At 40.0% G+C, this 123,573-nt stretch overlaps 10 protein-coding genes and 3 long non-coding RNA genes across 20 annotated transcripts; 7 read left to right on the plus strand and 6 right to left on the minus strand.

Annotated features, from left to right (window-relative positions):
- The first annotated feature begins 3,139 nt into the window (after positions 1-3,139).
- Positions 3,140-20,993, plus strand: slc39a6 (solute carrier family 39 member 6). Of its 3 annotated transcripts, none has more exons than XM_042498457.2 (12): positions 3,140-3,274; positions 6,603-6,792; positions 8,517-9,108; positions 10,002-10,158; positions 10,890-10,982; positions 11,062-11,231; positions 11,949-12,134; positions 12,260-12,344; positions 12,973-13,374; positions 14,169-14,249; positions 14,909-15,099; positions 16,034-20,993. In XM_042498457.2, the coding sequence occupies exons 2-12, from the start codon at positions 6,608-6,610 to the stop codon at positions 16,184-16,186; spliced, it is 2,295 nt and encodes a 764-aa protein (XP_042354391.2). In that variant the 5' UTR covers positions 3,140-3,274; positions 6,603-6,607; the 3' UTR covers positions 16,187-20,993. The 3 variants fall into 3 exon arrangements, with proteins under 3 accessions (XP_042354391.2, XP_087942083.1, XP_042354392.2); XM_088085957.1 differs by lacking the exon at positions 3,140-3,274 and adding an exon at positions 3,375-3,740; XM_042498458.2 differs by lacking the exon at positions 3,140-3,274 and adding an exon at positions 3,376-3,704.
- LOC148188145 (uncharacterized) lies at positions 14,987-31,747 on the minus strand. Its single transcript, XR_015778235.1, has 3 exons — positions 31,665-31,747; positions 28,638-28,760; positions 14,987-15,119 (listed from the first exon to the last, which is right to left on the minus strand). It is a non-coding gene; the product is annotated as an uncharacterized LOC148188145 (long non-coding RNA).
- LOC148188146 (uncharacterized) lies at positions 22,604-27,505 on the plus strand. The gene is made up of 3 exons (XM_088085958.1): positions 22,604-22,666; positions 23,717-23,792; positions 24,387-27,505. The coding sequence occupies exon 3, from the start codon at positions 24,541-24,543 to the stop codon at positions 26,335-26,337; it is 1,797 nt and encodes a 598-aa protein (XP_087942084.1). The 5' UTR covers positions 22,604-22,666; positions 23,717-23,792; positions 24,387-24,540; the 3' UTR covers positions 26,338-27,505.
- Positions 31,720-37,750, plus strand: LOC148188147 (uncharacterized). Its single transcript, XR_015778234.1, has 4 exons — positions 31,720-31,933; positions 36,473-36,647; positions 37,347-37,389; positions 37,620-37,750. It is a non-coding gene; the product is annotated as an uncharacterized LOC148188147 (long non-coding RNA).
- On the minus strand, positions 32,871-45,819 carry il20rb (interleukin 20 receptor subunit beta). Its single transcript, XM_042498200.2, has 7 exons — positions 44,897-45,819; positions 43,675-43,801; positions 40,384-40,574; positions 38,360-38,484; positions 37,638-37,785; positions 36,486-36,637; positions 32,871-34,908 (listed from the first exon to the last, which is right to left on the minus strand). The coding sequence occupies exons 1-7, from the start codon at positions 44,967-44,969 to the stop codon at positions 34,816-34,818; spliced, it is 909 nt and encodes a 302-aa protein (XP_042354134.2). The 5' UTR covers positions 44,970-45,819; the 3' UTR covers positions 32,871-34,815.
- A 4,359-nt stretch (positions 45,820-50,178) lies between these two features.
- cldn15la (claudin 15-like a) lies at positions 50,179-55,463 on the plus strand. The gene is made up of 5 exons (XM_042498476.2): positions 50,179-50,541; positions 53,305-53,469; positions 53,699-53,780; positions 54,209-54,322; positions 54,930-55,463. Exons 1-5 carry the CDS (start codon positions 50,325-50,327, stop codon positions 55,006-55,008), a joined length of 657 nt encoding a protein of 218 aa, XP_042354410.2. The 5' UTR covers positions 50,179-50,324; the 3' UTR covers positions 55,009-55,463.
- Positions 55,464-57,256: 1,793 nt separating this feature from the next.
- saga (S-antigen; retina and pineal gland (arrestin) a) lies at positions 57,257-82,150 on the plus strand. 5 transcript variants are annotated; one of them, XR_015778236.1, is made up of 17 exons: positions 57,258-57,331; positions 60,414-60,496; positions 62,223-62,283; positions 62,763-62,807; positions 63,479-63,678; positions 64,135-64,194; positions 64,886-64,953; positions 65,867-66,002; positions 66,676-66,760; positions 67,224-67,296; positions 70,457-70,594; positions 71,052-71,129; positions 72,981-72,995; positions 73,635-73,687; positions 74,288-74,371; positions 74,488-74,497; positions 75,719-75,882. XR_015778236.1 is itself a non-coding variant. In XM_088085960.1 (16 exons), the coding sequence occupies exons 2-16, from the start codon at positions 60,449-60,451 to the stop codon at positions 75,840-75,842; spliced, it is 1,194 nt and encodes a 397-aa protein (XP_087942086.1). In that variant the 5' UTR covers positions 57,258-57,331; positions 60,414-60,448; the 3' UTR covers positions 75,843-77,262. The 5 variants fall into 5 exon arrangements, 4 of the variants coding, with proteins under 4 accessions (XP_087942087.1, XP_087942086.1, XP_087942088.1 ...); XM_088085960.1 differs by lacking the exon at positions 74,288-74,371 and having other exon boundaries at positions 75,719-77,262; XM_088085961.1 differs by lacking the exons at positions 74,288-74,371; positions 74,488-74,497; positions 75,719-75,882 and adding an exon at positions 73,782-73,798 and having other exon boundaries at positions 57,257-57,331; positions 73,635-73,747.
- LOC121951126 (zinc-binding protein A33-like) lies at positions 67,949-70,449 on the plus strand. Its single transcript, XM_042497355.2, has one exon. The coding sequence runs from the start codon at positions 68,237-68,239 to the stop codon at positions 69,611-69,613; it is 1,377 nt and encodes a 458-aa protein (XP_042353289.1). The 5' UTR covers positions 67,949-68,236; the 3' UTR covers positions 69,614-70,449.
- Positions 77,784-84,184, minus strand: LOC121951161 (uncharacterized). Its single transcript, XM_042497404.2, has 5 exons — positions 83,951-84,184; positions 82,605-83,121; positions 82,149-82,229; positions 81,819-81,899; positions 77,784-80,711 (listed from the first exon to the last, which is right to left on the minus strand). The coding sequence occupies exons 1-5, from the start codon at positions 83,972-83,974 to the stop codon at positions 79,807-79,809; spliced, it is 1,608 nt and encodes a 535-aa protein (XP_042353338.2). The 5' UTR covers positions 83,975-84,184; the 3' UTR covers positions 77,784-79,806.
- Positions 84,185-90,191: 6,007 nt separating this feature from the next.
- On the plus strand, positions 90,192-96,244 carry LOC121950878 (vitamin K-dependent protein C). 2 transcript variants are annotated; one of them, XM_042496964.2, is made up of 9 exons: positions 90,192-90,306; positions 90,598-90,749; positions 91,838-91,995; positions 92,080-92,104; positions 92,785-92,895; positions 93,796-93,936; positions 94,302-94,420; positions 94,574-94,691; positions 95,559-96,244. In XM_042496964.2, the coding sequence occupies exons 2-9, from the start codon at positions 90,680-90,682 to the stop codon at positions 96,143-96,145; spliced, it is 1,329 nt and encodes a 442-aa protein (XP_042352898.2). In that variant the 5' UTR covers positions 90,192-90,306; positions 90,598-90,679; the 3' UTR covers positions 96,146-96,244. The 2 variants fall into 2 exon arrangements, with proteins under 2 accessions (XP_042352898.2, XP_087942085.1); XM_088085959.1 differs by lacking the exon at positions 90,192-90,306 and adding an exon at positions 90,327-90,408.
- On the minus strand, positions 91,168-92,690 carry LOC148188148 (uncharacterized). The gene is made up of 2 exons (XR_015778237.1): positions 92,553-92,690; positions 91,168-92,220 (listed from the first exon to the last, which is right to left on the minus strand). It is a non-coding gene; the product is annotated as an uncharacterized LOC148188148 (long non-coding RNA).
- Positions 96,245-96,930: 686 nt separating the features above from the next.
- Positions 96,931-103,209, minus strand: dusp28 (dual specificity phosphatase 28). The gene is made up of 3 exons (XM_042498429.2): positions 103,089-103,209; positions 101,279-101,689; positions 96,931-99,474 (listed from the first exon to the last, which is right to left on the minus strand). Exons 2-3 carry the CDS (start codon positions 101,624-101,626, stop codon positions 99,370-99,372), a joined length of 453 nt encoding a protein of 150 aa, XP_042354363.2. The 5' UTR covers positions 101,627-101,689; positions 103,089-103,209; the 3' UTR covers positions 96,931-99,369.
- A 4,697-nt stretch (positions 103,210-107,906) lies between these two features.
- Positions 107,907-118,004, minus strand: vcpip1 (valosin containing protein (p97)/p47 complex interacting protein 1). Its single transcript, XM_042498377.2, has 3 exons — positions 115,140-118,004; positions 112,321-112,407; positions 107,907-111,610 (listed from the first exon to the last, which is right to left on the minus strand). The coding sequence occupies exons 1-3, from the start codon at positions 117,781-117,783 to the stop codon at positions 110,841-110,843; spliced, it is 3,501 nt and encodes a 1,166-aa protein (XP_042354311.2). The 5' UTR covers positions 117,784-118,004; the 3' UTR covers positions 107,907-110,840.
- Positions 118,005-123,573: the final 5,569 nt, after the last annotated feature.

A 123,573-nucleotide genomic window follows, 5' to 3' on the forward strand; every position in this document is an offset into this window, starting at 1 on the left:
GCCGGGCGGGACATTAACACACACACCCTGGTAAATATTAGCTGAGTCCAGCGCTAAACTAAAGCACTGAGAAACACCCAAAACAACAAACTATTAATCACCAGAAAATATTCTGTCTGACGTCTTCTGTTCCTGTAAACCGTCTGTGACCTTAACCCTTTGAAACCTAAACAAAGGAGAGATTTCTTTTAAAAACATAGAAAGAAATTAAAAGTTACGAGAAAATTTCTTGAAATTTAGCAAAAAAAGACATTAAAAAAAAACAATATTAATTTTTAAAAATTAGTACATTTTTGAAAGAAATCAAAGCATTTTGCTCAGATTTCAGAGCTTTAAAAACGTGAACGGCGTGTGAACGTAGCACGAGATAAATGACTGCATTCCAGGTTTCAAAGGGTTAAACAGCCCCGTCAGTTGATCTTTTTAAGCTGAGCGGAGGCTCAACTTAAAGCTCGTTCCCACACACAAACCAAAGCAAACACCACATGTTGGCAGAAAAACTGAACCGCTGCTTGTTTTGGAGGTGGGACGACTGCAGATTTGGGTTTCAGGTGATTGTTGGGATCCACGTGGGTTCGGTTTTCAGAGAGTTTTTAGGTTTTTATCTAAACTGTGTGTGAGGCTTCGACCAGCTCAGCTCTGCGCACTTAATGCACTTCTCACAATCAAGCTGTAAAAAATATCACACATTAATATGATTTTTTACCTCCACTGAATTCATTTTTTAACCAACATCAGTCCTAATAATAAATATCAAATATTCAATAACTTTCTGAATTTTAAACCTTTAAATGTCAGCTTTTTCTCATTATGCCACAATATTTTTAGATGAAAAGCAATACATAAAATAAATTATTTGTAATATACTACATGCTTAACAGATTTTTATAATTTTTTTGATGATCACAGCCTGCGATACGTCAATGATTAGCAGCAAAAAAAATACTCACGCTCAAACTGCTCTGCACACTTAACGCACTTTTCAAAATCAAGCCTTAAAAAATATTATACATTAATATGATTATTAAATTTTAGTTTTTAAACCAACATCAGTCCTAATTATAAATGTCAAATATTTTAACCCTTTAAATGCCAGGCTTTTGTCATGATGTTACTATGTTTTTAGATGATTTTTTTATTATTATGTTGAGTCTCCTCCTCCTCATTTTACAAATTTTGACCCTTTAAATGCCAGGTTTTTGTCATGATGCCACTATGTTTTTAGATGAAAAAAAGAATGATGTTGAGTGTCCTCCTCAGTGTGTGAGTGTAGCTGCTGACAGTCTGGGATATGTCAGTGTGTGAGTGTAGCTGCTGACAGTCTGGGATATGTCAGTGTGTGAGTGTAGCTGCTGACAGTCTGGGATATGTCAGTGTGTGAGTGTAGCTGCTGACAGTCTGGGATATGTCAGTGTGTGAGTGTAGCTGCTGACAGTCTGGGATATGTCAGTGTGTGAGTGTAGCTGCTGACAGTCTGGGATATGTCAGTGTGTGAGTGTAGCTGCTGACAGTCTGGGATATGTCAGTGATCAGCAGCTACATTGACTGTGACAGGTCACCTAGTGGAAATAGCATGTATTTCCTCCATATGCCAAATATGGTCAAAATGACCTCATCAGGTGGAAAATAGTCAAAATGACAAATTCAGAGTCAAAAGCCCAGAATGACACCCAGAAATAATACAAGTCCTGTTTTTCTGCTCTGATGGCTGTGGGATCAAAAATGTCAGTTTGAATGGGTTTCAGTGGAGCATTTTTGGACCTGAACAGTCTGAATGTAACTATTTAGTTTCCACAGTGTATTTTAGACTTATTGTAGGAGCTGAGCTGCAAATTCACTGATTACACTCAAATACACAAAAATGTGCCAAACAGTGTCTATGGGTTAAAGGGGTAAAAAGTACAATATGTCCCTCTGAGAAGGTGCACAAAGTAAAATAAAAAGTACTTCTGTGCTCCAAAACTAAAGTTGAGAGTTTCCATATTTTCCCAAACTAATCCTCTTGTCCTCTGTCCCACAGGGACCTGGACGCAGGCGCCGCCGTCACATGCTGCCTAAGCCCAGTCACATGTCCTCACTACTGTCCTCCTTCACAGCATCAGCTCCGAGTCCTCCCGCGATGCCTTCAAGTCCTCCTCGGAAAAAGCGAACCCCTCTGCTCGGTCTGCGTGATGCAGCCGGAGCAGTTTGCAGCCCAGCGGGCAGAAACGTGATGCCGGAGCCAGGATTTTAGAAAATACCGAAGGCTCAAATGTCACCAGCAAAAGCCGACATGTTTGACAAGACTAAGACTTAATATTTAAATTTCTTTTCAACAACATGGGAAGAAGGCAACAAGCAATTTAGGAAGGAATAAGCCAGAAATTCAGAAGAAATTAGTGAAAAGAAAATCACATGAAAATCAGGGAACAAAATCAAAAATTAATGTATATATTTAAATTATATATAGAGAGTTATTGTAGGAGCTGAGCTGGAAATTCACTGATTACACTCAAATACACAATCTGGACTACATTTAGGACACATGCATCAACACACACACAATTATAAAAACATGAAAAAAATGAAAAAATAATGTGAAAGAGCGTAAAACAGGTTTCATCTTTTGGCAGTTGTTTTGGGTCTATTTGAGGCAATTTTATGTCTTTTCTGTGTCACTTTAAGCTAACTCAGTTGCTTTTTTTGGTCATTTTGTGCTTCCTTGAAGTTTTGTTTTCGTCTTTTTGCTGTTCTTTTTGGTCTCATTGAGATAATTTTATGTCTTTTTTTGGTCGTTTTGTGTTTCTTTGCAGTTCTTTCGTGTATCCTTGTAGTTGCTTTTTGTCCTTTAGCAGTTTTATTTTGGGCCTCATTGAGGTATATGCTAAGATTAAACAAAAATACATAATCTGGACAAAATGTATACCATGTGCATGAACACAGCCAAAATTACACAAAAAGATAAATAAATAAAAATAAAAATAAATTTAAAAAATGCGTAGAATGCGCCAAATTATGAACTTCATCAAAGCAGCGGTCTGTTTATTTATTTGTTTGTTTGTTTATTGTTTGTGTATGATACCTGCTGTGGCGGGCTGCCTCACCTCTGCAGACACCCCCTCCTCCTCTTCCTGGTCGTCTCTCAGATTTCCGGCGGCCCCTGAAGGAGGCACAGACATCCCTCATCCTTCATTAACGGGAGCACCGGAGAGCACCGGAGAGCAGCGAGCAGCACCGGGAGGCTCTCACACACCGACAGGGGAGGATAAAACTGCGCTGACGCTCACCGGGGACGGTAAGGTATTTTCTGCGGTTTTAGCGCGTGTTTTGGTCTCTGTGTGAGCCCGCGTGCAGCTGCAGCGTGTCCGCTCCGCACGGCGGCGGCAGCGGCTCCGTTTCCGGGTTTACCGTCTTTGTGCACACGGCACCGGGATGGTGCGGAGCGCAGAAACCCAACGTGTTTCTGTTTACCTCCAGTGTGTGTGAGTGTGTGTGTGAGAGTGTGTGTGTGTGTGTGATCAAACGGACACGCGTGGTCGGCTGTCGGGAGGATTTCATTTTTCACATGGACTGATTTTTGTTTTAAACTCCGGCGGAGCCCGCGAGGCCCGAGCCTGGGCCGCAGCCGCGCGGCAGATGCCGTCTGTCCTCCCGGAGAATTTAACCACATAACCGCCGCTAGCACGGAGGCTAACCAGGCTAACACACCGACACGAACACGGCAGGTGAGGAGGCGGCCGCCGCGTGAGCATCACCGTCAGGTATCACTTTAATTAAACACCAAACAGTCGCATCTCTGCCACAACGACGGCGAGCTGAGCGCGGATATATGACGTTTCCAGAACGCCACCCGGAAGCCTGAGCTCATCAGCGCCAGATCTCATGTAGAAAACTTAGAAATTAAAACAACTCGTCCTATTAGAGGATAGATACAACCTTAATGTGGCAGATTTTTTTGGAAACCTACAATTTAGAAGCTGCTCTGCAATTCGGCTTTACACCAAACACACCAGGCATAATCGATTTTTGATGTCATCCGTTAGCTTGATTTCAGCAATACCGCACCTCATTTAGAAAACCTATAGATTACATATCTTGTCCCATTATAGGGAATATACAACCTAAACACGACTGATTTCTTTGTAAACCAACTTTCTAGAAGCTGCGCTTCAATTCAGCTTCACATAAAACCAACCAGAAAATATATATATATATTTTTTATGCCACCCGGAAGCCAGATTTCTCCAACGCCAGACCTCATTCAGAAAACCCATTAATTTAAAAAATCTCGTCACATTATTTGATAAATACAACCTCAACATCAGTTTTTTTTGTAAACCAATTATTTAGAAGTTGCTCTTCAATTCGTCGTTACATAAAACACACCAGGATTTTTTTTCTTGCCATTAACATCAGACCTCATATAGAAAACGTATGAAACAATAATCTCGTCCCATTAGAGAACAAATAAAATCTTAACACGCCCGATTCTTTTATAAACCAACCATTTAGAAGCTGCTCTTCAATTCGGCTCTAAATAAAACACATCAGGAAATATAGGTTTTTCATATCATATCATATCATCTGGAAACGTCACACCTTATTTTAAAAAAGTTAATAAAGTAGTAAATTAGCAAAAAGAAAATCTGCTGAGAGAGAGGGATAGAAAGAAACTATGAAAACATAATGATAATTTTAAGAGGGAAAAATGTCCAGAAAACTATATATTTGTTTCTATTAAATATTTTGTCTATACTTATTATTATTATTATTAATAATAATAATAATATATTTATTTTTATTGTTTTGTTTTTACCTTATTTAAAAAAAAATATCATGTATGCTAAATTTCATGTAATTTTCTTTCCTGCATTCAAAAGTCGATTTAAGTAAATATATAAATTAACGTCAGATGTGTGTTTAATTTGAGTGTGTACTTTCACAGTTAATTCAACAACAGTGCTGCAAAGTAAATACTCTTATTATCAAAGGCCACATTTTAATGTGATGTAACTTTATACTCCTCCACTCAGTGATCATTAAAGATACTAATCGTTTAAAAAAAAGTGTGGGGGGGCTATCCTTAAAACTATATTAATAATTGTTATAGTAATAATAATTATTAACTATTTTACCAATATATGTATTTATTGATTTATTTTATTTTTACTTTGTGTGTTTTTCTTTTTAAACCCTTTTTCAATTTTAAAAATTAAAAGCTTTCAGGTAATTTTCTCGTAACTTTTTTCCGTGTTTTTGAGAGAAATGAAGCCAGTTTCCTCAGGTTTCAAAGGGTTAAATGCCTCTGTGGGTTATATCTAATCTTCGCCTGCAGACCCTGTGATCGCCGATGTGTGTGTGTGTGTGTGTGTGTGTGTGTGTGTGTGTGTGTGTGTGTGTGTGTGTGTGTGTGTGTGTGTGTGTGAGCTAATGGGATTTTTGTGAATAAGAGGTGTTTGATTGTAACGGATATCCGGACTTAACCATAATCGGGTTTAAAAAGAAAAGGGTCTTTTGTTATGCAGCGCGGCTGACACACACGCTGCCATTAACTTCCCTTTTGTATAAACACGTAAATTCATTTCAAATTAAGCAGCTGCAGAGTCAGTTATTGCTGAGCAGGTTTTACATTAAACATATAAAACAAATATTAAGAGGAATAAAAAAGTGGCAAAGTACTGCAACACTCAGGAACTTATATACAGAATAGATAAATGTACAATAAAACAATGGCGGGGATCCTTTAAAAAGTACATAACGTGTGTATTACAGCGGTTTCAGAATAAGAGCGCAGCAGCAAAAGTTCACGGTGCTGCAAATATGTAAACGTGTGCAGAGACAACAGTCTGAGAGAGTTAATGTAACAACGTCAGTATGATTTAGTGTCGTAAAGTACTTAAAACAGTATATAACATCTGCACAAGTGGCACAAATGCAGCCATTTTTAATTCATAATTACTGTAAGCAGCTTTATTATAATCATATAATTACATTTGAAGATTGTTGCTATTATTATTTCTGTTCTGTTTTTGTCTTTTTATTGGTTAAATTTTGTTTTCTGTTTATGTAAAGCAGCCTTGGGTACCTTGGAAGGTGATATATAAATCCACGTTATTATTATTATTATTATTATTATTATTATTGATTATCAATATACCGACAGACACCGCAGCGTTTGAGGACCCTTGTAAATACATTTTTTTAAAAAGCAGGGTAATATTCTGAGAAAAAACTCTAAATTTCCAAAATAATGTCACAAATTTGCGAGAAAAAAGTTGGATATTCTGAGTTATTTTTTAACCAATATCAGTCCTTATCATTAACATCAAATATTCATTAATTTTCTGAATTTTAACCCTTTAAATGCCAGGTTTTTGTCATGATGTCCTTATGTTTTTAGATTTAAAAAATACAAAAAAGAATTATTTTCAATTCTCGACAGCCAAAGTTTTTTTAAAAAACTTTTAAATATTCAATTAAATTAATTTTATTAAAATTTATTTATTTATTGCCAGAACGTATGCCGTATGCATGAACACAGCCAAGTGATAAAATGATGAAAAAATGAGGGTCGTTGGGTTTCAGACGCGGTTTAAAGTTGTTCTCACTTGTTTTCTCGGCAGAGACGATGTTGATGTTGATGCTGATGTTTCTCCTCGCGGAGAGTCTGTCCGGCGGCGACGGGTCAGCCGGTACGGACTGCAGCCTGTCCGGCACGGAGACGAACGGCGCGGCGCGTTTACTGTCCGCGGTGGTCGACGCACAGGCGGCGGAGCAGAGCCGGAGGCAGCACCTGGAGGCTCTGTTCAACAGGTGAGCTCTGACCACACACAGCTGCTGTCACGGTTTGAGCCGCCGCTCTCTGCTGACATTTTCACTGAGGGAGGAATAACGGCGTTTGCGTCCAGCACACCTTCAGATATTTTCTTCGGCTGGTGTTTCGTAAAGAGACGTTTCTCGGTCGCAGCTCAGCAAAGATTTGCCTCTGTGGTTTTACACAGTTAAAAACTGAAAAATCACATTTCAGAGTTTTTCAAACTTTTGGTAGATCTTTGTTTCTTCTGACAGTTGACCAGTAAACAGGAGATAAAGAGGATAATGAAAATAATTTTAAATTAGAAGATGTAATTAAAAAACTGTTAGAATCATAGTAACTTGCACCCTCATTTAGGATAAAAAAAAATGTAAAAATGTATTTAAAAAACAAGAGTTTTCTAAAAGTATCTGGTTTTCACAGCTTGTACAAAATGAATATTTTATGTATATTAAGTTTTTTCTTTTAATAAGTCTTATTATTTTTCACATAATAGAGATGGTTTTCTCAATTAGGAGTCTAATGGAAAAGGACTTGAACCATGATGCCTTAAATCAATATTTAAAAAGTCTAAAAAATATAAAGGCATGTGATGTGAGTTGTTTTGTTTGTTTGCTTTGTAAAATCTTTAAATAATTGGGAAATTTAAAAACTATACTAATTTACCAAATGCTTCTCGCAGTAACATCACCATAAAGTCACGTTTTATGTTGCAATAAATATTTGGGAAAAAATTTCCACAACCCTTAGTGACACATGTTGGTTCTTTTTTTTCCTGTAATACTATTTTTTTTGTAATATTTGTCTTAAATTTCATTCTGAGGGGCATTAAAATTTCCCCCTAAATCCGACACACTGGATCTCTTAAAGAAGGTATGGCTCACGTGCACTTCATGTCATGAATTAGTAAACACGTTTGTTGTTCAATAGTTAAAAATTAAACAACTGTGCGCTGAAATATTAATAATTTGTTCATAAATAGCAGTGAACTCCCCTCTGCACTGTTGAAGTTGGCTGGCAGGTCGTAAATATTGGACGAGAACTCGGTGTTGAAATTAAAATTGTTCTGGTTACGGCTGCAAAAAGAAAGCACTTTCCTTAACCCTTTAAAAGCCGCGCAGAACATGAACATGACCTGGCCCCCAAAAAGAGCAAGAAAATAGTTTTTTTTTAAAATAGAAAGAAAATAAAAGTTACAAGACAATTACCTGAAAATAAGCAACTAAAAGGTGAACACAAAAATAAACAAGTCAATGACCTAAAAGGTGCTGAAAAAATTATTTATAAATGTATATAATTTAGCTTTAGTTTAGTTTTCTTGTCACATTTGACTGATTTCTTGTATGTGCGCAGGGTTCAAAGGGTTAAACAGCTTGTAAAAGGCATCTGAATTCAGCTCTAGAAAACTGACGTCCATCCAGGTTTCAAAGGGTTAATTGATTTTTGGTAAAATTAACGATCTATTAATCGATTGTTTTAAAAAATACATAAAAACTTATTTCACAAAATGCAAAATGTGTTTTCTTCAAAGCTCTCAGCAGCGTACTGAATATAATTTGACAGCGTTGCAAAGCCGATTGATTACATTTCACGTTTGATTCAAGTCTTAGCGACAGATTAATTGATCACTGATTAATTGTTATCCTCAGCATTTCTGGAAGAAGTTATTTTGTACGAAAACTGAATTTTTGTCGTATTTTTCGATGTTTTCTAAACGTGACAGATACGGAGAAAACGGCACCATCTCTCTGGCCGGGTTGAAGCGTCTCCTGCAGAGCGTGGGCTTGGACCGCATCAGGACCGTTATGGTGCAACATCACGAGCAACCGGGCCACCACGATCACCTCCACCATCGCCACCACCATCACCATCACCACCACGAGGGTCGCCAGCACCATCACCCCCATCTCCACGACAACCCGCATCACCAGAAACGCACTGAGCCCTCACAGCTCGGAAAGTTTCCAAAGACGACCGAAGTGTCCAAAGATCAGCAAAACCACCACAACCTGCACGACAAGAAGGCCACGGCGGCGGCGGCTCAGGCGGCTCAGGCGGTCGGCAGCACGGCGGCGTACAGCGCCCAGCTGGTGGTGAAACCAGATGAAGCTCATAAGAGAGAAGACGGCAGCACGGAGCAACCCGGTCCTGCAGGGGAGGAAACCACCCGAGCGTCTGCCGCCAGACTGGTTCCTGAGAGCCAGACGCAGGCTGCCGCAGTCAGCCGCGGGGACCACGACCATGACCACCATGACCACGACCATGACCACATAAACCAGGATCTTCCCCACAACCACAGCGTGGACGGTGTCGAGGTACGACATTAGCTTCTCATTTTCAGCTGGGCTTTGTTTAACCCTTTAGAGTCCGCTTTAATATCACACACTCGTATCACTCTGCACACAAAATGCACTTGCACTTCAAAAATCAGGCAATAAAATTATTATACAGTAATGTGATTTTCTGCTTTCATTTGGTTCATTTTTTAAATTACCATCAGTCCTATTCATAAATATCAAATATTCATTAATTTTACAAATTTTGACCCTTTAAATGCCAGGTTTTTGTCATGATGCCACTATGTTTTTAGATGAAAAAAAGAATGATGTTGAGTGTCCTCCTCAGTGTGTGAGTGTAGCTGCTGACAGTCTGGGATATGTCAGTGTGTGAGTGTAGCTGCTGACAGTCTGGGATATGTCAGTGTGTGAGTGTAGCTGCTGACAGTCTGGGATATGTCAGTGATCAGCAGCTACATTGACTGTGACAGGTCACCTAGTGGAAATAGCATGTATTTCCTCCATATGCCAAATATGGTCAAAATGACCTCATCAGGTGGAAAATAGTCAAAATGACAAATTCAGAGTCAAAAGCCCAGAATGACACCCAGAAATAATACAAGTCCTGTTTTTCTGCTCTGATGGCTGTGGGATCAAAAATGTCAGTTTGAATGGGTTTCAATGGAGCATTTTTGGACCTGAACAGTCTGAATGTAACTATTTAGTTTCCACAGTGTATTTTAGTCTTATTGTAGGAGCTGAGCTGCAAATTCACTGATTACACTCAAATACACAATCTGGACTACATTTAGGACACATGCATCAACACACACACAGTTATCACAACAGGAAGAAGAAAAGAGACTCAAATGAGACAAACAGTCCCTAAGAAATGTGAGAGCACGTGTTGAGTTGTTGTGTTTTACCTGCAGTGTCTCAACGCGTCCAGCATCCTGTCCTCACACGGCATGTCTCAGGAGGTGGGTGTGACCCTCGCTGACTTCAGCCTCCTATGCCCCGCCCTCCTCAACCAGATTGATGGCGGCGCGTGCGTCCGGCACGGCGGCGCTGCAGAACACGGGGAGAGAGGTGGGAGCTCATAAACGAGACAAATCTTCATCCTTTAAAGAAAAAAAACAAAAAAATTATGTTAAGGTATCAGCGAGTTTAGAGACGGTCACACAAAGATTTTGTTACCTTTGACCTCTTGAGCTGTAACGTCCAAATCTCACTTTTACTGTGTTTTTGAGGATTAAGTTGATCGTGGCTCAATAATTGTCTGAGGACTTTTGAATTTTTGTCTCCTGCGTTTTAAATGCAGTGCAGCGATACTCGACCTGCTTTAAGGCCCTTTGACAGGATTTTAGGACTTTTCTAGGGCTTTCACATGATTCTCGGATTTTAGGATTTTAGGAGATTTTTAGGATTTTAGCACATTTATTAAATTTTAGGATGTTTCTAGGATCACTGGACGTCTAGGACTTTTATGTCATTCTCAGATTTTAAGATGTTTCTTGGATTTTAGGATATTCCTTTGATTGTAGGACATTTGTAGGATTTTAGCACGTTTCTCAGATTTTTTTTCTTGATTTTAGAACGTTTTTAGGATTTTAGGATGTTTATCCTAGAAAAATCCTAAAATCCTCAAACATCCTAAAATCCATGAAACATCTTTAAAACTTAGAGGTGTCCTAAAATCCCAGGGCCCGTGTGTGGGACTGCTGCTGCTGGTCTCTGCTGCAGTATTTAGACGGCTGTGACTGAAAAATGAAGTTTTCTGGCGGTTTTGTAGTTTGATAAAACTGTTTTTTAATCACCAGACCACAAACACGGTCACAGTCACCATGGTGACCACAACAGCTCAGCGCACGGCCACAGGGAGCCCTCGGCGGGGGACCGAAACATCACGATAGGTAAAATCATCTTCTGTTGTTTCATCTTTGGATGAGCGATGACTTTAACGAAGTAACCGTGTTCGTGTGCGTGCTGCAGCGTGGGTCGGAGGCTTCGTCTCCATCACCATCATCTCCCTGCTGTCCCTGCTCGGCGTCGTCCTCATCCCGCTCATGAACAGAGTTTTCTTCAAGTTCCTCCTCAGCTTCCTGGTGGCGCTGGCCGTCGGCACGCTGAGCGGCGACGCCTTCCTTCATCTCATCCCCCACGTGAGTCACATTTTACGCCGCAGCGATTTCACCTCCTTTAGGTTTCTTCTCGAGCCCGACCGATTTATCAGCCGACATGACGATATGAGCCTTTCACAGACGTATCGGAGCATATCGGCGTATATTTTAACCAATATGTGCTGATAAGAAAACTTTTTTTACAAACCATATAATACAGAAAACGATGCTCGGGTGGTTTAGAAATGATCATCAATGACTGATACTGAACAGCACTGATGTTTATCAAGCTATTTATTCTTTATTTAAACGGTCAGCAAAGACCAAACCGTACTGATGTTTATTTTATTCTTATTTACTGTTTTTTTTTACTATTTTTGTAAGTCCGTGATGTTCAGTAAGTCGTTAAATATGTTTTTTTGTTTTAGAAAGCAGCCCTCTAACTGCTTTGGCATCGTCATATCGGTGTAAAATCAGAGCATGATCCACATCGATATCATCTGTTTTCATTCCAAAATCAGCATCTGTCTCAAAAATCACATATTAATCAGGCTCTAGTTTCTTTGTCTGCAGCCAGATTCAGAAAAAGAGCCAGAAAGAGCTCAAATAAGCAGATTTTGAGGCGTTCGACTCACCTGAAGTCGCTCCCGCTCTGAGCAGCAGAGGAGGTGCTGCGGCTCATGTCGGGTTTAGACTCGGCTGGTTTTCAGCTCGCTCTCGTCTCTCTCTGTTCACGTGTTGTCGGCGTTGGCGCTCCAGTCTCAGGGGGGCCACCATCACCACCACGAGGTCTCTGGGACGGAGGGACATCACGTCCACGCCGAGCCGGAGGAGGACCTGGACGCCGTGTGGAAGGGTCTGACGGCTCTGAGCGGAGTCTACCTCATGTTTCTCATCGAACACTTCCTGACGCTGGGAAAAATGTACAAGGACAAGAAGCAAAAGGTTCGATCACGTTCTCTGTTATTACAAACATTTAGCGTATTGAATGTTTTCCTCTGCTCTGAAACGTGCGGTTTAATATTGTGTCTCTGCTGTGGATAAAAACGACGTTCGTGCCGTCCAAACAGATCCAGAAGAAGTGGGACCAGAACGACAAAGCGGATCCAGAGAAGCAGCCCGCTCTGGAGGAGAACGACCTGAAGCCGACTGAAGGTGAGACGCTCCGAACAAAGACGCCGCAACCGGAAATCTTCAGCTTTCCAAAACCACAAAATGTCTCTTAAGCCCCAAAAAAGCACAAACACGAACATCTGACTTTTGTATGTAGTGGGAAAGGTTAGATTTGGTATTCAAGCTGCAGTTTTCCCATCACCAAAATTCAGTCTAACTTTGGAGCGTTCACTGAGAAGACTTGAATTTTAGACATTTCTTGGCCTTAAGGACATGTCCAGGATTTTAAAGCATTTCTTGGATTTTGGGACGTTTCTTCGGTTTTAAGACACCTTTTTTTCAGATAAAAAAGCTCATTTTGATGGTGTTTTTTCCCTCTGGCTCCTTGTGTTTTTTAATTCAGAGTGAATCACTTTATTTTTATCGTGAATTGGAGGCGGTTGGGGGAGGGGCCCAGATTTGGTCTGTGGGTTGTAATTTAAGTGTCACCGGTCTGAATGAAAAGTGTCATTAGGTAACTTTTGTTGGGACTTGGTGCTAAATAAATAAATCGACCATTTCTGCGGACAAACTTTACCTTCTTACTCTGTCTCATCAAAAACATACAGATTTCATCATCTTCTGTATTTCAGCAGCGAGACGAAAGTGAGAATTATTCTCTTCCTTTCAGACGTGGAGACTAATGGCGCCGGGATGTTTGGCGACCACTCGAGCAGCCTGCACGGCGGCAGCGTGGCGGAGGAGGAGCAGGTGATGCTGGCGCCGCAGGTGTCCGTCGTCTCGCCGCAGGGTTACGGCGGAGCGTCGGGGGCCGCCGCCTACACCGCCGAGGACTGCGAGAACAAATGCCACTCCCACTTCCACGACACGGTGGGCCAGACCGACAGCATGCACCACCATCACCACGACTACCACCACATCCTGCACCACCACCACTCCCAGAACCACCACCCCCACAGCCACTCCCACTCCTACTCAGAGCAGCACTTCCAGCAGGCCGGCGTGGCCACGCTCGCCTGGATGGTCATCATGGGCGACGGACTGCACAACTTCAGCGACGGCCTGGCGATCGGTGAGTCAGCGTTACTGTAACTCGTGATCTGTGTCCGAGGCGAGCGTGGACACGCGATGACTCGGAATCAAATACCACAATATTTTTCACCAAATCCTTCGATATCGATATTGCAGTGATCTCTCCATCATAAAAAAAGTTTTTAAAATTTGATCTAACTCAAAGAAAGAAGACCCGGGTTCTCGCAGATCCTTAAAAAGCCTTAAAAGGCATTGAATTCATTGACCTTAAATGAGGGCCTAAATTGGTTTTTTCAAGGTTCATACACATGTGCATCGATGAATCTCCAGGACTTTTCCAGGACTCTGAGGCAAAATTTTAATAGAAAACATGACTTTGAAGACATGTTTTCTTTAAAAAATAAAATGGCGTTTATTCAATTTTCTTTGAAATTTCTTGGTGATTTTTTTTTAAGAGAAAACGTTCTTCTTTAAAGGCATGTTTTCTTTAAAAAATAACAAAAAAACACAGCCATTTAAAGTTGTTTGCCTCTTCCCTGAGCCAAACTAAAAAAAAACAGAGTCCCTTATATATAAAGATAATTGTGATATTTAGAGTTATATCTACCAAATATCTGTTCCTGCAGAGACAGGAAGTATCTCCCTCCAGTCAGGAAGAGCGAGCAGTCTCAAACGTCCGCACTAAGACTGCGACTCTACGTTATTAACAATAAGAAACTAATGAACAGAACAGAGCCGCCGGGCTGCTGACTTTCGTTAGGATGATAATCGTAACGTCAAAGATCGTATTTGAGCAGCGGCGATGACGGTCGGTTTGAATGTTTCGCTCTGCAGGAGCCGCCTTCACGGAGGGTCTGTCCAGCGGTCTGAGCACGTCTGTGGCTGTTTTCTGTCACGAGCTGCCTCACGAGTTAGGTAAGACCTTTTTTCCTCTTTTCTCTGTGACAAACTACAAGTTTTCTCACGATTATCTTGATTTTTGTCTGTGACATTGGATAAAAAATTCGGGGTCGACAGGTTATCGGCCTGGCCATTTATCGTGCCGATATTTGGCATTTTGTGGATTATCTACATCAGTTTTATTTTAACGATTGCTGATTAAATTAACAAAAAGTGCAAAGAAAGTGTCAGCACAGCAGGAACTTTTACTTTGTGAAACCTCAGGGAGATATTTTTATTTATTTAATTTGTTTTAATTTAAATTGTTACTTGACTTTATAAAGAAGTTGCTGTTTCTGATGTTGAAATTTTTGATGAAACATTTTGCTAAAATCATTTAATCACAGTTTTGTTTTGGTGCTTGTTAAATTCCAAATGCTACATTTTGACAAAAAGATTTTCATTTTGATTGTAAACACACATTCGTTCCAAATATCGGTCATCGGTCTCATTAAGCTTCGTATCGGCCCTGAAAACCAAAATGAGTCGACCTGTGAAAAATGTCTGCGTTGATGCGTCAGACAGCCAAACTCATGTTTATCTGGTGTTTGGATTTTAAGCATTTTGGATCTCGTGCAGTGACGGTTTTTTACCTGAGATGATGCTCGCAGCTGAGTGTCGACTCTGTTTCCCAGGTGACTTTGCGGTGCTCCTGAAGGCCGGGATGACGGTGCGTCAGGCCATCCTCTACAACGTGTTGTCGGCCATGACGGCGTATTTGGGCATGGTGACCGGTATCCTGATCGGACATTACGCCGAGAACATCTCCATGTGGATCTTCGCCCTCACAGCCGGCCTCTTCATGTATGTGGCGCTGGTGGACATGGTGAGTCGACCTCGCCGACGCTGCAACAAACGGCAAATTATCACAAGACGACCACGAACGGGTTTTTTTCTGCAAAAAATATCAATTTAGAGGTTGTTTTTTTTTTTATCCTAAAAATGTTGCGTAACACTTTAACTTTCACTCAACTCGTGATTCAATAAAATTCACGATCATCCTAAAATCTACGAAATGTAATAAACTCTACGAAATGTCCTAACATCCTCGAAACCTCCTAAAACCAGAATAACGTCCTAAAATCCACAAAATGTCACAAAATTCCAGAAACGTCCAAACATCCTAAAATCAGAGAAATGTCCTAAAATTCTGAAAAACGTGTATGTGAGCAAGCTGTTGGATTGTGTGTTTGGGCTGACAGATTAAAATCAATAATTAAACAGTAGGAAAGCGCAGAAATGATTCGTTATCGGCGTCACGCGGCGCCGAGAGAAACTCCTCAGCTGTTTACTGCTGACTCAGCAGAACTGAATCTCCTCCAGTCAGCTGCATCTGTTCTGTCGACTCGACACGTCTGACCGTCAGCCGCTCAGAGCGCCTTCAGGAGCAGATGGGCTCTTCACACACACACACACACACACACACACACACACACACACACACACACACACACACACACACACACACACACACACACACACACACACACACACACTAAAGATCAGACAGCTGAGAGGAGCGCCGTCACAAACTGCTGCCATCTGAAAACAGCAAAGCTTCTCTTTCTGTTCTTTAAATTTTTTGGTGATTTTAGGGGAAAAATGATCATTGTTAATTTATTTTGGTAATTGGTAAAAATCTGAATTTCCTGTCATTTGATGAATCATATAGTTTTGTATCGTTTCCCACACAGTAAATGTGCCGTGTCCGGGCGCCGCTCTGCAGACCGGCGTGACGTCAGTGTGGTTTCTCTCCGCAGGTGCCCGAGATGCTGCATAACGACGCCGGAGATCACGGCTTCAGCCACTGCGGCTTCTTCCTGCTGCAGAACGCCGGCATCCTGCTGGGCTTCTGCATCATGCTGCTCATCGCCATTTTCGAGCACAAAATCCAGCTGGACCTCGGCTACTGAAGAGGGCGGCGTCCTCCCGAGCTCCTCGTGCTTCTGTCACAAGTGTAGTGTTGTTTTTTTACTTTATTTGTCGCTTTAGACAGTCCGATCGCATCGATTTAGTTCGTGTTCGTGTCACATGATGCAGGAAGAAGCATCACTTCAATCGAATGTAATCCAGGAAGTCGCCATGTCCGACGGGAGCAGAAGCCACACGCCAACGAGCTGCGAGCGTCAAATATCTGCTGCTCTAAAGAAGCGTTTCTTCTTTTTGTACTTTTAGGGACTGCTGTTAAAAAACGCAGACCCCGAAGTGGGAGAAAACAAAAAATAACTAAAAATTCCAAACAGCTCTTATCTCTAAAAAATCCAAACAGACACTAAAGCAGCACGAGAAAACTGTGATTTCCTCCCGTCGACCTTTTTGCCAACATATTTGATTTAGTTCGTGTTTTTTTTCTGTTTTAAGTGTTTCTGCTGCTGAGTTTAACCAGATCAGTATTCCAGATGAAATCCGAAGTGCCGTAACAGCCCCAGTGTGAGCGCAACGCCACACTGACGGACCCCTCACGTCTGAGAGTCCCTGCTTTAACCCGTTAACCCTTTCAAACCTGAGACTTCATTTCTTTTTTTTTTAAAGGGAAAAAGGAAAATGAGCAACTTCATGAGAAATTTAAAAAAAATAATATTGCAACAAATTAGTAAAAAAGTAAAAGAAAAATATCTGGAAATTAATTTAAAAAAAGAAAAAAACAACTACAAAAAAAATCAAAACAAGTGAAAAGTTTCGATGGACCAGCAGGAAATCCGTCTGTTCAACGAGTTCAGCCAGATGAAGGAAAAGGTGCCGAAAATGAACAGCTGCTGCTGCTGTTACAGTGCGGGCGCTCTGATCAAAGAGATGAGACTCTGAAAATGACCAAAGTGTAAATACGTCGGTGAAAAACCAGACGCAGCTGTTTTCAGTTGAAACGAGGCTTCAGACTCAAAATCAAACCACAAAAGTGAAACTGTTTTCTCCTGTTACAACATTTCGTTTTCTGCTTTGAATGAGTTTTCGGCGGTCTGCTGCTTCTTTAGACAGTGCAGCTCGACCGAGATTTATTAACCCCTTGAAACCTGGATTTGACCAGATTTCTTTCAAAAACATGGAAAGCAGGCAATGAGCAATTTTCATTTCTTTTTTAAAAAGACCACAAAAATAGCAAGAAATGAGTGAATTTGTAAAAGAAAATGACCAGAAATAACCAGAAAAAATGCTCAAATAAAATAATGTATCTAAGTAAAGATAATTTCTGATTATAATAATTTCAATTCTAGTTTTTTTTGTATTTTCTCAGTTATTTAAAAAAATTCTGATGAATCTCTGGGTTTTTTGCAAATTTGTAAGATCATTTTCTCGTCACCTTTTATAATATTTTTGCAATTTGCGAGACATTTCACGTAAAGTTGCTTATCATCTTATTTTCCAGTTATTCTTGTAAGAAATCTAAAGTATTTGCTCAACATTCGAAAGGTTCAGATGCCTGAGAAAGACGATCCAGGTTTCAAAGGGTTAACAGTTCTGAAACATGATTAGTTGGAAGATGGAAGCACCCTCTGATTTTTAGGTAGAAAAATAAATGTAAATGGTAATAATTTCCTTTTTCGGGGGCGTTTGAACGGAGCTGATCCGGTGTGATTTGTGCATGTGGAGCTACATTCCTTAAGTTTTTCTCATCTAAAGAAAAAATGTTGCACTTATTTGAACATTTTGAAGGGCGACTATAGCGTACGAGTTTTTGTTTTAGTTCCTTTACTGTGGCAGCTTCTCTTTTTTTTGCGTGCTTTAGTTTAAGATTTAATCGTGTTTTTTAGTCTCAACAAACAGCGGATTAAACACCCGCAGACGTCTTGATTCTCTAAGTTAAAATGGTCGAGAGGATCAGTTTTCGTGTCTCTGTGTCCAACACTAAACGTGTCTTCCAGAGACTGTGTAACACTCACAGACGAAACACAAATCTGCAGCTTTTAATGTAATGATCCCACAAAAACATGAATACAGATGTAATAATTATTACATTACAGCCAATATTGTTTTAATGTAATAATTATTACATTTGTGGGGACTTTTTACGTTTGTGGGAAAGTGAAAATATTCAGCTTCCAACAAAAAACGTCCCACAAATGCAATATGAAAATGAGAAATGTTCTTTGTTGTTATTGACTGTTACACGGGTCAGCGGGTTCCCGTCAGCTCATGGGAAAATATCGCAGCTCTGGGTGGGAAATGGATTACGTTTGTGGGATTATTACATGAAAAGCTGCAGATCTGCTCTGTGTTTGTGGTTAATGACGTTTGTGGGTGTCAGAGTGTCTGCTGATGTGTGCTCGTATCGCCAAACTTCAGCGATAACGTGTTTTATTCTGTTGGAGCCACACTGACTGCGTTTACACCCACTATGTCGTTTTTTTCCTGACAATATTTCTACTAAGCTCATTTACACGACTAATAGAAATTAATATTTCACTAATAAATAATAAATAATAAACTTAATTTAACACTTATCTAAACAAAGTTCTAAAGTGCAAAAGACTACACAAAGAAATATACAAATATCATAAAACTAAATCAAGAGCTAAGATAAAAGTGTAAAGGACATAAAACACAAAATTTCCTCTTCTTATAAAATATGTTTTAAGCAATTTAAAACTGATTTAAAAGCATGCAGCGTGTGATTCCCGTTACGTGCAAACTCCAGCTAACGCGCCCTTACGGGACATTTAAACGACAAACTAATCGAGAAAATAACGAACAGATTAATCCGATCAGTCGTGTGCTGCAGCTCCATTTACATGAAGCGTAGCATATTTAGAGTATTGTTATATTTGCAGTTTTAGTGGAATATAGTTGAGCATGTAGACGTAGTCGGTGACTGATTGGTCCTGAATTTTGACGTCTGTGCGAGAGGAAAACCGAGTCCAGTGTTCGTCTGTCCAGTGAAAAGCTGAAAAGCAAATTCTGGCAGCAGAAAGTGAAACTCAGCAGGTGGTCTGCAGGCTGGAGTGTTTTTTTGTTTTTTGTTCACTATTTTTTACATATATTTTATATTTTATTGGTACAATAGAAGAGTTAACGTGGCAGCTCAACACTGATGGTGTTCACAGAAACAAACACGTCGGTCTTTGTTAAAATATTTCTCCTGTTCGGTTCGGATGTGGACTTTTCTAACATTTCATTATCGCAGCAGAAACACACATAAGTCAAACTTCAGATCTGCCATCACCTGTTTTTCTTTACTTTACTTTAGAAACATTTGTTGCTGTTTAGGTCAAATAACAGTGTTCCCTCACAGGTCGTGAAAAAGTTATTTTCCCGCCTAAAAAAAGTATCTGCTTAGAAAAAACAAACTACAAAAGCAAGTAGAGTCACTGTGTCCGTCACATGTACAGTATTATACTATATGTATATATTTGTGTACAATACTGTAAAAGTACGTGTGGGATTAGTTTGTACTTCACTCACTGTGCTGTTTTTTGTGAACAACGTGAGTCTCTGTTACGTCGCATTCAACACGAACTGAAAGAATCTCATTCAGAGAAAAAGGAGTCCAAAAATTAACGCCATCTTTTCACGTTTTGTCTGAATTAAAAAGTTGAAATGTTTGAAATGAATCTGTTCATGAAGAAACGGCAGCAGGTGGATTAAATCATCGTACAGCTCGAAACGTCTCATGATGAGAATTTATGATTTTTATTGAAAGTGTTTCTGAGTTTCTGATTGGACTCGGAGGTCGTTTTTGGGTTTGTGGTTGTGAGAAACTTAAATTCATTCAAAATGGATGTAATGACACAAAGAGGAAGTCGTCCCCCCAAATTCCAGGCCTGGGAAAGTCATGGAATTTTTTTTCACAAACCTGTATTGAAATACACGATGTGTTGTGAAATGTGAAAATCCAACGATTATTTCTGTTTTTACGGTTTCTGTCTGTGATAAATGGTGTCATTTTTGGTGAGTTTTTTTTAAGTAAACACGCCTTTTATTTAGAAGGCAGGTTTATTTAAAATATTAAATCACCAAAATTCTTTAAAGAAAAAAAAACTCTTTAAATTTCAAAAATCTTTTTTAAAAAAAAGAATAATAATAAAAAAAAATGTCTTAAGAAATCACCCAAAAAAAAATTTTTTTAAAATTATTTTACCGAAACATGCCCACTGGTTTGAAATGCATGTATATTTAAAAAAAATGGTGGTAAAATAAATACAACAAACATCCATCTAAAGTTGCATGTTCCTCCCCTAAAGCCCAAAATTTAAAACATAGGTGTCTCCCTAGTACTTAAAAATTAATGAATGAATAATTCTTTAAAAGAAAATCCCTGTTAAAAAAGTGATTAAAGTTACTTTTTTTAAAACTGTTTTCACGAGTTGAATCGCTTGAATGTCAAGAGCGTATTTTGTGCTTCTATTCTTTTGAAAAGCTTCCCCAGAATTTAATTTAAAAGAAGCTCCTGTTATTATTTTTTTTTGTTAATTTTGCACATTTCCTGCACGACTGTTACGATACATGAGTATTTGTGTCATTATTAAATATTTATTATTATAAATATTTTCCACTCAGTTTTAATCAAAAGTCCAGCTTCACCAACATTTAATGCTGCTGAAAATCATGACTCGACTTCCTGTGGCCCCAAAAACAACCGCCGAGTCCCGTCGTCGCCCGTTAGTCTCCAGCGAAAGAGTTTCATCGGTATGAAGTTCTGCTGAAACAGTGTTTCTGTTATTTTGTCCACCCCTGTACTGACTCACTGTGACCTTCCTCAACACAAATAAACTTCTGTCACCTTCACTCGCTCATTTTTCTGACATTTCTCGACAACTTTCCTCCCAGAATGTACTTCACTTCATCTCTGTCTTCTCTGATCTGAGTTTCCAGCTGCAGAAGTACTCTCAGCTCCAAGCAGTTACAGTATCAGCAGTAAAAGTACACAAGAACTGACTTCATGTAAAGAATAAGCAGTAGAAGGAAACAAGTAGTGACCTTGTGTAGTTAAAGTATCAGCAGTAAGAGTACACAATTATTGACCTAATGTAGCTTAAGTTGAAGTAATTAAAGTACCAGCAGTAAGAGTATACAAGTATCAAGATCATGTAGTCCAAGTATAAGCAGTAAAAGTACACAAGTATGTACTTTGTGTAGTTAAAGTATCAGCAGTAAGAGTACACGAGTGTCGAGTTTATGCAGTAAGAATATCTGCAGAAAAAATACACAAGTACTGACTTTGTGTAGTTGAAGTATTAAATTTCTGAAATATTTGAAATTGTGTGACAGAAAAGAAAAGAAAGGTATTTTTTTCTTCATTTTCTTGATTTATTTAGATTTTTTTTGCTTGTTCTTGAAACGTTTTTAAATTTTGGGGCCATTTCTTGTGAAGTTTCTCGTCGCCCTCGTGCCATGTTTTTTGTTTTTTTTTTTTTGCAGACATTTATCGTCACAGACGGATCGGCAAACCGAACCAAGTAAACGGCAGAAAGCAGCACGAAAGAGGTCTGAAAACCCAGCGGAGGTTACTTCTTTTTAATATTTCTTTCATTTATTCAGTCTCTTAATTAATCATTAGTTTGGATGGATGTTTCAGCTGTTCGGGAGACGGACGGTTGTGGTTTTTACGACCGTTCTTTGTAACAAAGATGAAGAAATTGAGATATAAAACCACAGTTTTGTTCAGCGGAGGGTTAACGGTTAAACGTTTGCTCTGATAGTCGGATGATTCGTTAAACGTTGTGTAAAATGAACGTTGAGCTCTCTGAGGGCTGTAAAGATTTTTCTTCCACTTTCAGTTTACAAACATGAGATTATGTCCCTGTTTACCTGCTCAGGTCAGAAGATTCGTTTATTAGATCATAACATCAAAGTTCAGGGAAGGAAATTAGTCAAGTTATTCAATTAACTCTCCGTGAACTAGAAACCAGGAAGGTTTTATTAGGGGCCACTACTGCAAAATGAGAGAAGGCCGGGGCCCGTCGCAGCGGCCCCAAACATGTTCCTAAGATTCTGTGACATTTCACAGATTTTAGGACATATTCAGGGCTTCAGGACGTGAGGGATTTTAGGACATCAGGGTCTTAGCTCGGAGCTCTGTTGGGTGTGTGGGGGATCCTCCGCTGGCACTTGTTAATTTTTTTTTGGAAATTTTTTGGAATTTTTCCAAAAAGTCGTCACACTCTTATCATGTAATGATCCATTAGCATCTCCTCAGATCACATTAAGTTTATGTTCTTCGTGTATCTCATCGCCTGCCTCGTTATCTTTCCACTTTATAACCTGACACGTTATTTATCACTCAGGCAAGACGCTGCACGCCACGCCAAAATATGTGTGTGTGTGTGTGTGTGTGTGTGTGTGTGTGTGTGTGAGAGAGAGAGAGAGAGAGAGAGAGAGAGACTATATATAAAAAAGCAGCTGCAGATTAACCTGCAGCAGAAGTCGTCCTCTCCTCCTGATCAGCGACAAACTCGACGGTAAGTTATCAAACGCACTGATCTGATTTCATTCCTGTTTTTACCATTATGTCGCTTTTTGAAGTCATTTCAGAATAGTTCAACAATCAATGTGAAATCATGTATTTATTGTGGCTTTGAAAAATGTCAGCTGTTCATACCTCAAAACTCGGCATCCGCGTTATATGTGTATTCATTTTTAATATGTTTGGGTTTTCTATAGACAGCTGGCGTCCCCCACGTCACCACACCTGTCACAGTTTTAGTTTGAGTATGGATTAGTTTAAAGTCTAAATTAGTCTAAATTCATAGCACAGTTTCAATACCATTTGTAAAAAAAAAAGGTCGTAGTTTTCAGACAGAAGCAGACAAAGGCAGTCGTGGCAAAACGGCAATGATTAACTTAATAAAATGACCTAAAAATAAACACAAAAAAGGAGAATTAAAACAACAACAAAAACCAAGAAAGTCTTAAAAAAAAGTTCTGAAAATAGAAAAATATGTAAAGTAATTTTACATATAAAATTACAGTAATAAAAATATATTTTTCTGGCCATTTTCCTCTATTTTTAAAAACCTTCCCTTTTTAAAAAACTATTTTTCAGGTTGTTTTTTTGTCACTTTTTACTAATTTCTTGCAATCCGTGGGAGATTTCTTGCCAAGCTGCTCATTGCATTTTCTCTTTGTTTTTCCCTGAAAAATTTAAGTCAATTTTCACAGGTTTCAGTTTTAAATACTTGCAAAAAGGCATCTGGACGCAGCACAAGAAAACTGATGCTGATCCAGGTTTCAAAGGGTTAACAACAGTTCTGATTTAACTCATTACTGTCTGTTAGTGAACAAATAAACTAACATAAACGAAAATTGAACTGAAATTTGATGTCCTGCCTTGTTTTCTAGCTGTAACTCCACACAGATTCTTCTTTATCAGCATCAAACTTTGGACATTTAAACCCCGCAGTGACGTCGTCTGCAGTATCACACGACACACGAGGCCAAACGATAAATGTCATTACTGAATCATAAACTGAGGTGTGATTTAAACGGACTTTGCTCTTTTTGTATTTCAGGAGCTGGAAATGATGATTTAAATGCTGAGCAGCAGAAATCGAAAGAAGACGACTAGACTGAGAACAGAAATCAGAGGTTTGTTGTATTTCATCTCCAGCTTTTCAGTGTTTTTTATTTATGGGAACATAAATAAAAATAATAATAATGACGGTGGTATTTTTATAAGACTTGTTAGCTACTGCTGACACAGATATCTCTCCACAAAATCACTTTGTTATAGGTTAATCATTTGAATCGTGAGCAAATTGGCCTGATTTCTTAAAAACAACAACAAAAAAAACATGAAAAAGAGTCAATCAGCAATTTAAGAAGAACTGACCCAAAAAATGAGAAAGAAATAAGTAAAAAATTACAATAAAATTACCTGAAACAAATAAGCGGAGAAATAAAAGATCAAAAACAGAAAATAATCTGAAAAATGCTAAAAAATCAAATTAAAACAATTAAAACAATAAAAATCTGTAACCCAATGTTATATTTTAATATATATATATATATATAATTTTCTGGGGCTTTTTTGGGGGCTAATTTTCAGATCATTCAGATCACAGAGTTTGTTTTACCATCCATCACAAAAGCTGCTGTTGCACCAGCAGCACACTGGTGCACTGCCCCTGGATCTGCAGCTGTGAGTAAAGTGTGTTTTGGATTTCTCATATTTCGATACAGGTTCAGACCGGAGAGCGCGTCACGGTAACAGACACAACTCTCTCCAGCGGGATGGACCATCTTCTCTGACCACAAAGAGTCATTACGAGTACTCCTCCTGAGGCCTGATCCTGGTGCCAACTGATTATTCCTGTAAATACGTCCCCTCGCCATCATGCAATCCAGACTTCGGTCGGGTTTTAAGTCCGCCTCTCCAGGATCAAAATCAAACAGCGCTGGAAAAAAAGAGCGCCCCAAGATCCCTGTTTATTCACAACCTGTTACTTCAACGCCAAAATATTGGAATTCAGAGAAGCGTGTGCACGTTAAATGGCTTGCTGATGCTGTTAAAGCGAAAAGAGCATTGCTCAAACCGTGCTCAGGACCTCCGACAGTTTATAAAGTTCCCCTGGAAGAAGAACAAGTCAATGTTTGCGGCTGCAAGCGATTCAGATTTGGGAAAGAGTCCACCAAACCGAATCGCACCGTGATTTTTTTGGGAGCAGCTGGAGCTGGGAGGTCGAATCTCATCAATGGGATGATCAATTATGTTTTAGGCGTCGAATGGGAGGATCCACATCGGTTTAGGTTAGTCGATGAGGGTCAGCCGCCTTCTGAGGTCACTGTGTACAAAATCAACCACCAGGAGGGTTTTAAAATCAACCACTCACTGACCGTTATCGACACTCCCGGGTTTGGAGACGCAGGAGGTTTAGAAGACGAAGCCGAGATCACAGAAAAGCTCGGGCATCTCTTCTCTGCCGAGTTCGGCGTCTCTGAGATTGACGCCGTGTGTTTAGTAGTTGAGGCAGCTTCAGCACGACTCGCACCGTCACAGATATACGGGTTCGACTCTGTGCTCTCGATTTTTGGCAAAGATGTATTAGAAAACATCCAGGTTCTGGTGACATCCGCAGACGGCCAGAAACCGCCAGTTCTGTCTGTTATCAATGCTTCAGGTGTCCCATGTCCTCAAACTAAATCCGGGCTGCCGATACACTTTAAATTCAATAATTCGGCGTTGTTTGCGGACAACAAATCAGAAGGCATGATAGAGGACAACGAGAGCTTCGATGAGATGTTTTGGAACATGGGGACAAACAGCATGAAGATGTTTTTTGCTGCTCTGAACGTCACAGAAACCAAAAGCTTGAAGATGACCAACAAAGTCCTGAGGGAGAGACAAAAGCTCGAGAAGGCGGTCCAACAGCTGCAGAAGCAGGTTCAAGTCGGGTTAGCCAAGTTTCAGGAGATAACAGAGACAGCTGACAAACTGAGACAGCACGAGGCGGAGATCAGCAGATGCAAGAAGTTCGAGTTTGAATCCACAGTCCTGGACGCCATTCAAGTCGACATTTCTGGGACTGGACTCTACCTCAACAGCTGTAAGCAGTGTTACTTCACCTGCCACTGTCCCTGTCGCAGGTCCCATAACACCGGAGACAAAAGACGCTGCTGTGCGATGGGAGCAGACGGATACTGCACTCACTGTCCAGGCAAATGTTTCTGGAGCCAACATGTTGATCAGAGGTACAAATGGGAGAGTGAGGAAGTTCACAAAAAGCGAACCGTGAAAAAGCTGAAGAGGAAGTACCAAAACGCCAAAGATGTGAAGAAATGTTATCAGGCTCTGATGGACAAACAGATACACGAATATGAACCTGTGCGGGCTGAGGTGGAGGTGCTGACGGAGACGTCCGTGAAGAGTTTGAAAAGACTTAAAGAGACAGCCCTGCAGGCAGATCGTCTCCTCACTCCAGAGTACATCGACACGATTATTGAGGGAGAGAAACGTGAGGCCGAGTCGGGCTGGAGGCGGCGAGTTCAGTCCCTAAAGGTCAGGAGAGAGAAAGCTGAGGTCATGGCTAAAGTAGGCAGAGGAGAGAAACTCCTGCCGAGTCCAAATACTGACCTCCTGAGTCCCGACAGCGACGACATTGAGACGATTACCAAGAGACCAAGACTAAAGTAAAAGAGCTAATAGAAAGGATGAACGAGACAGTTAGCGTCCCACTGGTTCCCTCGTGAAATACCTTACGGTATTTTTGATTATCAAAAATAAGCTCTGTGACGAACCATGTTTATGGTACTTACAGGTTTGTTTCGGCGTGATAATCTTCACAGATAAACTTCACGTCTGTGTCTTCTGAAACGCGAACGAATTCTCCAAAAGCAAAAATCTGTTAGGCTATAAACCAACTACATCGTGGTCGCACGACTTAAACATCACCACCACGAATCTTCAACTTCTGATTAGATTTAGCTCTTAATTTTCTACAAAGCTCTCTCCTGTTGCGTGACATCATCGAGCTAACGATCATAGCTATGTCACGCTCGTCTCACGTGTAGTTTCTGTGTCCTCTGTGATGACGTCTAACGACAAAGACTTGTTAGCAACCGGCTTTTTTAAGATGAGTAAAAACTTAAAACTTCAAAAATCTGGTTAATACAGACGTATTTTATGTTGCAGAACAAAACGTCTAAATATCTTTAGCCTGTGTTAACCACAGACCTTATTTAAGGCATTTTACCCTCGAGACGAGGGCCATAATAACGCCTGATCCTGACGAATCTGAGCTGAAACCAATCGAGGCCGAAGGAGACAGACTGCAAGCATCTGAATTAAGGCTGAAAAACGATTAAATTTAAAAAGCGCTATTAATCGCTGAATTCTGTGAACTAAGCAGCCATACATTCATAATTTTTTCGTCCTCTGTTTTTCTGAAATGACAGGATCATTTTCTCGATCTCAAGATAACGAAACTGTGTTTTCCCGAGATAACGTTATAATTAATTTGAGATCTCCAGATAACAAATTAAATGTGATAAGCAGAAAAACAGATGTGAGATTTCTGTCCCGTGTGAAATGCCACGCTGACTGATGGACACTTGATTTTTGCTTTTATGCTTTCTTTTCTAAAATGTTAGATAATTAATATTAAATGCGTGACTGACAGCGCATCAGTCTGCTCCTCTCACCCAATCCGTCAAAACTGGACACAAATTTATCCAAGTTAAACAGTTAAACACAAAGTTATCCTGGAAACATTGAGACGATCTGCGGGATGAAAATGGCAGAATTTGAACTTCTAACCTTTGCATTAAAAGTCGACCTCATTACCAATCAGCCACCGAAGAAATCAGGTGATTAGTGTGTAATTACGAGTTTAAAAATAACTACAGACATGCAAATCGGGTTTTGACAGGCTGAATCATTGACTGCAGGATTTCCCACTCATTCATTGACGGGTAGATTTTAGGATCTGAGCTGTTCTTTAGGAGCAATGTTGAACATGTATGGTTATTTCTACCACACTTGGCGCACTGAAAGTGAAATTTAGCCGCTCACATCACAGATTATCACAGCTTGAAGAACAAACTCTGCTGCACTTTTTACGCTTTAACATGCTGAAATACTATAAAAAATAAAAAATGTAACAGTTTTCCTTTTTTAAATTTAATATATTTAATATTCTGGTGTTCAGGTTTTTCTGTGCCAATCATCACATCTTTGACATATACATGAGATCTACAGTCAGCCCGAATCTACAAAACTTCAGACATTCATCATACTTACGCTTTTGTACTGCATTCCTTGTTCATAAATAACCAATAAAGAAATATTTTTGTTCAGTTTTGTCACATTTTTTCATGTCTCTGTTTCTGGATGGATCCTTACAGACATATACGTTTGTAGTCTTGTCTGCAGACTTTTCAGACTCGGAGTGTGAAAACGTGTGAAAAAGTCAACAGTCACTGTGCTGATGATGATGACGAAGACCAAGTGAATCCCAGTTTCACTTCGTACTGCTGCACAACTTTAAGATGTTGTATTTTCTTTGATTTTATATACTCTATTTTTATCTTATGTTATTAATAATGTCAGTGGGTTATATTTCATCTATTTTATTTTCTATTTTGTGTTCTGTGCACAAAATTTTTATCCCTATTTTATCTTACTTTTACTAGTATTATCAAGTGGGTTTTATTCATTTGAAGATTCATTCTATGTGTTTTTGTTCTGATTTTACGTTATTTTTACGTGCAGGGTTTATTGTGTCTTTTTGTCTTTTATGTGAAGCACTTGGTGAATTTAAATTCTTTCTTGTAAAGCACGTTGGGCTGCATTTCTTGTATGAAAGGCGATGTACAAATAAAGTTTATTATTATTATTATTATTATTATTATTATTATTATTATTATTATTATTATTATTATCATGTCTTAGCACTCAAGAGAAACTGTCATGCGTGTCACTGGCTGTGTACTCACTGTGTGCTGCTGGAAACACCAGCAGACTCCTCACAGTTCAGACTTCGTCCACACGGTGGCTGCAGAGCGTCAGCTCTGAATAAATGATCAGCCTCCGACAGGAACGACGAATGGAGAAACCTGCTGTGAAGTAATAAAAAAAAAACAATTACCTTACAAGAGCAAGAAATGATCCCACAAAAACATCAACATTCAAACTGCGAAGTTACTGATGAGGCAAACGTCTGCGATGACAGCTGTATCATGTTTTGTTTGAGTGTAATGAACTTTAAAGCTTCCTGCCAAAGTATGACGTCAACCAGCCGCCTGTGTTTAAATGAACTCTGTTATTACAGTCAGATAAGACAAACCTTATCTGGGAATTAGACGCTTTTCTGAAGACCGTCCCGCCCTTGTTTGCGTGTTATTTGCTGTATTGTGACCATGGCGTGCACTATGGCCAGTAAAAAGTGTGATTTTCCTCATGCTGTTTTTGCCAAAGTTATACCTCCAGCACCCATACGTGTCCACTTTTTCTTCTTTGAGAGGCAGTTTGGAAAGTGCGGGAGATTCAGAAAGTATACTTCCACTGTTATTTATGAGGAATTCTGTAAGACGCACAAATTCTTGTTTTGTTGTGCAGACATTAACAGTGATGCTTCCTTTGCTTCACCACAGTCACGTGATCCTCACAGCAAGACCTGAAATGATCGTCTTCTCAGCTCCTGACCTCTTTTGGTTCCACCGGAGATCTTCCTCTTCCATCCCGCCGTCTGTTTCGGCGTACTCCACGATGTAGCTCGAAATGTGGACGTCTTGTCCGAGCTCGGCAGGTTTCTTCCAGCCAACTGATATCTCAGGTTTTCCAGGAGAGCTGCATGGTAAAGTTTTAATGGATCCACTGACTTCGTGGGCCGGACCATCACCTGCTGAGGTCGCCGCTCTGAGTCTGAACATGGACTCTGCGTTAGGACTCAGACCGCTCACCCCTCCAAATCGGTTTTAATGTTGCGGACTGTCACACATAGTTGATCCGAGCATGAAAAAAAGGATTATTTAAATGTACTGTGCCTTGACAAAATTTTAATCGTCCAAAGTTTTTAAAATAATGTTTTTAATGAGTGGAAACTCAATGTTACTCAATGTGTTTACCACCAATGTTATTAGGAGTATTATTTTTAATGTTTCAGATTTCCTTTAGTCAGTCGTCAGTGTTTTTTTATCTGCTGTAGTACTCTAATACTCTGTAGTCAGCTAGTCTGTCACAAAATCACATGGTTTCCCTCCGACTCTCCGACTGATCTGGGTTTAAGCCAGAGGTGAAGATCTGAAGGATCTGTGGAGGCGTGAAGGTGGATCTGACTGAGAAGTCGAGGACACTGGAGACCTGAGGGCAGCAGAGGGGCCGATATTCTTTAAACCTTTTTAGTTTGGCTGTTAATTGAGCTTTATCTATTTATATATTTTATGTCTGGTTTATAGTTTTACTATTTTCTTTATCAATTTAATATTTTTACATATTTATTCATTGTACTTTCTGTTTTTATCCTTAATGTACCTCTTTTTTTACATTTGCATATTTTACCAATTACTCATCTACTTATCTATTCATTTATTTGTTGCTATTATTATGTTATTTATTAATCTTTTAATCTGTAAATTTTGGCGTTTGGGTCTGTGGGGATTGACTGATTTCTGAAGCCAGACTCAAGTGGACGTTACAGGAACTGCATTTGGTGCAGACGGAGCCAGAAAAAAGCAGCTTCTCGTTCGTGTAAAATCACTGTCAGTGTTGAGTGGGAGTGGGATGGGAGCAAAATGGGAGTACAGAGAAGTTAAAGAAAAACGAACAGCTAAAGAGCTGAAAGAAAAGTACCTGAAAGCCACAGAGGCTCAGACACGTGTTCAGGCGCTGACTGTGAAACTGAGGGCTGAATATGACGTGTTTCAGGGTGAGGTGAACAAATGATAGCGAGCTCTGCTGAGTGTTTAAACAGACTTAGAGAGATCGCTCTGAAGCCTAATCCTCTGTCCACTGCAGAGTGCACTGACTCGATTATTGAGGGAGAGAAATCTGAGGCCAAACCGGGCTGGAAGAAACGAGTTCAGTCCCTGACAGCCATGAGAGAAAAGGCAGAGTACATGACGAAAGTAGAAAAGGGAGAGAATCCCCTCTGTGGTCCAAAGTGATCCTTAAACCTAAACGAGATACCTGAACTCATACCGCTGAGACAAGAGGATCTCTCCTCTGACCGATAATGAGCAGAACAAAAAGGACTGAGACTCCAGTTCAGACTGAAATGACTTTGACCAAGAAAAGATCAAACATTTTTCGCTGAGACAAAGAGAGAGTTTCTTCTGTACTTCCTCACACCTGTGACACACACCAATGTAAAGGCTTAAATCTGTCTACTCTCAAAGCTATTATTCATTATGATACTTTTTTTCTTGTTTTTGTACCTTCTCTTCAGTTACTTCTTGGGAAATTTCAAAAGTATAGATAATGAGAATACTTTTTTCATTATTTTTTTTTTTTACATTTCCATTGATGTGCATTGAATTTGAATTGTATTGTCCTGTTGTAATGAGGTGGCTCCCACTGAATGATGGAAAATTATTAAACGATAAACAATAAAATCAGATTGTTTATAAATTCTTTCTCAGGTGTTGGCTGTGTCCTCTGATGTGTCATTATACACTTCGGCCCTCTGTTGCTTACATCTCTTGGGGAAACAACTCATAAATATATATATATATATATATATATATATATATATATATATACATATATATATATACATATATATGTATATGTATATATATATACTAAATTGATTCAGATTCAGGTTATTAAACAAAATAAACCATCCAAAAAAATGATGTAGCATTGACTCACCTGGCAGTGCACATAAGTAGGCATATGTATGCTAGCTGTTAGCTTTGGTTGTATCCAGGTGTAAACAGGTTTCCATGACGCTAACATGAGAGCCTGCCGCCTGAGCGAAGTTACCGGATGTTTCTACTCACGGTTTGACTGAATGAACTTACCGGATGTGAGGTTTTAGCTCCACCCGCGAGGAAAATCGGTCAAATTCTGGTGTTGTGCTGCAGGCACCGGAAGCACAGCTCATAACTTTAGCTCCTCTTTGCGTTAGCAAACCTCCAAACAGCAGCCGCGTACTTCTCAGCCGCTCAGTTTCCTGCCGGAACTTTCCGTCCACTTTCTTCTTCCGGCAAACTTTACTCCGATGAAACATGACGCTGCCGTCCGCACACTCCGCGCACTGTCGGCGCTAACGGAAGCCGCACCTGTTCAGGTAACAAGCCGCCATCCCGCAACTGTCGAGCTCGTGAGCGTGCACGAGCCCTTGTTTGGCGCCGTTGCGCGCCCCGGCCTGTGACGCAGGGTCACGCTGAACGGCGACGTCCTGGTCCCGCCCCCGCTGTGCTGTGATTGGCAGAAAGTCGCTATGATGTAAACACGTAACACGCACGTTTTCCTCTCTCTCTCTCTCTCTCTCTCTCTCTCTTTATCTATTTATTTATTTATTTGTTTGTTTGAGAATTAAATAATAATGACATCAACATATAAATATGTAGAAATTTTAGATAAAATAAGAATGAACATATAAAAAAAACCCAAACAATTCATTTCACATCAGGGAATTTCCACAAATAAATCCTCAAAATTTTAATTATATTCTAAAAACATATTTTTTTTGTTGTTTGTAAGAGCAAGAAGATTTAACTTGGATTTAAATTCAACCAGAAAAGAAAAAAGAAAGAGGATTGTGAACATAAAAAAAATCTGTTTATGAATAAAGAATTTCCTCAATAAAATAAAAATAATGACGCGAGATAATTTTTACTCAAATTAATCTGATCAAAACCTCATTCTTATTCTGCACTGAAAGAATCAATGGATTCATGATTCATCACTGCATAAAAATCTGGAAATAAGGCCTTTTGAAATTGACTTCTTTAGCATAGTATTTTATGCAGTATACATAGTTTTTTTTAAATTATTGCAAGGAAAATTATGTCTTGTGTAACTTGTGAAGTTGCTGTTTTTTTCTGCAAATTGAGAATTAAAATTGTCTCATAATATAAACAAACTTATATTTAGTGTTTGTATGATATTTGTCATTTCTTTTTTAAAAGATCATTTGATTCAATATTGAATTTATTGACCTTCAACGTGATAAACTGAGGTCAACGTTTCTTTGAGTGAAAACAGTCAAAAACCAACAGAACTTTAAAGCACGTTGAATTTATTGACATAAAATATTAACATAAAGTATCACCTTTATCTCACCTTAATGCACATGGACATACACACACACACACACACACACACACACACACACACACACACACACACACACACACACACACACACACACACACACACACACACACACACACACTTGAGTCTAGTAGTATAGTAGTAGTATAGTAGTAGTCAAGTATAGACACCTGGTCAAATATTACTCCAAAACAAATGAAACAAGTTGCTGAGTCAAACTGTCACTTGAGGTAAGCACAGGAGTACTGACTGTGACCCCTATGAAACCTGCAGTGATGTCACTTTTCTTTATGCTGCATTCAGACATTTTTCATAAGTTTTTAAACTTTTTGAAACTGAGAAAATTGGTTTACTTTCTTTTGAGAACTTAGGAGAAAAAAACACAATCAGAAACTTGGCAAGAAATGTTGAAAAAAATCCAAAATAACATATTCTCATATTCTAATAATTATTGTTGTTTTTGTTTTTAACATTTTTTCTTTGGCTTTTTTTTTCACATTTTCAGGTAATTTTCTTGTATTTACAATGTTTTATTATTATTATGTATTTAACAAACAAACTGAACAGAGGTACAAAGATGATTGGCAGGGAGGCAGAGTGTCGTGAGGTTGGAGGCTGTGGAGAACAGATGGTGTTTGAGGAGTTTTTAAATTAACTTAAGGACAGTACTTATGTAAAAGTACTTTGTTACTGTCCATCACCTCCAAAACGCCAACACATTCTTATCCCAAGTCCTCACGTTTTGCTGCTTGTCAGTCGACTTCTGCGTCCACATATTACGCTCCGGGTCTCCTCCTGCGTCCACATATTACGCTCCGGGTCTCCTCCTGCGTCCACATATTACGCTCCGGGTCTCCTCCTGCGTCCACATATTACGCTCCGGGTCTCCTCCTGCGTCCACATATTACGCTCCAGGTCTCCTCCTGCGTCCACATATTACGCTCCGGGTCTCCTCCTGCGTCCACATATTACGCTCCAGGTCTCCTCCTGCGTCCACATATTACGCTCCGGGTCTCCTCCTGCGTCCACATATTACGCTCCGGGTCTCCTCCTGCGTCCACATATTACGCTCCGGGTCTCCTCCTGCGTCTGCTGCTGACGTTGGAGGATGCTGCTTCTGTGATGTCAGCATAAGCACATGGTGGGATTTTGCTGCATGTGGTTATGTTTAGACAATAAAAGCACATGGCAACAAACGGCAGGACATTGACAAACGCACATGGTGGCTCGAACAGTTCGGATTAGGGGAAGGAGGCACAGGGCAGCTGGAAGAAAAAAAAACATCAGACGGGAAGCTAACACAAAAAATTCAGACGGGAAGCTAACACCAGACTCCCATATGTCTCTGTTGGATCCATCAACCGCCCCTCCTGCCCGCCCTTTAGGAATCTTCATGCTACTCATATTACGTCCTTAGTGGCAGCGTTTCAACTTGACACCGTCCAGCGGCGTATCATGCAAACACGAAAGGTGGCTTTTGGCGTCAAATTCTTACGCCCAAACCACTTCAAAAGTGGCGGCATTTAACGGCCTCTAAATGAGAACAGGCTGAAAACTCGGAAAGTTGAGCTCAGCAGCATCTTCCCGAAACATTAGCGTACAACATAAAGTTCCCAGGTTCAACTTTTGGGATTCTAAAATGTCGTGTTGGACGTAGCCCCCGCAATGTAATGTTTGGGTTTGTTGACTCCCATTTTGGAGCCTCAAATTCAGCTTTTGGCTGTTTTCTGGAGCCAGAGGAGATCGTATTTGGCTGAGAGGAAGGAGCTGTGGAGGAGCGAGGGGCGGAGCTGTCTCACAGACTGTGTGGACGTCTCACAGGAAGTCGACACACTTCTTTTTTTCAGCCGCTGAAGTCGCCGTTTCGTGGTGACTCTTCAGAATTTGAGATCCTTAACTCGCCAGTGGATCGACGCTCACGTGGATCTGCTCACAAAGCTCCGCCTCCTCCGGGCTCACCGGGATTTTAATGTCCCAATCAGGGTCCTGCAAGAGAGGGTGTTTTTTTATTTTTAATTTTTTCACAGTTTCAGAACACATTTAACACTTAGAAATATACTGCGATATTTTTAAGAATCCAAAATCAAATAGTATGGAGTTAAGCAGAGAAATTAATGTGTGCACTTATTGATATTTTGTAAACCAAAATCCCTTAATATCCAAAAGTATACTTACTATAACATATATTTATGATTTGGGACCTGCTGTTTTGATACATTTTAGGAAAATTTTAAATATCTTTCATGTTTGTTTAACCCTTTAAAAACTTTACATTATCACTTTTCTTGTGCTGCTCTTGGACATTAAAAAGTATTTGCCCTTTAAACTCAGTAAATCAGTGTGATTTCTTTCAAAAACAAGGGGAAGTTTTGCGTGATTTCCTGTTTTGTTGCTCTTTGTCTTCTTCCCATGTTTTTGAAAGAAATCAAGAAAATCTGATCAAGTTTCAAAGGGTTAAAAAATGTGAAAAGCTTAATATCCACATCAGAATGTTGCCATAATAAAATAACAAAACAGTAAAGCACAATATTGACTGAAATGATGTCCAATACTACAAGACTAACAAAAGACTTAGAAAATGTGCGTATATAAATATGTAGTCAGGGCGGCTCTTAGCACAGGCGATACAGGCGTTCGCCTAGAGCGCCACACACTGAAGGCTAGAGCCGGCCGTGGGTGACATACAGATAGACAGAGAATGCGCACGCCTTTTCATTGGGTGTCGGAGAATGTGCGCGCTCTGTTTTTGGATGTCGGGGAATGTGCACAGTCTTTCTAAGGGTGTCGGAGAATGTGCTCGCTATGGTGCGCAATATATAAAACTGAGAATCAAGGAGGAGGTAAAGAGATTCAAGAACAGAGGCATGTCTTCTTTTATAACATAAAAAAGGCTGTTTTGTGTGAAGATTTCATTTGTACGAGCTATCTCAGCCAAAATTAAGCAAAGATAGATAATGGCGCTATAATGATGCAGTGATAGCTGCTGAGAACTGAGGGGTGTTTATGAATCATCTGAATGTCAGGACAGTAGTTTATACAGCTCACTGCTGCTCTCAGTGCTGCTCTTTATACCCAGTAATGTGCTGAAATTAGCTGACCGATATGGACAAATAATTACTCATATTTTTGGGCATGTGTTACTGTTTCAATGTGGTGCATCCTCTCTGATTTTATTAATGAATAATCACAACTAAGAAATAAGTGATGCATTGCAGCAGGTGTTTGTCCTCCGCTGTCTGCTGCAGGTTCATATCTTTATCTTTGCAGTAATCGGTTAATGTCCACTATAAGAGTCCAGATGTGGACATTTTAGCAGAAGCTCCAGCAGCTGCTGAAGAAGAAACTTCTAATCTGCATCTACACGTCTTTAAGTAAATTTAGACTATTATTGTTGGTCTCTGCGAAACTGCTGTTAGCATTGTTGTTATTACTTAATATAACTGTTAAATCTTGTTACAAACTAAATGCAGGTCTCTCTGTGTGTGTGTGTGTGTGTGTGTGTGTGTGTGTGTGTTTGGGGGGGTTAGTAATTTTATACGTGTGTCTATAGGGGTGAGACTGACCAGTGAGTGGGGCACTGGCTCTTTACGGACAAACGTTAGACAGACGTCTGGACGACAGTGGACGACGGACCAGAAGACAGCGAACAGGAGGGTGGCCATGATGACGACCGTCACAGTCACAGCGGTCGGCTTCTTCCAGGCGCCGTCCGGACCTGCAGGCAGGTGAGGAAAAACGTTTCTTTAACACGTGTGAAAGTATTCATTTAAATCCTTTTATCAATGATAATACTTTTGCAAAATGGGTCATTTAGATTTGACTGTAATTTCAAGATAAAATATTATGACTTGTTCGTTATTTTCTGACAAGGAAGAGAAAGGAGTTCCTGGAAAACAGTGACATTTCGAAAAGTGAGAAAATTGTTGGTATGTTTTTTAAAGTGGTAACATTTTTTGTGAGGAAACCTGTGGGGAAAGTGAGATTTTGTTTAAAAAAACATAGGAAGGGCATTTTTGAAAAGTAAAAACATTGTGAGAACTTTTTTTGTATACTAATCCAGAAATGTGAGGGATTGTTAGAAATTAACCTTTTTTTAAAAACATTTTAGAAAAGAAAAAATTAGAAGCTTGAAATATTGGGAATATTTTGGGAAGTTAAAACGGATTGTGAGAATATTTTTGGTAAAGTTATAAAAAGAAATGCTAGGTTCTTTCAGAAAGTAACAGCATTTTGCAAGATGAAGATTAATTTGGGAATATTTTGTCAGAATAAAGACCAGGAGAACTCTTGAAGCCACAGCATTGTAGGAAATTTTTTAAAAATGAATGAATATTTGATATTTATGATTAGGGCTGAAGTTGGTTAAAAAAATAAATCAATGAAATTAGAAGATAATTTTTAAAACGGCACATGTTTTTGCACAGTGATAGGTGTGTGTGTCATGTTGAAGCGGACCTGAAGGGTTGGGTGAGTAACAACTTTTTTTTTTAAGTTAAGTTAAGTGGGACTGTTTTGGAGAGAATCTGGAGCAAGGAGATATTTTATTCAGAGTTACCTGTGATTGAGAGACGTGGGGATGCGGGGATTTTTTTTTAAGGACAGAAACTGTAGCTTTCATGTCAGTAAAGACAAGTGACACAAATGTGTGTGTGTGTGTGTGTGTGTGTGTGTGTGTGTGTGTGTGTGTGTCCTAGCAGTCTGTGACTGTAACCCACCAGCGATGGAGACACACTGGGCGTCGGTGCTGCTGCTGTGGAGCTGAGCGTCCAAGACGGTCTGAGCTGTGACGCAGTACTCGGATCCCTCCTGCAGGTCGGCGACGTGCAGCATCTTCTGCTCAGCTGGTATCATGTGAACCTCAGCCTGAACCAGAGAGAGAGGGAGAGAAAATATAGTATGAGCCAAGGAATTAACTAAATACTGCTAAATAAATTAGTAAACACATAAATAAAGTAAAAAAAATGCAGCTATTCTGAAGAGCACATTTACCTGCTTCAATAAAAGAAGAGAAGATAAAAGGAAATGCAGGCAGGAGGAGGAATAAATAAGAGGTACGAGAAAGAAAAGTAGGGATTAAAGAAAGGAAGAAAGAAAAGAAAAAATAAATGAGGATGGGGAAGTGGGGAAGAAACAAAGGGTTAAAAAAACAAATAAAAGACTGGGCATCGAGGATAAGGGAAAGAAAGAGGAGGAGGAAGCAGGAACGAAAATAAAGACAAAACATCAGTGAAGAAAGAGAACTGTTAAACAGCTTCATTTAATTTAATTTATTTTAGATACATTTTATGTCTCGTTTTCCGGGATGATGAAGAGGGGGGGCAAGAGGTAAGAAGGCGAGAAAGAAGAAGAGCGGGATAATGAGGCGAAACAGAAGATCAGAAATAGAAACGAGGGGAACCTGATGAAGGAGAGGAAGTGGATGGAGGTGACCTCTGACCTGCAGCTCGTCGCCTCTCCTCCACACCGTCACGCGGACGACAGCAGTGAGAGGAAGCTCTTTGAAGGACACCTGAAGGGCGCCGCCCACCGCCGTCACCACCGTCTGCGGCGCCGTCAGGACCGCTGTCGGCACAAAATTCACACTCAGTCATTTATTCGTTCTGTAAAAATCGACACGTTGTACAAAAAGACCACAAAGAAGCAAAGAGACATGAAATTACAAAACAGACAAAATAACTACAAAACGACAGAAAAAAGTCACGAAATTACCTCAATGTGACACAGACGACTGACAAAAAAAACAAAAAACACCCACAAGGAGACACAAAATGATACATAACTATTTCAAACAGACACAAAACCACTACAAGGAGTAACAAAGTGATTCTTAAGTATCACAGAACCAAAATATACATTAAATTACCCCAAAGAGGCCAGTATGACAACAAAAAACACATACAAAGAACGACTAAGAAGACACAAAATGACTGGTGACGGACATAAAACGACTTAAAAGGACACAAAATAACTTTGAAAAGGCAAAAAACAACCACCAGGAGTCACAAAATGACTACACAGAGATGCAAAAAAACCCAAAAAGACAAAAAATTACCTCAAAGAGAGAAAAATACCTCAATGTGATCCAAAAAAACTACACAGAGACAACTACAAGAATATTCAAAAGGACTGCAAAAAACCACAAAATGACCGTAAAAAGACATAATCTCAATGAGACCCAAAACAACTGCAAAAACAACACAAAACAAATACTAAGATACACAATGACCAAAAAAAGACATACAGTTATCTGAAAGAGACACAAAACTGCCTCAAATACACCCAAAATAACTGCAAAAAGACTAAACCTATTTTAGTCTCTTTTCTTCTTCCTGTTGTGATAACTGTGTGTGTGTTGATGCATGTGTCCTAAATGTAGTCCAGATTGTGTATTTGAGTGTAATCAGTGAATTTGCAGCTCAGCTCCTACAATAAGTCTAAAATACACTGTGGAAACTAAATAGTTACATTCAGACTGTTCAGGTCCAAAAATGCTCCATTGAAACCCATTCAAACTGACATTTTTGATCCCACAGCCATCAGAGCAGAAAAACAGGACTTGTATTATTTCTGGGTGTCATTCTGGGCTTTTGACTCTGAATTTGTCATTTTGACTATTTTCCACCTGATGAGGTCATTTTGACCATATTTGGCATATGGAGGAAATACATGCTATTTCCACTAGGTGACCTGTCACAGTCAATGTAGCTGCTGATCACTGACATATCCCAGACTGTCAGCAGCTACACTCACACACTGACATATCCCAGACTGTCAGCAGCTACACTCACACACTGACATATCCCAGACTGTCGGCAGCTACACTCACACACTGACATATCCCAGACTGTCAGCAGCTACACTCACACACTGACGTATCCCAGACTGTCAGCAGCTACACTCACACACTGACGTATCCCAGACTGTCAGCAGCTACACTCACACACTGACATCTCCCAGACTGTCAGCAGCTACACTCACACACTGACGTATCCCAGACTGTCAGCAGCTACACTCACACACTGACATCTCCCAGACTGTCAGCAGCTACACTCACACACTGACATATCCCAGACTGTCAGCAGCTACACTCACACACTGACATATCCCAGACTGTCAGCTGCTACACTCACACACTGACATATCCCAGATTGTCAGCAGCTACACTCACACACTGAGCACGGAGGAGACTGAAAATAATGCATTTTTATTACCTAAAAACATGGTGGCATCATGACAAAAACCTGACATTTAAGGGATTAAAATTCTAAAAAATTAATGAATATTTGATATTTATGATTACAACTGATGGGGGTTAAAAAATTAAGTTAATGAAAAAAATAATCAATATATATTACTGTTTTAAAGCCTGATTTAGCACATTTTGTGTGTCATATTAAAGGGTTAACATCAGGTGAGAAAGTGTGATCAGCTGCTGTGTTTCGGCTCCTGTCGGCGTCTTACTTTCTCTGCGGTTGAAAGGCGGGCTGAGGTCGGTCCAGGACGACAGCCTGGAGCCGCACTGCGCTCTGACGCGCAGGTTGTAGTCTGAGTCGGAGCCCAGGTCAAAGGTCAGGTCGCAGTGAGTGTGAGGGGTCAGCTGGCACTCGGGAGCGTCCACCCAGCTGCCGTTCAGCACCGTCAGCTCGAACTCACTGCAGAGACACACGGAGAGCTTTCACACCAAATATTCTGCCTTATTTTTATTATTATTATTTTTATTATTACTATATTTTTATTGAATTTTCATATCAACATTTTTATTGTTATTTGTATAATTATATTTTTGATTGATTGATTTACATAATATGTATTATTATTTATATAACTATATTATTATTATATTTTATTAACATTTAAATAATAATATGTATATTATTTATAATTATATTATTATTTGTATTATTTAAAATAATTATATTATTTTGGATTCTTTTCATTTAATTATCATTATATTTTGAGTGCTTTTTTAGTTGTTTTCCTTTGCTCACATCAGCGTCTCTGAACAGAAACTGTGAGTTTGATAATAATAATGACATAAGCTCAGGTGCACCGCTGCGCCTCCGTCGCTCTCGCGCCTCTGACTGAGTCTGTTTATCGCAGCGCCGTGAACGCAGAATTAAGATGAGTCAGCGTGTCGCCGTGACGACAGCAGGAGTCGACCTGTTCGGTGACATTTATCAGAGTACTAATGAATCAGCTGAGGATTAATTTATCACACTAATAGGACAGGTTTTCTTCACACACACACACACACACACACAAACACACACAAACACACACACACACACACACACACACACACACACACACACACAACTTTATGTTCTCAGAGCTCTCAGAGATGAAAAAATGCACACTAATATTTTCATTTTTAACCCTTTGCAATTTGGGCTGTTTGGCTTGATTTCTTTCAAGGACATGAGAAAAAGGAAATGACCCAAAAAAAAGGTACAAAAAATTTCTGAAAATAATTTCTGAAAATAATTTCTGAAAATAATTGAAAATATAAATACAGAAGTATAAGTACGTATTGTATATACAATTACCTCATTCAGTCCCACTTTAAAGACTGAACACCCCTTTAAATGAAATTTAAAGGGGGGGGTGTGTTAAAGTGGTTAGTTAAATGTTAAAATTTCTTTAACCCCTTGAAACCTGAATATAACTTGATTTCTTTCATAAACATACAAAGCAGGCAATGAGCAACCTTTAAAAATGGTCAGAAAAATTGCAAGAAATTAGTAAAAAGTTGCAAGAATATGACCAGACAATATCCAAAGAAAAGTAATTAAAAATAATAATAACAATATATACAAGTAACGATAATTTATTGGAATTTAAATAATTGTAAATATTTATTCTTTATTTTCTATTAATCAATAAATTAATTAACTATTAATTAGTGGCAATAACATAATTTTATGAGAAATCAACTGTAAAAAAATGTCTGCTGATATTTATGAAAACAGTAAACGCTTTAAAATTATTTTTATTGTAGAATAAAAAAATCATTTTCTGATGGATATATTTGTGTATTCATAAATATGGTTATGAAGTATTAAATCATGAGCATATATTTTTAAGTTGATAACCCACACAAATGAAGTTTTCCATATTATCTGAAAAAAAAAATACTAAAGAGAAATTTATTTTAAGATAATTACTCACAAAGATAAAGTTGTCCCAGCATTTTTTTTTTACATTATTTAAAAGGAATTTTGAATTTTTAAGAGCTGAAAAAGTTACGTTACAGATACGAGCTTTTAAAAAAACATGAAACTCTGCCGGGTTCATGAACAAGTGAGCGGACTGACGACTTCAAACCGGCCGCAGGATCGTTCCTGACAGATGATTAAAAAATGATCGACAGCTGACGAGACGCAGAAACCGGAGCAGCTGTGTGTGTTTGTGTGTCAGCAGAGAAAAGACACACCTGCTGATTGTTGTCGTACTGCAGGTGTGTCTTTGATTCCTGTTTGTGGACGAATTACTTCAATTACTCAGTGGCTAATTATCAGGTAGGAGCAGCTGCTGGATGCTGTTTCTCACATTAACCCTTTGAAACCTGCATCAACATCAACATTTCAGAAGCTATTTAACCCTTTGAAACCTGAGCAGCTTGGTTTGATTTCCTAAAAAGAAATGGAGGGGAAAAGGGCGATCATCAACCTGGTAAGAAATTGTGAGAAATTATTAAAAGGTGACAAGAAAAAAAACTGAAAAAAAGGACACACACACACACACACACACACACACACACACACACACACACACACACACACACACACACACCAATTTTGCATACACTGGTGCTCATAACTCAGTTTTATATTTTTTAGTATATATATATATATTTTTAACTGCTTTTCAAAACTATTCAGTTATTATTGTTATTATTGTTATAACTTTATTGATGTAGGTTTAAAAAACAGAGTTGACAAAGCAAAACTTGCTTTGGTTCGCCTCTGCTTCAAAGGTTATGACTTATTATTGTTATGATTATTATTTTTGTGTGTGTGTTTGAGTTGTATAAGCGGTTTTGCGCACCACTCCTGTGCAGAAGTCGGCTGACAAATATGTATATTTGGGACGTTTTCTTTCCCCTACAGTCTGAGAGAATACATGTTATGAAAGAAAAATTGCACAAAACTCAAAACTGACGAGCGCATGGAAAAATAATAATAAATAGATCATATTATATAGATAATATTTTATGAAAAATATATTGTTCTTTTTACATGTGTTATTAATATATTTTATTAATATATTTAACTTTTTTTTGGTAAAAAATTACCATTGTCAAAATCTTCTTAGTGGTGTGTTTAACTGATAATTCTGAAGTTAAAGTATGCTGTTAATCTAATTTTTTTTAATCAGTCTCTTAATCTGACTTTCTGTGTGACTCTAAAATAAATGCACATTGTTTCCTACTGACGATCTTTATGAACACAAATATACAGTTTCATTGGTAATTTCCTAAAACAGCAGATCATTGTAGTATATCAAATAATAATATAATATAATATCAAACAAGCAGGAAGAAATACTGCATTGGTGAGGGAGTATTTTCACTGGCGTATTAATCCACATTTGGTGCTCTGGTGAGTGTTGGTGGCAGCAGGATGGTGTGTGTGTGTGTGTGTGTGTGTGTGTGTGTGTGTGTGTGTGTGTGTGTGTGTGTGTGTGTGTGTGTGTGTGTGTGTGTGTGTGTGTGTGTGTGTGTGTGTGTGTGTGTGTGTGTGTGTCTCTCACCCCTGAAACTGCACAGAGTAAAGGACTGCGGCGCTGCAGGAAGCCTCCGGCGGGCGCCACCTCAGTACGTGTCTCATGTCGACAGACTCCATGAAAACTGTGCTGGGAGGCGGCAGCATCCACACACCTGCCGACAGAAGGAGGTCAACTTTGGACTCTTGTCTCAGGTTCAGGTTCATTTTAGTAGTTTTTTTCTCTTCTTCTTTTGTCCTCTCTTAAAATATTTATTATTTCTTATTACTATTAGTTTTAATATTATTTATTGATGTGCAGCACTTAATCATCTCTGTTTTTTAAATGTATTTTATAAATAAATGTGGATTGGAGGTCACCAAAAGCAAAAGAAACTTCAAAATAAGATCTCTTCTTTGTTCTTCCTTTTTCTCCTTTACATAACTGAGCTCACTTTTGTTTTCCTCAATATTATTATTATTATTATTATTATTATTATTATTATTATAAGAAAATCCAATTTCCTCTGTATAAACCAAACTTTGCACACGCCAAACTTCCTCAGCTGCAAACACAAGCCAATGGTCCTGATTGTTCCGATAATGTTTGGGAAATGTTTTGGAAACGGAGGCGTATTTTATATTTGCAGTTATAGAAACCTGCCTTTTTAAATGATTTTTGGGTTGTTTTTTTACGTTTTCCTTTATTTGGATAAGACAGATTAAGGTAATGGGCGCCCAAAGAAAAGAGAATTGCAAGCAGCAAAATTTTCCTCTGGTGCTGCTCAGACGAGTCAATGTCATCACTGTCACACGGCAACATGAATCAGCAGCACAGACACATTTCACTGACACAAACCACAAAGAAAAGTTCATTAGTGAGTTTAAGCGGAGCTGAGAGGTGGACTTACATTTTTTTTTTCTTACCTTTGAGCACCCCTTTAAAAAAAACTTGTTACTTGGTAACTGTCTTGTTTTCTTGTTATTGTTTTTTGGCTAATTTTAAACAATTTTTCCTTTTTTTTTTTTGCTTTTTTTTTGGGTAACATCTTGTTAAGTAGCTTGTTGCCTTCCCATTGTATTTTCTGAAGAAATTAAAGCATTGTCCTTAGGCTTTAAATGGTTAATGTTTCTGCAGGTGTATGCAGGTCAATGTGTTCGCTCATTGATTTTGCTGTTTTTTACTTTTTGGTTATTTGACAGTAAACTGACCTCTGAACCTGATCTGAGTCGTTTCTGAAAGTGTTAAATCTGTGTGGAAATGAACTCACAGCCTGTGAAGTCCAGCAGGACCATCATCATCATCATCATCATCATCACCAGCAGCCTCACAGCTCGTCTCATGACCGGACAGTTCGTCTCCACGACCAAAAGGAGGGAAAGAATCTGGTCACGTCAGGTCCATCACGCCCAAATCCAGCCAGCGGCCTGCATGTGAACTGCTGCAGAATACAACATGTAATCCAGATCCCTGTCCAGAAAAAGAAAACCAGGATACTCCAAGATCCAGCTCATCCCAGAGGTGAATAAATCCTTAAATCCACTGTGAGGAGGACAATAAGATCCCAGGTTATCTCTCAGTTTAAGATCCACATGATGCAGAATCTGAGCTTTCAGATTCGTCTCAACTCAACAAAAAGCAGTTTAACGTTTAAGAAGCAGAAGCCATGTGAACTGCTGAAGATCTGCAGAGAAAAAACTGGTGTGTCTGGATGCTGAGGCTGGATTCAGGGCTGCAGAGCCGGTCTGACTCGTTGTGGGCTGCCTCGGGCCATCGGCTGTCAGCTCTAATTTACAGGTTAAACTCAGAGCACCTGATGAGCTCTGTGGAGCACAGCTGCTGCCATGAGCGGCTCGTTCTCCACCACAGCTCTGCGGGTGTTTCTCTTTGATTCATTGACACAGAAACATGTTTTTGTTGTGCACAAGCCAGAAAATGGCAAATTCTTTCCTCCTTTTGATTTCAGTCCTGATCCTGGTCTCCTCGGACGGCACCTCTTTCCAGGGTAAAGTCAGAATTTAGTGGCGGTAACACCACAAAGTGACATGCATGGTGCTAAACTGCTGCCAGATATCACAGTGACAGCATTGCGAAAGTCGCAGACTGGATTGATCGGATTAATTAATGCAGACAATGAGGACGCTTGTCCCCATGGGAACAAGAGGACAACACAGAAAATGAAGTTTCGAGTTCATTAGTCACATAGACAGTCACACAAGTGCAATGCACAATGGAAACTGTTCTGGTTAAAACCATCAACAAGAACTGACCCGAAAATGACCAGAAACTGGTAAAAAGGAACAGGAGAATTACCTAAAATTAGTAAAAGTAAAAAAAAATATTATTATTATTATAAATTAAGTTTTAGCACTTTTAGCAATTTTTAATTTTTGTTTTTCTTACTTTATTATTATTAATTAATTTATTTATTCTTTTTAAAATTATTATTCTTTTTAATTATTTTAGGTCATTTTCAAAAAGTACCTTTTACTAGCCCAGTTTGGCTCAGTCATGCAGGCATAGACAAGCAGCTCATTTTTATGGAAGTTATTTGGATGTAGCCTATAACACCAGGTTGTTGGCTACCTGCTGGAGTTATTGTTAGTTAGCTGCTTACAATCTGGCAACAAATACTAAACAAATATATGATTTTTCCTTCAAATGCAAATGATTTTCCTCAACATGTGTTAGATAAATTTGATATGTAAATTGTTAATGAAATTGGATTTGGTTTTGTGGAGACGTCCTTTTTCCCTTCAGAAGCAGAATATAGTGTCCAGTCTGAAAACAAAAATGTTTCTGTGTCTCTGTTGGACTCCTTCAGCCGAGAGAGGACAGACAGAGAGTGAAGACTTTGGACTCTCATGATGGTCAAACATTAACTGTCCTCGTCCATAAAGCAATAAAACAGAGAGCAGCTCACACAGCCTGCGAACCGTCTTTTTATTTTACATTTGTTTTAGCCTGAAACCATCAGTCCTAACGCCGACCCACAAACATCATCAGTGTGTTCGTCCCTTTTTTCAGTTATTTACTGAAACTCAACATATCAAGACATTTAGTTTCATCTTACCATGTGTCTTTCAAAAACATGGTAAGATGGCAATGAGAAGAAATTACCCCCAAAGATATGAAAAGGTAAAAAACAAAAACAAACAAACAACAAAACATTAAAATCAGTTTAAAAAAACAAACAAACAAACAAATACAGAAAAACAAAAAATAAAAAACAAAAACAAAACAAAAAAAAATTTAAAAAAGTGCTCAGAAATTATACTTTTGTAACATACTTTTAAATATGTAAATATCATTTTCCCCTCACTTCACTTTTTTTTTTTTTTTTAACAAAGCGTCAAACATTTCTCACCAACTTGCTTTTAGACTTTTTTCCCCTGTTTTTGAAACAAATCACACAGATGTGCTTCATTTTCAAAGGCTTAAAAACTTGTAAAAGCACAAGAAAAGTGATGTTGCTCCGGGTTTTTAAAGGTTACACTAATGAAGAAGTTATGTCACTGCATCAGTTCACACCTCATTCATTTGACTCAGTAGGACGGGACCCAGATTCCTTATTTGGACATGAAAATGTTTATCGTCTCTTTACTTCCTGCTGCAGAAAGCGACTTCTCCTTTCCTCAGTGATCATAAACATTTCGCTGCTTCACTGGAGGAAACGTGTTAAAGGTGAACGTCAGCGTGCGAACAGAGGAAAGCCTCTGCTGTGCTTTTAGTTCCCGTTGACAGATTACAAACAGAACGAACAAAACAACAAAACCTGCTAAAACTGATGTTTGAGCTGCTGAGTGTGAAACTGCTTTACAATAAATATTATATCAGTTTCATGGCAATAACTGCTGCTGGTTATTTTAGTTTCAAAAGAAGAGAATATTTCTGTTGTCATTTGTCATTTTTTTCATTTGAAAATAATTATTTGAAGAAGGGAAAGTAAAAGTAAAAAAAACAGCCTTTAAAAATCAAAGGAAAGTAGGCGCAACAAATCGCAAAAGCAAAAAAACAGAAAAAACACGCACACAAAAGAAGGGGAAGAAGAGGAAAGATGTCAGGTATGGATAACTCAGTGTGGACGACCACACGAGCAGCTGAATCCATCAAAGGAAAATAAAAACACTTTTGTTTATTCCAAGGTAAGATGATAACTAAAGCTAGCTGGCGCTACCTTTGTGTGCTTAGCTAATGCTAGCTTTGAATGCTAAGCTAGATAACGTTAGCAAACAAACATCTGAAAATTCAGTTTTTATTTGATGGATTCAGCTTCTCATGCGGTCTTCCACACTGAGTTATCCATACCTGACATTTTTCCTCTTGGGTCTTCGGCTTTGGGAAGGCGAAAAATTCAACACCCCCCCTAAACTTTTTGTGTATCAGCGGTCAGACTAGCAGGTCCCGTTAGCACAGCGCTTCGGCATATTGCCGTCTGCAGAAAGCTTGACAGGCCTCCCGCGCATAGTAACGGTTGCTAACGGAAAATTGGAGGGACTTCGTGAAGGGTCAGTACTCCGCCAACATCCCACATGCGTATTGTAGACCTTTCTGTCGACTTCTCTCTGATATTTCTGAGCAGTTTTTTCCAGAAATTTGATATTATTTCCTGTGAAATATCTCTCATGGTAGGAGTGAAAGCTCGACAGGCGCAGCAACAGTAACAAAGGAGGTGGGGGGCTCAGTGAAGGACCAACTCACCCTCACCAGCTGTGGTTGTACTTGCACTAGCTAGGAGAAGCAGCTAACGGCTAACGTGGTTTGCCGTGAAACACAACAGAAAGCTGCATGTAAACACGCAGGCTGCCTGCTCTGAAGCAGAGTGAACCAAGACACACTCTTCACAGCACATTACACGCCCTCCTTTTTTATTTTCCACAATAAAAGACCAATTTAAATTACTCAGAGTTTTGCTAAGAAGCAACTCAACAAAAACTAGTTTACACAGACACAGGTGTATTTTCAGAGCTTACCTCGTTACTGTGCAGCTTTGCTCGCAGATCTGTGAGCCCTCAGGTCCTTATCTGCTCTGTCTCTGCCACAGACAGAGACATAGTTTGTCCTTCATCTGTGGACGTCATTAACATCAGGAGAATCTCTATCCCAAAACAGCGTCGCAAAATTCTTGCTCAAGGTGAAAAAATACGCAAAAGACGCAAAGATGCAAAACAGGCGTTCATCGCCTCGAGGGTTGGAAATTAACGTTTTTTTCCACCTGCCACTTTGGCTGGTAGAGTCCAAAATCTACCAGCCAGCCAACAGATAACCATTGTTTTATTGGCTGATGAGTGAAGCAAATCTAAGATTTTCCAACATTGATAGCTTCGTGTCTAACAGGTCCATCATGCTGCACAGAGTGAATTCACGTCTATTCATGTCTTTGTATTGACTTTGTGTGTAAATACTCGTCCAGTTTGAACATGGCATTAGTGCTATTGTACTGTATAGAGTGGTGAAGTACTGAGTCCTAAAGCGCATAAGTCCGTTAGCATTTTCCCATTAAAAGTCTCTGGGTTTTAGGTTTTTCGTTAAATTCCTTAAATAAGGTCTATAGTTAATACAGGATAAAGATATGTAGATGTTTTGGTCTGCAACATAAAATACGTCCGTATAAACCCAATTTTTTTTTTAACTTTTAAGGTTTTACTTGTCTTAAAAAAGGCGGTTGCTAACTAGTGGTTAAATCGGACTACAATCTTTGTCGGGGATGTTAGAGGTCATCGCACCAGACACAGACACTCATTCACCCCACTTGTCCCCCTTTACAGTTTTACAGAGTTGCGCCCGAACTTGTAAATTTATCTGTTAATAATATATTTCGATCATGTGCGCGAAATCAAATCAGAAGTTGAACGATGCGGGGGTGATGACGTTCAAGTTATGCAACCATGATGTAGTTGGTTTATAGCCTAACAATGGTGGCGGTGATTTCATTTACGCTTCAAAACACACAAAAGTGGTGTTCATCTGTGAAGATTATCATGCTGAACAAAACGTGTAAGTGTCATAAATTGTTCGTCACAGAGCTTATTTTTAACGAAATCCCATTCAAAAATCCTATAAGGGAACCAGTGTGATGCTGACAACAAAAGTATGTCATCCAGTCACCACGGACTGCCTCTGGACCAATCAAATTGCTTGGTTGGAACTAACTGTTGTATAATTGGAAATAATGACAGCCAGTGAGGTGCCTGCAATAGCAATAAAGCTGCTAATGTTTTGAACATCCATCGCCATGCTTCTTTGAATGTTATCATGAGAAAATCGTAGTCGCAGAACATCACTCAGTGGAAATGCAGTCATCTCCACATTGTGTTTTATTGACATTTCGAAAATATTGCCTAAATTTTGTGCAAATCTGTAATGGAAACCCGCCCACTGTAACACAAACCCCTGTAGATAGTTTTCTAGGTGATACGAGGTGTGGCTGAAGAGTTACTGTCAACGTCATGATCAATACTGAGTGGGAGGCGGTGGGGGAACTACAGGGAGCGGCTCCCAGCACTTTATGGCCCCTGGCAGAGGGTAAAGTGCTGCTGTTAGAGCCACAGACGTCAGATTAACACCTGCAGGACAGAGACCACATCCGCCAACAACCTGACTTCACCCACTGAGGCTTTACCGAGGAACACCAGGCCTTGTGCAGCTGCCATTTTAAAGGACTCGTTGGATTCTTCTTCTTCTGAAACGTTGCCACCATGTCGACGGCTGTGGAAGCGACCGGGTTCATCATGTGCATCATCAGCTGGCTGATGACCGGCGCGTCGCTGGCAAACGACTACTGGAAGATTTCGTCCGTGTCCGGCAGCGTCATCATCTCCCAGAGGCAGTTTGAGAACTTGTGGCACTCCTGCGCCGAGAACAGCGCCGGCATCGCCGAGTGCCGAGACTTTGAATCGCTGCTCGCCCTCCCTGGTAAGAGGTGCCCTGTAGACGTCAAAGAGCTCTTGTCTTTTTCTTCCAATTTCCAACTAGCAAAGATACTTAAGGCTTTTTATGAAACTCTAACAGACATTTTCTGACTTTGTGAGGACCTCTGAGAAGTGTGAAAAAAGGGATAATTGACCATTGGGGCATGACTTCTTGCTGAAGTTTGAAACGTCTATCACTTGTTAAAAAACTACTCTTCGAACTGTAGATCTAGAAAAAATACTTTGCTAAAATTTAGTTCTCTAAAAATTCTCTAAAAACAGTCATTGAGGTCAACTTCCTCGTAATGAGGCCATGAAGCTGCTAAAGGAAACCCCTTATCTATAGTTCAGGTTCTTAGAGCGGAAAAAGTTTTATAAAGTTATCAACTCTAAACTTAAGAAGCTCGCTGGTTCGATCAGGCTCTACCTGTCATAGATTTTTGTATTTTTGATTGATTCTTGTGTTTTGTTGTAAGTAGGACAGCACTCCATGTGGCACCATTTCAGAAATACTCGTCCAAAGGTTGGCAGATTTACAGCCAGAAGTTTCCCGCCTTAAACACATTAAGATCTTTAGGATTACGTTTTTTTTCTAGGTACAAGGTACAAGGTAGATTTGTTGTCATTATTTTTAAACATTGTTAAAAAAAATAAAATTAAATAATTAAATAAATTAAATTAAATAAAATGAAATGAAATTATAATAATAATAATAAAATTAAATCACAGTTACTGGTTAGACTGTGGCACAGAAAACACAACTTTTTTTTTCTCAAATTGATTTTTTACAGTAAAAAATGTGCAATAAGTGCACTGAAAAAAACATTTTTCCTCTCATGACTTGTCATATAAAATCATCTTTTGGGCGCCATTTTGAGCCTACGCCACCGACAATAAAATGGAGGGAATCACCTGCCGCCGTCCAGCAGAGAGAGGCCGACAGCGCGGCTTTATTCTCACTTTACTTTGGCTTTATTCTGTTGAATATTTGCTCATTCGTTTGACTTTAGGATTTCATTTTAAAGATTTGCTCAGTCAGAAAAATGGCAGATTGACTGAAGTAAAAATTTTTCCCTCCGAAATGTCCTTAATAAGAAGTAAAAAGTATCAAGAGAAAAATATACTCAAGTGAAGTACAAGTGCCTCCAATTTGTACTTAAAAAATAATTTCAATCCACGTTTTAAGGGGTTAATGAAAAATTAGAAATGTGTCAAGATAGGTCAAGAGGGCTCAGAAATAAAAACGTTTGATTTGGTGCACAACAAAGACAGACATAACAAATATAACCTGTGATTGAGATCATGTTACCAAATGATTGATTTTGTCACCAGCTTTCTGTCCTGAAACTGTGTGAGGCTCATAAAGAGGAGCGGCAGGTTTTTATGATCATTAGAGGTCATCTGGTCCATAAATTACCACAGCAGTGCAGCTGGGGACTGTAAACACACACACACACACACACACACACACACACACACACACACACACACACACACAAAATATTACTTCCAGTTCCTTGTTTTCCTTTCTTCCATATAAGTATTTTGAATCAATTTCTCCTTAAATCTGTATTGTTGTGGTGCTGATATGTTCTTACAAGGCGACTTTAGAGATACAAATCACCCATGCTGCTTTATAGGGCATAAATATGAGCAATGAGACGGATGAGATGAAACAAGATCACAGTTTAAAGAGGTGACCTCAGTCACTGAATTTGGTAAACTGGAGGGCGGACTATGAAGTTAAATAAGTGCCTTAGTCTGTGGAGTCTAAAGCGATTTTCTGTACTACATAGCTGGTTCTCTTTTTATTTTGGATCGCCATGGCAACTTTCACTGCAGACTTAACCTGGTCGGGAGCAACTTAGAACTGAAAAGCGTCTTTCACATCTTCTCTGAGGAGCGTCACTCGATAATCAGTGTCAGCATATCAGCTGAAATGATATAAATACACTTAATACAACATGTTGAGCCATAATGTGACATAAATGCCACCTAACAGTGCCATGCATTTAAAGTATTGCTATATGCATAGTTGTTTTTTTTCACAGGAGCCTACAATTAATCAGTGATGCAAAAAATTAAATCTGAGCAAGAATATTATTTACCTTATTCATATGTTTGCAAAATAATTTTGTCAGATCAAACTGTACTGTTACCACATGTGTATATGCTTAGTTCTAATTTGTCTGTTTTTACACTGTTGTTATGATTTGGCTAATGGTCGGTTTTTATCACAGATAAAATTTTGTAAAATTCATTTTATTTTGTATTTTTTGACAAAAATTAAAGTGATTTATGTATCTTCATTACAAGACCGTGTCAAACTTAAACATAGTTCTTGACAATAATGTTTAAATCCACTACAAAGTTTCGGAGCTGCAGAATGAGCAGCTGTTAGTCGGAAATAATGCAGTGATATAACAGCCTAAAGAGATCGTCCATATTAACTTGTGCATTCACTAAACATAATCTTCTGTAAGCTGTTGCCTTAATTGTAGCAACGGCGTCAGTTTGTGCTGAAATACATTTTAGTGTTCTTCAAAGGTTGAAGTAGGTGGCAGGCAAATGAGGCGCTGAACTCGTCATTTGACTTTGTCTGTGAACGCACTCAGAGTATGAAGCAGAAAGAGTTAACAAAGAAAGCTGATAACCACCTTTGTGGTTCCTGCTAGTTCTGACCGATTCAGTGCAGATGCTCGTCTATGTTGATGACTCACTGATGTTTTGGTGAAATTGTCCAAACTTTGTCGTTCCCTCTCTGCAGCTCACATCCAGGCGTGTCGCGCTCTCATGATCATCTCTCTGCTGCTTGGCCTCGGCTCCATGATCGTGTCTCTGCTCGGACTGAAGTGCATCAAGATCGGCTCGGCCACCGACCAATCCAAGGCCAAGGTGGCCATTACCGGGGGGATCCTGAGTATCCTCGCTGGTGAGTCGCCCAGACTGAGGTTTACCTTCACTGGGTACATGTGATACAGTAAAACTCAAAACTATGAAGTGACAATAAAATATAACATATTGTCATATATACAATTCTTATTTTAGCCACAAGGTGAATTTACAGTGCTGTATGTGTACAGATAGCAGCCCCTTTGTTGTCCAAAACCGACAGGCTTTTTAAATTTTTTATGAATGTTTGTGTGGTTTGTGTGTTGCAGGTCTGTGCTGCATGATAGCAGTTTCCTGGTACGCCTTCCAAGTCGTGCAGGAGTTTCACAACCCTTTATTCGGTGGCGTGAGGTGAGCTGATCCAAACACACACTCTTTAAAAGTTCAGTTACTAAGTTAAATCTGAAATTATAATAATTATTATCTTCTACTTTTTTTGCATTCTCTAGCATTTTTTTGTGCACGTTTTTGAACGATATTAAACCAATTCTCATTCTCAATCCTCTAAAAAAAAAAAAATTCCACAAACATAACGAGTCTCAGCCAGATTTTAAGTGCTGTAAAGTAAAGTGAAATGTTATTTTAAAAAATGTTTTATACCCTTTTTCTTCACCTTACCATGTGCTTGTGTTGACATCATGGTAGCGGCATCATGCACGTCAACAACAGAAGGATACCAAGAGCTAAACATGTAGAAGTCCTCGGCAACATGTGACGAGATAGGATGACAATGTGTTGTGTGTTTGCAGGTGTTTTTATTCTGTCCTTTGTGTTTGCAGGTTTGAGCTCGGTGCCGGTCTTTATTTGGGATGGGGTGCATCCAGTCTGTCCATGTTGGGTGGAGGTTTTCTCTGCTCTGCCTGCAAGAGAGCGTCACCTGAACGCAAGCAGGGGTATGTGCTTCAAACCTCACCGCGTTTCATCGTCTTCTTTTATCAGCAACAAGATTGAAAGTGCAGAAAAAGTGCAGCTCAAATGTTTTCAGAGGCTATTAAATTGAAATATATATATATATATTATGGTGAAGTTGGCTAAATTACTTTTTTTAGCAGACACTATCAGTTTTGATTGATTCTTAATCGAAGAGGAGATTTTATATGAGCAATATGCATACTTTTTTATTTGACTCTAATGAAGAAATCATAAATCCTTTGAAACCTGAGCAACCTTTTAAAGAACAAAATTTGCAAGAATAAATAAATAAATGAATAAAAATCAAAAGAAATGTAAAAAGGAAAATAAAAAACTAAAAACAAAACCTGAAAAATGCTTAACAATAACTACAATTATGTGACAAATTTTAAAAAATGAACTCCTGGTATATTAAAATAGATCATTTTAGGTATGGTTTTCTGGATGATCTACACTAGTTTTGTTTTTATTTTGTTGTTTTTTTGTAAATTAATTTTTTTTCCAAAGAGTTTGTGACACGTCCAAATGTCTGCTTTGAAAAAAGGACTCGCACAGTTTGAGTCTGACTTTGTCTCTCTTGTTTTACAGCGGTTACTATGGAAACAAGCCTAAAGTCTACACAGCTACAGCCAAGTCCGATCCAGACTCAGCCAGAGCCTACGTCTAAACACACACACACACACACACACACACACACACACACACACACACACACACACACATCTGAACACATTTAAGGACATTGTTCATTTAGTGATGACTCTAACTTTAACCTTATGTTAAATAATATACCTTTTTAACCCTAAAAAATTGGTTTTTGTAGGCGTCCTGTTTGTCCCCAGATGGGACGACAGTCCCCACAATGCAGTGATGACAGGAATTTACACACACTGTCACATGCACTCCAAACACACCGTATTTACTGAGCAATGTCTAACAAAATATGGACTTGTGTTTTCTTTTTCTGTCCTCTGTGAGATATTTGCTTATTTTTTTAAGAGTTTCTGACGTGATTTTTAAAATCTAAATCTAGAGAATACGTAAAGATTAATAGATGATTGTTGTTGATTGTGTAATTCTGTCTGGAAATTGTTTTATCGGAATAAAAGTTTGTTTTACATATCAGTGAGGTCCTGGGTTTTTTTTTTTAAAGGTACTTAAGTAAAATTAAAATACTGTGTTACAGGTAAAAAATCTTACATTGAAAATGATAATTAAGTAAAAGAGAGTACAACCAGAAACGTGTACTCAAAGTATTAAAAATAAAATAACCCAATGGAAAAAACTATACATAAATTATTAATTTAATACCTAATAATCTAAATAATCTTTAAAAATGTATTCTAATAGTTTGAAAAAAATCATATTAATTTTCTGCCAATAGTTTATTATTCAACTGATCATTTCTGCTACACATTAAAACAACTGTGTAATTTAATAGCAAAACATCACATTTTAAAAACTCCTCTTATGTGTTTTATGCAAAAATATTAATTAATCAGATAAATATATAAAGTAAAAGTTCAATGTTTCCCTCTTAAATGGTTTGATGTAAAAGTATCAAGTGGCAGGAAAAGGCATTACTCATGTAATGCACACATACCTCTAATTTGTATTTAAATATAGTGCTTATGTAAATTTACTTAGTTATCCCCCGCTGCTGCAAATACAGATTTTGTGATATACTTGATGTGATTGTGGTCATTTTGAACAGTATTTAACATTTTAAAATTGGTGTGTTAGCAATATTTTTTCCATATTTGGAATGAATGTTGAATAAAAGGGGCTCAAAGTGAAGTGCATCACCAGGTTAGGAGTGCACACGTGTTTGTATGTTATGTCGTGTGTGTGTGTGTGTGTGTGTGTGTGTAATCTCCTGTGTAATAACGATGATTAATGCACTGCAGTGCAGTAATCCACCTGTCTGTTCAGCTGCTGACAGGCAGAACTGTGGATTAAAGCTCCACAGCTTCAGTCTATCTATAGACCTCCTCACACATAAAACTGTAGACCAGATCAAACCTGCCGCTCGACCCGCAGGTCGCCAACTCATGGTCTGACGATATCAGAGGTCTGAAAAAAATGTTGTTTTTCTGCCATATCTAAAAAAAAAACAAAAAAAAACAACATACATAAAAAAGTCAAGTAAAGATTTTAAATGAAACCAGACAAAAAAAGAAACTAAGAACAAGTTCTCCAGGTCCTCCTACTTAAAGTGTATTTTACTTTATTATGTTCATTTCGGAAAATAAGTAAATATTTTTTTTGTGATGATTGAAATAATAGAAATAAAAATAAAACACATTCAACCTGTTGAACAATAACAGTAATAATAATAATAATAATAATAATAATAATAATAATAATAATAATTATTATTATTATTATTGTTATTATTATTATTATTTCTATATTTTTTTCATTTCATTGCGATAGAAATAATGGGAATAACATTTTTTTTCTTTAAAAAAAATGTTATTCCCATATGTATGACAGGTGTTGTACAAATAAAAATAAAATATACATGAAATAAAATAAAATACAACAAAATACCATGACTTGTTTTCTTAGTGTGGACATTAAAGGGTTTTCTTTTTATGCAGAATATTTCATGCGTGTGTATAGTTTTTATATATTGTTTTAGTGGTGAGCTCCATGTCGCTCTCTCTCAGGCTTTAATCTGACCCTGTTGTGCTGACGGAGGGGGAACCAGCAGCAATCCTCTCAGGAGGCTCATTCACAGGAAGTCTGTCTGTCTGTCTGTCTGTCTGTCTGTCTGTCTGTCTGTCTGTCTGTCTGGATGTCTGTCTGTCTGGATGTTGTGGTTCGTGGAGGAGGAGGGCGCTGAGGGTTGGTCAAAGTTCACAGCCGGTTCACCTGATTGGCTGAAGGAGTCTGTGACGGACAGCAGGTGTTTACTTATAGAGCTGCTCAGACGGACCCCGGTCTCCCCTCTGATCCCACAACACACCTGCACTGCTGCAACACAGGTGAGTCTCTCTGAATTTTAAAAATCTAATATTCTTTGCTTTTTTTTTAGTCTTAAAAATCTAACAGAAGCACTAACATCTTAAATATCCTGTAAATATCTGTGGAAAAGCTCAGTTTGTGTTTGGATTTGATTTCATCTTTGTTTAAAGAAAATATAATCTCTAGGACTAAAAAACAAGCGTTAATGGTTTAAGAAATAATTGTTTTTGTCTGAATGGAGTGTCCCGGGGCAGGTGATGCTGTTTGTTATTCATATTGTGAAGCCCTTTGAGGTAAATCTGTGGCTCTGATATAAATAAAATCAAACTTACTTGATTAGAAAATGCATGACATGCATGATTTCTTTTACTATAAGTACAGAAAAACAAAAAGATAAACATACAGTGCTGCCAAATAATATTTATAGTTTACAGTTGCATGCAACAAAAGCCATTTTTTTTTTACTTTTTGACTCTGTTTCAAACTTCCTTGCTTGATACCCCTTAATGGCATGTGTGCCAACTGCAAATCGCACATTTCAAAAAATGAAATAAATAAATAAGTGGATAAAAAGATAAATAAATAGGCCTAACTAACTAACTAAATTCAAAATCAAATCAGCTTTATTGTCATGAATGTTTGTCACATTTTTGCCAAATCAAAATAACTGATTATTAAATAAATAAATACATTGCAGAAATATGTTAGACACATATTATACTGTTTAAGTTACATAGAAACATTTAGTGCAGAGCTTGTTTCTCCTCGTTTATAATAATATTCTGCATATTTACAGCTAAAACTGCACACTGACTTTTCTCCCAACGTATATAAGGCTGTTTCTAAATATTTGGAAAATGGATAAACCCAGGAATTATTAGAAAGTGAGATTCAGTCTCAACTAAAGTTCTCCTAACTAACTAACTAACTAACTAACTAACCAAAGAAATAAAAATAAATAAAAGTCCTAACTAACTAACTAAATAAATTATATTCTAAATAACTAACTAAATCAATCAATCAATTTATAAAAGACCTAACAACAAACAAAGAATCTAACTAACTAACTCACTAACCAAATAAATAAATAAATAAATAAAAGTCCTAACTCGCTAACCAAATAAATAAATAAATAAATAAAAGTCCTAACTCGCTAACCAAATAAATAAATAAATAAATAAAAGTCCTAACTAACTAACTAACTAACTAAACAAAACAAATATTCAATCCTATGGCCCACTGGTCCTTCTAATTGCCTGTGTGAATTGACAAATAACGAATAAATAAATAAACAAATAAATAAACAAATAAATAAATAAATAAACACGCTGCTCCTTTAAAAGGTGCAGTTTGTGTTTCCGCCGCTGACCGTGCCCACTGATACGCAGGTGAAACCGTATCTCTAATGAGATTTCTGCCTCCGCCTCCGTTAACGTCAGACTGGAGAGCGGTTAACGGCGCTCACAGAAATGAAATATTACACAAAAATTAAATGGCAGCAACTAATTTCCAGAATCAGTTTACATAATCCATTAAACACGCCTCTAGTCGTTTTCACGGGACTATTTTCTTTGGTTAAAAAAAAAAAAAAAAAAAAAGGTAGTTCCAGCGACCAACTCCGTCTCTGTCAGGCGGTGTTCCGGGACGCTGTTTCTGGGTAAAGATGTCGGCGTTGGTGCTCGGTGATGACTGTGTCGGAGGTCCTGGTTCACAGGTATGTGGCTGGAAAAATAAAAATATTATTAGGCGCGACGTTAAAATCAGACTAGTGTCGAGTGTTTGTTAGCTCGCCGTCTGTGATTCGGCACGTACGTTAAACTAGCTAACGTCCCTCCACGTTAGCTAACGTGTTACAAAGTCAGCGTCAATTAAGCAACGAAAACACAACAAAATCATATATATTTTTTAATACGCAGCTATCCGACCGTGGGTTAGACTTTAAACTGTGTTTGAATGATCTTTCGGGTGTTTCTTTTTCGCCAGGGATGATACATTTTAATCAGATCCGAAACCAACGTTTAAATACGAACATTAGGCAGACTCAGATTTAAGCTAATTTACGTAATACAACGTTAAAAGTGTAGCGATAAAGAGGGTGGAAATATAATAACTACATACTTGTTTTGTCATTTTGGGCCAAACTGCAAACAAAAAAACTCTCGGTGAAAAAAACCTCAATCAAATAACGTTTTTATTTGGTCAGTTTACCTTTACGCGACAAAGTCACGCAACGTACGGAGTGCTTATTCACGAAACCGTTAACGTAATTTTTTTGTTTTGTTGTTGTTGCTTTTAATTAAATAGAATTGAAAAAATGCGAATAATACAAAGTCAGAAATTGCAATAAAAAAAGTGATAAACTGAAATTTAACAGAAAAAAACAAACCAAAACATCTCCTTCTCCAAAAACAAGCAAATAAAAACAAAAACAAAAAAGAGTCCGATTTTTAAAAGATCATATAGCAGAGAATAAATAATAATAATAATATTAATAAAAACTGCATATATTTCACAAAGTGCTTTGACAAAAAATGGAAAACCAGAAGCAACAATGGCTTCTTGCAGAGGCAGCATATCTATAAAAACCAAACAGTTATACCAAACTGAGGCCAGACAAAATTTAAATTAGAATTAAACAAGAGAGAAACAATTACAAAATAAAAATCTCAACAACAACCCAAACCAATAAGAGTAAATACAACTAAAGAATATTAGCAGTAAACACAGAAATTGGTAATAGTAGTCAACTTAATTTAAAAAAAAATCTTTCTTTTTTTTTTTTTTTTACTTTTTATTTTTTTAAAAATTGTAATTTTCAGGTAATTTCCTTGTCACCTTTTTCCCTAATTTCTTGCAGTTATCAGGATATTTTTGCCAGAGTTGCTTATTCTCTGTTTACCAAGTATTTGATCAAAATCAAATCAAAGTGCTGCAGTTTCAGAGGTTTAAGTGCTGATGTGGATCCAGGTTTCAAAGGGTTAATACACATTCTGATCATGATTTAATATTTTGATTTTATTTTATGTATTTATTTTTTTTATTCCACACACCAAAGTAAGAGATCACTCATACGATGCCCGTGTGTCTCTCTCTGTCTTTCAGGCACCGCTGACTCGCTGCCCTCGATCTGCACCAACATGAGTCCAAAAAATGTTGTTTTCAAGAAGATTTGCAAGGACAAGTCGGTGAGTGAAACCGCTGACTGCACCTTCGGTTAAAACATGAGGCACTGCAGGTGTCCACAGTCGAACAAGAGGCGGGTTTCCAGCACGGATTTGTGCAGAAATCAAGCAATATTTTCGAAATATGGACAAAAGACAATTGCAATCTTCATAAGTTTCTGCTGAGTGGTGTTCTGGGAAATCGGTCCTACATGCAAAAGAGTTGTTGCACTTGAACGAGCAGCATCGGCATCAATTCGTGAGACGTTTAACCAGACTTTGGAGCGTAATCGACGTAATCACGTCTGTTAGAGGTTCTGAATGTCAGTTTCGATTAATAAATGTGTTGATCCTGTTGCAGATTAGAAACGGAGTTAGTGAAATTAAAACTGAAAAAGACAACGTATTGTAACCTAAATAAACAAGAAATATTTTCTTAGAGCTTTAATACCAGTAACAGGACCGTTAACGTCGGAGCTTATTGATCATCTGGTCTTTAATAATTTGTGGCCCGTCTAACACGGGGTTTCGGTCCCTGAAGGCACTTCTAACGACAATGACCAAACCAAAACCGTGAATGCCCCGATCTGTCAGCAGTGTTTGGTTTGTCCGCTCTGGGCTACTGTAGAAACACGGCGGTGCAACACGGCGATGTCAGTCAACGAGGACCTGCTACCTGTGTAGATATAAACGGCTCATTCTAAGGTAACGAAAACACGACCTTTCATATTTTCAGCTGATTAAACACTAAAAAACACACTGATAGTTTCTGTCCCCTAAATCCTGCACGCTGGAGTTTTAAAATACATGTCATGATGACACCAGATTTATTTACAAATGCATTAATTTGCATTATTTTTTTAATGAACCATAACCCCTGATGACCTGCCTGCTCTCTCCTCAGTGTTTTTAAAGGTTGGTGCTCATGCTTGTTTGACAGTAAAGAGGATTTTGGCATCAGATACAGTGGATTTATTATGTTTGTCTTTTCGTGAAATTTTCCATCTCGCTGAATTTAATTCTGTAAAGCAGCTCAGTTGATCCTCAGGAGGTCGACGCAAAGTCACGCCAACGTGAGCTGAGCTGCGTGTGATCGACGGTTTTATGTGGGATTACAGGAGACGGCGGCTCACACCGCCGTTTGTGTTTAATAACCAAATGTCTGACCCGACACGTTTGATGCACCACAGTCTTTAGTTGTCTTTGAAGTTTGTCCCAAAGGCTGAAAAAAATAGTTCTGTCCGTATTTAGTAATTCTGCAATAAAACATGTTGAATGTTGTGCTCAGTGACGGTCTGAAGGTTGGACTTTGAAAGATGCTTTTCTGTTGTTGGAAGTGCTCATGCTGCACTTTGCTCTTAGCTTGTATGAATTTATTTTTAAGATTGAACAAAAATACACAGTCTTGCCAAAATATATGCCATATGCATGAACACAGCCAAAATTATAAAAAAAAAAAAAGAAGAATGAAAAGTGCCTAAAATGCGCCAAACAGTCTCTAAGGGGTTAATCAAAGGAACAGCCTTTCGGGGAATTATACATTTTCACAGGCATCTTGCTGAAGCCATTTCATTGTAATTGATTTTTTCTAGCAGCTAAACTCAGTATTCCAAAATAAGTATTTTGTTTTAGTATGTGTAGATGCTAAACCACCAAAAGGCACTCATCCCATTTAAATATCGTTGTCCCAAAAAAGTGACAAATTCTGTATTAATGCTGTATTTTCAAAGTATTTCTTCTTCTGCTTCAGGTTGGAGTGTACATGGGGAAGAGAGACTTTGTTGACCGTGGCGACTCTGTGGATCCAGTGGGTGAGTTTTTCTCACTAATAATAATCATCGTCACCGGTAAACTCACGGTCACGTGTCGGATGTGACGTCCCTGAACGTCGTGTCTGCAGACAGCAGCGTCTTTCTGCTTCCTGATGCATCAAACCAGCTCTGCTTTACTTTTATTAACCCTTAGCAACAGTTTGGTGCATTTTCCTTTTTTTTTGTTGTTCTTCATTTTATGATAATTTTCGCTGTGTTCTGACATTAAGTTTTGCAAGATAAAATACACTGTGGAAACTAAATAGTTACATTCAGACTGTTCAGGTCCAAAAATGCTCCATTGAAACCCATTCAAACTGACATTTTTGATCCCACAGCCATCAGAGCAGAAAAACAGGACTTGTATTATTTCTGGGTGTCATTCTGGGCTTTTGACTCTGAATTTGTCATTTTGACTATTTTCCACCTGATGATTTAAAAAATAATTATTTTTCCCTTTGACCTTTTCTTTCCACTAGATGGCGTCATCATCATTGATCCTGAGGCTCTGCAGGGGAGGAAAGGTCAGTTCCCAAACACACTTTCATTCATTCAATCAATTGAAGACGCTCAAACCTCAACAGGTGTCACCTGCACGTCTTTTCCATCCTCACACCTGCGTCAGTGTGTAGTTTATTGAAACCAATTCATGGTTGGTTAAAAAGGACTCAGTGAAAGTAGAAAGTCACATTAATGTATAGTATTTTTATATATATATATAGACTGAATTTGAAAAGCACATTTTGTGTGCATTATGAGTGTATTTGACACTGCACAAAAAATAATAATGCATGAAAATGAATGTTGCTGCTAAGCATTGACATATTCCAGACGCAAAGAAAAATCTGCTTAGCATGTAGTATATTGAAAATAAGTTTAAAAAATTATTATATTAAAAACATTATAAAAACGTAGTGGCGTCATGACAAAAACCTGGTATTTAAATGGGTAAAATTCAGAAGAAAATTCTGAAAATTAATGAATGTTTAATATTTATGATTAGGACTGATGTTTGATAAAAAACAAAGAACTCAGTGAAAGTAGAAAATCATAATGTGTAATACTTTAAAAAGCCTGAATTTGTATTCATATCATTTTTTTGTGCAGAGTGATACGGGTGTTTTTATTATTGATTTTATTATTGACACAGACTTTGAACAGCTGATGATCAGAGTGTCTGTCCTCTGTCCTCCAGTGTTTGTCACCCTGTCCTGCACCTTCCGATATGGCAGAGACGACATGGACGTGATGGGAATCGCCTTCCGCAGGGAGCTGTACCTGTCCACCCGCCAGGTGTACCCGCCGCTGCAGGACCGCGAGAAGGGAATCCACACCAGGACGCAGGCCAAGCTGCTGCGCAAGCTGGGAGACAACGCCTACCCGTTCTTCTTCGAGGTGAGGGGTGATGAGAGGCTCACCTCAGGCTGCGAGGAGGCGCTTTTATAAGAGCTGCACTGCAGAGGAAACGCACAGTGAAGTAAATCAGACACAAATTACAGTCCTGAATTTAAAATGTCCCTTTAATCAAACTGAGAGACCAACTCAAGTGTCAACAGTGAAAGAAGCAGAATTTAGTTCCTCTGTCCCGTCATTTTATCTGTAGTTTTTTGGGATTTTGGTGCGTTCAGATCTGTTGGAAAACGGTGCAGGCAAAATTATTAAAATCATCCACCCTCCCATAGAGACATTAATACAGTCTGAATGGGGCTTATTTAATGTATTGCTTGTTTTTATATTCAGCTCCTTATTTTACTCGATCAACAGGAATTTTATTGCGTGTGTTTTCAGAAAGAGCATAAAATCTCAGTAAAGTCTGATTCATAAACTGACCCTGTGTTTTTTTCCTCTCAGTTTCCTGACAACCTGCCTTGCTCAGTGGCTCTCCAGCCAGCGCCCCATGATGTCGGCAAGGTAAGACCCCGATACACTTACACCCAGGGTGTCTGCAGGGCCTTAAAAGGTCTTAAATTAAGTATTCTAAATATTTGGTCTCAAAAGTCTTTTAATAGTCTTCAAACTTTTGAGCTCTTAATTGACACAAACTTTTGATCTAATTTCATATATTCATCTTTTATTTCTTTTTTTTTTTCAAAATGAATCAAGCTCTTCTGCATAAAAGTTCACATTTCTGATGTCTTTTACCCCCTGAAACCAATACTATTTTTTGGTTGTTTTGCTTTATACTTGCACATATCTGTAAGTAAAACAACCTCTGCACCCAAACATATATACTTTAATGCTTTCTTGCAATGCTTGATTAAGAAAAAAAGATTATTTGTCTTAAATTTGGTTAAAAATCATTTTAAAAAATCAAATTACGTGTCTGAACTCTGCAGATACTGTGTTTGAACCACTCTTCACATCGATATAAAATTAGATCCATGATTGGCTGTTCATTCCAGTTATTTCCTCCCTCTAAAACATTGGTGAAGAACACCATCAGCAAATACCTTCAGAATGAACGTAGGGGGAATACTGGAATGGATATTTGGCGTTATTTTTGGCATAATAACATTTTTTTGGCCTGGTGGCGGTGTCTTATTATATGGGGAAACGCTTCACGCCACAGGATGGTGACGCCTCGTCTTCTCTTCTTCTGTAGCAATGTGCTGTGGAGTTTGAGATCAAAGTGTTCAGCGCTGAGAGCCAGGACGCTAAAATACGCAAACGGTGAGTCTCCGCTGGTCCAACTTGAGATTATCTCCATTTTTTCACAACAATGAAACTGCTTTGAGTCAACAGTCCCCCTTTCCCTCCAAAATTGGTGCATGCACGCAGGCTTTTCTTTCACCAGCAAACCCGCAAAAATAGGCCATTGACTCCTCTCCCATTGCCGGTAGAGCAGAGCTTGTTCACGGCTCTGCAGCAGACGAGCGTGTGTACTTGTGGGCTGTTTTGGTGAGTTTAAAAGAGGGTATTTTTATGCACATCACGTAGGTGCAGGGCTATTCAAAAACAGTGTATACGAGGATAAAACACTGCACACATACTCAATGCCACACGAGTTTGTTTGAGAAACGTTTCAATCCTACTTGGTTTTGTACTGACGAAGATCCACGTTAAAAGGTTATTTTGAGGTGACGAAGATCCAAGTAGGATCGAAACGCTCTGGTGTGTTCATGTGACGTCAGGGACGGGCCGGAGAACGGGTAAACAGTAGACTGCAGAAACAGGTCTGTGAAAACTTTTCAGTGGTTTCTTCTCTGTATATATCTCTCACTTAGTTACCTTTTTTTTCATGTATTAGTGTTTTTTGGGGAGTTTGAGGGTCTAAGGACAGAGGGATGTCACATGCTGTAAAGCCCTCTGAGGCAAATTGTGATTTGTGATAATGAGTTTTATAAATAAAATTGACTTGACTTATTCAGTCTCTCTTTCAGACTTGACGCAGACTGATTCGGATCTGTGTTTTAGCTGCTGAGGCAGAGACAGACGTGTTAGTGTATGTGAATGCTGTGAATGCTGATTGAACACGTTCTCACTGCATTAAAAAGCCAGGTGTTAGTGTTTTTATTTTGTGCAGTGGAAGTGAGACCTAAAAGAAATCCTCCCCAGACGTTTTGATGATTTCTCTGTCCAACAGGAGCACAGTGAAGCTGATGATCAGGAAGGTCCAGTACGCTCCGGAGAACGAGGGCGAGGCGCCGTCCGTGGAAACCACCAGGGACTTTGTCATGTCGGATAAACCGCTTCATGTCAAGGCCAGTCTGGACAAAGAGGTGTGCTGTTGCTTCATAATTATCTGTAGCTGAAAAGACAATTTCTGAATGTTTTTCTTTACTTTTTCAAAAACCAGCCGCAGCATCTTAAGTCTCAGTGGGTGGGATTTTTTATGGCCGGTTCACATAATGCTAACAGAACTCGTCATTTCTGCGGCACTTTCTACAATGAAAAGTCACCTGTCGGGTCGGGAGATATATCCGATATACTTGATGTATCGCGGCTTGTTCCATGTGCAGTGTATAAAATGACATCGCGACCATCGAGTATAAATCGTTATGTGGTTTTTATCAGCCACAAGAAAAATTAAATATGAATTCATTATGAAAGTACTTTATTTAGCATCCTTATAACCTTATTATAACAGTAGTGTAGCTACTTTATTGTAACTTTATTGTAACTGCACTTCATTCAGTACTTTTTTATTTTAGTAGTTAACACTAGTTTAAAGGACATTTTAAAATATTGCGATAATATTTTAAAGCCATATCGCTCAGCCCTAACCATGTGATCCAAACTCAGACAGACACCAACAACATCATTAACCAGGCTGATGTAGCTACACGTAGCAGAGTATATCATGTAAACAGGTGCAGTAACGTGCCGTCATTGTTTGTATGAAAACATGTCGACGTTTGTTCCCGTTCTCTGACCTTACCTCTTGTTTTTAAGGTGTACTACCACGGTGAAGTCATCAACGTGCACGTCAGCGTCACGAACAACTCCAGCAAAAACATCAAGAACATCATCGTGTCTGGTAAACGTGACCGCTCGTGTTTTCTTCTCAAGAGGAGGGATGTTCATCACTTCAGTTACGCTCACACTGTAATATGAAGAAAGTTACGCGACGCCCGTAGACTACCTGTTTGATTTTTGTTGCATGAATGAGTTTAAATGTAGCTTTAAAGCAGCTTTTCCACGGGCAGCACTAATGCTACCAACTTTCTCAGCTCGTCACACCAGCGTATGATTTGGTCGCACTTCTTTAGTTTGTTCACTTGCTGAACGGAGAAATGAGCCTCCAGTGTGAACGGGGGGTGTTGTTTTGGAGGCCTTCCTCTAAGTCATGTTTCTTTGTCGTGGTAGAGGAAGAACTTTATTTCTCATTTTATAAACAAGCATATGACTAAACTGCAAACAACCCTTGCTGATGAATAAATAAACAACAATATGAGTGAATAATTAAAAATAATTATAATTTCTTCTCGTGTTGTCCTCAGTGGATCAGGTCTCCACGGTGGTGTTGTACTCCAATGACAGCTACGTCAAATCTGTGGCCATCGAGGAGCCCGGGTAAGTCACAGCTCACACAAGATTTTACACTAATTACAAGAGTTTCAGCATCACACGTCTTTAAATCTGAATCAGCGTGTGCTTTCACTCGCAATGAAAAGAAAAACTGAGCTTCATGTGCACAGCTGAGTGACGTCATGTAGAAATCAAATGTTTTGCTAATGAGAATCCCCCCAAAAAGTTAAAAGTTTAATTTTAGTTTTGTGGCTGTCTGTACTGCCAGAGGATTAATACATCTGTACGTACAGATCAGATGTGACATAAGATAAGCAAATCAAACTTTTATTACATTATTAGACACAAGAATCACCCATCTCCTTCAGGCAGCTAAATGCGCTGACCATAAAAAGCTTATGATAATAAGATTAATACATGTACATATTAAATTAGAAGATAAGACAATATAACTAACAGAATAATCACAAGTATGTAGAAATGAAAACAAATGCAGAGTTGGATCAGATGCAGGTTTTTATCTTTTTAAATATAATAATACTGAAACAGCTCAGAGGAAGTGACATCAGAGAGCAACACATCTAAATTACTGTCACAAGGGTTCATAATTTTGGTGAACATTAACAGAAGGAAACTTGGAAAAACTCGTGCTCCTTAAGTGTCGTGGCTTTATCGCACAAAATAAAAGCGACCTCTGGACAGGTAAAGCTCTAACTCACCTGACACCGACCAGGAAACTGATGTTAATCTTGTGCCTTTCTGAGAAGAGACGCACTCAAGATGAGAAAATCACCTTGATAACAAATTTCCACTGAGAAGGGACGTTTAAAGGAGGGACGACTGGAACCACTGCTCTTCAACCTTTTGATGACTCACTGACGTTTACGAGAAGAAAAATCCAAACTAACTTATTGCGACATTTGAAGAGAAGACGGGAGCGACAGGACGACTGACTGCTGTCAGCTCACCTTCACTGAGACACTAAATGGCCTCCAGACTAGAGGACAATCTCTGCTGTCCCATCTGCCATGACGTCTTTAAAGATCCTGTCATCCTGACCTGTAGCCACAGCTTCTGTAAAGACTGTCTTCAGAGCTGGTGGACACAGAAACCGATCCAAGAGTGTCCACTCTGTCAGGGGAGACATTCAAGAGGCTTCCCAGCTACTAACTTGGCTTTAAAGAACCTGTGTGAGAGTTTCTTACAGCAGAGAGATCAGACGTCTCTCTGCAGGCTGCACTCGGAGAAACTCAAACTCTTCTGTCTGGACCATCAGCAGCCGACGTGTGTCGTCTGCAGAGATTCAGAAAAACACGCCGACCACACGTTCAGACCCGTCGATGAAGCTGCACGACAACACAAGAAGAAACTTCGGGAAACTCTGGAGGTCCTAAAAAAGAAGTTAAAGTTTTATGAACGAGTTAAAGAGGAGTTTGATCCAACAGCAGCTCACATGAAGGTCCAGGCCCGACGCACAGAGACGCAGATTAAGGAGCAGTTTAAGAAGCTCCACCAGTTTCTGGAGGAGGAAGAGGAGGCCAGGATGGCTGCACTGAGGGAGGAAGAGGAGCACAAGAGTCAGAGGATGAAGGAGGAGCTGGAGGCTCTGAGCAGAGAGATAGCGGCTCTTTCAGACACGGTCAGAGACGCAGAGGACGAGCTGAGAGCCGAAGACGTCTCCTTCCTGCAGAGATACAAGGCTGCGGTGGACAGAGTCCAGCAGCGCCCCCTGCTGGAGGATCCACAGCTGCTCTCAGGAGCTCTGATAGACGAGGCCAAACACCTGGGCAACCTCACCTTCAACATCTGGAACAAGATGAAGGACACGGTCTCCTACAGTCCTCTGATCCTGGACCCAAACACCGCTGATCCAAGACTCGTCCTGTCTGAAGATCTGACCAGCGTGAGACCAGGAGGACAGAGACAGCAGCTCCCTGATAATCCAGAGAGGTTTGAATACTGGGCTGTCCTCGGCTCCGAGGGCTTTAACTCAGGGACTCACAGCTGGGACGTCCAGGTTGGAGACAATACAGACTGGGAGCTGGGAGTGTTATCGGAGTCCGTCCACAGGAAAGGAGTCATACACTCTGGATTATGGAGAATTTGGTTGGATGAAGGTGAATACTCGGCGTTCTCGCCGTCACATCCAACCACAGTCCTCCCGGTGCGGCGCAAGTTCGAGAGGATCCGAGTGAATCTGGACTGGAACGGAGGAAAGCTGTCGTTCTCTGATGTCGACACTAACACACACATACACACCTTCACACACACTTTCACTGAGAGGATGTTTCCTTACTTTAACACGGGAGATAAACTTCCTCTGAAGGTTTTACCAGCGACGGTCTCTGTGACTGTACGATGACGACACTGTCAAATCTCACAGGTTGATCTCAGAAAAATACTCTGGAGAACCTTTTGCCCAAAAAAAGGAGATTAAATATAACTTAATACATGTTAATATATGTTAACATTAGATCTTATTGTTGCATTTACTTAACCCTTATATGTCTGATTATTTTCTTTATATTTTTATACATTATTATTTTTTGTGCAGTGTCAAATACTCAAACTCAAATCGCTCAGCACACAAAATGCACTTTTCAAAACCAGGCTATAAAAAATATGATACATCAGTATGATTTGTTCTGTATGTATGACTTTGTCTTTTGTTTATAATTGTGAAAAATTGTGACTTTTCTTATCAAGCATGTAAACTTACTGTGTTTCCACTCCATTTTCATGCTATAAACTGTTGTTTGAGGTTAAATTTTAGGTGATTTTAATGTCATACAATAAGTTCACATTTAATTTGTGATGTGGCCTTGTAAAGCACGATGTGATGTATCTTTGAAAAAGAAAGTCTCAATAAAGTGATACATGAAGTAAATAAAGTTTTCAGAAAACTTCAAAAGCCTTTCAGGTTCGTATATTGTTTGAGTGTGAAATCAAACTTGTCAGTGATGGAAAATTAATCAGTTTACAGGATGTGTTGCATTTCATCATGTTTATTACACTTCATCCTGATCCTTCCTTAAATCTTACTGTTTTTCTTAAATAAAACTGAGCCGAGTCAAAACATTAAGATTTCGAGGCTCTTTAATGAAATTAAATAAGTTGTAATCCGTTGCTCTGTTTTTTGGGTGTAGCGCTTGATTGCTGCACTTTACATTAAGATTTAAAATGCGTCCGTGTCTCCATGTCTCAGGGACTCGGTGTCTCCCGGAGCGACCCTGCAGAAAGTCTACAAGCTGCTGCCTGTGCTGGCCAACAACAGGGAGAGGAGGGGCATCGCTCTGGACGGCAAACTGAAGCATGAGGACACCAACCTGGCGTCGTCCAGCATGTGAGCAAACACTCGGAGACACGACCTGCCTCCATTCAGACAATACAGATTATCACAGATTTAAGCAAAACTTACGCTATATTTTAGAAATATTGATCAAACACAATTTTAAGATGACTGCGTTTCTATTGAGTGATATTATGCGACTTTGCTCTCGCGAAAACGTGCCAGTAATCATGGCCATCCATAAAGTGGAATTGCTGCCACCCAGCGTTGCACATCATATGAGCTATAAAAGCGAAAAGTGTTGCAGTTTTGCAAAATTTTGGTTTTTCTGATTGCTTGATCACCTCATGCCAGCATAACTTTTTTGTGATGAATGGGAGTGTTTTTTTTCCAAAATTGACGTTTCCATTCGGTGTATTTTCTGTTTGCAATTTCAGTTGGTGCAATTTGAGGGTTAATGAAAACCCGCCTTCTGTGAATGTGTCTCTAAAATCTGTCTCCTCTCTTTCAGTATCAAGGAAGGCGTGCTGAAGGAAGTTTTGGGGATCATGGTGTCGTACAGAATCATGGTGAAGCTCATCGTTGGAGGGTCAGTGCTCTGTGTGTGTGTGTGTGTGTGTGTGTGTGTGTGTGTGTGTGTGTGTGTGTGTGTGTGTGTGTGTGTGTGTGTGTGTGTGTGTGTGTGTTTGGTTATGATGTTTGGCTACCTTTGAGGACACATTACAGACAAAATTGCTGTCCAATTGGTGACAAAAAACATTAGTAATTACTAATCAGTAATCCAAGTGTCCTGAAGCCCTGACCTGCCAAGTTGTTTTGAAAAACATCACTGGTGTCATATTTTTATGCCTTTTCACTCTTCCTGTTGTGATAACTGTGTGTGTGCTGATGCATGTGTCCTAAATGTAGTCCAGATTGTGTATTTGAGTGTAATCAGTGAATTTGCAGCTCAGCTCCTACAATAAGTCTAAAATACACTGTGGAAACTAAATAGTTACATTCAGACTGTTCAGGTCCAAAAATGCTCCATTGAAACCCATTCAAACTGACATTTTTGATCCCACAGCCATCAGAGCAGAAAAACAGGACTTGTATTATTTCTGGGTGTCATTCTGGGCTTTTGACTCTGAATTTGTCATTTTGACTATTTTCCACCTGATGAGGTCATTTTGACCATATTTGGCATATGGAGGAAATACATGCTATTTCCACTAGGTGACCTGTCACAGTCAATGTAGCTGCTGATCACTGACATATCCCAGACTGTCAGCAGCTACACTCACACACTGACATATCCCAGACTGTCAGCAGCTACACTCACACACTGACGTATCCCAGACTGTCGGCAGCTACACTCACACACTGACATATCCCAGACTGTCAGCAGCTACACTCACACACTGACGTATCCCAGACTGTCGGCAGCTACACTCACACACTGACATATCCCAGACTGTCAGCAGCTACACTCACACACTGACGTATCCCAGACTGTCAGCAGCTACACTCACACACTGACATATCCCAGACTGTCGGCAGCTACACTCACACACTGACATATCCCAGACTGTCAGCAGCTACACTCACACACTGACATATCCCAGACTGTCGGCAGCTACACTCACACACTGACATATCCCAGACTGTCAGCAGCTACACTCACACACTGACATATCCCAGACTGTCGGCAGCTACACTCACACACTGACAGATCCCAGACTGTCGGCAGCTACACTCACACACTGAGCACGGAGGACACTCAACATCATTCAGTTTTTTAAAGTAAAAAACATATTGGCATTGGTTAAAATTCTGAAAATGAATGAGTATTTGATATTTAGGACTGATGGTTAAAAAAATAACTAAATGAAAGTAGAAAATCACAAAAATGTATAGTATTTTTTATAGCCTGATTTTGAAAAGGGCATATTGTGTGCAGAGCAGTATGACTGTGAGTATTTGACTCTCAACAAAAAATCATAATGTATCAAAATAAATGCTGCTGCTAATCATTAACATATCCCAGACTTATTATAAAAAATAAATAAATACATTGTACGTAGCATGTAAAAACACAGTGATATCATGACAAAACCTTAAGCCTTAACCACCAGTCTCTTAAAAAAACAAAAACAAACAGAAATGATGCATTTTCCATTTTTTAGCCTAAAAAGTAGGAGAAATTCTCAGCACATCACAAACATTCAGCATCGACACATCTGGAGAAAACAGATAATCACGTGTTTTTACTGGACAGAAATGGGAGACGAAACTCAAAAGTAACTAAAGCCGCACATTTTGTTTGGGTCGACTCTAAACTCGCCGCCTGCGTCTGTTGTCGTCTTTCAAGTGTTCGCTGTCGGTGCGTTGAAATCAAAACATCCAACATAATTGTTTTTCTATTTATCCCAATTTTCCTCTTCGTCACTGCTGCGCTCAGGATGATGGGATCAAGGTGAGTTCATGTCTGCTTTTCTTCATCAGCAGCAGTGTGTAGAATAGCCGGAAGCTGTAGATGGATATTAATGACCGCATGTTATTTTTCTGCCTTTTGAGAAAAATTTCTTAATATAAAACAAACAGCCGGCAAATGTTTAAAACTGTGAATTAATGCTGTTGTGACGTAAAAGTCAGTGAAATTAATTTTTGATCTCTATAACGCCAGTTCTGCTTTTCATTAGTGCTTTTCATTAGTGTTGCATTTTTTTATATATATATCAAAGTATTGAGTTGTCTTGCAACTTATCTTTAAAAACATCGGTTACAAAGCTGATAATCTGTCGACCCCGGTGATGAATTTAAGTGTCCGAAGCTTTCTGCGACTCAGCTGCTTGCTTTTAATTCTTCAAGGTGTCTTTGAGTGCTTTAGAGGCGCTTATTAATACAATGCATCATTATTTTAATTAAATCATGTTATATTGTTTTGAGAGAGTAACATGCTATTATTTTAAAGCTTTTACTAGGATTTTTTTGTTTCAGGTTAGCGCATGTTTATTAACCTGACGTCTTTGTTGGACATTTTGTGTAACATCACGTTTTGTGTATGAATTCATCAACGCAGCTGCAGTGAGTTTTCATTTGGTTTGTGTTGCAGTGAAGTCGGCTTAGAAGTTCCCTTCAAACTGATGCATCCTAAACCTGATGCAGGTAAACAAACATTTCTCTGTGTGTGTGTGTGTGTGTGTGTGTGTGTGTGTGTGTGTGTGTGTGTGTGTGTGTGTGTGTGTGTGTGTCTGTTTAGAGCAGCTGTATGCATCTGTTGATTCTTTATTGATTACTTGTGGCTTTAACCAAAATCCTCTACATGTAGTTAAAGACATGAGTTACTCTGAAGCAGTGTGCTCAAACTTCATATTCTTTAAGGCCAAAGGTCTGCAACGATTAGTGAAAACCATCATCACCTCGTTTGGGAAGTAATGTTCACTAACAGAAGACGCCAAAGCCAAAGTCTTGCTTCATCGTGCCCGCTGAAAAGAACGTGAACGCCTGTTAACTAACTTTGTTATTTTGAACGTGCGCCTGATAGCCGGCCCTTGAACTGTGGCGGGCGATGACTTAAGTCATACACTCGCTGGCTGTCAAACATGGGAAACGATTATGTGAAAGGCTTAATTTCGGGCCATAATCGCTGTATCAATCTCCAGATAGACTATATTCTACAAAACACGATTTATTGATAAGAACTTTTATTTTCAAAGTAGGAAACATACACTTCATTACATTATATTTTTGCATTCCTAATGCGAGGGTTTCGGCTGAGTCTGGATTGACTTCCAATCTGATCCGAATCCGGACTTTCAGAACGTCTGCTCTAAATTAACTATATAACAGGTGTGTTTAACCATTTGTAGAAAAGTCTTTATACACCATTTTCACATCTAGTAACAGAAACTCGACTAACTAAACCCTATGTGATTATCTTTTTTTGTCTTTATGGCTGCCAACAGTGAAGGAGAGGTAAGACGTTTCCAAGCAGAGAAAATTCTTTGAATTAGACTTTTTAGTCCTATTTGCTCTTAAATAAGCATCATTCCTTTGGAGTTAATATGAATTATTTAACAGGACTGCTTGAATCAGACAGCAGCTCTTCTCATTGGGCCTGAAGGTCAACATTGTTGTGTTTATTGTGACGTTTTTTGGAAATGTCCTGTCTGTTGAGTTCATTGTGTCAGACGACTCGCTGACTCCAGAACTGTTTATCTGAACTCTGTATTCCCATTTAAAGATTTCCTTCAAACTTTAATAATAGTAATAATAATAATAATAATTCTAATAATAATAATAATGATAGTAATAAACCTTATTTGTATAGCACTTTTCATGCAAGAAATGCAGCCCAATGTGCTTCACAAGACAAATAAAGTCACCAAAGTGCTTCACATCAAAACAAATAAAAGACAAAAATCCATTAAAAAATCTAAAATCAGAATAGATTACATAGGATGCATCTTTAAATCGATAAAATCCTTGATAATACTTCAAAAAGTAAGATAAAATAAGGATAAAAATTTAGTGCACAGAATGCATAACATAAAATGGAAAATGTAATAAATAAAAATGTAACTCAATGACATTATTAATAAAATAAGCATAAAAATAGAGCAAATAAAATGCATTAAATTAAGAAAAATACAACATTTTAAAGATGTGCAGCAGTACGCAAGTGCATACTTTATACTTTATGTTACTGAGCAAAGAAACTTGAGGCAGCTCTCGATGATTCTGGTTAATCTGTTGGTCAGTTCGGTGGATTGTTAATGAGCCTCAGCTGCTGTTATCAGGTGTGTCAATCCAGCAAACTCTGACTTTATTTCTCTGTGATTGGATGTTTTTTGCATAAATGGGAGTCAGGGTTTTTTCTTATATCTTTTTACTTTATAATCAAAGAACCAGATATTTTCTAACACAGCTCGTCTTTTGTGCAGATGATTCAACCAATACTTAGCTGCAGCTGTGAGTCACGTGATCAGTCTCCAGAAATACTTCAGAAAAACTGCAGACGAATGGCAAAATAATGTGGCGTGCCTTCAGTGGTTTAATGATCATTTGATGAAGTCAAAAGTCAATGCTCACGTCTGTTTTCGTCATTACTCGACCTTCTCTGTGATAAATCCCGCTCTGATAGTGAGCGTGAGCAGTTCCTCTCTGACTCTGCTGTCGTCTGTCTGTCGCCTGCAGTGAGATGGAGGAGGAGATGGAGTTTCAGGAGTTCAAACGCACCTACCTGAAAGGAATGATCGATGACGAGGACGAAGACGGAAACGTGTCGGGCGGTGACGAGATGGCGCCCAAAGAAAAATAAAAGAGCGTGTCGGCCAGAGTGGCGATAGCTGAAACAAAGACAGCTGGGACTTTGAGTCGCCTCAGAGTTTGTGCTAGAAATGAAAAATCGGAGCTTTAATTAATGGACCACACCTGTGATTTTGCATGTTCTAGTGAAACTAAGATGTACTTCACTAAGTGCGCTAAAGCTGGCCATACGCTGACTTTGCCTTTATTTTTCATGGCAATAATGTTACTAAATTTGTTTAAATACAGACTTATCACCTGCAAATGTGCCGGATGAAACACAACCCTCTTCTAGGCTGCCTTCAAAGGGGGTATTTTAAACAGTTGTGCCCATTGTTCTGTATAAAAGGTATAATTGCAGAAACAGAGTTCTTGTCTTTGCGCCACCTCAAAAGTTAGTAAATGCGCCCAAACAGTTTCTGTAAAGACAGGACAGCTGGCAGGACGGGTGTGATGTTTTCATGGCATGTTATGTGTGTGATGTATAAAGCAGCAGTTAGCAGCTAACTTTGAAGAAAAACAGAGGTCGAAAAAGCCAACAAATTGGGAAAACAATGAGGTCCAGGAGCTCTTCACCCTCCGAGCGGAGGATGAGATCCGCCGCCATATACCAAGGACACTAAAACATTTTTACTGACTGTTTAAAACGTGCTGCAGACGCAGATGTTTTATGTCATGCTGCTGTTACGTGTCACGCCTCTTTTCCTTTTGTGATGCCGGCATGCTGTCTAAAATCGGACACTGGAGTAGGAGGGGTAAAGAAGGGTCTCTGCAGCGGCACTTAAACGTGATCTTCGTGTAAAAAGGTTCAACAGAAGTTTCTGAATCACGAGGTCCTCTGGTAATACTAGTCCTGTGTAAATTGAGCTAAATACTATGAGAAATACAATTTAATATGTAAGCTGCGGCGTCTAAATGCATCTTGGGTAAATATATCGAGGCTTGAAACTAAAAACTTGCAATGTACAACATTTAATACTTTTGCTAAATCTCTTTAAAAGATGATTTGGTTTAGTCAACATGCAAAATCACTGATACGGTCCCTGAGTAGAATAAGTGATGAATCTTTATTTGTGATATTTTTTTCTGCTTTTCAGCTAATTTCTGACTCTCAAACTGCATTTTTAGATCTTTAGACAACGTCATTAGTCATCTGTTGATTTTTCTTCAATCACAGAACAAGAGGACTGTGTGTTGAAGAGAAGTTGGTTTAGAGAAGCTGAAGTTTAGTTTAGTTTGAGCTGAACTCATAATGATGGTTTAAAATATGAGTACTCTGTGGTAAAAAGCAGCGATTGTAAAATCTCCTGGTGTGTTCGGCTCTGGATGAAATGATCAGACTGTAAATCTGCCCAGTAGCAACGTGTAAAAGGTTAAACTTTTTTTGGCAGTTTGTGGTGTGACTCTGTGACAATAAAAGCTGATTGATCCGATCGTCTTTCTGCTCTGTCTTGGTGCAGATTTTGGGCTCGATATTTTTACATCTCATATGTCCTATAATTTTTTTTTCTCCTATACATTTGGTGTCATTGAGTCTCTCAATATTTTCTGACTTCCTGTCCTCTCAGCGCCAAGCCCACTGGTTCCTACTGAAGACATAAATCTTAAAAAACAAGAAAACACAGTTTCATGAGTAATCTCCTCAAACAGCTGATCACTGTAGATTTACTGAAGGAGATGGTGACTTTGTTGGACTATTTTTACCGGCGGATTAATCCACATTTGGTGCTCTAGTCAGTATTTGTGTCAGCAGGACAAAGTACAACATAGACTACTGTGTGTGTGTGTGTGTGTGTGTGTGTGTGTGTGTGTGTGTGTTTGTGGTGATAAAGAAACATGTCACCTTATAACACTGTGTGGCTCACTGATGGCTTTATAAGATATAACAGGCTTTGGCTGATAATTTGCAGCCCTTAAAAAAATTAAAATCTCTGAAGAAACAGTTGAACCCGAGTCCTCAGGAAAACTTTTAACTTTTAATTTCAAATACCACAATGCACAGATCACAGCATGTAACACACGTGGTCGCTCAGAGCGGGAGGGCTTAAAGATGTGTCATCTCGTTTTTCTTCAGACTGGGATCCTTTTCTGATTCGTCCAAAAAAAATCACCTGACTGTCGTACAGCGCTCAAGAACCTCAGCTTCCTCTCTGATGCATTTTTAATTCATCACAAAGAGTTTAAAAAATATTTCGCGTCATTGGCAAGTTTAAGTTAATATGTCATGTGGTGCAAAAAACAAAAAACCTCAACTGGTATCTGTGCAATTTTTTTAAAAACAACAAAATGTAAAAACAAAATTAAAAAAGACAAAAAAAACAAAAGAAAGAAACAAGTGAAATACTCGAAGTCCAGCAGGTCATTTATTCATGTTTGTTTCACAAAACCAGATTTTTGTTCTTAAATTTAATGTGGATGGCTGGTTAATATCGAGATACTTTTGCAGTATCACAAATATTAGTATTTGCAGCATTTGCAATACAATTAATTGTGACTCTCAAGACACTTGAAGCTCATTTTCTAGATAGTTTTGCAGTCGACTAAACTTAAAAAACTCATCACTGCTTCACTCACGATTCTCTGAACGGCCCACGACAAACACGTGCATGACTTCATTTCTCCACCATCCTGTTTCCTTCGAGGCGTCTTTCCTCACCTGCTTCTTCTCCGTTTAAAGCTTTTTAATTAGCAAAACTGTCTCAACAAACTCTTTGTGATTTTACTCTAATGCTCAGTGCCAATTTAATTATTTACACTTTTTATCAAAAAATAAATTCAATCAGTGCTGCTAAATTAGCCCTCTTACATGGCAGAAATATTTGAGTATAAATGAGTGATTATTACTCTAAACTGCAGGGCGTGATGGAGTGTGCTGTGTGCCTGGCTTATGTTTAAAAAACTTTACTGTAACAAACTGCAAGAATTGAAAGGAGTGGTGTTTAGTATTTGGGGGGAACTATTGGCAGAAATTCAACATAATATTCATAATTTTCAATTTAATATAGTTTTCATAATTGCTGCCAACCCCACCCACAGAAAATCATAAAAAATAAAATAAATAAATAATTGACCTGATGATGGCCCTAAAGCAAAAGTTATGACCAAATTGATTACAATTCACCCTGACAGGAGCATAAACTTTTAAACCATATTTCACTGAAATCCTTCCTATCGTTTCTGAGATATTTTAGTAGAAAACCAAAAATGTTTCCATAAAGTGTTATATCAGTAGCATGTCTTTTAAACAGGCTTTGTATGGTCAAGAAAAGTCATGGAATTTGCAGATAGCAACTTCCAGGCATGGAAATTTTTTTCTCAAACCTGTATAATAACGCATCATTTGTTTAGGGACTGTGATCATGAAAATCAAAATATTTTCTTCAAAGATTTAAAAAAAAAAAAAACAGCAAAATGTTTTCTTAAAAAAATGCTTCCCCGAAAGTCCAAATTTTTCTTAAGTTATCGCTACAAAGTTGTATGCCCCCCCCCCAAAAAAAACCCCACAAGTCCCTCCTCAGTATTTAAACATTTATTTTAACATGCCCCCCCTTCCTTTTTCCTTTTTCCTTAGTGATGAAAAAGAACCAGAAGAAGTATCGATTGTCGTTTAAATAGTCTTAAAATCTGCCGAAAAGTCAGTTCAAAATGTTCATGAGCCCTGTTTAAAAAGGAGCTGTTAAGGATGTTTTTATGTGTGTTTTTTGGAGCATATAATCAAAACTTGAATTTGCATTTCTGCTGACTCTTAGCTCTGACCAGACTTAACAACCAACGACCGTTTCAGATTCAGTCTTCAGACCCAAGAGGTTGAATATGATATATGTATATATATATTATATTATATAATAATAATATGTCACCTAAATGTTCTGTGTGCCAGCGTACCTCTCCTTTAAAACTTGCAGTTGTAGATACACTGTGTCTGATTGTGTGTGTGTTTGGACGCCGTGCTGTGACTGTGTGTGACTGACGGCCTGCTATGACGGAGGGGCTTTGGTGGGCCACGGGTAATCTGGATTCATTGATGGAGAGGGGGAATAATCTCGGAAAAAGGGCAGATCACAGGAGTCGGGGTACAGCAGATATCCGGAGAACGAGCCGGTGCTCTCGTAGTCGGTGTACACGCCGTTGGTGGTGTTGCTCTTCACCTGCAGCCACACCCGCTGGCCCTCGGTGAGGTGCAGGACGACGCTCTGGCTGGTGGTGGAAAGGTGGGACGTTTCTGTCGCTATCACTACGGGGTTGTGCTCGAGGAACATGCCGACCTTAAGAATCCTGTGGGCGACCGCCAAGTAGAAGGAGAAGACGTAGGTGCCGTTGAAGGGCGCCGTGTAGATGCCCATGTCGGGGTTGAAGTGCCCCTGCCGGTTTGTGAGGACTCTTGGGAAGGCAACGGGCCAGTTTGAATGAGGAAAGGACTCGGTGATACATGCGGAGAATGCTGATTGGATGGCCGGGGAGCAGTGCCCAGGCACCCCCATCAGGCCTATGGGGCCCTGGTCGCCTTTTAGTCCCATGGGGCCCTGCACACCCTGGACACCAATGTCCCCTTTGTCCCCTTTAGTGCCGTCTCTTCCCGGTGTCCCATCAGCGCCGTCGGCCCCGTCTGCGCACTCGCACATCCCCTGCTCACCTTGATCGCCCTTGTGGCCGTCCATCCCGGGGTCGCCGCGCCTACCTTCGTCACCCTTCATTCCCTTCATTCCTTTGGTTCCCATAATTCCCTTGACCCCAGGAAGGCCCCGGGCCCCAGCTGGTCCAGGGGGCCCTTGTGGACCCGGGGGACCCTGGTAGCTGTCGCAGGAGGCAGGGCATGTACCTGATTCTCCCTGAGGGCCCAGTGCTCCAGGTGGACCGTCCAATCCTCGGTCGCCTTTTTCTCCTGGAGACAAATCAAGAATAATGGTATAATCGTTTCTTTATTCTGTGATCATCCTTGACCTTTTTTTTTTTTTAAGATGATTGTTTGGGGGCTTTTTGCCTTATTTTGGAGGACAAGCATGAAAGCGGGAGAGAGAAGCGAAGACATGCAGCAAAGTGCAGAGGCTGGAATCAAACTTGTGGTCACTGCAGCAATGACGCTGTGGTTGTACATGGGGCGCCCGCTCTACCAAATGAGCTACTGGGTGCCCCACAGTTAGTAACTTCTTTAAAAATTACTTGTTTTTAATATTTACTGTAACTGTCATAATATCATATCATATCATATCATATCATATCATATCATATCATATCATATCATATCATATCATATATCATATAGGGCAGCGCTTATGGAAAAAAGTCTTATCACACTAATTTTTTTCGTATCAGTTGATATCGATATATATCACGATATACATCAAATCAGTATTTCTGTGGAGCTTAAAGGTTCCTTTGACTCCTCAGTGAGATATGAAGATATCATCAGGTTCATTTAGGTTTAAATATTTATTTTCTGTCAGACATTGAAAATGACAAATATACTGTAGAGCAGCATCACCAGCTGGAGGACCTATTCTACTAAAACTCACAGAGGTCCAGGTACTAAAATGTCCTCCCAGCAAAGGTCCGAGCCTCAAACCTAAAATCAATATCACCATTAACTGAACATTTTACTTTGATCACAGAACGATTATTTTGCTCTTTTTCTTGTGGTTTGTTTTTTGCCCTCATAATTCACTGACACAGTGTCATGTGACCATGGTGTGTTGGAGTGTAATAAACATATGATTTATTATATTTTTTTATGAAACTTTCCAGCATTATATAAAAATGAAAAGCTCCATCTGAAACAAACTTCAGGTAAATTGAAGCACATTGTGCTGATAATAGGCCAACCTCTCCTGACTGCAGGACTCTGACTTCAGCTTCTGTCAAAGACTTTTTTAAAATGCATCATACGAGGAACATGTATTTCTTTCTTAATAATTGAGGCATTTGTTAACATATTCTGCAGTCTATACTATTGTATAATTTATTTTGCAGAGGTATTTCTTTCTCAGCTGACCTTTGAAGCCTCGTGCGCCCTTCATCCCGGTGTAACCAGCAGCTCCGAGCTGTCCCTTCTCCCCCAGCTCTCCCTTCTGACCTGTAACCACAGACAAAGAAAGAAATTATCACAAAACAATGTAAAAACGAGTAAAATAAAGTGTTTTTGAACATTAACGCGTCCTGATATAGAAAAAATGAACTGATCATAATGGGTCCACGTTATAGCTACAACTTGTAATATTTCAGCATCTTTTTTGACGGCGTCTGGTGGTCTCCTGACTGAAGTCTTGATATGTTTGTTGTCATTTCAGTGAGGAGACAGAGACTTCCTGATGTTGTAACTCACCCTTTGTCCCCGGGCGGCCTGTGAATCCTGGTCGACCACGGTACCCCGTCAGTCCTCTTATGCCCGGACTCCCAGGAGCACCTGATCAGAGATTACAGTCAGGTCAGTTTCTGTGCCTTTGTGTCACACCTTTGTGCCTTTTTATTCTCAAACACTTAAAAACAAAAAATATTCAACAAGTGGTTCGACCAAGCTGTCTGATTGGTCCACAAGACATTCAGAGTGCGCTCAAATATGCATTACAGCACAAGGAGTAGAAAACGAGTCCGCAGGTCGTTGCTAAGGTCTGACCCACTTTCTGGAGCAGTAAACAGGTTTCAAGGATTCTACTGACTGAATTAGGCAGACTCTGTGTGTTTCCATGGAAACGGAGGTAACAGTTGCAGCATTTTTTTTGAGAGCTAATTGCCCCAAAATGCAGCCACCAAAACAGGTAAAACAGAGCAATCTACGCACCTGGAGGGCCCCAGTCTCCACGGTCTCCTTTGGGCCCCACGGTGCCCTTACAGTGCGAGCAGAGGCAGTAATAAGGAAGCTGGTGGACAGGCGTCCCCCCGTTCATCATCATCTTGCAGATGTTTGGATCATACTCGGGGGGCATCGGGTTGTTGTCCCAGGGCCTCTCAGGAATATAAGTCATGTTGCTGTCAGGTGGCCACGTTTGGCCCGCCCTCGCCATGTCATTGGGTGCCATCGGCATGCCGCTGGAGAACATGTCATCAGGATCCATCGGCATGTCATCAGGATCCATCGGCATGTCATCAGGATCCATCGGCATGTTTTTGGGGTACTTGTCTTCAGGATCCATCGGCATGTCATCTGGATCCATCGGCACGTCTCCGGGGAACATGCCCATGTTTCCACTGCGGAGCGAGTAGTTGAGCTCGTCCCTGGCGGTATCGTTCATATTCGGCAGCAGCATGGCTGAGCAGAGGGAGGAGAGGACGAGGAGTCCCAGCAGCCTCGACAGCATCTGGAGTAGAAGAGGAGGATGATGAAGATAAGCTCATCAAACAGGGAGGAATCTGCACTTTTTAAACGTCACTCCGTCGAGTATTCGGTCTGTTTGTCCGTATTTTCCTCTTAATTAAAAACTGGCAGTTGAGTGTAATAAAATAATAGTTGTTATAAAATACAACAGGGCTGCACCCGACTATTTGATTTTGCTCTTCAATATGAATATTCAACAACATTTTAATTTTTTTCCACATCAAGTTTTAAAGTTTAAATGCGCCTCAACGCGACGTTCAGACAGGATGTCAGCGGCATTCAGGTAATATAGTAAACAAATCAACCAGCTGAGGACTGATCGGAAATGTGCCACAACATTTTTTTGCCTGACAATATTTATCAAACAAAAGCCAGAGAATTTAAATAAATTTGCCACTTGGAGGCCGGTGTCTCCTCTGTGCTGCTGCCTGCATGTCTGCAGCGTGAAAATCAAGAGAGCTCTGCACTCTGAGGACCAATCAAACAGCCCCTTCTGTCTTTGTTTACCTTTTTTTCTTTCCTTTTTTTTTTAATTATTTTTTTTTAAATAATCTTGCCAATTTTTTGTCTTTTTTTCTTTATTTCTCCTCATCTTGTTCCTATGTCTTTCAAAGAATTCGAGCCAATTTGCTCAGCTTTCTAGGGGTTAACTATAGAAATTAATTAATTAATTATTAATAGATTAATCACAATTCAAAAATGTAATCGTTTGTCAGCCCCATTTTTAAAGATTTCGATATATCGACATATTCCAGACGACCTGAACAGCAGAAAATAAAATCCTTTGAGGCGTTTTGGGGAAAAAGACTCACCGCTCCGTCCGAGACGTGCAGCATCGTCTGGAGCAGGATTACTGACGAGAGTCAGGATGTTGGACGCTTTGATCCATTTATAAACCTCGCCCAAAACAAAACTTCTTTCAGCCTCCGTCTCAGCTGCCGGCCCCGAGGACAAAGGCTGAGGACGAGGAGGGACGAAGAGGGAGGGAGGGGAGGCGCGTCTTCTTTGTCCTGCTGGGGGAGAACTGGGCCTTCTGCCTGCGGTGTGACCTCCTTCACCGTGAAACAGCAGAAATATATTATGGAGCAGAAAGAGGAGACACCTCTCCGTTTATCTTTCCATCGTTCTCCACCCTCCTTTGACCATCGTCCGCTCAGAAAACATGATTCTCTTTTTTTAATCCTTCCTCTCACGACTTTTTTAAAAAATGTATTATCAAGTTCATCGCTTAATTTGACCACTTTGGAATAAAAAAAGTCCAAGATTTTGTGCAAAAACTTGAATTTTCTTTTTATAATCTTGTTCCCTGCAGTTTTTTTTTCACGTCAGAGGGGAAAATTAGTTTAACCCTCTGAAACCTGGAGCGACATCACTTTTCTGGTGCTGCTTTCTTCGTCTTTCGTATTTAAAACTTTGAGCAAATTGGTTTGATTTATTTCAAAAACGTGAGTAAAAAAAAGGCAACAAGCAGCTTGGTAAGAAATGTTCCACAATTAAGTAGATTTAGAAAATTGTTTTTTCAAAAAAGCTCCCGAGAAATATTAAGGGAAAAAAGAAAATATCCTGGGGGAAAACTGTGTTATAATTATCATAAATATGCATTTAAATTATATTAGAAAAATATAATAATTTCAAAAGCACCTTTTCCATGTAATTAACTTTTTTAATTTACTTCTTTTTTTTTTTTTTTATAAGAGTAGTCAGAAGACCACCAGCCGCCCCGGTGGGTTTGGTCTGGTACTGGACTGGTTAGTAATCTGTGAACTGTGCTGATTGTCGAGATTTTCTGTCGATATTTTACAGATATGGATGTAGACTGTAAATGCAACTTGACTGGTGACTGGAGGCGAACAACCTCGTGTCAGTAGTTGTAGTTTTTTGGGGATGATTTTCGCGGTGTACTTTGCAGAATCATCTTTTTTCATTCTCGAAACAAACGTCTCCGTCAACATAATCCAGTAATCTAACACTGCGTCCTCACACCGTCCCCACAATGAGCAGCCTACTTTTATTATTTTAGCACATTTAACAGCAGAGGACAATGACTTCACTCTGTGGCACCACGTCGTCACGTGACAGGAATCAGAGCGATCACAAACGAGAGAAAAATCAAACAAAAATGGTCTGTAATCATAAAAATTACAGGTTTGACACACGATCACTGAATCATCTCCTCTGAACTCTGACTTCAGGGAATCTGGAGGAAATTTGGGTACTTTCTCTCTCTTCCTCTCACTTTCTCTCCTCTTCCTTTCGTCTCTCTTCTGTCCTTTCTTTGTCACTTTTGGTGTCGTCGTGCGATAAGAAGCTCAGACTGTAAACAAATCTCCTTCAAAAGATTTCTTCTGTTGTCGAGACTAGTGCTGCGTCTGTGAAAACACATCGTTTCCAGGTAACAATTCACCTGTGACACAGCGTATCAGTTTAATCATAACCCAGTTACGTCACCTTGTCTGGCAGAGAAGCAGCTCCCAATTTTTAGCATCCAGGGGTTAAATGCCTATTCTTAAAAAAAAAAAAACAGGATTGTTTTTAAAGGATTTATGAATATGAAAAATATGTGATTCATCAAATGATTTGTTTTCATTTTATAACTTTGAAACTGACAGAAAGCAGCCTTAGGTTGGAAAGGTACTTGCTGTTAACTACACTTACGTATCAGGGATCAGCAGATTATCGGCCCGGCCAGTTATCGAAGCCGATATGTGGCGTTTTGTAGGTTATCTGCATTAATTGCCTTGTGAACGGTTCAGGGTGCCTGTTGGGACAGGGTCCAGCAGCATGGGCTTATTTATGATTGATGGATAAATTACACAGTATGACCAAAAAAACCCAAAAAACTACAAATTCTTTAAAAAGAAGCAGTTTTTTTTTATACGAAATGAAATGAACTCAAAAATGTGCAGACTTAAAGTCATATGGTCAGTCTAACAAAAGACAAAAATAAATAAGTCTCCAAACTGGACAGCTCCAAAGTCTCCATTAGGCCTTTAAAAGATTTTAAACACTGGTTGTTGCAATTTTAACGTTTTATTTTAATGATGACAATTTTAAATGTTTTTAATGAAACAGTGTGCGTATAAGACGTTTGCAACACATGCAAAGAAAGCGTCAGCGTGGGAGGAACTTTTAGGGAGAAATTTTTATTCATTCAGGGCTCAATTTAGAGGCCGGACGCACCACCAACGTCGCCGCTGTCGCCTTTACTTCCTCGATCTCTGCATTAGCATGATAGTAATTCATAAATCCTATGAAAACATTGTTTTTATAAGATTTATGAATATGAAATGAATATAATTAATAAATGTTGAATTGTTGTCATTTTAATAACTTTGAAACTGCCAGAAAACAGCTTTAGGCCGGAGATATTCTCCCATAACACGCCGACGTGGCCTTGGATTAAAATAATGACGGCTCGTGCGGTGGCTGCAATAGAAATAAAGCTGCTGATGTTTTGAACATCCGTCGCCATGGTTACTGGGACATTATCACCAGAGGAGAAGTTGCACAACATCACTCAGCGGAAACAGTCAGCTCCACATGAGTTTTATCGGCATTTTGAAACTATCAGTGATGGAAACCAGCCGACAGACTCAAACTGCACGCTGCAGAAGAAAAAGACAGAAAAACTGGAGCCCCGTCCTTTGAGCGGCTCACAGGAAGTGAAGGAACAAACGTAGAGCTCGGACACAAACCCGCAGGCGGCCCGCCAGATCTCAGACCTCCATCACAAATAAAGACGTGCTTGAAACCACACCCTTCCTCGCTGTCCTGCCAGCACGCTGTTAGTCACCCCATCGCAGTCGCCCGTGGAACCAGAGACGGCTCCTGTATGTCCCCAGGCAGGCTTTTATTCTGAAAAATCAAAACAGAAGAGGACGCATGTAAACCGAGCCGAGGGAACAAAGCCGAGGCACAAAAGACGACAGCGAGCTGAATAGTTAACCTTAATATGTGTCCTGGTTTCCACAACCAGCGCAGGCCGGCCGAGTTTCACACCTCCACCTGCATTCCTGCGTGAGGACCCTCACGGCGTGATGAGGGGCGTCGACGGGCAACCTGAGGTCAGCGGAGCCTTCGCCACGCTGCAAGAAAACAGAAACAGTCACATGAGGGGGAGAGGTCACGTTTTTAGAGGCTCATGTGACCACTGTGACACACGTTATCCAAACCGTGTTCAACATAAAGAGCTTCAGTTAATAAAATGAGGATCGTCGTGATGCTGCTCAGTTCCTTTGGTCTGAGACCTGATAACTTACGTTTCGAGGAAAAGCCTCTTTACACATACTGTCCGATTCAGGAGAAAACAAAGGCTGCTTTAAATCCTGAAAATAATAGGACATAAAGGGGAGAAGTAAGAAAAAACTCACTGAAAAACAGCGTGATTGGGGAAAAATTTGCCAGAAACATTATAAAGAAAATATTTATTTATGTATTTTAAAGAAAATAAAATCACCCTTTTTTTGCGAAAAACAAAGGCCACTTTAACTCCTTGACATAGTAGGACATAATGGAAAGAAATAAGGAAAAAAGACTCACTGAGAAACATGGACTTTGGACTTTGAAAATGGCTTTTTTCAAAAACAAAAAATCACCAACAATGTTTAAAGACCAAAAAATGATAATTTCATCATTCATTTTTTCATAAATGAAGCCAGTTTTTTTTAAGAAAAAAAATCAGCATTTTATTTGTAAGGCATGGTATGTTTGTGTTTTAATGTTTTAGTTGCCATTTTTTTAAAGATAAAAAAAAGATCACCAAAAATGTTTAAAGAGAAAGAAATTTGTAGAATTTTTCCTTTAAAAAAAAAAAGATTTTTTTACAGAAAAAAACCCAGCCAAAATAATGAATAAATAATTGTAAAACGATTTAACGGTAATTTTAAATTTCGCCACCTCTCTCCATGAACAGTGCTCTGAAATGCAGCGTTCGCTCACGCTGAGTCAGTGGAGCGCCACCTGTACAGGAAAAGCCTCTTTTTGCATTTTTTTCTTAGAAATTAACCGGTTAGTTACTCATTAATAAGTGTCGGGCTTCTGAAAGCAAAATTAGCCGAAACGAATCCCCAGCAGGGAATTAATGTGAGTCAATGTGAGCGACGTCCTCTGTTGCATAAAGTGTTTCGTAAAGTGAAGCGTCTCCTTCTCTGTATCTCCATTTGATGTCTTTGTGATCTCAGTTATTTGATGTCTTTATACTCTGTGTGTGTTATGTAATTCATAATTGAAAAGATGATGTGTGTGCACCCTTTTTGCATCTTTATTATCTTGTCTTGAACTTTTTTTTTTCTGTTTTTGTTGCAGGACTCGTCGTCGTCTGCAGCTCGGACACTTTGCAGAGGTTCGTCGTGCTCTTCCTGCTCTGGATTTGACTTTTAAAGGCCTACATGTTTAAACTTTTTTTTTTTTTTTTTTTTTTTGAAAATTGGAATTACCTAGATACAAAATACAAATTTTAATATAAATTTTTTAAGTTTTTCTTTCTTTGGGATAGGAACTTAAGTCTCACATTTGTAAAGAAACAAATGGTGTAATTCGACACTTCCTTTTAAAATCCAGTAGAGGAAGTTTCATGAAAAAATTGTGTCATATAAACCCTCATCATGAGAGGAGGGATAAAATGGCTGAAATCAGTCTTTAAAATGCTAAAACACGGAGAATTAGATTTCATGAATCCCTTTTTTCCTGACGTTATCTTGCAAACATTTTAAATAATTTTTTTTTGTTTTGTTCTTCAGTAAGTTACCAAATCTTCTCCTCTCAAAACCGTCATCGTTGGATTTTGGCAGTGAGATCAGGTCTAAGTCATTCACTGGACCAAAAAGGTCATTCTGTGTGGGCTCCACGCATCCTTGAAAAGTTTTAACAGGTACTGAATTCATTAATCTAACTATAAGGCCGTCATTGGCATTAAATTGACTTAAATTATATTTTAGGGGTCTTATGATTTTATTAATCTTTTTTTCAGACGTTGCACTGTAAAATCTCAAAGTAATTTATAATAATGATAATTATTATTACTGTCAGAATTTTTTTGTTATGTAATTTAATAAATCCCTCTTCTTAAACTCATCATAATTGGGATCCGAGGAAGCGAATCTCACATGCAGATTGAGAAACACAAAGTCACTCAGAAAAATGTTGATAAATGCCAGATATTTCACACCTCTGCTGGTGCAAACAGAAACTTTTAAGGTGCTATAGTATGTTCATTGTCTTCCATGTGTTCCTCTTAACCTCAATTATTATTATTCCTCAATTATTCAGTTATTTTTCAACATTTAAAATAATAAAACAGCATCAAAATAGAGCTTGTTTATTGTTCTAAAATCTAAGAAATGTCCCAAAATCAGATAAATGCACTAAAATACTAGAAATGTCCTAAAATCCGAGAAATGTCCTAAAATCCTAGAAATGTCCTAAAATCCTAGAAACATGCACGGGCAAGTTGAGTGTCCTTGTTTTAGTGACAATAACTGCTCAAAGTGAGAATTTTTCGGGGCTAAAGATGTCTGTCTGGCGTTCGTGGACCAGGTGGAGCATTTGAGCCAAATTCTAGATCCGGCCTGGTTTTGTAACCGTCCGGCAGCTACGGTGCCAAAACGATGAGTTCACATTACGTCCCCCAACGTGGGAGCGTTCATTGGTCTGGTACGGCGCAGTGCATTCTGGGACATGTAGGTTTTCTACGTCTTAAGCAAAAGTGTCCTCTGCTCTCTCTGGTCATGAAGCACCAAATTCAAAAGTCTTTCTACCCCAGAGACCGAGCAGCATTACGATGGGACCCTCTTTATATCGGTGAAATACTTCTTTAAGGATGAGAATGAGTTTTTAATCCCATCAGGGACACTGAAACTGTTTTTGTCCAGTCAGCTCGGTGAAGACGCTGCGGCGGAGGTCGAGGTCTCTCTGGACTGGACGGATGGACGCTTTGAGAGAAGCTGTGAAAGAAAAACTTTTTGGACTTTTGGTAAACGAGGCTCTGGTGTGTTTCAGAGGTGAGTGGGTGGAGGTTAAGGGGAGGTGTGTGTGTGTGTGTGTGTGTGTGTGTGTGTGTGTGTGTGTGTGTTTTTGCAGACTGTGGACTCTCAGTAAACACGGGCAGTTAGTCATTAACAACCACAAACAGCGAAGCATCGTCTCCGTCCACGGCTTCCATTCCTCACACGTAAGTACAGAAACGCTCCTCGTTCCCCGAAGTCCACTCGTCGTTTTTGGGTTTTGGTTGTCATGGCGGTTTGAGGACGTCGTCTCGGCTCTGCAGCCCCCTGTAGGTCAGAGGTCAAAGGTCGCAGAGGTTCAAACAGGGACCCCGCCGTGTGTTTGCTCTCAGCTGAATCGGGTCGATACCGCAGAGACGATGTTGTGATTTTTTTCTCCTCAGTTTTCGTCCTGTTTTATTTTCGTTAAGCGTCATTTAGACATGGATCTGAATGTTTGTGTTTCCGTTTCACGGCAGAGTGGGCGAATACAACCGCTGACGGAAGAGGTGATTGGCTGGTGTCTGTCTCGTCTAATTGGCTGCAGGTTTGACTGAGGTCATGTCCCGCCTCGTCCTCTGGGTGTCCATCGTCGTCGCTCTGTGGTCGGCGTCAGTGCTCAGTCTGTCAGGTGGGTGCACACGGATGGATCAATAAAAAAAAACATTTTGTGAAGCAGATGGTTAGCATTTACGTGCTTCATGAATGTCTCTTAAAACTCTCTAAATGTCAATCAGTATCATGAATGAGATCGAAAGTCGTAGTAAATTATGTCGACCAAAACAAAAGAAAAAAAGTCATGGTAAAGCATGTCGTCCAAAATGCCACCAAAAAGTCATACTAAAAACACGTCAGAGACACGTTATAGTATCGAGGACACGTCATAACTTACAGTGATGAAAAAACAGCCAAAAAGGTCATAATGTAGCATGTTGAAAAAATGACCAAAAACATCGTTGTAGTGAGTCTCTCCCATTCAAAATAAAAAAAGTCACTCGGTTACTTGTCGGCATTTGTTTGACGCGTGAATGAAAACGAAATGTCCAACGTGTCCAAAAAATAATGTAGATTTATTTTCTCCGGTTAACAACAAACGTAACGTAAACGTAACAACAAAAAATAAAGTGGACCAAACATCCACTTATTTTCCAATATTGTCAGATTTTACCCCAAAAACTCCACAATTTCCTCTCATTCGCAGTCTAAAACTGTTTGCTCCTCCCCCAAAGCAACACCTGAGTCCATTTATTCACTGATTACATAAACTCTGACCCGACGACGGCAGCCAACCGGCAACACTGCGCCCCCAAGTGTTGGTAGAGAGGCAAACAAAGAAAAACAGCAAAAACATGAAGAGAAATCCAACCATAAACCAAATGGCTTTTACAATCATACTATAGTACTACTATACTACTACTATATACTATACTATAGTGGCGAAAAATGTCAAAACATGACCTGTCCAAAAAACAGCTGAAAACACATAGTATAGCATGTTGACACACGTCATACTATAGAACGTCAAAAAAAACATCCAAAAACATTGTATAGTGACCAAAATCGACATACTGTAGTACGGCGAAAAATGTCAAAATATGACACGTTACAAAACCAGCTGACAACCGAATACTGTAGCATGTGGTCCAAAAAGTCTCTGAGCTTGTAAAACATTTAACTGTTGTTGTCCTGCGTGTCCTCGTCCCGTCTGTGACCGTCCAGTGTTCTCGGACGCTCCTGAGGCTCACATGCTGCTTCGATCCCGCCGGGCGAACTCTTTCCTGGAGGAGCTGAAACCTGCTTCAATGGAGCGCGAATGTGTGGAGGAGAAATGTGACTTTGAAGAAGCACAAGAGATTTTCCAAAACCGGGAAGCGACGGTAACGTGAACGAACGAAGCCGCAGCATCGTCAGTGCTGGTGAATTTTTCTGAGCGGTTTACCTTTTGTTTGGTGTGTTTGCAGCTGGAGTTCTGGACGGTGTACACAGGTAAGAAACCCAAAAGTCTCAGTACAGTATCGCAATGTGAAAACACGAATGGAAACACCAGAAAGTAAAAAAAATTCTGATGGACCCACTTCAGGCTGCAGATGGTCATGAAAAACCTGAAACATTTTAAAAAAATCATGTTTGTTGCAAACCTGTATAACACATGAGGTGTTCAAGAACCGAACTTTAAAATTCAACAGTAATTAACAATATGTTATTTTTGGTGATTTTTGAAGAAAACATGCTTTCCAGAAAAAAAATCAGAATCTTAGAAAATTATGAAAGAAAAAAGCATCATTTCTTCTTCAATAATCAGCAAAATAACAAATTTTCAGAAAAGAAAAATAACATTTTTTTAAAAAATAAAATCATAAAAATGTCTTTAAAAAATTAAAGACATAAAAAAACCTTTGTCAGCTGATAGACTTTAATGAAAAGCTTCACTTACACGACGTTCAGATCAGTAAAAATGTTCCTATTTGAGCATTTGTGAATTATTCTGACGCGCTCAGTGTTAATCTTCAGCGGATCATTTAAACTCTTTTGTTGAGTTGAGGCAGTTTGTTGACGTGTTCGTGGTTTTCTTCACCGAACGAACACTTTGTACTTTGAGACTTTGCCCTGTCCTGCAGCGTAGGGCATTGTGGGAAATGTATTCACACTGATCTTACCTGTTTCAGATGGGAACCAGTGTCAGTCCAACATGTGTGTCCACGGAGCCTGTGTGGACCTGTACCAGGACTACGCCTGCCGCTGTAACCACGGATACGAGGGCAAATACTGCGACCAGCGTGAGTGGTAACGACATGCAGACATGACGAACCCGTGATCCTGTTGAGTCGGTCTGTGAACCACCAAACGGGTTCATTTCCCCAAAAACAAACATTTATTCTGACCCTCGGAGCCGCGGCGTTATTCGAGTTTATACGCAGCAGCATCAACTTCAACACACGGGAAAATAACCTTTTAATGCTCAAACATTCATGAATTAAAACCAAAATCTGAAAGTTTGGTTTTAGGTACTGAAGGAACTGTGAAGCTGCAGAATGAAAAAAAACAAAAAAAAGTAAATCAGTGACACAATAAACAACATATACTGTTTTTAAGAGAAAGAAAATTCAGATTTAGTTTTAGCTTTTTTTAAATGTAAAAAACAAGAAAAATTCAACAATTTGAACTCGAACAGATTTATGCATCACAGAGAGACCGACACGACCTCATCATTGTGAAAACCTTTTTATTATTTCATACTTAAAATGAAAGTGTTTTCTATGCAGAAGTAGAGCTATAATCATGAATATCCTTTATTTATCTCACTTTTAAAAAACACATTTACAGACATAAAAAACACAAATTTGAGTAAAAACAAATTGAAAGCTGGTTCATGAAAAAATGTGTGAAAAGTTTGTTTGATCCGTTTTCAAAATCCTGATTTCAGTTACAAAACAGCGAATTAGCTCCTCAGAGATCCTCGGTTCATAATTATTTTCATAATTTTCTTGAAAAATCACTTGATGTTTATCAATAAAAAATGTCAGAGGAAATAATAAAAACTTCCATGAGACGACTTTAAAAGTCTCGCTGTGTCTGACCGACAGTCCAGCAGAGACTGAGCGTCTCGTCACAGTGAAATCAGAGAAATTACCACTAAAATGTTTAACGTTACTTATTTTAATCTGTCTGCTGTTCAGCTCAAACGGCCACGAACTGCTCGGTGGATAACGGCGGCTGTGACCACGACTGTTCGGAGAGCAAGGACGGCCTGACGAGGCGCTGCAGCTGCGTGAGCGGATACAAACTCAACGACGACTCCAAGAAATGTGACCCGAAAGGTGAGAAAATAAATACATTTCTTCTCTTTTCTGCGTTCAAATCATCATCCAGTCTGGAAAGTACTTGAAAGTGCTTGGATTTAAAATCTGAAATCGTTATCGAGTCATCAGCAGATAATATTTTGGAAGAGTCGGGCATGTCGGTCAGTGCGGACACGTAAATGTTTATATTTTTAAACCTGTGGTTTTTATATCAGTGAGTTTATTACCTACGTTTAATAGGCAGAAAAAGTTTTGTCTCTTCTGTGATTGAATCTAAAGTTGATATTTAGGCTGAAATCTCTGCTCAGGAGAGTTAATAACAATAGTTAATAACAGCAATAACAGTACAGCGTGGTTTAACGTGTCTCTGTCCCCTCCGGCAGGTCCCTCGTCCTGCGGTCGGCTGCTGATCGGTAGGTCGTCGTACACGAAGCCGCAGGACGGCCTGATGCCCTGGATGGTGGGAGGGGAGGTGGGAAAAAAGGGCGAGAGTCCCTGGCAGGTAACTGACCCAAAACACAGATGTGACGCGGCTGACGAGTTCATAATAAAAACCTCTTCAGGTGCACGAAGTGTTAAAAACACAGAAATGATCTACGTCTCCTGGCGCTTTGACAATGACCTGAAGTGAACGTTTTTGTGTTTTTGCGTGCAGGTGCTCATGCTGAACGCCAGAGGGCGTTTTCACTGCGGAGGCGTCCTCATCGATGAGAGCTGGGTCCTGACCGCCGCCCACTGCCTCGACAACACCTTCAGAGTGAGCGTGCGGCTCGGTGAGTCCGCTGCACCGAACACGACACAAGACACGAAAACTTTGTTACTGCGATTAAAGCCGTTCACTTTTTATAGTACCACTATTTTATGATACTGTGGTCACACGAAGCTCGGACGTAAGTCATGTTGGCCGACACGGTATAGTATGACTTTTGGTGGTATTTTTATCGTAGAATTTCTTTCAACATACTACACAAAGATGTACTTGAATATACTTTACTCGGATGTTTATACGACATTTGACATTTCATCGACTTACTGTACTATGACTCTTAAAAAAAAGTCTAGACAAAACATATGACAACATTTTTAGGGAATTATGATTTTTTTCAACATACAATAGTTTGTTTTTATGACTCATTGAAAAATTATACTTCTGACAAACTTTACTACAGCGCTTCAGCGGACAGCGTTTTCAGCGCAGTCTGCTGTGACTTCTTTTCACTGTGGTGTTTTTATGACTTTTCTTTGACATACTATACTACTTTTTTTGGACAGTTTATATACTACACATACTTTTTCAACATTTTTATATTTTTTCAAAATACAATACTAAGACGTTTTTGACAGACTTGTATTTTCATGACTCTCAGCGTATTAAACTATGACCTGTTGATTCATTTTTGGACGACGTGATTTGTAAGACGACATGCTGTACTATGAATATTTTATGTCAGTGTGGACGACATTTTTTACTATGATTTCTTTTTTAAATGTTTGACATACTACTCTACTCTACTCTACTCTACTCTACTCTACTCTAACGCGTCAAATCTTAAGTGTCAGTGAATGTAAAGGAATAGTGAGGTGTACTTACCGCCTGCTCTGAGGGACATCTTGGGGGACACCTCGGTCTGTGTCTTCAGGTGACTACGAGCGTCACAGAGACGAAGGCACCGAGGTCACCCTGAGTGTCATTAAGACCTTCAAACACCCAAACTACAACAGCAGGACGGTGGACAACGACATCGCACTGCTGCGCCTGCAGGGCCCCGCCCCCTTCTCCCAGTACATTGTCCCCGCCTGTTTGCCGACACGCGAGATGGCCGAGCGGGTGCTCCACCTGAACGGCACCGTCACCGTGGTGACCGGCTGGGGCAAAGAAGACCTGGACAGCACCAAGTTCAGCTCGGCGCTTAACGTCATCAACATCCCGCTGGTCGACCGCAGCATCTGTTCCCACCAGATGTCCCACAACATCTCCAACAACGTCCTCTGCGCTGGGATCCTCGGACAGAGGTTGGACGCCTGCGAGGGGGACAGCGGCGGGCCGATGGTCACTCTGTACCGAGACACCTGGTTCCTGATCGGCCTGGTGTCCTGGGGCGAGGGCTGCGGCAGGGAGGACAAGCTGGGCATCTACACCAAGGTGTCCAACTACAACGAGTGGATCGACAAAGTGCGTGAGGACTGGGACAAAGGACACCATCCACAAGAGCCCCCGAGTGTCTGACCCACCTCGACCCCCAACAGTCGATTAGTCTGGTCTGTTAGACCACGTCCGGGTCTCAGTACAGTCCAGGTCTTCATCAATAAACTGGTTCTGTCTAAAGACGCCTTCGTCTCCTTTTTCACCCCAAAGACTCACGTCAGTACTGTGAATAAAAGTACTACCATACTGTATTATCACTACAAAACTTTGGATGTACTCTTAATCAAAACACTAAACTATGACTTCAGACTTCTTTAAACATACTACACTCAGCTCTGCCGCTCATCGCACAAATGCATTTTCCTGATAAATCCGGACATTTAAAAGGGAAATAAAAACGCCAAGAAGAAGCACAGTTACAACAAAGAAATGATCTACCAAACACACATTTGCGTACTTATCTTTAGTACTGAATTATGGAGTTAGACGGTTGACTGTTTTTTCAGCATTTTCCTGTTGAAGATTTTTTGGGCGGGCCTAAAACCGTAGCTCGATAACACACCGGAGCTATACTCGGCATAACCCCGACGCTGTCTGGAGCTCTGCATTTCTACGTCTGTCGGCTAAAATTCGATTCAGACATTCATATTCCCCAGAGGATGAACCCTGTGAATCCTGTAGTTGCACATAAAGTATCTGTATGTGGTTCACTTATTTATGCAGCGTTTTCTCTCAAACATTAACCAGCCGCAGTCTCTCCCACTGCGTCATCTCCACAAAGATCACATTTTTAGTAAAATGAAGTCCGTGAAAACTCGTACAACGCGGCGCAAAACTCCACAGAGCAAACAGAGCGGATCGCTGAATGATGAACACATGAATTTATTTACATTTCAAGAATTTAGGCCGACACATTAACACAGCAGCAGTCTTAAAGGGACGCAGCATCACGTGTTCGTCCGTGCTACGTAACGACAGAGCGTCCACGCAGCAGGCGGGCTGAGGCCGGACGCGTCTACGCCGACAGCAGCTCTGCTTTACATTATTGCTTTTACTCGAGCACCACAATATACACACCTGAGATTCACACACACACACACACACACACACTCGCGTCAACACAGAGTCACTGGACCGATAAATGTCATCCGTCAGCAGCTTTAAAATCACATTTCTGATTTCCAACAATCAGATCCTGATTTCAGTCTGCAGAGCTGTCTGAGCACATTTATCCTGCAGACATAATATGCTGCCGCTACTTAAATGCTGCCGCAGATAATCTTTAATATGTTTCTTACTGTTTTAACCTGAGCTAAAGTCTGTTTATTTACTAACTACAGTTTAAGACCTTTAATGGCTTCTGAGACTATTAATCATATATATGTTCATAAAGAATAACTTCTAAAACTACAGTTTGTACCAGCATTTAAAAAAACATTAACTGCAAATGTTAAAGTAAACTGAAGATTTTTAAAAAAGCACCATTACCGGGCCGATCAGATCTGCTGACGTTTGGGTTCAGACGTGACGGAAACACGATGAATAATAAAGTTATTAATGCTGTTTTTGCGTTTACATGAATGCGTCGTTGAAACTGAACTAAGCTGCAGATTAACACGAAGACATTTAGATACTTTTAACGCATGAATGCAGCAGGCCGTCGACCGCAGGCGGGATGATAATAATTCATCAACAGTCGATTAATCCGTCTGAATCGATTGAACTTAATGGAACTTGTGACATTTAATCAGTCAGTCAACAAATATTTGCAATTTGTTTCTCTGAAACCTGAAAAATTTGGTTTGATTTCTTTCAGCAACACGGAGAGAAAACAACGAGCCTCTTAATAACACATGGCCCCAAAAATAGCGTGAAATTAGTAAAAACTGACAAAAAAATGTCCTGAAAAAAATAAATTGTGCTTTGGATCATTTTAATTCCTCGTGTTTTTTCAGACTGGTCTTGTGTTTAACCCTTTGAAACCTCAGCAAATTAGCTTAATTTCTTTCAAAAACAAGAAGGCAAAGAGAAATAAAAAAATACCCATAAATTAGCAAAACACTGGTAAAAAGTACAAGAAAATTACCTGAAAATTAGTTCAACAAATATTTTTTTGCATATTTTTTTATATGTTTGTAACATAATTGTAAATATTTAATTGTGATACATTATTTTTCTCATCTCTTTCTCGCTGCCTCTTTGGCTCCTCTGTGCTCGGAGGTTTAAATGCCTGAGAGGCTCCAGCTTTCAAAGGGTTAATCTTCTGCATTACTTCCTGTAGAAATGTTTCCATCTGGAGGTAGAAGGTGGACCTGCAGCCACACGGCGTCACGGACCGGCGGCTCAGGTTCGTGTCCCCGAATCGACGCTTTAAGCTTCATTATCCTGAAAAATACATTCAAGTAAATTTTGTGGCTTTTTTTAAAGAAAAGTTGTCTTTTCGACAGAAACGTGACGACTCGCACTGTTTTTGTGAGTTCATCGTCAAAAATCGTAAATAACGTGAAGAAAAACACGAACAAAATAAGTTTGGATGGTTCGGCTCAGTTCGGATCAGCGAAATATTCGGGTTCATTAAAGGGATAATGATAATGTGGATTCACGCTCGTCAGCCTAAAACATCAAAACGCTGACAGCTGATGCAAACTGTTTCTGCCTTTTCTTTTTTCTGTTTTTATTAAGCAACAATTAAACCTCTGTAAGTTTATTAACCTTTAATAATGTTGAAATTTTAACCGGTTTGAACTCTGTGAATTAATTTTTTGATTGAATTAACTGCCGTCGCGTCTCTACTCGTTACAAAAACTATGTCAGGTGAAAATAATGAGTTAAATTGTTTTATTTCCGACCACGTCACAGTTTTTAAATCTACATCACCTAAAGGCAAATTATTAAAAAAATAAATTGGCTTTTACATCTTCATTTTTTTCATTTATATGATTTCTTTTATGTTTTTTTATGTATTTAGGCTGTATAAATGATCTATCGTCTCTTTTTAGTAAAAGCACTTAGTTATGTAGAAATTAAGTAATTATAGTTTGTATTTTGTTTGTATTATGTGTATATTCAGTACACATGCAGTCCTGTCCTTTAAAGTCTCTATCTTAATATTTCTATTTTATTTTAGTTTTAGTTATCATACGTAATTTAGCCTTTAAACGTTTTTTTGTGATGTGTCAGGTCAGTTTGTGAGTTCACGTCAACGTCTGCATCTAAACCTGAGCTCGATTCCAAAAACAGAGTCAGGAAAAACACCAAGAGATGAGATGCGGGCTGATTTCAGGACGTCCCCGTCCGTCCGTCCCTCAGTCCGTCTGTCCTCGTCTCCTCTTCAGCTCCTGCTCGTATCTCTGCAGCTGAGACCGGAAGCCGGGGTTCGGATCGATCTCGTGACGAGCCGTCTTCACTTTCTGGGGAAAAGAGAAAAAGGTCACGGGTGTCAGCGGTCATGTCACACACACTCGAATTCAAAATCACGCTTTAAATAATATTATGCATTAATATGATTTTCCACTTTCATTAAGGTTTTTTTGTTTTTCAGAATTTAAGCCCTTTAAATGCCATTTTTTGTCGCGATGTCACAATGTTTTTAGATACAAAAAAAGAGTTATTTTTAATATACTACAAGTGGACTTTTTCTGCAGATGAAACCTGGAGACACGTCAATGATCAGCAGCAATGTTGATTTTTTTCAAATTCTCACACTCGTACGTCTCTGCACAAACAATGCACTTTTTAAAATCACACTTTAAATATACATTAATATGATTTTCTTCTTAAATTCAGTTCTGCACATGAATGTATTTCAAAATGACAATTAACACATCGCTAAATTAATTTTTTTTAAAAAAGCAGTTTAATGGAGAATTTAAGTGTTAACATTAATAAGGACTAAATGAGACAACACTGCTGCATTATTGGACAGTGACACGTGCTCGGCGGGAGCAGAGATAAAAAAAACACTGATTTTTATGAAAACACGTCAGTCACTGACACAATAAAACAATCAGACATTTCATAAATGAATGAGCGCAGTAAAAAATGCAAACTGACCATGAAATCAGTGAGAAGTCAGATTTCTGTGTTTTCGGACACTGGGCGAGGACACGGTCGTCGAGGGCACTTTGGTAACTGACACCGCGACTCTGAGTTTCTGCAGACGACGCAGTCGGGATATTTGTGACCTCCGATCAGAGAAGAGTTTTCACGGCTCTCAGGTTCACCTCTGCCTCCGCTCACTTTTTACTTTATTTCACTTTTCTTTGCGCGTTTATTTTGTTTCGGTTCATCTTCTCTGTGAAGTGAATAAAGAAACACTAAATTAGACACCTGTCAACATTAAATAAAACGTCTGGAGGAGAAATCCCGCCTCAGTCGCTCCTCTTAAGATTTCTACCGTTTTTTGACCCCATGTTTGTGTTTTTGGGGAGTTTTTTTTCCTAATCTGTGTGTGTGTGTAAGGACAGAGGGACGTCATGATTTAACTGTGAATTTGATTTTGGGTTTTATAAATAAAACTTAATTGAATAATTAAATAAATAAACACACATATTATGAAATAAATAAATAAATGTAAACATGAATATCTAAATGAGTCAATATCATTCAATTAATAAATATATTAATTGTTATTTTTTAAATAGACATTTTTAAGGTGCTAACTTTATTTAACTTTATCTGTTTGGTTTACCATCAGAAGCTGGAAATATTTAACGTTTCGGGGCGGTTTTTGGGGCGGTTTTGTGTTTCGCTCTGCATGTGAGTTTCCACCGCCTGGACTCCCATCATGACGCGTTTAATTTATTAAATTATTAACAACAAAAAAAGATCTATTTTGAGATTTGACAATGCAATATCAGAAAAAATATTCATAAAATCATACTTCCCATCTCTGAGCATTTTAAGGAGTTCTGAAAGGTTAATTTAAGTCAATTTTATACTAATTGCGGCCTTATTTTGAGACGAGTGAATTCAATGTCTTTTAAGACTTTTTAAGGACCCGCGGGGACGCCGGGGGACGCGTTGTGTTGACATCTGCGTTTACGATCAGCTTTAACTCAAATCACCAAAAATCTGATCAGTTTTCTGATGTAACGCTCAGCGAGGATAACGCCGCTCTCTGATTGGCTGAACTGAGACAGTCGCGGAGGAAGCGCCGCCTCGTCGAGTACGACCACTTCCTGTCTGACCTGAGACTGCGTCCGAGCGGCTCACCTGTAGCGCGTCGGTCAGCGTCAGTTGGCGGTGTTTCATCAGGTAGGCGACGCAGACGGTGGCCGAGCGGCTGCGTCCGTTCTTGCAGTAGACGACGCTGCGTCCTCCGCGGTTCGCCTCCTGCTGGATGGCGTCGGCGCAGCGGTCGAAGTGGGCGTACAGGTCCTCGTTGGGGTCGTCGTACACGGGGATCTGCAGCTTGGTGACGGCCGCGGCGGCGGGAAACGGCTGCTGCTTGGACACGTTGATGCAGAGCGTCACCGCCTCCTGCTGGAGGAGCTCGTCGCTGCAGGCGGAGCGCGCGTTACTGATGAACAGGGCGCTCGTGACTTTACACAGCTGCAGCATCCTGCTGCACTGACCCTCACGGGCTTCCTTACTCAGGCTCTGACGCTCACAGGAGACCGCCACCTGGTCAGAGAGACGAGTAAATTAATAAAGAGAATAATTTAAGATATTGATATATGAAAAAATGTCCACATAAATATGTAAATTACTCAGTGTGGGTCTTTAAGATATATAATTTCAGGGACTTTTCAAAACTTTTCCATGACTTCTCAAGGACCCAGAGTTGTTCTTGCCTGGCATTTTTTGGGGATAAATCAGATTCAGACCTGATTCGAACATAATTTCAGACACATGAGGGGAAAGAAAATAAATCTGCTGTTATGTTACATTAATAACAGATGAATCATTATACACGAGTCACATGACTTTTCCAAAACTTTTACCAATTCCATGATTTTTCCAGGCATGAAAAGGTGTTTGTGAATTTCCATGACTTTTCCAAGTTTTCCATGATCATGGGAAGCCTGTATCCAACACATACAGTATTGTTTTTTAAATAAAGGAAGTAGTATTTTTATTAATTTGGGGGAACTTTTATTCCCTAAAGCCACATTTATTTCCCAGCTCTTTTTATTTTTTATCTGTTAGATTCAAATGAGTTATGTTTTGTCATTTCATAGATCGGACCATTTTTTAAAAATGTATTAGACTGATAGATTTATCACCTCATTTATTTATGTCAGACGCATATTTATTTAAAAATCATCATTTCGAAATAGCGCTTTAAACTATATCATACATTTTTTATTCGCCCTGCATAACTTTTTAAACCATCATCAGTCCCAATCATAGATATAAAATACTCATTCATTTTCAGAGTGTTAACCATTTAAATGCCAGGTTTTTGTCATTAATACAATATGTTTTAAGTAGAAAAACAGATTTATTTTAAATATACTACATGTGAAGTAGATTTTTTGTGCATAAATGTTTCCAAAAAAAATTACCTTAAGCTTAACTTAAAAATAAATAAATACAATTTGAAAATTATCAAACTACAGAGAAAAAAAGTCAATATTTTATACTTATATATTTTAAATTAGATTAAATTACAATTGTTTATATTTTTATTTAGCACACATCATTTTCAGTTTTTGTTCTGTTGTTTTTTCCCCTTTTTTGCTTGTTTTAGGTAATTTTCTTTTCTTTTTTAAACAGATGTTCTTTCTAATTTTGGGGTCTTTTCTTGTTAAGTCTCTCGGAGCCTTTTTTCTATGTTTTCGGAGGAAATCAAGCCGATGTGCTCAGCTTTAAACGCGTTAAACGCTTTAAACGCGTTAAACGCTTTAAACGCGTTAAACGCTTTAAACGCTTTAAACGCGTTAAACTGTAGACGCGCAGCGATCCGACAGCGGCGGCGGTCCGTGAACGCCTCTCACAAGGACAGACGGACTCACGTGCAGCCGTCAGCTGATCGTCGCCTCAGGTGAACTCTGCCTCTCTGCGCTTTTTAAACTCTCACCTGTTCGCTGCTGCAGACGGAGGACGGTTCAGGCCGGTCCGGTCCGTCCAGGTCTCCTCATGACCCCCAACTGCTCCGAGCGGCGCGCTGCTGCTATTTTTACAGCACGGACCCTGACCGCCGCGCCGCTCTGGGTCCTAATGCGAGACTCATTCACGGCAGAGTAACAAATACTCTCAAAATACTACACGCAGAGTCCGTGATCACGGTCCGGGATGTGTCCGTGATCACGGTCCGGGATGTGTCCGTGATCCGCAGCAACGCTGATTTTCATACATGTTTGTTTTTGTGCAGAGTCAGAAACTCACACTCACACTGTCCTGCACACAAATTCCGCTTTTTAAAACCGAGCTTCAAAAATATTAGACATTATTATGATTTTGTGCTTTCATTCAGTCCTAATCATAAATACCAAATTAATTTTCACAGTTTTGACCCTGTAAATGCCAGTTTTCTGTCAGGATGCCTCTGTGTTTTTAGAGCAAAACAATATATTTTAAATAAATATTAAATAGTAAATAAACATTTTTTATTATCACAGCCTGAGATATGCCAATGATTAGAAGCAACGTTGATTTATTTTAAATATACATTATTATTTTTTGAGAAGTGTCAAATACCACTCTACACACAAAATAGCTTTTCAAAAGCAGTCTGAAAAATATTACACATTAATATAACTTTCTAATTTCTTTTAGTTTATTTTTAACCAACATCAGCCCTAATCATGAATATCAAACATTCATTAATTTTCAGGATTTTAACTCTTTAAATACCAGATTTTTGTCATAATGTCGCTATTTTTTAGATAAAAATAATTATTTTCTATATATTACAGGCCATTTCGTATCTGTCTAATTTATGTTATGTAAATGTGTAGCTGCTGACAGTCTGGGATGTGTCAGTGATTAGCAGCGACAGTGATTGTGACAGGTCACCTGGTGGAAATTATTTTTTTTATTATTATCGTAAGTGGCCACCGGAGCTATGGCTGTTATGCGTTATTCAGGTTCCGGGTTTGAGCTGCGGCCCCGGTACCTGTATAAACGCAGCAGGTGCGCCCTCGCGCACAGGTTCGTCTCACCTACCGCCCAGAGAGCAGAGCAGCGTGGTAGGTAGCAACTTCTCTCTGATGTGCGAAATTTTAAGGAGTTTTCAAAGATAATGCGCTAAATGAAATGTTTGTTTGTGGTGGAGTGCGGTCGGGTCGGGTCGGGTCGGGTCGGGTCGGGGTTCGGGAAGTGCATGTACCGGTCTGCAGTCAAAAGTTTGCAGCCTTTGGTAGGCGAAGCGATTTATGTCACCCTGTTATATTGTTTAATGGGAAGAGACGCTGCAATATTTTGGGACAATGCAGTGAAATTATTGTCACAGTTTGAAGTGAAAGGTGATGTGTGTTTGTGAGTGTGTGTGTGTGTGTGTGTGTGTGTGCGTGTTTGTGAGTGTGTGTGTGTGTGTGTGTGTGTGTGTGCGTGTTTGTGAGTGTGTGTGTGTGTGTGCTTGTGTGTGTTTGTGAGTGTGTGTGTGTGTCAGTGTGCGTGTGCGTGTTTGTGAGTGTGTGTGTGTGTGTCTGTCTGTGTGCGTGTTTGAGTGTGTGTGTGTGCTTGTGTGTGTGTGTGTGTGCGTGTTTGTGAGTGTGTGTGTGTGCGTGTGTGTGAGTGTGTGTGTGTGTGTGTGTGTGTGTGGGTGTGTGTGTGTGTGCGTGTGTGTGTGTGTGTGTGTGTGTGTGTGTGTTTGTGAGTGTGTGTGTGTGTGTGTGTGTGCGTCTTTGTGAGTGTGTGCGTGTGTGTGCTTGTGTGTGTTTGTGTGTGTGTGTGTGCGTGTTTGTGTGCGTGTGTGTGTGTGTGTGTGTGTGTGTGTGTGTGTGCGTGTTTGTGAGTGTGTGCGTGTGCGTGTGTGTGCTTGTGTGTGTGTGTGTGCGTGTTTGTGAGCGTGTGTGTGTGTGTGTGTGTGTGTGCGTGTTTGTGTGCGTGTGTGTGTATAGGAGTGAGTGTTTCTCTTTTAATATTGAATACTGTGATGGTTGAATATGTATAAATTATTTAAACTGAATTGTACGAGAGGCTGGTTGTTCCTTATATATTTCTCGATACAGAATAAACATTTTGCAGTTTTGAACTTTGCGCGTAATCAACGATGCCGAGGGCTGCGACGCTTCTTTTTATTATTATTATTTGCACTTTCATAAGTCGAAGATAAGTTTGACGAATGTCCGTCTGTTTTAAACAGCTGATCGCCTCTCTGCGGTCACCGCGTTCAGGTCTGTTTTCTGAGAGAGAATAGAAGAGAATAAAGGTTTCACAGACAGAAAAAACATTTTTCACCACAGTGGAGGCTGATAATCGGTCCCTAAACATCTCAATTCACGAACTGTTCCCTTAACTGCAAAATCGGAATCTAACTTCATCCTCGTCGAACAGTCTATATTTCGCTTCATTAGCTAATTTAATTTAAACTAAAAAAACACCAAAACTTTTGCAAAATATGGAGCTGTTTCAGGACTGAGGCAAAAATAAATAATACCTGGAGATGAGACTGACAGTGAAAGACGTGATGTCGTCTTTGTGGCGTCTCTAACTGCCCGGACCAGCGGGGTTAGCACCGTTAGTACCGTTAGCATGGTTAGAACCGTTAGCACCGTTAGCATGATTAGCCGCGCGGTGAAGTTTCCTCCGCGGTCTGTTGCTGTTAATACGGTCTTCTGCGTCTTAACTCCACTTTTACGAAGTGATACAGACACTCACGTGTTTTATTAACTCGTCCGGTTTCTTTAAAAAAGGCGAAACGAAGTTACATAAAAGAATATTATATGATTATTTAAAAAATAACATAAGTACAACTTCACAAAATTATATTAAAAAACCATAAACAAAATCACAGTGTAAAACAATGTCAAATTTGTATAGGGAAACAAGCCAAGACACTAAGAAAGTTTATGCACAAAAAACAAAAACAAAACATAGTTATATAAAAAATGTTATTTACGATGAAATAAAACAGCATAAACATTTTCAGTTACATAAAAGACCTAACATAAAAACAAAATGCACTAAAATAAAATGTGATGAACTATCGATATTATATAGAAATGTATTATAGTCCTCTCTCTCAGTTTTTAAAGAATTTCATGTTCTAATTTTATTTTTTCATATTTTCTGTATAAAGAAACAAACACTATCAAACCACAACAGCCTTCATATAAAAATAAATATATGAGCAATATATAAAACCTTTGTCAGGCTTGTTTGCAGAAAACATAGGAGTGTGAAATAAAGGCATTTTAACATTTTAAGAGAGCGCCTTGGAGTTTCCTGTCTGGTTTTTAATCCTCATAATTATCTTCAGTTGGGTTGTAAAATCTAATGTTTGAACTTTTTGTATTAAGAATCAAACACTGTCAATTAAATATATTTTTTTAAAGTCGTGTACATAAATAAAAAAGTTATGTGACATTTTATACATAATAAAATGTATAAGTATACCTTAAAAAATGACATGCACTCTGATTGAAAATGATTGCAAAATCACATATAAAATCCAACATTAAAAGCATTTCACTGCTTCTAATTACACGCAAACAAATTCTTAATCCGTCAAACAAAAATGCCCATGATTTTCTCATTAAATCAGAAATTTGAACAACAAAAACGTGCCAAACAATAAGATAATATTTAATATTATTTCCCTGCAACTCTTAGACACAAAAAGCTGTGATTTTCTCTGCAGGCTGATTCTGGCAGAAATAAAGTCGAACCTTCACAAACACTGATTAGAAAATGGATCATGAAACATGAACAAAACGTGTCGTTTTTCTTCTTTTCCAACAGACAAACAGAAAAACTCGTCAGTGACGACAAAATACAGAAACAAGTGAAGGAAGTGATTTTATTGTTGGGGTTGAAAATTCATCACACATGCAAACAGCGATGTCGAAGCCGTGTATCATCAATATTTTATTAGCAAACCAGAAAAAAGTTAACAAAAAAAAAGAAAAAGAACTGAAGGAACTGAACAATCTGTGTTTCTGTAGTTTCTGTACAGGTCCAAATATACTACAATATATACTATTATACAACTGGATTACAATTCATGTCAGTGTACAGCAGTCACAAAGAAAAACTTCAAGTCTGTTACAGCAGTGTCGTCTGAGCAAACTCTTCTTGCTTTTGATTTGGACGACCGACTGACCGACTGACCGCCGGACAACCGACCGACCGACCGACTGACCGCCGGACAACCGACCGACCGACCGACTGACTGCCGGACAACCGACCGACTGACCGCCGGACAACCGACCGACCGACCGACTGACTGCCGGACAACCGACCGACCGACTGACCGCCAGACGACCGACCGCCCGACTGACCGCCGGACAACCGACCGACCGACCGACCGCCGGACAACCGACCGACCGACTGACTGCCGGACAACCGACCGACCGACTGACTGCCGGACGACCAACCGACCGACTGACCGCCGGACAACAGACCGACCGACCGATTGCCGGACAACCAACCGACTGACTGACCGCCGGACGACCGACCGACTGACTACCGGACGACCGCCGGACAACCGACCGACCGACCGATTGCCAGACAACTGACTGCCGGACGACCGACCGACCGACCGACTGACTACCGAACGACCGCCGGACGACCGGTTTCTTCTCTGACTGATGAAGTGCAGCTAATCACGAGCACGCTACGGCAGCATTCCCTCTTTTTCTCAAAGTGCAGAGTCTCACATTTGTTCACCCAAAACCAACCTCAGAAAGCCGAAAACAAAAAAGGACTGATTCACAGATTTCACAGATGGAGATTTGTTTTCGCCAAAGACCAGATAAAAAATATGGTCAAACTACAAGTTTTTTTGTTTTTTTTTTTCAAACTTGAGGATTTAACCCTTTGAAACTGGAGTAAATTGGCTTGATTTCTTTCCAAAATGGGAATAAAAAAATGAGCAATGAAAGAAAAAATGACCCCAAAAAAGCACAAATAATGAGTGTGAAGTACAAAAAATTACCTGAAAATTTGTCTAAAAATAAATATTAAAAAAGGAAAAAAAGTTTTTTTTTAAACAGAAAAGGAAATGACCTTGAAAAAGTACTTACAAATTTATAATAATTTTGTAACATAATTTTAAATATGAAATTATCATAAATATACTTTTCCCTTGCTCCCCTAGATGTTTTTCTAAGAAAAATTCAAAATCTATTAACTTCTTGCAATTTACGACCAAGTTGCTCAGAGTCTTTTTCTACATACTTTTGAAAGAATTTGCACAAATTTGCTCAGAGTTCAAAAGGTTTAAATATTTGTGAAAGGCGTCTGAAAGCAGCACAAGAAAAGTGGTCACTCCAGTTTTCAAAGGGTTAAATGAATTAATAAGGTAAAAGCACTCAATAGTTTAAAAAACCCAACAAGAAACAGAACTGAATTGTAAAACGTTTGTTGATTTTGCGTTTCACGAACAGATTTTAAGGCGTGACGATCAGTTAGTCCAACGTGAAGATGTGGAAGAAAAATAAACATTTTATTGGCAACAAAAGTTAAAGTGACCGTCCGTCATTTTAAAGGAACAGTTCGATGTTTTGAGAAATGTTTTTTTTGTAATTTGTGACGGTTCGTGTTTTGTTAGCCGAGCATAAAGTCCAGACAGAAACCTGTAAAACTGTAACACTGTTTTTACTTGTTGTTGTTTTTAAACTTTGGTTTAAGTGTGAATGAAAACAAACGAGACGTGACGAGTTAATCTGGGAGTTTTAGAGGAGCCGGCTGGTTCCAGTCTCTAAAATACGCTAACTGACCACCTGAACACCGAAATCTCAACAAGAGCCACAACAAGCAACTTTCCCAAAATGTCAGAAACTTGTTTGGATTTGAGTTTTGACAGTTGTGATTTGTTTTATGGTCGTGAGGTTTCAGTTTTTTGGATAGAAAAGCAGGTGGACCAGAGGCAGGTTTTTTTCTGCAGAACTAATCAAACGTGTGCCGTCTGCAGGAAACGAGTGTTACTTTTGTAGTGTTTCAAAATGAGTTTTCTTTATTTGTTCATATGCAAACGTGTCATCACTGTGATATTAAACAATCAATCATTTTTAACAAATGAACACATTATTAATTATGTTTGTGGCACATGAAGCTTTTTCAGGCACTTGACCGTCAGATAAATGCTTCGTTATCGGTTAAATTATCTGTCCAGATAAACTCAAACAGCAGAGCTCATCGTCTGTTCAGAGTGTGACGTCCGCCAAAATAACACAATATCCAAAATCTAATTAGGTAAAGCAAATATCAAAAGTCCCATTTAACATTTGAGCCAATGCTCCTTTTTTAAAACATAAGAAAATATTTTTCATTAAGTACGACGGAGGATAATATAATAATATCATACTGATACAACTTTATTCTCGTAATACTGCAGTGTTTTTTCTTTTAAATTTACAAATTTGATCTTGAAATATTGAATTTATTTTCTTTTAAATTTCTTAGATTTTTTCTTGCAATATTACCACTTTTTTTCTTGAAATTGCGACTTTAAAGGCCTAATAATATGAGAATATTCTCGAAATCCCAGAATTGATTTTTCGTTAACATGGCCCTAACCCTCTGTGGTAACAGTGAAACTTAGATGTTTGACATTTTTCTGGGCAGACGCAGACGGCGACCGCGATGAACCTGCAGACAGCAGACGTGTGACGTCACGCTGCATCAACCAGCAAACAAAAGCAACATTTTAAAGGTTTAAGACGTGAGAGGATAAAACGCTCCTCCCCTGCAGGCGGCACAGGCGCCTCTGAGCTGCATTCAGGCGCTTCACATCCATCAGGTTGTGTTTTGGGAAACTTAAAGTGGTGACCGTTAGGGAGGAAAATAAAATGAAAAAAATCTCATTTCAAAAGTCAGGCAGTCGAGCAAACGCAGATCCAGAGTTCTCCCCGCGTCCCTCAGGCAGACGGACGGACGGACGTTGGAAAAGCAGATTTTGGCGATGAAGGCGTTGATGCGCACAGAGGCCGGTGCACCTTTTTCACAGCGTGCACTTTAACGGAAGCATGTTTGCAGGACGTCACGCCGCCGGCGACCCGCGGCTCTCCTCCTGGCGGCAGATTAAGACTCGGAGGATTCTTCTATCTACAGGAATGCGTCTCACGCGTGAATCCTTGCGGTGTTTTGGCCGCACGTCCCGGTGTGTGGCCAGAGGATTAGACGGTCTGCCGGCGGGACTCACAGGGCGAAAGATACAATCCCGTCACCACGCACGCCACTCTGCGATAAACTGCAAGACGGTCATTAACGATACATCATCAGCTGAGAAGATTCATTTTCCAAAGGCAAAATAATTTCTCTGAAAAGCAGGAATCGATGGTGTGTTTATTTACGGCGTTGTGAAGTTTGGCGTGTGGGCAGCTGAGATGAGGGAGTGTGTACCAAAGTGCATAGAGTCTAAACACACACACACGCACACACACATACGCACACACACACACACAATGGCCTCAGCACTGCAGCAGGAGTGTAATGTTGCCGTGGTGATGTATCGCAGAGATCGCGTCTCGATGTATCGCCTCGGGGATTGTTGTCCCGCCGCGAGTCTGCAGAGGTGAGGACGGTCGGCTCGTTCTTTTGTCATGCAGTACGGACAACGAAACACGATGAAGACCAAAGCTTTAGGATCCGACCTGAGGCGTTATGACCCAAAGATGCCGGCGAGGCGGGGCGGGGGCGGGGCGGCGCTGGGGGTCAGGAGTGATCAGGAGTGATCCATGGGTTCGGTGGCGTTGCTCTGCCCGGCGTCCTGGCTCTCCATCTCCTCCGGTTCCTCTGCCTTCCCGTCCTTCCCGTCCCCTCCTGCAGCTGGAGGTTCGTGGTCGTCTGTCGACGCTGGTTGTCCCGCTCCCGTCCTCGTCCGCTCCTGGCTCGCCCCGTCCTCCTTGGTGGCGCTCTGCTGCTCTCTCAGGTGGCGCTCCATGGACGCCTGGATGGAGGACACCATCTCCTGCAGCTTCCTCCGCTGCTGCTCCATCACGCCGGGGTCCAGGCCGCGCCCGTCCTTCATGGTGACGAAGCCCGGCGCCATGCGGACCAGCTCCCTGGTGGCGTCCTCGGGGATGTCCGACAGGTCTGGGGGGCCTCGGGACACGCTGGCGCTCAGGTCCACGCCGCTGCTGTGCTGGCGCGTGATAGGCCGGTGCTCTGGAGGGGAGGAGCCCCCGGCGCTGCCCAGGGAGTGGCCTTTACCCTGGAAGGCGGTGACGCTCTGCAGCTGCTCCTTCTTGCGGACGACGCCGCCGCTGCCCAGCCGCAGCACGCCGTGGGATGGACTCCCCTCTCTGCTGCCCCTGCTGGCCGCCTCAGAGCGCAGCTGGACCAGCGCCTCCTTCACCAGCTCCTCCACATCAGGACCGACGGGGAAGTGACCGGCGGCGTCCACGCAGAGCTCCAGACGCTCCTCTGCTGCGTTATAAACAAACGTCTTCCCCGTCAGGTGAGGCAGCGTGCAGTGCTTCCCGTCCATCAGGCCTGAAACACACGGCGATCGCAGACAGATTAAGACACAAACGCAGGACGAATTTCAGCTGATCTGATTCTCAGCAAATATTCACACAAACATCAGGAGGGAGCTACAGGGACTCTGCAGGTTTGCTGGTTACTCGGTATGTTTGGGTGAGAAATTTGTTCTCCCAGCAGTATAAAATAGAGAAAAAAAATCACAAAAACGTAAAGTGAAGTTGACCTCTGACCTTTTGGATATCACATGTCAGAAATCAGAATTTTTTCCTGTTAAATATTTGTGTGAACTTTTGTCATAATTTGCATATGAATTCTTGAGTTATGGACAAACTTTTCTGAGGTTGAAGTGACTTTGACCACCAAAATCTAATCAGTTCATTGTTGAATCCAAGTGGACATTTGTGCCAAATTTTAAGAAATTCCCTCACGGCGTTCTTGATATAATCTGTTCATGAGAAAACGTAGCTGAAAACACGATGCCTCCAGCTGAAGACATCTCCAGCGCTGAGGCATGAGGACAACACCCACAAATGTCCAGCAGATGTCCCCATCAGAGTGGTATAAATCAGTTTTCACATGTAACTGAGAGCATGTTATATGCGCTGTAATAACCTGGTTACTGCAGGATCTGTGTTCACATGCAGCAGGTCACAAATAAGATTTGTACCCAAACCCGGACGACAGAAATCACGAGTCCTGCAGAGTGAAAACAAACATACCCATGTCCTTTTTGACGATGTTGTAGAAGACGCCACCCTGCTGGAATAAGTGCGGCAGCTTCTTTGCGTACGACCAGACGTCCTCGCCTGCAGCAGACGGAGAGAAATCAAATTTAACAAACCCGCTGACACACACCGGAAATGTCCTGACCTGACAGCTGATTTTCTGAGTGTATTAAAATGAAATTAAACCAACATTTGATTTCCTGGAGGCTGAACGTTTCATATAGCTGCTGTCTTAAAGAAGTTCTTTTTTTTACAGCCTGGTCTTGTTTTTGTCGTTTGGTGTGTCAGTGAGGAGAATATTTTCCTCCCCAGCTTCATCTGTGCCGCAACACGAGCCATCAAACACTTTTTAAAAATGCTGTTTTCTTATGTAATATCGAGAGTAACAGAAGCAGTGTTTTCATATGAGCAGCTAAAAACAGACAGACAGGATATTAGTACAGTGATACTGTTCTGAACTGCAATTGTACTTTTAGTGTCTATAAGGTCAACATAGAGCTTGTGGATCAAAAAAAGAGTCAGAGGAGGATCCCCACACCCCCGACAGAGGTCCTGGCTATCACACGAATGTCCTAAAAATCCTAGAAAAGTACTGAAATCCTTGAATTAGCCTAAAAATGTCTTTAAACCCTAGAAATGTCCTCAAATCCTAGAAACAACTTAAAATGTCCTAAACTCCTAAAACTGTCCTAAAATCCAAAAACAGTCCTAAAATCCTAGAAACATGAATGTGGCTGCTGTGGTTGGCTCCTGGCCTGCTCTCATTTAGCAAAAGTGGCCCCTAAGTGAAGCAAGTTTTCTGACATTTTTTTCCTGTATTTCACAGAGACTCTGTCCTCTGTTTCAGAGACTTTGTCCTGTTTCGGAGACTCTGTCCTCTGTTTCGGAGACTCTGTCCTCTGAGCGGATGTTTTGTGTTTTTAACCAGACCGGAGGATTATTGGATATGAGCTCCTGCAAACAGGAAGTGCAGCGTCAGGCCTGCGGAGCGCTCAGAGTGCAGATGAAACCTTCCTGAATATCGACAGACGCTGACTGTTGGCCGGCCGACCTGTTTATGTGGACGCAGCCGCGACCTTTGACCCTGTTGGCAGGTGAGACGGGAAGGGGAGCGAGAGGCCCGAGTCAGCACAATGAGCGTGCACACACACACACGCACACACACACAGATTTGTTTCTGGTAGCGTTCAGAGCAGCTGATCAGAAACAGACGCTGTGACGGCCGTCACTCAGTGACCAATCAGAAAGCAGCGTGCATGTGTGCTGCACACCTGGACGACAGCGTGAGCGACAGTGAGCGACTCTGCGAGGCTGCGTGAACACGTTTGGTGTCAGACAGATGCTGATTCACTGCAGATGTTGCAAACTGAAATAAAGACACGTCTGAAACAAACGTCTGCTGTAATGCTGCTGCCTGGCACGCAGACGACAGCGTTTTCGGTTGTTTTTGCGGATCATGGCGATTGTTCTCATAATATTATCACTTGAACGTGGATATTTTTTAAAAACGCAAAGAAGAGACTTTTCCACTTTCAGCACGTCTGTACTTTAAATATAAATATGTAACTAGTTAAATCTTTTGAAACTTGAACAATTTGGCTTGATTGAAAAAAAAAAAATACAAACAGGAATAAGTTACAGTTTAAGGTTAAAAATGATCTGAAATACAGCTCACGAAAACAGAAAAGAAGAATATTAATGAAAAGAAAATATTAAAGTCAAACCATGAAACTCAAACTGATTTCTTGACGAGTCAAACGGATTCTGACTCGTCATCAGTTTGTAATGATCATGAAACGATTAGTGAAATGGCAAAAATTATTTTGTCAACTAAAAACATCCATTGAACTGAAATTTAAAGTATTCCGGCCAATGTTCAAATATTTTCTGCTCGTCTCTGTTACAAATCACTGCATCCTTTTCCCAGAGTTTACTCTTCACTAATTAGTTAGAAACTAATCAATAGACTCATCAATAATGAACAATCATTAGTTGCAGCCAAAGTTCAGCTGATAATGAGACTTCATTTTTCATGAATCCTCTTTAAAGGATTTTTTCAGCCACAAAACGACCATCTGTACATAACAATTACTCACTCTGAGTTATATTTAATTCATGAAGAAAACTTTTTTCTCGCGCCTCCACAATGAGCCAAGGATCCAAAAGCTGCTATTATTGATTTACTGATTGATTGGGGTCCGAATCTAACAACATCAAAACATCTGTTTACAAACTCCCATGAAACTCGTGTTTATCCAGCCCCGTGCTCCCCAAGCACATAACTGTTCACTAAAAAACCTTAAACAGGGTTCATACACATTTTACCAATACATTTCCAGGACTTTACCAGGATTTTGCAGCAAATTTTAAAGACAGACAAACAAACCATGGATACTCCTCATTGGGTCTTTTCTCATAACTAGAGAATATTGTTTTTAAACATATATAATTTTTTTAAAAAACAATGAATCAAGAACAGGATTAGAACTGAATATTTAAGGATAACTGAAAAATGTGTCATTTTTTTCCTTCAATATATTTTTAAAGAGAAAACTTTTTATTTTTATTTGTATTTGTTTTTATTTGTGCATGAAAGTGAAATGCTCAGTTCAGCGCAAAGGCGTGCGAGAAAAACAACGTTTTCTTTATGAATTCTACTTGGGGTTAATAACTGATGTACAAATGGTCAATTTTTGGGTGAAATTTTCCTTTAAAATCTGCTCTGAGGACTAAACTGTTTTTGTATGAGCTTCATGGGGAGGCGGGGGGGCCTCGGGGGAGGCGGCCTACATGTCAACAGTTTTGATTCTCACCCATTAACGTTGCTAGGAGACAGAGGGAGGACATCTCAAGGTCGATGCTGTCCTGGAGTTCCCGGCTGCTCATCCTCCCGGACGTCACGGCGTCCTCGCTCTTGGCCGAGTGCAGGGCCGAGTGCGAGCTGGAGGCTCTGGGTATGGAGGCCGCGGGGCTCTTGTCATCGGGGCCCCTCAGTATCTCCACCGTCACCCTGTCGCCGTGCTGCAGCGCCACCGGTTCATTTTCCTCGCTGTCCTTTGGAGGGAGCAGTTCTTTGGGCGGGAAGCCGTAGCGGATGCACTGCTGCGCCGGTGGCACGCCAAACTGGTTGGCGATGCTCCTCTGCAGCTCGGAGAAGGTGGTGTGCACCTGCAGGGTCAGCATGGCCTGCCTGCCGTCGCTGGTGGTCACACGGATCTTCTTCTCCTTATTGGATGAGGAGGGGGAGGAGGATTTGGTGGGCGTGGCCGGAGCAGAAGAGGAGGAGATTTCCGGAGAGGCCCGGGGGGAGGACGTCCGGCCCTTCTGCTCCTGCTTCAGTTTGTCCGTCCGCCGCTTCTGCGTGACGAGGGCCTGCTCGCTGATGCTCTGCTGAATGCTGCGCTCAGCTCGGCTCATCGTCAGCTCCTCCTTGTGGAGCGTCTTCGCCTTCTGACCTGTCAGGATGATCTTGGTGGGCGGCTGGGGATCCGCCACCGGCTGAGTCTCTGTGACATCGGTGAGACGCTGAGCGTGAGCCCCGTCGATGGACACCGGGTTGTACTCGTCCGGGTTCTTCTTGGCGGTGTGATGTAGGATGGTGTTGACGACTTTCTGCACCAAGATCTCGCTGCCAAACTCGCCGGGGAAGTGCTTGGTGACCAGCTTCATTGCCACATCGTACACGTTGCTGTTCAGTGCCGGTTCGGTCTCGTACTGGAACCAGTACACCGTCTCTCTCACCACCCGCCCCCCCCACTCCAGCGTGATGGGGAAGGCCTCGGGGAGGTTGTCGTACTCCTTTCCCTCCCAGAAATGCTTGAAGCCACAGCCACACTTCCCGCCCTGGGAGCGGGTGTTGGTTCTGTCCCCGTCCAGGTACACCACTGAGCCGTTGCCACGGATGTGGCGCATCGAAGTGCCGTGACACCAGTTGCAGGTGTTGAGGGAGCTCAGTTTGTAATCCGGGACTAGGACGTCTCTCTGCGGGTCGTAGGAGCAGACCACGTTGTTGAGGGGGAAGCTGTAGTTCTTGTCTGGCCGCAGCTGTCCGTGCGTGGATTTGGCCAAATTGTACAGCTTCCCCCCAGGAGCCAGCCACTCCGGCAGGACGTGGAGCTCAGAGAGGGCGCCACAGATCAGGCAGCGGTGCAGCCGGTTCTCCATCACCGACTTCTTTGCAGCCTCGGTCACCTCTTCAGGCTGGATGCCAATCACGCCAGTCCGCCTGTACACGTACTGGTGCACATCGGCCACCAGCGACGGGTGGATGCTGTGCTTCTCCATGAACACCTCCTCCATGGAGTTGACCAGCCGCATCAGGTATTTATCCTGCAGACTGCGGTCGCCGCCGATTACGCAGCTCCCGTCCGGCTCCAGCTTGATGTACTTCCTGATGAGCTCCTGCGGGACGCCCCATGCCTTCGGCAGCAGGCGGGCGGGCAGCTTGGGCAGCACCGTGTTCTTGATCCCCACCAGAGGGATGTAGTGGTTCCTGCCTGAGCTGCTCCAGGCGATGCAGATGGGCTTGTTGAGCTTCCCGTCTTTGCCCCGGCACTGCTCCTCGGCCACCAACCCGGGCAGGAAAGTGGCGGAGTAATCCCCGGAGCTCCTCATGCCACTCAGGGAGTCCAGCAGGATGATGGGCCGGTGGAGGACATTGGCTAGACCGAAAATGTGGATGTTGCGTAGCCCGAGAGGCACGCCTTCAGGAGGGATGAACAGCGGGTCGCACTCGTTGATGATATCCTCCCACTCTGCGGCGTCGATAAAATCCTGAAAGAGCGCTTTGTAGCAGTCCAGGTTCTGCTTGAAGTTCTGCTTCAGGTTCTCTCTCAGGGCGTGCCAGAACAGTTCTCTGCCCACCAGCGCTCTGGACACGGCGTGGACCAGGCAGTGCCCGTCCCCGTCCACATGCACCGGGATGAGACACTCCCTGTTGCTGTTGGCTTTTTTGACCTCCTCCAGGGTGTCGTGGAGGTATATGAGGCTCCCGGACCGGTCCTTGCCGTAGCCCATGGTGGACACATGGTCCGGCTCGATGAGGAAGGCTCTGTCCCCCAGGAGCGAGCAGTCAAACATCTCCCCCTGGTTCATGTCCCGCAGCAGCTTGGCTTTGCCGGTCTGTTTGTCCATGCCATACCTGGTGAGGACCGGGGACAGCAGCTTGCAGTGATAATTGGACAGACCCATGACTTTGACCAGCTCCGTGCCTTTCTTGGGGGCCCCGGTGACGCCGAGCAGGGCGTTTCTGAGCAGGTTATGGAGCACAACATCCGGATCGGTCACCTCCTCGACGTTGATCAGGTTCTTCTGCTCGTGGCGCTGACCGCACTCGGTGCACTCGATGCTAACGGAGCCGTACGCGGGGAAGAACAGCCTCGCCTGACATTTCGGGTCTGGGCAGGTACCAGACAAAATACGCTTGTCTTTTTTCTTGGAGCTCTGCAGCAGCGACATGTCGGGCGAGAAAAGCTAAAACTGCAAGTCAGCTTCACAAAATCATGATAGTCACACTCCGGCGGGGCTGTCCGACGATCTGCGGGTCCGATAACGACACTTATTAACCAGAATAACACAAGAACAACACGGAAGCGGCTGCTTTTTCTCTTTAGCAACTGACCGTTGGTAAACGTAATACGTCATGACGTAAGCGTCTGGGATTTGTAGTTCGGCTGCGTTGTTTCTTGTAAATGTGTACACACGAGGGTCAAAATGACCGACTTTCACTTTTTCTCTTTATGTCGCTATACTTTTACATAATCTTAAATATGTGAATATATCCCAAATTAACTGTAAAAAATGGTTAAAAATAGCAACAGAAACATCAGATTGACTACATTTACCAGAATGCAACACGCCGCAGCGACGTTTTGTTGTGTCAGGAAGTTAATACGGCAGAATCATGGCAGTTTGGGCAGAAAGGATGGACTGTTTCCCAAAATATCTCAGAAATTTGTTCCAAAAAAATATTTTTAAACACCTTGTTTTTGCTCTCGGTGCTTATCAGTTGTGTGGCTTGTTCGTTTCGGGGCATTAAATTAGCGAACTTGAGACAACAATACTGAAAATAGTAGTTCATTAGTTAGCTTACAAGCTGCTGAGGGACTGTTCTCTATTTATCAGAGCAAAGGGGTGGTTGGGCTGAAGCGTGACTTAATTTGTTGTTGTTTTGTTTTAATATGTTTTTTTTTTTTTTTAGAAATCAGATTTAGAAAGCATTTTTAAAGAAAAAAGGCATAATGCCGTCATAAAAAATAGCACCAGCAAAAAACATTACATTTTTTCTTTAAAATAAAAGTAAAAAGAAAAGACAGCATTTATTTCTTTAAAAACAGCAACAACAACAAAAATTAAAGTTGAAGTGAAAACAATCCTGAAAAAATTTAAAAGAAAAAAAACATGCCTTTTGTTCTTTGAAAGTTGTCAAAAAAAGATAAAAGAAAAACATTGCCACATTTGTTTCTTTCAAAATTGTCAACATTTTAAAGAAAAAAGGCGGATTATGTGTAAAATAAATACAAAGTAATAATTCTTTTTAAAGGAAAAAATAAAAATAAAAAAGAAAGACTTTAATTTAATATTTGATGAAGACATGTATTAATTCATTTATTATTTGATATTTACTAAAATGACATTTTATACTAATATTTTGAGTTGACAAAAATGGGAAATTTTAACACTGAACATTCATATCACCGTTTAAACATTAATAACGGCTCTGCCTGAAAATAACGGACGGAACCAGTTTAAACTGGTTTCCTGTCAGAGCAGCAGTTAGTTTCGGTGATGCGCGATGGACAAAGTTTCTTTTTGGTCGGACTAGTTTTGCCTCTAGTACCCCGCAAATTATACTCTATTTAAGACACACAAGTACTTTTTAACTGTATTTTTTTGAAGTTGTAGCTAACGCCCTCTGCCGAGCTACAGACGCAGCTACCGTTAGCGTAATGATGTGAGAACAGCTGATGTTAGCAGAGTTGATGTCTGCAGTTTCACATTCAGACTAAAACCACCCGGACGACGACATGTAATCTACGGAAGGTAAATATGTGTGCGTGTGTGGCTGCGTGCATTTTTATTACTGTTTTGGTTTAGTTAGTAAAAGTTATGATGCTAATAGCGATTAGCGTGTTAGCATGCCAAAGCGCTTATCGTGATTAGCGCGCGCGTTAGCGCGTTAGCATGCTAGTGAGGGCATTAGCTCTGTGTGGAAGCAGCTCACATCAGTGTTAGTGTGTGTGATGTACAGGGCTGCCACATACAGCTGATGGCTTTCAGCCCAAAAACTGTTTAAAAAACGCCTAAAATATCTGAGCAGCACTTAGTTAAACAGCATAGTTTTAACTGCTCTAATAATTACTGTACGACACTGAAAATCAACACACAACTGCAGCTGAAGCATAAAAAAATTCAACAGCGACAAACAAGCAGTAAAATGTCCTCAAACATTCACTCATAAGGCTGGTGGGGTCTTTTTAAAAGTCATTCATATTTCAACAAATAACATTAACTGTCACCTTATTTTGGTGTAACTTTTTATAAATTCAAACCTATGCTCGTCTTTGTACAAAGAGTGCATTCAATGCAATTACACACACACACACACACACACACACACACACACACAATGCACTTTTACAAGGCAGATATAGTTTATTTTGAATATTTCAAGTATGTATTTACACATGCAATGATTAATGTTATAATTACATTTTGGTGACTTTGTCAGCATTGTTATATTATATTATATCATATTTTTTTGTATTTTGCAATTTAATTAAAAAATCCACCCAAAAAGTCATGAAAAACTAGCCCAAATTTTTCTCCACGTGCCCGAGCTAATTTTTTCATCCACAATGCAATCCAAAACAGCCCAATCTGGAAACACTAGTAATGTAGCTAAACGTGAAGCTAAAACTGCCTCTGTATGATAAAGTATTTGAGGTTTTGGTTGATAAATGTGACTGGGGAGACATTAGTAATCATTATACAGGGAAGACCACCAAACTCTCCTCTGACCCTGTGAGGAGTCGATGTCTCGAGTCGAGTTTTACTGACTGAAACATAATGCCAAATTTTGCAGCAGACTTCACTGATATCAGTAATGTAATGCAGTTAAATAAATAACTTAAGAAAATTTTATATGAGAGAAGTACAGTAAATTGTTGGCCTGATTACATTAGCCCACAATCTCAGCCTAGATATGACTAAAAGTGAAAAAAAAAATTAAAAAAAAATGAAAAGTGGAAATTTGGAGTTTTGTTTAACTAACCCATTTTGTATAATGTATAATAAATCTTATTGAGTATTAATCATAAAAGGAGAGTGGATAACAGTTTGATTTATTGGTTTTGGTTTGTTTAGATATCAGGGTCATCGAGGAAGCTAGACTGCTGGTAAAAGTATTTGTCAGTAGTGCTTATTGTTTGGATTCTGTAAATTATGTAAACATAAAGTTTAATTTATTATATTATATTATTGTTTTTTTATTTATTTAAGCTATTGGGTCATCTACCTTAATGATATTTCTCAAAAAGGCTGAAGGTGTGCAAATTACATTCACAAATAAAGGATTGGTAAACAATCCACAGGTATCTTCAGGCGAAAACTTGATATAAGTATTGCAATATTGGTAATTTTTTTGTGAATAACCATACAACAAAAATAGCCTACAAAAGTTAAGTAAATGTTAAGCAGCTTCTTATACAGTTTGTGGTTTACAACTGGACTTTAAAGGTTCCTCTGGCTACAGAGTAAGCCAGCTCTGACTCTGCTGCTTCATGAACAAGTTTAAAGTGTCGCTGAAAGTTGACCATGTGATTGGACCATACTCAGGCCGGTTTTGACACTTTTGTGGCGTGACTGCGGCTAAATGATGGCAGTGTCAGCCGTTTATTAGGCGCGATTCTGGGGCGTCATTCACCTCGAGTTTCAGCTGAGTCGGTCTGCCAGACACAGTTTGACCTATTTCTACTGGCATGCCTAGTTTGGGCCGATGCTGGGCCATGTCATTTTTTATGTTAGCCCAGTGTTGGCAGTGTCAACAGCCGGAATCAGGCCAGTTTATCTGTCCCGAAACTGGGCCGTCATTCATCCTGCGACTCCGCTTTAGCTGAGTATTATATGGAATATAAGCCTCCTTATGGATGACATACAGTACATACATTGTTCCCTTACTACCTCAAAGCATTAGTAAAACATCTGTTACGTCCTGCTTTTATTTTAGGTCGATCTACAAAGACTAAGGCTCATTTTAATGACACTTGTATTTCTTTTACAGTGACTCTCCTTGACTTGAACCCACCACCGTCCAGTTCACACATCAACTCCCTCCAGACTGATCGACCGCCGCCCAGCTAGATCTACGAAAGATAAGCATCATTTTTATTCTCTGAAAAACTGTGGTTGTGGTTGGCCGCCGTGCCATGACTTTCACTGTATCTCTCCATTTTTTCTATCCTCCATCTCCCCCTATATCTATGTCCCTCATCTTCTTCTGTCTCTCATCTCGCTGTCCATCTCTCCTCTCTTTCTGTCTTGTATGATAGCTAAGTTTCCTCTTTTTCCTCGATGTCTGTTGTGTTTTTGGCTGGCCGCCGTGCCTGCCTGTCTATCAGAGTATCTGTCATGGCGGCCGTGATGCTCCGTTTGATAACCTCAGCTCAATGTTTCCATCATATTCTTTTTGTGTTGTTGAGTAACTCATTCGGGATCCGGTACATCCCAACCGTCCACACGCCGTAACGTGGTCCGTGCTAACTTCTGTAACGTAGTAAACACCATCCGGTTCGCACGTTAACGTCCTGCAGACTGAGCGTCCTCCGCCTGACTCAATCTACAAAGAGTAAGTGTCATTTTTATTTTCTTTAAGTCTGTGTTGTGGTTTTGGTTGGACGCCCTGCCGTGACTTTCTCTGTTTGCCCAATCGCTCTGTCTTCATCTTTATTTTCATAATTTTCGTCTCGTCATCTGTTTCTCATGAGAGATTTCTTCATTGTCTTTATGTCTGTGTTGTGTTTTGTTTTGCCTCTGCACCATGACTTTTAGTATAAGAGGTGTGTCATTTTTAGTTTGGACTGGACCATGTTTAAATATATCAACTGCAAGATGATTAATTTCTAATTTATGTTAATTATAATTTATATTTAGTCCTAAATATTGATTAAGTCCTCCAACAACTCACAGCCGAAAATGAATGTACTTCTTTTTCTGTCGATGATAGCGAGCTTTCAATAACAAGTGAGAGCCGTCGATTTCATGGCTGGTCCGTCTCCAGTAGCCTACTGGTGCTTTAGGATCAAAGACGCTCGCATGACAGGAAGAGAGCAGTTCAGTTAGAGTTGGTATTTAAGTTAACATTAGACAGGATGTCTGAGACAGGATAGGACACAGCCGTGGGTTTAGAAATTGCTTGTAATTGGAAGATAGGATTTTTCCTATCTTAAATCTAATTTAAAACAGGACAAGCAGTAGAAAGTAGAAGGAAGATTTATTTGTCATTTTTCCTTCAATGTTGCTTAAGAAAAAAATGAAATTTAAGTAGAAATTATCAATGTTAGAACTAAAGTAAGTAAGTTATTAAAAGTATTTACATTAAGTAAGTAATTTTTTGTAATGAGTCCTCTGAACTTGAAGATGTCACCGTCTGGTTCCTACATCAACTCTCTGCAGACTGAGCGACCACCGATCTACAAAGAGTAAGTGTTATTTTTATTCTCTTTAAGTTTGTGTTGAGGTTTCGTTTGGCCGCTGTGCCGTGACTGTTTCTATATACCTGCATCTCTATCAGTCCTTCATTTCTCTTTCTGTGACTGTCCTTTCTCTTTTATTCCTCATCTCTCTTTCTCTAGATCTACTTTTAGAGTTGTTGTAATATCTATCTTCAATTCTGTGTTGTTTCTGGTTGGCCACTATGCCGACCTGTTTGATTATCACGGCCGCCATGACATGAAGACCTGTGATGTGTCTGCTCCGATTTTAACAGCTCAAATGAGCGCAAAAACTACAGCTTAAACCACTGTTTAAATGGCACCTAAAAAATATTTTTTGAAGCAAAAGCAGAAATGGGATACTCACAAGGCGATATAACAACAGAAGGTCAAACAGTCAAAACACACAGACAAAACTAGGGACAAGTTAAGATCAAATTAAATGAAGACAACCAAAAATGCAAGAGGCGGAACACAACATATCAGTATAAACTAAAACAATTAAAAGACCAAAACCAACAAAAAGCAAAACAATAAA

The sequence above is a fragment of the Plectropomus leopardus genome, chromosome 12 (genome assembly GCF_026936395.1).
Source record: "Plectropomus leopardus strain MGB_pleo_1.0 chromosome 12, ASM2693639v1, whole genome shotgun sequence".
In the NCBI taxonomy this organism is placed as follows: domain Eukaryota; kingdom Metazoa; phylum Chordata; class Actinopteri; order Perciformes; family Serranidae; genus Plectropomus; species Plectropomus leopardus.

Bases quoted from the DNA above. Each gene is read 5' to 3' on its own strand.
- vcpip1 (XM_042498377.2), bottom strand. From the start codon at position 117,783: ATGTCGCTGCTGCAGAGCTCCAAGAAAAAAGACAAGCGTATTTTGTCT. The intron at 112,408-115,139 runs GTGAGAATCAAA...CGTCTGCTGCAG, and splicing joins TCTCCTAGCAACGTTAATGG to GCGAGGACGTCTGGTCGTAC. The intron at 111,611-112,320 runs GTATGTTTGTTT...CGTGTGTTTCAG, and splicing joins CATCGTCAAAAAGGACATGG to GCCTGATGGACGGGAAGCAC.
- LOC148188146 (XM_088085958.1), top strand. From the start codon at position 24,541: ATGCAATCCAGACTTCGGTCGGGTTTTAAGTCCGCCTCTCCAGGATCA.
- LOC121950878 (XM_042496964.2), top strand. From the start codon at position 90,680: ATGTCCCGCCTCGTCCTCTGGGTGTCCATCGTCGTCGCTCTGTGGTCG. The intron at 91,996-92,079 runs GTAACGTGAACG...GTGTGTTTGCAG, and splicing joins TCCAAAACCGGGAAGCGACG to CTGGAGTTCTGGACGGTGTA. The intron at 93,937-94,301 runs GTGAGAAAATAA...CCCCTCCGGCAG, and splicing joins CAAGAAATGTGACCCGAAAG to GTCCCTCGTCCTGCGGTCGG.
- saga (XM_088085960.1), top strand. From the start codon at position 60,449: ATGAGTCCAAAAAATGTTGTTTTCAAGAAGATTTGCAAGGACAAGTCG. The intron at 60,497-62,222 runs GTGAGTGAAACC...CTTCTGCTTCAG, and splicing joins AGATTTGCAAGGACAAGTCG to GTTGGAGTGTACATGGGGAA. The intron at 67,297-70,456 runs GTAAGTCACAGC...TCCATGTCTCAG, and splicing joins GTGGCCATCGAGGAGCCCGG to GGACTCGGTGTCTCCCGGAG.
- cldn15la (XM_042498476.2), top strand. From the start codon at position 50,325: ATGTCGACGGCTGTGGAAGCGACCGGGTTCATCATGTGCATCATCAGC. The intron at 53,470-53,698 runs GTGAGTCGCCCA...TGTGTGTTGCAG, and splicing joins GATCCTGAGTATCCTCGCTG to GTCTGTGCTGCATGATAGCA. The intron at 53,781-54,208 runs GTGAGCTGATCC...TTGTGTTTGCAG, and splicing joins CCTTTATTCGGTGGCGTGAG to GTTTGAGCTCGGTGCCGGTC.
- dusp28 (XM_042498429.2), bottom strand. From the start codon at position 101,626: ATGCTGCAGCTGTGTAAAGTCACGAGCGCCCTGTTCATCAGTAACGCG. The intron at 99,475-101,278 runs GTGAGCCGCTCG...TCTTTTCCCCAG, and splicing joins CGCTGACCGACGCGCTACAG to AAAGTGAAGACGGCTCGTCA.
- LOC121951126 (XM_042497355.2), top strand. From the start codon at position 68,237: ATGGCCTCCAGACTAGAGGACAATCTCTGCTGTCCCATCTGCCATGAC.
- slc39a6 (XM_042498457.2), top strand. From the start codon at position 6,608: ATGTTGATGTTGATGCTGATGTTTCTCCTCGCGGAGAGTCTGTCCGGC. The intron at 11,232-11,948 runs GTGAGTCACATT...TTGGCGCTCCAG, and splicing joins TCCTTCATCTCATCCCCCAC to TCTCAGGGGGGCCACCATCA. The intron at 12,135-12,259 runs GTTCGATCACGT...CCGTCCAAACAG, and splicing joins ACAAGGACAAGAAGCAAAAG to ATCCAGAAGAAGTGGGACCA.
- il20rb (XM_042498200.2), bottom strand. From the start codon at position 44,969: ATGAGACGAGCTGTGAGGCTGCTGGTGATGATGATGATGATGATGATG. The intron at 36,638-37,637 runs GTGGGTTACAGT...ACCTGCCTGCAG, and splicing joins CCAGTGTGTCTCCATCGCTG to GTCCGGACGGCGCCTGGAAG. The intron at 34,909-36,485 runs GTCAGTCTCACC...CCTCTCTTGCAG, and splicing joins AGCCAGTGCCCCACTCACTG to GACCCTGATTGGGACATTAA.
- LOC121951161 (XM_042497404.2), bottom strand. From the start codon at position 83,974: ATGCTGCACGTCTCGGACGGAGCG. The intron at 83,122-83,950 runs GTGAGTCTTTTT...CTTCTACTCCAG, and splicing joins TGCACGTCTCGGACGGAGCG to ATGCTGTCGAGGCTGCTGGG. The intron at 80,712-81,818 runs GTCAGCTGAGAA...ATTTGTCTCCAG, and splicing joins GGGCGCACGAGGCTTCAAAG to GAGAAAAAGGCGACCGAGGA.